The sequence below is a fragment of the Girardinichthys multiradiatus genome, chromosome 21, assembly GCF_021462225.1.
Source record: "Girardinichthys multiradiatus isolate DD_20200921_A chromosome 21, DD_fGirMul_XY1, whole genome shotgun sequence".
NCBI lineage: Eukaryota > Metazoa > Chordata > Actinopteri > Cyprinodontiformes > Goodeidae > Girardinichthys > Girardinichthys multiradiatus.
In genome coordinates this window covers 13526392-13670114 of record NC_061813.1, presented here as the reverse complement: position 1 = coordinate 13670114, position 143723 = coordinate 13526392, and the positions used below count along the sequence as shown (strand labels likewise).

Here is a 143723-nt window from a genome sequence, read left to right as displayed (position 1 = left end):
ATCCCCTGACAGCATATCCGTGTGTTAAGGCATCTACATATGAAGACAGCTTGTTGAAGTTATGTTGTGTTTACAATTTTACAAAAAACGAATGTTATTGTTTACGTGCTTCAGTGATTGTTATTACTCCTTCAGACCAGAGGTGCTGCTGTGTGACAGTGTAGGAGGGAGAGGTGAACCAAAAGCGAAGAAGTGTAAGAGAGATGTGAGCCAACAAATAAAGTCCAAAACACTAGCCTTCGTCTCCAGTGCTTGATGCAAATGCAACACATCAGAATGAGGAAGAGGAGGGATTTGAGTGGCTTTGAGCGTGGCATGGTTGCTGGTCCCACCTAGGTCTGAGTGTATCTGACATACTATGACAATAGACACTAATTATCTATTTCTTTGTTTCTTTTCATGCCTAAACATTAGTTTTAATGTGCAGTACTTCATAGGACGATTATGTATTTGGGCCTGTACTACCTATTGTCATGTGAAAAGATTTGTGACCCCGGATATTTGGTGACAGTCCCACAAATGTATTCTGAGAACTGCTTAACTTTAATATCCACGAAACAAGTAAGCTAAAGTAATGGGTTTACATTTCATATCCCATGCTTGTAGTCGTACTCTTCCTTATTCCATATTTGTGACCGGCTCGCGAGGACAGCAGCCTGAGCAGAGAAGCCCAAACTTCCCTCTCCCCTGACACCTCTATCAGCTCCTCTGGGGGAATCCAGAGGAGTTCCCAGGCCAGACGAGAGACATAGTCCCTCCACTGTTTCCTGGGCCATCCCCTGGGCCTCCTCCCAGTGGGACGTGCCTCCTGAGGGAGGCATCCAGGTGGGCATCCAAAAAAGATGCCCGAGCCACCTCAGCTGACTCCTGTTGAAGTGGAGGAGGAGCAACTCTACTCTGAGCTCCTCCCGGATGAACAAGCTCCTTACCCTATCTCTGAGGGAGTGCCCGTCTACCCTGTGAAGAAAGCTCATTTCAGCTGCTTGTATACATTTCAAATCTTGTTGGTAATTATGCATGCAAACAGTGAAAAGCAGCATCTGTATTTTCTGGGAGTTGGTTTGTTGATTCTTCAGCAGCAGTACTTGGTCCATGGACGTATATGGTTAATGATCACAGGAGACACAATGGAGAACATTTGTCTGCAGTGAAATCTTTTAAATAAAATATAAAAAAAGAAGCTTTCTCATTGGATACCAGGCATGTACAGCTGCATTTCTACTAAGATTTAATCACACACATGTGGACTCTTATTTACTATGTGACTTTTGAAGGCAACATGCTCCACTAGATTTTATTTGGGGTTATCAAAGCAAAGAGGGGCAGAATACAAATGAACCCCACATTTTTTGCATTTCTACAAAAAAAAATTTAAAAACCATATATCATTTTTCTTCCACTTCACAATCATGTGCTATGTTGGTCAATCACATAAAATACATTGAAGCTTAATCTGTAAAGTGCCAAAATGTGAAAATCTGATTTCTTGATTTCACTGAAATTCTGCAATGTTGCTCCTTCAAATTTCAGAGGGAAGAAAACACTATTAATGTGTATTCGGTCCTCTTGTGTCTCCTGAAGCATATTTTACCTGTGATCTACTGCGCCTTGAAAGGACTGACCACCTCCAATCCTTTAATTTTCTTGCTGGAAGACATCCTAATAGCAATTGACGTGTGTGTGTGTGTGTGTGTGTGTGTGTGTGTGTGTGTGTGTGTGTGTGCGTGTGTGTGTGTGTGTGTGTGTGTGTGTGTGTGTGTTTGTGTGTGTGTGTGTGTGTGTGTGTGTGTGTGTAAGCCAAAAAATGAATAGAGGCTGCAATTTTTTTTTATCTACTGGGCTTTGCAGCAAAGCGACCAAAGAGAACGATCGTGTCAAACTGCACACACAAAGAAAACAATCAAGAAAAGGCTCGGCCATAACTTCACAACAGAATCAATCAATCTGCAATCTACACTGCTTTCAACCTGCTTTGGAGTCCTTCAACAAACACTCTGTCTCAGGAGATCACTGTCGTCTTTTATCTTTGTTTTCATGCATTCGGGTTTATCAAAATGAAGCAATCACACTTCCCAGAGTTGGTCCGAAAGATTGCTGTAATAATGTCCTGGATTATCATATAAATGCAACTTTTGTGACATTTGGTAGGATACACAATCAGGATGTCACTTTCTAACAACAGATCACTGAAAAAGAACAGAGCACCTATTATTGGACGGATGACCCATAAATGATTATTTGGTCCTCTATTATGCAAGATTCCATAAAAATAGCTTGAAAGGGCATGTTGTTTCCTTTTTTGAGCCATAATAAGGTGTTATGTAGTAAATAACTCCACTAAAACCTGAAGAGGAGTTCCACTTTCTGTTTGTGCCTAACCCAATATAATGTGTTTAATGTAACAGTCTCTTAAAAACTACATTATAAATTAATTGGATTCCTTGCTGGTTACCATATGAATCTATGTGCTTCATTATCAAAGTTTTTTTATTTTTCAGGTTCTCAAACCGATATCTTTAAGCTCACTCAAACTGCTTTGATTGAAATATAGCCAAAGTATATACAGTAGTAGCTACAGCTAAGCTGAAAGTTTTTCAAACACCATCCAGATTGAGATTGAAAGTAATTTATTATTTTAAAAACAGGCTGGAAGTAATATTAACATTGTAGAGTCCCAGTCAGAGTCCTGACTTGAATCTGATAGATAATCTGTGGAGAAACATGAGAAACATGCAAAAAGTCCAAACTTCAATTATGAGAAGGATTTGATTGCTGTAATCCTAATAAAGATTTTTCAATTGATTTATTAATTATTTTTAAATAAAATGTAAATTTTATGTTTTACTGGCATTGTCTTTAGAGAGATGCCTTCTAACTTCCTATCAGAAACAAACATTCCATGCATAAAAATTATTTTAAATCCAAATCTGCCAAGGGAATGACCTCGTTACCTGAGATGCCCTAGAAGGCAATGGAAAGATTTTGTGGTTGACCGAAAAGCACCTTTGTTTCTCTGGATCACCAGACAAAAATAGATCACACACCATTGCAAGGATGACACACAAATGTAGAACTGGAATTACATCCATTACATGAGATGGTCATCTGAGAAATACTCAGTTAAATTTTGGATGTATCCTGGGGAAAGCACCAATCCTGATGTTATACCATGAAAGAGGACATCAAAACTTGTTGGATCTTTTAATTTATTACAATCATCAATTAATGTCATTAATGTGGTGCTTTGCATAATTTAATGTTAGGGTTCTTTATTCATTTCAAACTTGTGGACAGTGATCCATGTTTGGGATTATTGTCATGTTGGAAGACACAGTGGTGTCCAAGTTTCAACCATCAACCTGTTGATTTGAGGGAAGGTTAAAGAACGTGGAGGTGGGCTTCAATCCCAATTATTGCGATCCTTTCACTCAGCATGATACTGCCACTAAGCTTTAAAGTGGTTTTCATGCCATAAAACCAACTAATAAGAATGAGCTCGACCATTTCTGATTGGTAGAATGGTCAAATTTTCAAAGGTGTTTATGCTAAAAGAAAAGACATGCATGGTGATTTTCTGGCACTTTTTAAAAATATTTTACAACTTGCAGTCCGAATAATGTACAGGGTGGACAACGATGACACAAGTATGATGACAATACGATCTGTGACATTTTAGTTATACTGAAAGGTGTAACTTTCATTAAGATTTCATGTTTTTAGAGTTGACACTGAGCTAATGAAGAAATCACTTTACTGACACGTCTGCCCACTGGCTCCCAGTTTGTTTTTCTCTGAAATAATTAGCATGTCTGTATTTCACTGTCATCTTTGCATGATGTAATTTTGTCACTTCATAATTAGTAATAAGCTGAAAATAGTCTAAATGTCAGAAACAAATACAAACAGCTTGCAGGGCTAAATGCCCGAGGTCAAAGGCTCACTGAGTCACACCATGTTTGTTGTTAATTATGCTCTGCATACTTATTTTGTTTTGGGGTTTAACAAGATTAATCTTCTTCGTGACGTTCATTAATGAATACAGTTTAGGTAAAGAGTCCTTACTAGATGCATTTCGCAGATTGTTAGTCAGAGTAGCATTTTCTGACCACATTGGTCAGCTTTGCATAAAAAAGGATGAATGGATGGATAAAAATCTGAGTGAATCATCCTTTTTCTTCTGACATTTAGATATTTATCTTATGGTTAATTGGACAAATGAAAACTATTTTATTTTGCTATACTTATGCAGCCCTTGAACATACTTGAATGAAATTTCATTATTTTCCAGAGGTGAAGGAGCCCTGGTGAACCTCTTCGGTTACGTTACAATCTCAGTTCTGCTGTGCCAGTTAGGACTATAGTTAGGAACACTGTTTACGTAAAATCTTTTGTTGACCATATAACTTGTAACTGAATAAAAACTTATTTACATTAACACTAAGCCCATTCCTTCAGCCACTATTCAAACAAGTGAGAGAACTGAATGACTCCCTACAAATACTTACCAGTCTTTCCTCTCCATATTTCAAACTCCCCTCTGTGTGATTCCCGTATCTTTCTCCCCATTACAGAAGAAACTGTTCTGCTCAGCTGGGAGCCCCTCCACTCACTGCCAGATGTATTCTTCACTTTTCTATTCCTGCATGATTCACCAAGCCAAACCAGCATATTAGGCATGCAGGCAGAATGCTCAGTCAGCAGAAACCCGAATTGAGAGGTAATCATTTTAAACACAATCCTGACTTTAAGTTCTGCGCAGTCCTCGGAGAAGGACCCAGCTAATGTAAACAATACACTGTATGCCAGGTAAGCAATAAAGAACGATCTCGCTTTCAGACTCTATGGACAAGTTTGCGTATGGATGTAATCTGCTCTGAGCCCTTTTTTGTGTTCCAGTTAATTAGCAGACAGTGGCCTGATGTTGCCCAACCCTCCAGAGAAGATGAAGGGACTGATGAGCTGTTGCATGAAGGCATGGAGCTGAAACTGCTGCCCAGAGCATATGCGCATCTCGCTTGTCTTCGGTGGGTCCTAAGCGTCTAGATACAATCAGGTATTGCAGTGCATTCTCTCGCACAGGATCACCTTCTTGGATCAGGAAAAGTTGTGTGTCCAATGGAAAAAATGATTCTGAAACATTTCTATCTCCTTTTGCAGGTACTGACTGCAAAAGAGTTGATAAAAGTATTAAAACAGGTTAACTGTACTCTTGCGTTCAGTGATTATTGTAAATATATATATATTTTTTGGCAAACTATTTTTAACTTAGTGCATTAGGCATCGGTATTATTATCACTGTTACTCCCCTTCCATGACCTATCCTGTTATACCTCTGCTCCTGGGCCCATCATCTCGTTTGTGACTGATTTGTCCTTTGATCAAAAACGTCCTTCCACCACTTTGTGCACCTGGGTCTTTACTGCCCCTCCCTCCTTGCTTCCTCTGCCAATTTGTTGTTGCTACTTTACTCCCCCTACCAGTATGTTACCTTTTTACTTGGACTGCAAGGTTTGGATTACTTGCATCTCTTCTGCCTGGACAGTAGAAGGGTTCCAGGTCAGTTCATCCCTTCGCCAATTTGTACCCACATTTTTTACTCAAGCATCACCATTTCATCCCTTTCTACTTCCATTTCATACCAGTCACCTTTATACCCATGTGCCATCATCAGTGTTTCTGCTGATCGTGGTTCAGATTTCCGTATACACTAGGTGACTCTTATAAAGAAAATGCATTGCATGGCAAAGTGGTAGAGCGCGAGACCCCTTTATGGAGGCCTCAGTCTTTTACACAGCTGTCACGGGTTCAATGTCTTCCCCCTCTCTCCACCCCACTTTGTGTCTGCCTACTTTTGAAAAATAATAAACATAAATGCCAATAGTGTCACATAAACTTATATTTAAAAAACATGGCATCATGATTCTGATTAAACCAAAAAAACCTCTGAACAGCCTCTTGCTGATAGATAATATTTATCAGTCACATCACCACATTTCTTTTCAAAAGACTAATGTAGATTATAGAAATGTACTTTGAATCAGTCAAAACAAGTGTGAACATCCCAAGGTGATTAACTGATGCATGTTTGGTTCATTACACCCCGTGCCTTCTTTTTGTTGATCTTTTTGTTGATTTGTTGTATGAGCCTATTCTTACCACCATATAGGTTGATAATGTCTGTAGAGCTGTGACTTAGAAAGTTGGTACCATAAGATCCAGAGGTGACACGGAGTCCTTAACCATTTCACAATCCTTTTTGTCTCATTTACCTTCGCTTTTGACTCCAAAAATAAGACTTTCCCTGATAGTTTTATAAGCTTACCTAACCAACCTCTTCTCTGTCTCCTCCACTTTGCCATGCCTACTCATATTTGCCCCGGGTCTAGCTACTATAGCTCCTGTTCCTTGCCTCCCAACCATCTCGTAGCTGGTTCCCTCCAAAGTTTCCCAGGTGCTCAGTCTTGCGGTTTTATCTGGTATAGCGAATGATTAGAGGACTTGGGGTCAAAACGATCTCAACCTATTCTCAATCTTTAAATGAGTAAAAAGCCAAATTCCCTGGCTTGGTGCCTCTGCTCTTTAATACACAGAGATTGGTAATTTGAGATCTCAGTTAGAAGAGAAATTTGGTGTTTGTTTGCCTACCCAACTCCCTTAGGAACGTTCTGTCTTTTACTGCTTTTCCATACTGTGATCTGATGCTACGTAAATCTCTTCTTAACTGGTTTTGACAGCCTTCAGCCAAGCTTCAACTTTCTGACCGGCCTTTACCCCACCTTCTTACATAGTAGCCTTCGCTGTCTGTCCAGCCTTGCTAAAACAGTTTTTACTACTATAAAAGGTATGTTCTTTTCAAAGTATTTGTGAATGCTAATTTTCTGCCCTTAAATAAGTGTGACCAGCCATGTCCCCATGACAATGTGTAAAGTTTACTGTCAATATTCCACTTCATAGATCATGTGCGTGTCATGTCTGCTTTAAAGCAGTGTTGTAGTAGCCATTCTTTTCCTAGTTTGTGCAAGGCAATGATCTCATCTCTGATTTTTGTTGGACAATTCTGGTGACTTGGTCATCTTTACCATGTAGTGAAACATTGCCATTAACAGTCCAGCTATTTGAGGTCTTCTATCTCAAACACACCTGATGCAACAATGAAGCCTTTGAAAGGTTGATGATTTCTGCAGTTACAAAGCATTAAGTTCTTTTTTTTTTACCGTGTCCTGTCCGGCAGAGTAGCGCTCAGAATTGTTGTCTGAGTGCCAAGAAATTGCCCAACAGATTTACTTCCACAAGCGGAGCATCACAGCTAATGCTTTAAAGCTCTGCTTAATATTTATAAAATAAACTTTATTATAAACTTCTTTGGAAATATTTCAATTGTTACGGACACGGAGACTGAAATGAAAAGGAAAAAAGAAGCTCAAAAAAGAGAGAGATGAGGCAAAAGGGAAAAAGGGGAGAAAAGGAGGAAAGAGTGGAGGAGAGAAAGAAGGATGAAGAGAATACAAGATTACACCCTGCTTGCTTATACACCTGCAGCTGTTTTTTTTTTATAGTGAGAGGTGCAGCCCAATATAGAACATCTGTGTATCTGTCAACAGTTGAAGCTTAAGACCTGTGAGTATGAGTATGGACGCGCTTTTGTATACATGGTTTCTCCACAAAAATATGCAATAGCGAGTGTGAGGACCCACAGACCTGCCCCATGGTCCCTGGACGGACACTGAGGAGATCCGAGCCACAGACATCCAAAGGTCCCCCAAAGCACAGGAACCCCAGGAGAACCATCGCCGGGACTACTGCAACCCCCCCAGAGAAAAGCAGTGGAGAGTCCCAGGGGAACCACCCAGCAGCGACAGTGCAGAAGCCCCAGGGAGCCGCAGCGACGAGCCCACAGGCCCCGCCGGCAGCCGTCCACGCCCGAGCAGATCCAGCCATGGACCCAGAAACCCAAGACCCCAGGACACACCACCCCCCGAGCAGAGGCCCGACAGAGCCCATGTGACCAGGCCACGGCAAGCAGCCACCGGGAGTGAGCCAGCACACACCAAAGCACCCCGCACCGGACACCGAGAACCACAAGTACACCAGCGGGCAGAGACTCCAACCAGCAGTGTGGTGGGGAGGAAATAGGCCCCCCATAATATGGCGGGGCCTAAGCAGGGAGCAGTCCAAGACCCAACCTGTCACAAAAAAAACATGCACACACATAGTCACAATCACTCACTCCCACCCTCATGCATACACATAAAATCCCTCACACCCAACGTAAAGACAAACAACAATGGACGTCATACACTCACTCACACTCCCCATGCATACTCTATACTCCCAGGTCCAGGTGCCGGTACCCCCCAGGGGCAACCAGTCCCCAGACCCTGGAGGTGGTCCCCTTCCCTCCTGGGGCAGAGACAGGCAGACAACGTCGGCACCGCCCAGACCCGGGTGACCCCGGCCCGGCCCCCGCCCCCCTGCCCTGAACCCCGTCCCCAACAACCCCCATCCACCTCCGGAGAGGGGGCTGTGTACAAAAGAGGGGTCCACATGGCTCAAACCAGCCCGCCAACCGGAGCCGCCCCAGGACGGAGCAGTCCCGACCCCCCAATGAGCTCCGATCCCGACCCCATGCGTCTCCCACCCCCAGTGAACCCCAACAAGAACCTCCCCACAGGGCCACCCCCAACAAGGACACCAATATCGAACACATGCCACCGAACCCAAACGCCATGAATCCCCTCCCCAAAAGGGGCACAACCACACAGGTGAACTACATGGCCGAGAAGCCGATGAAGCCACACCCACACAGCGCAAGCTCCACACACTGCCCCGCTCTAAGCACCCCGCCGCACCCTGCTCCCCCACCACACAGCGCGCCGCAACGGCCAGTGGGCACCCCCGCCCACTGGTGCAACAGGGCAGACCCCACCAAGCACCGCACTCACAACAGGGCCAACCAACCCTTCACCATGACGGGACAAACTCATCCACCAAGAGGTCCCCAGGCCAGTGGCAGGCACCCAGGGCCAGTGTCCCCCACCACGCCCCCCTCAGCCACAAAAAACACTACATCACTGCCACTGCAACGACCGCCCAGGGAGAAACACTATCCAGATCAGCTCCACCATCGCCGCCCAGCCGATCCAAACGCCGGTGACCCTACGCCCTAGAAGTGGACACAACCCCTCCACCCCACAGGTTGCAGCCCCTCCACGCCACCCCCAGCCCACCGCCCCGATCCCCCCCTGAACACGATAGCCAGCAGAGAAGCACACCTCCAAGCCCGCCCAACCCCCCCAGACAGCGCCAGCAGCCCCAGCCCACCAGTCCACGAGAGGGATACATGCACCAGCCAGGTACCTGGGCCAAGCACAACCCACCAGCCACCCCGGTGCAGTCACAAGACATGCTCCGCCGCCCCATCCACCCGACCGCCAACCGCAGCCAGGTGCCTGACCATGGGCCAGAACCACAGAAGGAAGCAGTGGAAGAAAGCCACGGCAGCCCCAGTTACTGGGCACCCCGCCAACTCCACCCCCAAACCCCAGGGGCGCCCCAGCCCGCCGGCCACCCGCACCCCCGCATGGCGCACCACAGCCCACCAAGCAGTCCAGCCGGCCAGCCCCTCCACCAAAGCGGGGCCACATCCCAATCAACGCCAGCTAAGACCCCCCTGCCGGAGCCCGGCACCCCCCCAGCCAGCAGACCAGGGCACTAAGCCAGGGGCCGATCCAAGGGAACCCAAGTGATCCAGAGAGAGCCGAAACGCCAGCCCCAGCACCAGACAATCCCCAAGACCCGACCCGGCCCACTACCTCTCCCGGCCTCCGACTGCAGATGAGAAATAGCGAACGGGGGTGTGAAAAGACCCTAAGCCTGCCCCCGCCAGCTCAAATGTGGTGTTGATGCGTATTGTTGTAGTGTGCATTTAAAAAGAAAAAACGGTGGGGAAGAGGGTCTGCTCTGAACCCTCAATGTCTACATGTCTACATGCAATTACACCCTTAGAGGTGAGCGCAGGCACCACAGGTTAGGCTACTAGGATATCCTCCCTCTTGATGCCATTGAGTGCGCCCACCCCAACAAGGCCCTACATGTGAATGTCATGAAAATGTTATAAGTGAGAGTGTCTAAGTTGTACAACAAATTGGGGCACAGGCTGCCATTGGACCGCAGAGATGGAAAACCCTTGCAGCACTCCAATGGCGCACCGCACCCCAAGGCCCTCCATGAGTGGTAATGTGATGGAGCTGGTCGAGGGAGGTGTCCGGGGATGGGGAGGGAATGACTGGGGGGCAAACCGCTCTCCCAGGGAGCCAGCTCCCCTGCTGACCCCAATAGGCACCCCCGTTTGCCGAGTCCCAACAAAGGAGGGAGGCATAGGCACATCTGCCGGGCAAAAGACTAGGGACAGGTAACAGGCCCCGAGAACCAACTGAAAACCGGGACCAACGTCCCCAGCCCCCGGAACCACCCAGACCCTCAGACCCCGATCCCCAGCCCCGTTACCCAGTCCGCCACCCAAAGTAACCACCGACCCCCAATAAGTTCTGAGATTGAAATGAATCATTTGGACTGCAGTAAGGATGATGTAGGATTTTGTGCCGATTTTGGACAAAATCCTTGTAATATTTGTTTTATTTAACAATGTTAACCGTTCTTGTGTAGTACATACATTGCAAACACTTGAACAGTTACCAATGTTTCCCAATATACCTAATTTGCAGTAGTGGGCTCTGACGGATTTCAGTTGCAACTGTCTCCCAAACTGCTGAAAGACTAATTTAAATGATTGCTGGTGTAATACATTTTATTATCCTTAAACAACCATCTATCACTGATAATCAGTTGCATCATCTATAACTGAAATGAATATCAGAGATCCTGCAGTAGTGTTGATTTGATTAAGACTGCCATGAGAGCGCCATGTCTGACTTTTTTGCATAATCATCACCATGAGCAGTCAGAGGACTCCAGGTATCATTCACTTAATTTCCTTGGAGAAAAACGCTGGCCTGTTGCTAGTGATTCAGTGGACAAAACGGTCCTCCAGTGGCCTCTTTATTTGCTCTTCTCGTTCCTCTTTTAAAATCCTCGAGTGAACTTCAAGGTTACAATTAAAAGGGGAAATAAAGAAGCGGAGAGGGTGATCAGAGAGGCACACCAAGTGATTGTGAATAAGCCCTAAGGCACATGCCATGGCTCCCCTTGTTAGAAAACCTAGGAGACTGTCAGCAGCAGACCCACTGGGACTTATGACAAGGTTCCCCCTATCCAGTGCTTCAAAGGCTCGCTCTCATTTAAATAAGTTCAGATGTAGCCTGGCCCTGCACTCTCTCATCTGACTGCACTCGGTAGCGGGGCGCAATCATGGTCGTGAATCTCGAACAGGACAACACACTCGCGTACCTTGCAATCAATAAATTTTAGTGCACCTTCAGGGAAGTGGGTGGCCTATGCGCTCTTAAATATCAAGCAAGGAGACAGGCCTGAAGACTCTGTTTATCTGCCAAGGACAAGAGAGGCAAATCTCTCAGCGCGGCGAGGACATCATGGAAAACATCTTGGCAGCACCTGTTAAAACATTTAACAGGCTGACTTTTCAAAGGCCACTGCTTTACTTGAAAGGTTGAGAATAGATCTTAGAAAAAGGAAGAGGACGAAGGAGCAATGCAATGAGGGGACAGGTCTCTGTGTTCATATTTAATTAATGAAGTCGGAGGTAGGATGAAGTGAAGCATCCTAATGAAGCGCCATCTCATTACAACAAATGTCGGAATAATGATTTAAGGGTATTACTTTAGTTAAACTTGTACATGCACAGTATGTGTGAAATAAAGGGAAGAAAATTTTAAATTATCTGTTATCAATTCCACCCATCTATGTTCATGTTGATGAATTATTAACTCTCTCAAAGTGGTGGAGTTAGTCGAGCAGTCAATAACTGTAACACCATGTGAGTGCTCTGGATGGGGTGGCTGTTAATCGCATTCCATGTTTAATGCATTTCTGAAGGAAGAAGAGTAAAAAGACAACATTTACACAAACTCCACAAAATCTTTCAATTTTTTCTTGTTTTCACATTATTTTCAATGCATTTCTACATATACGTGGTAATGATGACATTGAGGAGAACTAAATTGCAATGAACCCTCACAAAAGCAGCTGCATTCTTATGTTGTAACAGAATAAGACTATTTACTCAGAGGCTGGGTGATATGGCAGTAGAGTTATGACCTTTACCTAGCAGTCTTAGGCCAAGACATCCTCATGTGCTTGCACTAAAACATTGCATTGACATTACAAATGGTTGAATATTTATCAAGCATGTCCTCTATCTACATCTGTACTCAATGAATCGTCAAATCAAGTTCAGATGACAAAAAACATGCACTACTCTCCCCATCACTTCAGTTAAGTCATTATGATTTAACCTAAGTTCCAGTGTGCTTCAGGTTTATATTAGCGGATTTTTGTAAATGGTTTCATTGATGTTTTCATATTGTGATTATCTAGATTTTGTTAAAGCTTGTTTCAACCTGAAAGACCTCGGATGGTTCACAAGCTTTATGTTGTGTTGGAACTTCATACAAGGTTGTGAAACTTGTAAACTTTGGTTTGACTCTTTTGAAACAATTGTTGCACTGTTCCACTGAAGAGAGCTTTCATGCCTAAGCCTTTAAATTATTTTGTTTCGACAAACATCTTATAGGAAGCATGAGATAAAGAGATTCCTAACAATATGCTACACACATAAAACAAAGCTCTAAATCATTCGAAAAGAAACCAGGTCCTTGGATCAAAAACGTTTTTGTTCATTCTTATGTCTATCTTCACAAAACAAACAAAGTCACAAAGTCTCACATATTTATCTGCAAACCTCAGAATAGTCTGATCAATGAGGTTCTCAGTAAGTTTCTGAAATGTAAGCAGTAGGTTCCATGAAAGTTACAAGAATGTAACCAGTTCTTGAAAAGTTCCCTGGAAAGTTACATGGAAAGTTCTGGTTAAAAACTGGTAGGTTCCAAAGGATGTATTTAGAAAGGTCCATGAAATTTCATTGAATGCATCAAGTAAATTCCAGGTGAACAAAGGGCTTGTTAACTTTTAGGAAAGCAATGGTTCTGAAAAAGATTACTCAGAGTTCAAGTAAAGGACCTGATAAGTAGCTGGCAGTGTTCAGGAAAGTAACAGTTTGAGAAACAAGTTTCTGGAAAAGTAACAGGCAAGTTCTGAGAAAATTACTTGGATAGTTTCAGTCAAGTACATGATAAGTCCCAGGAAAGTACCTGGGAAAGTAACAGTAAGTTACAGTAAAGTATATGTAAAGTATCTGTTAAGTTCTATTAAATTTCTGAGAAACTAACCAAAAGGTTATCAGGATAGTCCCAAGAAAGTTCTACAAAAATTACCAGTAGGTTCCAGTAAAATAATCATAGTGCTACAGTAAAGTTTTAGGAAAGCAGCCAGTTACTTCCATGAAAGTTCCAGGGAAATAACTGATAAGTTTTGTGAAGTGTACGGTAGGTTCTAAAAATATCCTGGAAATGATTTGGTAAGTTCTGTAAAGTACATAGTTGTCATAGTTTTTACAGCCGATTTGACCCACATGCAGCGAACACTCAGGGAACAGAATGCAAGTTTAGGAAGTTTATTTCTTTCTTCCCTTTATGACAGGTAAACTGCCGGCAACAGGGGGAGGGCTGCGTCACCCAACTGTGTAGAGAGAGAATGGTCAGTCTTCATGGAACAGATGGGCGAGGTATATAAATAAATGATCCTTACTAAAGATGAAGAATGGAGTTGCAGGGGAGGGAACCAGATGAGGGAGTCCGGGAGGAATCCAAGGATTGCGCTGCTTGAGTCTAAGACGGTGAGTGGGCGTGCTGCAGCAGAGAGCGACCAGGAGACGCCAGTAGATGGGCCGTTGGAGGATGAGCACGTTGGGGGGGAAACAGGTTACGCTCAGCATAGATGGAGTTGATCAAATGGAGGCTGCCAACCAGAGTCTGACCTGGGATTTTTCTTGAATGGGAATCTTGACGGAGACTTGACGAGGTTTTCCGCTTGGGCTTGACCTGACTTGAATCAGCACCACAGTTGGCACAACGCACAGGCGAAGAAGTGTTGGCAGCCTTTATACCTCCACAGCTGATGACAATTATTCGCACCTGTGTCCTCTCATCCCCAGTGCTCCAGCAGCATCTAGTGGTAAAACAGTTACTGACAGGCACAATAAAAACACACCATCTCCCAGGACCCTGACAATAGTAAGCTTTGAGAAAGTTCCAGAAAATAACCTCTAAGTTCTGGGAGAGTTCCCAGTACCACACTACCACACCACAAATAGAGGCTGTCTAAGGTGTTGCTCCAGCACCACTGAGCCCTATGACCACCATCAGCAGGCAAGGGAGGTGAAGTGTCTCTTGCCCAAGGAGGGGGCAAGGAGGTGTTTGAACCGGCAGCTCATTGGTTATAGGATGAACCGACGCCACTGTCACCCCGTGCATGCTATGTCACTGAAGTTCATCCTTTTGACAATTTTGTTTGTCTTATTGATGAAATAGTGTTTATCTCCTGAGCGACCAAATCCAAATTTGATTCAGCTTAAAAGGTTGTCTAGACTCACTTTTCTTATTGAAATAATAAAGCTTAAATCTGTATCTTTATGCAAAAGCCTGGTGACAACAGAGATCTACACACATTTCTACTTGACTAGTCAATAGATTTTGAGCCGAGTCCCTCATTTGGGCCGAAGATTGATAAAGTCACACGTCAGTGCTTTGATCCGTTGAGCTGAAAAAGCCCTCTGAGTCAGACATTGGAGATTATTTAATGCTGCCTGGACGTATAGGTCGCCCTGATCCATTTGTGTTTGACGTCTCCTAGATGTTGGCAGTGCTATCACTAAACAATTCTTCTTTCTTTGCCCAGAGACCATAAGGAAAAACCATTATCTGATCTAATATTTCACCCTCACTCCCATGATCAAGACCCTCAGTTAATGCTAGAGTTCACTGTAAGGGTGATAAATAAAACCCCAATACATAAATACATAAACAAATTTTTAAGAATCTCTTTATATTTTAGTCAACTGCTTCATCATCTGGGTTTATATTGATGAAAATACTCATAAAGTTAAGCAGAGCCTGTTTATTGAGAATTAATACCAGCAAATGAAAACTACGGAAAAGAGCTATTTGTGCATTTGTTTCAGAAATTAAGACAGATTTCCACTAAGAGAAGAAAAACTAAAACAGCCTGTTACGTTGAAGCTTGACAGCAGAGAGATGAATTAACTATCATTGAGCGGCTGACCCAGAAGTTGGCAGGCTGACACTTTAATAACACACTTCTGGGGTAATTTTATATCTGTGTGGCTTGGTCAAAGACAGAGTCATGGCACGTGTCTCTGCAGAACGTTTCAGAGAATGAATACTATTCACACACAGACTTACAGAGGATAAAAGTGCACTTCTTTGCAGCCAGGTAATAAAGACACACACATCCTTTCCTTCAGAATCAAGTTTGTTTTGTATAAATTCAATGAGAGGCAGAAAAGAGCAGGTTTGTAATGGGTCCTGGTCCACCAACTATGGACAATGACCACTTCTGATAATTACTGAAGTTCTCTACTTTCATGGCATATAATAATAATAATCTAGTCAAAAGTTTGAAAAAATCAGAAGAAAGTTTTGAAATAGTACATTAAACAATGATTTTATATAATAAGTAGCTTTGAATAACAGATTGGGCAACACTTATCCTGTTTACTTTTAACAGTAAGGACTCCTTTCAAGAGTTGACAAATACCAGTATAATCCCTTAAATTAGTTTAAGCTTCTGTTAAACCCTTTAAACCTAAACAGTGTTCAGTTTTAAATTAAAATTAGCCTGGATGTAACCAAGCAGTCCCTATCAGGCAGATGTTTAAATTTATTCAGCTATTTTTTTTCTCCCTTTCTGTCCACTTTAACAATCTCCTTCATATAGAGGCCAACTTGCATGCTGTCTTTTATTCAAACTGTGGTTACAATCAAAGCCCTTGCCTTTGTATGCAAGTGAGTTGAAACACTCAAATGTCGCTGAGATTACTCCCACCAAGTCTGCAGGAGATATGGGATTCTAAAGATAATGTTTTAAATCTTTCCTGTTTTCAAAAATCAGAATCAGTAGCTAAGCAGGAGAAAGCTGGCATTTCCAAATGTCTTCTCAGTCATCCATAAAGGTAGTGAAACGCCTATCCTGACTCTTCTAAAGCATTTCATGCTATTTCATCTAAAAATGGGGATACATTTTCTTTAAGATGAGTAAAATCCATTGAGGGAAAAGACGGTGCAGACTTGATGCTCGGCCACTCATTAGAAAACCTGGTATAAAGCATTGTCCTGTTTGCTCTGCTGCAATCAGTGCGAGGCTTCTCACCTGCTTTGCCACAATCAGCGTCATGCCCCGCACCTGTGAGCGGCTCTATTTAGAGGCTCTCCTTTCCACAGCTCTTTGCCAAATTATCAAAAGCCTTGTGTGAACGATCTCGACATTACAACCTTGCTTCTGTGCCCTGGAATTTCCTGCTTTGTGTTGCCCTTGCCTGACTTTTGCAGTTTTTGATTTCTGAAACGACCCTTTTTCCTCGACCTCCAATCATTGCCTGACATTTGGATTTGTAAGTCCACCTCTGCCCTCTTGCGTATGACCCCTGCCTGCCTACCAGACTCTGGATTATTCTCTGACAATCTTTTAGACAGAGGTGTGGCCATTAAAGCCAGCAATCACCCCTGCCTCCTTGCTACCTGTTGTGAAATCATCAGCTTCACTTACATTTTCATTGGATCTCAGGTCATAGATCCTGTCTTGCCAGACAGAGAGGCTGAGATTACTCTCTTTTAAACAGAGGTGAGCAAGAGTGAAATAATAAATCACCGATTTTCATACTATCTCTGCTGATAGTCATTGGAATGAAGAGGCATTAACTGACGTTTTTCTTCAAGGACTGAATTGAGGAGATCAAGGACGAACTTGCTACAAGAGAATGTCCCAAGACACTGAAGATTCTGGAGGATCAGGCAAACCGAATAGATCTTTGACTTATGGAGAGGCAGCAAGAGAAACAGGTAAGAGAAAAGAGGACTTCCACGACCTGGCGGGAGCCCAGACTTGTCAACCCCGTGAGTCTGCCTCCTATACTTGTTGCGCAGCATCTGTCTGAGGAACCCGTGTAGCTTGACAGGACCAGGCTTCCTCCTGAAGAAAGTGTTGGGCCATCATCTGGCGCAAAAAAACGGACTGATCAAACTACACCACCCAGGATACATTGCAGTTCCAAGATTCTGCTGACCGTCACAGACCGAGGCCATATAAAGAGGTCATGAACGTACTGACGTCACTCTTGCTTCCCGCCTGTAGGTGCACTAGAGCATTTCCCGATGGGTGGATTTATTAACTTGTAGGCAAGTGAACTTTTCCCCCATTTTATCTTTGATGTAGAAGCTTAACAAAGCTTTGAGATCTAGCCGTCTGTGCACCTGGCGGATCTCAGGACCGAGAAGACGGACTTGTTTTTTGTTTGTTTTTTTGTGCACCAGAATGTTGATCGTGCTCACAAGAACACATTCTTCAACTAAGGCTTACATTTCTGGGCAGAGATAACACTGAGGTTAAAATAGGACGATCCAGGATCGTCAGTATGAAGAACTGTTTGTGTCAACCCAAGAGTTGACCCTTCCTCTGCAGCTTTGGCTGAATAATAGTGTTATCATTGTGTTAACACTGACCAGCTTTAAGACAGCCATTGAGTTAGAATTGTCACTGTCCATGCCACTGTCAGCCTACCATAAATTTCTGGTACTGTCAACACTTGGGTTTTTTCTCCCCCTAAAGGTCTGTCAGTTGCAGAAGGAAATTATGATGCGGGTGACCAGGGGCTCCTTGCAGTCAAGCTCGCTCTTCAAGAGTGGTGACACTGGTTAAGGAGGGCCAAACTAACATTTGTGGTTCTGACTGATCACAAGAATCTTGAATGGTTGAAGCCAGCCAAGCGAATGTAAACTCAAAATAGGCTAGATGGGCAAATCATCTAAGGGGCACTTTCATTCTTAATGAAAAAGAAAACGGCGTTGGATCAGTAGATTAACTCCTAACAAGTCACGTGTGATGATTCTTAAGGTGGACAAGTTGTAAACAATCACACGTCCATAAATAGCTGCATAAAGTTGGGGGTAAGTGTGGTATGATGGCAACTTTAGCACAGCTAGAGGATGGAAGAAGTTGGAGGGAGCATTTTATTCAGAGATCATACTGACCTGCTGGCACATGATGATGCATGGCTTATCAGGTGGTTTAGATTGCCCAGGGCATGGAGTTGGCCTCAGTGTTACAGAGGGAAACCAGGAGGTACCGTACTGCGCTGGTGCCAGTTCGAGTTCTCACTACTCTGCGGTCCTTTCAACCGGAGCTTCACAGAGGGAGCTGACTGACAGCTCGGGTTTTTAACAGTCATCCCTAAGCAGGGCCATGCCAGCCATATGGGTCAGCCTCATTTGTATGTTGCTCTGATATAAAACGTTTCCCTAAACTGTGTCTCTCATTTGCATCGGAGGGATGATTTCTGAATGTAATCAGAGCTATGGACTGCACTCATACTGCTATAAGGGCACCAGCTAAAAATGTTTTTATGAATGGAAATTGAATTCAATATATGTGCAACCTATTTGTGATGCACAAATGCAGTGGCACGATGGCTCCTCAACTCATGATTCCTTTATACAGTCAAAATAATTATGATTAATCTAATAATAATAGTTGCGATGGCTGGCTACTAGGTTATTTTCTTTTTTTATGATTTGGTTTAGACTCACACATTGCAGAACTAAACAGGTTCGAGCCGACAACGTTTTATTTTCAGTCATGTTTGAGACGTTGATGTTATTCAAGTAGGTTTTGGTTTGCTGTAATTGATTACAGATATCCCACATGGTTTGTAGACATAGTCTCTCTTTTTTTCAGCTGAAAGGAACCAGTTCTTTGACTGTCACGGCACCGTTTCCATGGTTATTTGGACACGTGATGAGTGACTTCCGGCTATTTATACTACTTTGCATATTGGGGCAAGGACCGGGTGGTTTCAGCGCTACCTGCAGCTTCGCAGAATTTGCCACAAATTGGGACATATGAAGGGTACATGTGCAGTGACATGCACGGTTTCGTACATCTGAATTTGTTTACGGAGCAAGTTTCAGAATTTCTCCCTACCTGCTCACAAGCTAAGCCCTCTAGAAGACTCTCGACTGGACTTCTTCGACCACTTCCCATTCCATCTTGCCCTTGGTCTCACCTCTCCATGAATTTGGTGCCCGGTTTGCCGTCAAAAAAGGTTCACCAGGCTCCACTTCAGAAACTTATATCTGACAAGCAACTAGGAGAGATCCTGATCCGAGAAGTTTTTTGCTTCTTTGGGCTGCTGCCAAACATTATCTCGGACCGGGGCCCCTTTAAATTCTGGAAGGAGTTTTGTGCTTTTTTGGAAGTTACTGTCAGCCTTGTACTGAAAAGGAAAAACAAATCTATAAATTTCACATACTATCATTTTTATTACTATGTCCTTAGGCCGCCCTGTTGCTATCATTATCCCTATTTGACTTAGATATTAGCTTCACTACTCTACCTGTGTCAAGGACCTCACAACTTGAATGGACTAGGATGGACACCAGACAGAGGTTGATGATTAAAAAAGTTTATTTTAACAGAATTTGAGATAAACGGATTGGAGAATTCCATCTTCATCTCTCCACTCCTCAGCCAGACTCATTCAGACAAGAATGTGAAGGCAAGCCAATAAAATTATCTGAATATTATTGGATAATATTATTATTATTACCCAGCAAGGTCACCTCTTCTCTTGCAGGAGCAGATGGTGGACAAAGAGACGCTGCAGGTGAGTCCATAGGGGAAATAAAGGCAATCTGGCAATGGAGGGGAGACTGAGGAAGGTATAAATACTGGTGGAACAGGTGAGTGGCATTATGAATGATTGGGCTCAGATGTGTTACATGACCGACCACAAACAAATTAAACAGTATAAACATATCTACAATATAATATAAATATATGTGCACAGTTTTAAGTGAGTGAGAGTAAATATAGAGCAGTATAAGATGCAAGAGCAATACAACAGTGCAGGTGATCATTGTGCAAGTATGGCAGTGCAAGTAAAGCAGGAGTCCATGCTGAGCGTTAATGTAACGCATAGAGTTACAGGTTACAGGTGTCCTGTCAGCAAAAAAAGGGGGGGTGTGGGGGAAAGAGAGAGTGTCAGGGTGGTTTCCGGGCTTTGTTAACCAGGCTGGTGGCAGATGGTGGGAGAGTCTCAAAGAGTCTGTGACCGGGGTGGGAGGGATCAGCCAGAATCTTCCCTGCCCGCTTCAGGGTCCTGGAGGTGTACAGTTCCTGGAGCGACAGTAGACTGCAGCCAATCACCTTCTCAGCAGACCGAATGACACGCTGCAGCCTGCCCTTATCCTTGGCTGTAGCAGCGGCGTACCAGATGGTACCAGACATGTATTCAACTATAGCCTTCTAAAGTACAAGACTTTACTTATAACTCACACAACTAATCAATCTGCAGACTATATTGTTTTAGTTTCAAAAAGATCTAAATTACTGTCTAATCACAATAAATATTTTACTGCAGAAACCACAAATGTTCTGGCTATACTTGCTATTTTAAAGAATAATAGATTTAAAACAATGCTTAAAATTTCAAGTAAAAAATAGCCCATGGTGCATGATGTCCACATAATGACAGATGACAAATTAAAATGTCCCCCAACAGAAAATAAACACTTCAAACCTAATTGCTACAACTGAAAACAGATGACCTCATACAATGTTTAAAAGGACTACATTCTCACTTAGTCTGACATTAAATCAAACTAAACTTTTCCTTTTGTAGGTCAGTTTAAAAAAGCTAGAATAATGAGAGGAATATTTTTTTACCCCAAAACATTTACTTTGTTGACCTGAAGCCACTTTTTAACAAATTTAACTAATGCTTAGGACAATAATCTTTTTGGAAGACTGATGTGTTTCTAAGATGGCTTATCTTGAGATGTTGCTTTAACATTTTTATCTAATGTTCTTTCCTCGTAATGCTATCTATTTAGTGAAGCGCACCAGTCACTCCTGCAGCAGAACACCCAAAAAAAACATGACTCTGCCACCTCCATACTTCAGAGCTTGCCCAAAATCATTCATGTTGATACATGGCTCATTTCTCTCTGGATAATGACACTCTCTTACCAGCCTCAATAAAAAATATGTGTTTGCTGAAATGTGTTTTTTTTTCTGAAAATTTTCAAATTTGACTTAGGCAGTTATGCTATGAGGCAAACGATATAATTGTTTAAACGGATGAACGTTGGATCTTCAGGCATCTGGAAATTGTACCAAACGATGAACCTGACTTGTGGAGGTCCACAGTTTTCTTTCCAATAGCTTTTTTTGATTTATCTTGATTTTTATAATGATGTCACAGAGTGCAAAGTGTTTTAAGGTGTAGTCTCTAAAAATACCCACAGGTATGCCCCAAATTAAGTCAAATGTGGTGAATCAATCAGAAGATTGCAAAGCCATGGTGTTTCCAAATTGTTTAAAGATACAGTAACCTTAGTGTACATAAGATTACAGATTACAGATTTTGCTAAAAACAGTAATTGCTCATTACTGTTTTTAGCAAATACAAATATTTTGATAACCCTACTTGACCTAAAACAGGAAATGTTTATGGTGATATAATGACAGAAAGTGAGATAAAACAGTATGTGGCTTTTAATACAGTGTATGTAAATATCTGGTTTCAGGTGTAATTTGCAAACTAACTTCTTAGAATTATCATATGTTATTTGTTTGCACTGTTTTGAGTGGTCCTGTTTGTTTCTAGTAAATCTGGTATAATCCACAGAAAGTCATTACTGTTATGTAAAGTTGGAGAACTGAAACACATTTCCTCTTCAAGCTTGTTTCCAGTTAATTGCGCTAATCATTTGTCTGGTTAGCATTGCCCAATAAATGACACATGCAAAGGCTGCAGCTGGGGTTTACACTCCCCATCAGATCTTTACCTTTCTTAATATCACACAGTACTAATCAGCAAAAACACATTTATATCATGCAGGCTAATAAAGAAATCCATATTTGGTTCAATCTAAAGAGGAGTCATACTCAAGAGGCTATTCAGCTCTCAAGAACCAATTACTTAGGCTTAGGCTAATTGGTGCACTGTACAATCTAATTAGCTGTGCCTGCTGGTATCCATGTGTTGTTATTAAAAGTTCTCAGGCTTCTTTTGAGAAAGTCTTACCATACCAAAGGATACATTGTAATAAATTATAAATTAATATTTTGAACTCGAGATCCGCAGTCAGAGATCTTGTCAAGCAGCCAACGATTTAAAGGATTATTGCAATAATATTACTGTGAATGATACTACAGTCCACTGAATGTAGAATGTATTAACATGTTGTCGTTTTGAATAAATATTTATAACAGGCAGCTCTTGAAAAAGAGACCCCATGTCTCAGTGAAATTTACCTGTATAAATAAGAGTGAAATAAAAAAAAAAGTAATAAAATACAATAATGTGAAAAACTGAATAAATCCCTTTCATAGTACTAAAAGAAGAAAGTAGCAAACAGATATTTAGCATCAGCAACTGTGACCACCTCTATAAAAGCAGTGGCAGCTGGCATGTTGGTGTCTTTGAGGGTGTGTTAGGGCAATACCGAGAGGGAAAGACATCTTCAGTGATGTTAGAAAAACAACTGATAAAGTCCATTAGCCTCCCCATTCACAAATGGAAAACATTTTGGACACTTAACGATCTTTCCAGGAGTGGACGTCCCAGAAAATGAATCCCAAATTTAGATCTTACAACAGCCTGGGAAATGACAAAAACTGAGGGCTTCATCTCAGACTCTACAGGCCTCAGTTAGCATTGTAAATATTTGTAATTGTATGGTTTTGAAAAAAGACCAAGTATGACTCTTGTTCTACAACCAGAAGACCTGGTGTCATGGGTCTCAGTGTTTTTTGTTCCCTTCAATTTGTATTTGGATTATTTGGGTTGTTTATTATTGCCCCTAGTGTCTTCTATACATGCAGTTCATTTCTGTGTGTTGGGTTTCTTCTTATTGTTATTTCTTGTGTTCTGCTCTTTGGTTTAGTGACAACATTCACTTTCCTGTTTAGTTCCCTCCATGTTTATTTCTGTGTATTAGTCACCATCCCTCAGTTTAATGCTCAGGTTTTGTCCCAGCTGTTCTGCATTGATCCTATTAGTCACACCTGATTCTCATGCTACTCATCATGCTTCACCTTCTCGCCACATTCTTTTGTTCGCCATTGCCTGTTTTCTGCATTTGGGTCCTCACTACAACAACCATGACACGTAAAAAAACGGACTGTACTTAATATTTGCCCTTTGACTATTTCAAGTCTTTTTAATATAAATATGAAAAACCATTTTCTATAACTCAACCTTACTGTGTTGTTGCAACAATATCTTCATTTCAGAAGGTTGCACATTTCATTTACATGTCACAAAATTGGTAAAGTAGAAACAGATCCAACACTAGGCTCAGCATCACAAAGTGGGAACATATGTTGACATTATAGCGCCAACAAACCTGTCCAAGTAATTGCATTCTTCTAGTTGTATACATTATCTTGAAGTTTTTATTTTAAAAGCGAATCATTTTTTACAGATTGTTGACTAGCTGCCTTTGTGGATAGCTTTGAGACTGTCAACACATACCTGCAACAAGTTTGTGGTATAAATTCACTGCTGTGCTTTTTGCAAAAGTTCCTCCAGAACTGAACAGAAGCAAGGAGCTGCCAATAAAACAATAAGCTCCAATGGACCCCTCATTTCAGTTTACAATTTTATGTTACTAGTAGCACATTGTAGACCAGCTACACAACAAGAGGAACAGAATTGTAGTTGGAACAAGCTTTTCAAGCCCACCAGCTCTGCTACATGATAGAAAAGCACAAACACTGAAAGAACTGTTTCTTCCCCGCTATTTTTTCTTTTGCAGCAAATACCACTTGATGTTGCTGAGCAACTAATGCTGGAAAAGAGCAAGGCAGAAAATGAGAGAGTAATAACACCGAGTACGTAAAGACAGTGGAAGGACAAAGCAGCAAGGTTTTTGAACAAGTGCAGAACAAGAGCAGCAATGCAATTGTGTGGAGGTGGAGAATGGCAATAAATTAGGAAGCAAATTGGAAGAGATTATTGAAAAACAGACCACGCCTGGGCACACCTTTCATAGATATATTTCCAGGGCATTTAGCATTTATTATCTTACAGCTAAATAATGTCCCATGCCCTTCCTTTATTGGAGTCAACAACAGAGGAGAGATTTTAGGATTTTATGTCATAAAGGTCAGACTTAGACATTTTTTTAGGCACTAGAGGCCTTTATTTTTCTCAGTTTTCTTTGATGACAGGAAAGGGGAGGAGACATGCAGCAAAGATCACCTGGGCCTGGAATTGAACCCACAACAGGCTGTCTTGAGGACTGAAGTCTCTGAATTTTTGTTGCGTGTTTTACACTTACGCCACTACTGCACCCTAGACCTTTCAGAAGGTTCCACTTCCACTTAACAACCATGCAGTACTTTTCACAAGTTTTTATTTCTTAAAACATTAAAAGCTGTGGTAGTAAAGTGACAAAATGTGTAAAAGTTCAAGTGGTATTAATATTTTTTCCAAGCTGCACTGGCTCTGCATTTTGCAGAAAATTGTTGCCATGGGATTGAAGATGTGCCAGGGTATATTTTACACATGTGTGTATGTCTGAGTTATTGCTATGCTTCGTGCCACAGAGGGGCACTTAAAGGGCTCTTGAGTGCAAACCTCATTTTAGGCCTTCTTGAAATCCAAGTACCCCTTAGGGTGTTTCTTTAGTTGCCCAGTGTGCCCCTCTGGCTTAAGGCTTCTCTCTGCTGTGGTCACTTCTTACATACAAGTCTTTAGTTTCTCATCAATGGGCTTTCTCAGGGAGCATACACATTTTTATTTTTTGCAGTGATAACATTTCCTTGTTGTAGGACCAACCAAACTGACAGCAGGATTTTAACACAAATGCCTATATCAGTATGTACTACTATGACCCCAGACTCAATTGTAGTTCATATTTGCTGGTGTTTTGTTGTCTGTGCATAGTGATATATATGTATGAGCTTGCCCTAATATTCTTCTATTCCGGTTCATATCCTGGCAAACTCCCATCCCATCCACATCTTGCTTGAAACCTTTTTTTCATTTTTAAAAATATGCTGCAGGGATAGTTTTTTTTTTTTGCTCCTTCTGGAAGTGTTTCCTGGTGAATCTGTTTTTTCAAAGACATGCAAAATCCCATGAGGCCCAGTGCTTCCAAATTATTAGTTGGAGTTTAGGTAAACACATTTTACCCAGTTCAGAAAAGTTTGCTGTGTTAGACTGTATTTTGGATTATATTTGTGTCAGTTTTTGTATTTTTGTGGATTTCTGCATCTGGTCAAACACTCGCTGTTACATCGCCTATTTTGCCTTCTCTTACAGACTGCTTACTTTTGCATTTGCACCTTTTTCAGATGCAAACACAACTACATGAGCTGACCAATAAAATGTACCCATAGCTTCTTGGATTACATGTGTCTCCAAGAACTTTTATGGACTGATTAGCCAATATATCTGGGCATGTCAGAGATCAATTCATGAACGGAGCGAATCTGGCATGCAAGCACAGTCATTTGATTCAAATTATTGCATAGCTTCTCTTTTTAAGGTGGAATTTTTACAGACAAATAAAATCTTCTTAAGAAATGATATGGTAAAACACAAAATACACTCACTTTATTAGGTACACCTTGCTAGTACCGGGTTGGACCCCCTTTTGCCTTCAGAACTGCCTTAATCCTTCGTGGCATAGATTCAACAAACTCCTGGAAACATTCCTCAGAGAGTTTGGTCCATATTGACATGATAGCATCACAGAGATGCTGCAGATTTGTCGGCTGCACATCCATGATGTGAATCTCCCGTTCCACCACATCCCAAAGGTGCTCTATTGGATTGAGATCTAGTGACTGTGGAGGCCATTTGAGTCCAGTGAACTCATTGTCATGATCAAGAAACCAGTCTGAGATGATTCGTGCTTTATGACATGGTGCATTATCCTGCTGGAAGTAACCATCAGAAGATGGGTACACTGTGGTCATAAAGGGATGGACATGGTCAGCAACAATACTCAGGTAGGCTGTGGCGTTGACACAATGCTCAATTGGTACTAAGGGGCCCAAAGTGTGCCAAGAAAATATCCCCCACGCCATTACAAAACCACAACCACCAGCCTGAACCGTTGATACAAGGCAGGATGGATCCATGCTTTCATGTTGTTGACGCCAAATTCTGACCCTACCATCCGAATGTCACAGCAGAAATCGAGACTCATCAGACCAGGCATCGTTTTTCCAATTTCTATTGTCCAATTTTGGTGAGCCTGTGCGAATTGTAGCCTCAGTTTCCTGTTCTTAGCTGACAGGAGTGGCACCCGGTGTGGTCTCCTGCTGTTGTAGCCCATCCGCCTCAAGGTTCGACGTGTTGTGTGTTCAGAGATGCTCTTCTGCATGCCTTAGTGGTAATGAGTGGTTATTTTAGTTAGTGTTGCCTTTCTATCAGCTCAAACCAGTCTGGCCATTCTCCTCTGACCTCTGGCATCAACAAGGCATTTGCACCCACAGAACTGCCGCTCACTGGATATTTTCTCTTTCTCGGACCATTCTCTGTAAACCCTAGAGATGGTAGTGCGTGAAAATCCCAGTAGATCAGGAGTTTCTGAAATACTCAGACCAGCCCGTCTGGCACCAACAACCATGCCACGTTCAAAATCCCTTAAATCACCTTTCTTCCCCGTTCTGATGCTCGGTTTGAACTGCAGCAGATTGTGTAGACCATGTCTACATGCCTAAATGCGTTGAGTTGCTGCCATGTGATTGGCTGATTAGAAATTTGCATTAACGAGAAGTTGGACAGGTGTACCTAATAAAGTGGCCGGTGAGTGTATTTTTCTTTTATTTACCTAACATCACCCTCTCCCCAAACTAATTAAACCTGGCCAAATACAGCAGGCACTTGCTCATGTCTTGTACTTGTTGCTAAGCGTAGACAAAATAAAGCTTCTAGTTCAGTTCATTTCATTGAAATATTGCATGTCTAGTATATTATTGAGTAAAAAAACACTGGAAAATTATTTTGTTATATTTTTTAAATGTATTTTTGTGGCTCGTGAGTGCTTTTAACTTGATGATTTTGTCCCTCATGGCAAAAAGTGTGGACTGATTTAAGGTCACTGTCCTGCTGGAAGGTCAACCCTTACTCTGGCTCCTAGAAAATAGGTTTCCTTCACAATTGTCCTCTATTCAGCTTCACACGTCTTCACGATCAACTCCTGCCAGTTTCCCTGACCCTGCAGAAGAAAAACATCTCCACAGCGTGATCCTGCCACCACCATGTTTTAGAGTGGGATGGTTTATTCAGACTGATGCTCACGGTTCTTTTTCCTTTACACTTAACGTTTTGCATGCAGGCCAGAAAATTCAATTTTTGTCTCATCTGAGTAGAGCAGCTTCTTCCACATGTTCCAAATGTCCACCACATAGCTTGTGGTATACTCCAAATTCTCTTAAGGTTGAAATGTAATCATTGTTTTCTTCTTTCCCCTTTTCTATAAAAGCCAAACTTGTGGAGAGCATGACTAATAGTGGTCAATCATCAGTCTTCCACCTGAGCTTTGGATCTCTGTAGCTCCTCCAGAGTTACTCTGGATTCTGGCTGCTTATTAGATTGATCCTCTCTTGGAAAATGAAAATATGATACATTCAGGCTGTTTTTACACCATCCCTCATGGATTTATTTATAATAATCTTAATAAAGTACAAATCTTTAAGTAAGTGTATGTAAACAGGGCCAATTTCAGCTATATTTTACACTTCCACAATGTTAATTTAAAATTTCAATAATAAAGTGGAAGGTCTTGAAATGAAATATAGGATTTGTTTTGAAGATTAAAGGCACGGAGAGTCCTTTTAATAAGCAAAGCAAACTGAACCGTCCATTTAATGGGATCGCATAAAGTTCTGAATAATGCAGGAGCGTCTACTGTATAAGGTACAGTGTTAATAGCTTTTCACATGACAAAAAGCTGAGCCTGGAGATCACAAACACAATTTTCTGGAAGAATATAGAAACAGGCCCATTGGTCTCCCAGCAGAGGTTGTCTGTTTAATTTTAATTACCCCAAACTTCACCATCTAAACTGGCTGTATCAAAATGGACAAAATGGACTCTGCTGATATACCACTGTGAATAGGCATTGCATCATTCTTGGGTTGCTTTTCTCTTTCAGTCATCTACTTCACAGATAAGATTTAATTCTTTTAATCGCCCCCCACCCCCAATTACCAGAGGTTACTCTTGCCTAATTAAGATACTGACATGAATCCTTTTTCTTGCCAGTCTGTTGTTTTTTTTTGTGTGTACAACACTGTAAAAGCTCATGGGTAAACAGGCTTTAATCTGATATATTCTAAACAAGCTTTATTCCCTGACAGGAAAATGTTGATATGGAGGGAACATTGTGTTGCACTGTGAAGAAAACATATCAGTGGAACTGTAAGAAATGAAAACCAAAACATCACATCTAAAACGATGAGCCTTGTGTATGAAAAAGAAAGTCTAGAAAGTAATCTAGTCTGGGTGCTCAGGGGGTGTTTCCCCCTGCTTCTCTAAGTATAGGTTATGTAGATTTGTAACTACTAAACATATTGGAAAACTAGTTTCACACACAGTATGGAGGGGAAAAAACGAAAATCATAAAACTGTTGCGCAATCCAGGCTGCCATTCTGATTTGAAATGTTTGTGAAAAACTAATATACAGATTAACCAACATGTCCCAGGTGGAAAACTGTAGGAACATGTTTAGGTTTACAAAAAAGCTGCAATAAAAAGCCGTGTAACCTTTATTCCATTTAAAACTTTGACATTGGCAAAGGGCATGCTTCTGTGAGTTACGTAAATTTACTGAGAAGACATGGGGAAGAAAGCATGTTTCAATGAAAAAAGGCCAATATTTTCTTGTTTAGTAATTTTTGGAAGATATTATACATTATGGTCTAAGAAAAATTTGATACAAAAAATATATTAAAATTTTCAGTTTAGTAGTTTATTTACATTCTTATTCTCACCTTTGGTCATGGGATAGATCCCAACTAATCGAGATTTGAGGAGAGCTCAATGTAGAGTCACAGATTCTCAGCATTGACTTGAGTCAGCTGTAGTGGTTCGGTGGTGTTCCAGGGACATCTCACTGAGAGGAGATACCTGTCAGATCAACAACCTGCTCAATGGACTTTATTTCCCTTCTGGTGCGGGAACATCTGGGTATTCACCAGAATGAGCAAGAGAATGTCGCTGGGAAGAGGGACATCATGGATGGATGGATGGATGGATGGATGGATGGATGGATGGATGGATGGATAATTGACTGTTAAATTTCTACTTATAACATTTTTTTAAATATCACTGGAATAAAAGGATGTTAGTTTTACGATTTTGTAAAATTTATTAGATTCTTATTGTAATCACTATCTAACATACACCTAAAGTGAATTTAAAAAAAACAGAACAGTTTGAATTTATTGTGGATATATTTTAACTTGACCAGATCAAGGTCTGTAAAATTCTTGCTAGTACTCATGTACTTCTGATAGTTTCTCCTTGCCAATATAAAATTATTTGTTTGACAGCACTCTTTAGACTTGACCGTTCTTAGAACAGAGGAACAAAGCCCAAAGATTTCAGTGAAGGTTCTAGAAGGAAAACTGTAGATTTACACAAGTAGGGAGTCTTTTGGAGCCTTTTCTGAACAACTGCAGTTTCCATGATTCACCATTTTTTAACACTCTCATAAAAGTGCATATGTGTTAAATAGGCCACCACTTAAACAAGAAGGACTTAAACTGTCACCCTCCAGATGATGGGAAACATGTTCCTATTGTTTTGAATCAGCAAAACAACAGGAATATCATTTGATTTAGAAGAAATCTATTGGCTGGTACATTATGATGCAAGTTAGAGAAATATGAGTATCAAAACTTCCACTCATGCAGAAATCTAAAATAATCAATTCAAAACAACATGCAGGAATTTCATGAAGCATTTTTTGACATCCAGTTAAACAAGCCTACAATTGTATGAAAAGAGCAGTACTGCTGATAAACCAAGAGAAAATCACATGCTTGTATTAAAAACCAAAAGGATAGACCAGAAGCAATACACTGATCTTAGATTAATACCATAGATTCCAACCAACAACAAGATATGCTGTACAACTTGTATATCAGACTATAGATGACCACACTAGAAGGACCTCAGATTACTATAGTTTTTTACAGCATCTGAAGGCATTGTATTTCCACCAGGCTGCATTCAATGGAAGCCTACAATAGCATCTCATCCCCCTTGCTGCTGCTCCACTGATGACTAGTTTCATGAATATGTCACACCTGAGATATTCATGAAACTTTGTTAATGTAACCACAGAGCTACAGAGAAACCAAGCGTGAACCTTGTAAATAAAAGCCCCTCAGCCCCAGTGCAGAGCCAGCTTCATGAAAAAGCAGGTGTTCTCCAGAGCAGAAAGATATGCAAGGCAATATATTCTTGAATCTCTGAAGGGTTTTTATTGTTGCCAAGCCTGTTTCACATCTGTTTCACATCCTTATGGTTTTAAGATTGAGTTCACTTTCACAGGGCATGAGTCTTTCGATCTCTGCAGAATATGTCAAGAAATGTATGATGGTTTAAACAACTTTTAATTTGTAGAGGCCACTTCTGGACAGAAAACCCAAAACTTTAGAACTGAAACATGACCGTCCCTGTTACCTGTGTATATCCAAAATCAGTTCTAGGTCAAATTGTACTTCGGAAATTTCTTTTTAGCCATTATTGCAGTGACTTCAGGAGTCGATGAGAGGCTGAGGTCGGGCCGTTCTTTGTCTGATGCGCTAGTTAAAAAAAATATTCCGCTGAGTTCGAAAAATGGCTTTTGAGGAAAAAGATAAACAACTTAGAATTATCGCGGTGATGTAAAAAGTAGCCGTCAACAAAAACTACTGCAGCACTCCCACCCACTCTCCTTCCCTTAAACTCTATCAGGTGGGTTAATATGACCAATCACAAGTTCTCCAACCATATTTAGTTGACCTACATACAGTAAGAAAACTAAACCTGAACAAATACACATCCAACCATAGCCATACAGCCATAAACAGATATTTTACTGTCTGTCTGTTTGTCTTTAAAAGACATGGATCAGCACGATAATCAATAATCATAATATTTTTTATGACTGAGAAATATGTTCATAAGGTGAAGATCAATTTGTTCAGTAATAAGAAGTCCAAACAGAGCTTGGAGACCAACACAGATCAGCGCTCCATCCAGGAATTTAAAAGTGCTCTATGCTAGATCCAGTCTGCTTGTAACTAATCACACTGGCAAATTACTTCCTATGGAAAAAAATTGTAAGACCCAATTATCAGGTAATATTCAGGCGGATGTTATAGTTTTTGCTCATGTTCTGACCAGCATCTTATACTAATGTGTATATTAGTAAACCATGAAGTGGTTAGGTAAAATGGGGTAGCAGTGAATAGATGTAGCCTAATGTCTCACTCTTCTGAACATTATTTGTCTGTGTTTTCCTTGTTATGGCGTAACTACTACAATGATGTTGCTAAAATGGTCTATTAAAAAACTTAAACACTACTAGTGTATCTAAAGTTATCTTTTTTTCACAAAAAATATGGTTGGCTCTTAAATGTTTCTTCAGATAGGGGAAGTTAAAATACTGCTATAAAATCTAGCGTTTTTTGAGACACAGAAAATAACGAGCCAACGCAGCAGCAACTAACTGTGGGAAAGAAGCAGAAAGAATATTTGGAGTCTGTGAAAGTAAACCAACTCCATTTCCTACCTGAGAAACTATGCACACACAATCCCTTGATCATTTTCACTGTCTTGCTACTGCTTTACCTAGAGCTTTCTGTCACTCTCATAACACTGACTGTTGTGTCCTTGTACCTTAGCCTTGGGATTTTCTGAAGATTAACACTAACATGGCAAATGTTTCATTGATACATGGCAAAAAGTGTTTCATTGGTGCCCTCCAAATGTTTACTTTCACCAATGTCATCTTTCTTTTCTTGCATAGAGGATCTTTGGAGAAAGTATGAGCACTTATTACGTCCTTTTCTGTGTTCCAAAAGATGGGCTACACAAGTCAGACTCTGCAGTGTGAAACATGTCCTTATCCATGTATCAATGTGGATTTCTGTTTGAATTCTGTTCAACTTATACATCTATCTATCTATCTATCTATCTATATCTATATCTATATCTATAAATATATATATATATATATATATATATATATATATATATATATATATATCATTTATTTATTTATTTATTGTTGTTTTGTTTACAAATAAAAGACTGAAAAGGGCATTGTGCAAAAGTGTTCAGCCCCCCCTAAGTCAGTGCTTTGTGGAACCACCTTCTGCTGCAATTACAGCTGCAAGTCTTTTAGAGTATGTCTTTACCAGCTTTGCACATCTAGTGACTGAAATTTTTGCCCATTCTTCTTTGCAAAAGAGCTCTAGCTCAATCAGATTAGATGGAGAGTGTTTGTGAAAAGCAGTTTTCAGAGCTTGCCACAGGTTCTCGATTGGGTTTAGGTCTGGACTTCGACTGGGCTATTCCAACACGTTAATATGTTTAGTTTTAATCCATTGCACTGTAGCCATGGCTTTATGTTTAGGGTCGTGCAGTGCACAAACAATAGTAGTACTGTGGACAGATTCCCCCACCTGATCTGTGGATCTCTGCAGCTCATTCAGAGTCACCATGGGCCTCTAGGCTGCATCTCTGATCTGTGCTCTCCTTGTTCGTCCTGTAAGTTTAGGTGGACGGCCTTCTCTTGGTAGGTTTACAATTGTGCAATACTCTTTCCACTTCCAGATGCTGGATTGAACTGTGCTCCATGAGATGTTCAAAGCTTGGGAAATCTTTTTATAGCCAAAGGCTGCTTTAAACATCTCCACAACTTTATCCCTGACCTGTCTGGTTTGTTCCTTGGACTTCATGATGCTGTTTGCTCCCCAATATTCTCTTAACCAACCTCTGAGACTGTCACAGAGCTGCTGAATTTTTACTGAAATTAGATTACACACAGGTGGACTCTATTTAGTCATTAGCAATCATCAGGCAACTTCTGAAGGCAATTGGTTGCACTCAGAGTAAAGGGGGCTGAATACTTTTGCACACCATTTTTTAAATGATGTATAATTTTTGTTTTACTTCACATTTTTATACCACCCTGTGTTGATCTTTCACATAAAATTCCAATAAAATATATTTATGTTTGTGGTTGCAATGTGACAATATGTGGAAAAGTTTAAGGGGTATGAAAACTGTAACGGCAATTCACAACAATTACCCTCTTAAAGCACTTCAAAATGAAAGTCACACAAAAAGAGAGACAGTGGTCCAAGGGTCTTTTGGGGTGAGAAAAGTTTGTTTTAAACTGACTTATGTGCTTTGAAAAACAACTGAAAGGCCGACTGTGTTTGTTTTTGTAACATTTGTTCAAGATTTTGTTTGAGGTCTTCTTGTCCCAAACTATGACACTGTCCCTTTAAATATGTATTACTGAGCTGCATGATGGAACTGTTGGTAGGACTGTTGGTTTGCATTAAGAAGGTTGAATCCTGGCTTAGGTTCTTTGTGCATGGTGTTACACATTATCCCAGTGCATGAGTACATTCTCTCTGGGTATTCCCCCCCTTCTCCCTTGGTGCAAAAACATGCTAATACTCATATTGACCAGCCTCTTTTATTTTCTTCAGGTATTATTGTGTCTGTGTTATTATTTGTGTTATGTTATTGTTACTATATATATTATTACTATTATACTATGTTGTTATTGTGTCCTGTGTGCCACTGTGTTGCCCAATGATTACACCCTGTCCAGGGTGTAATCCGCCTCTTGCCCAGTAACCGCTGGAGACTGGCCTGCAAGAAGAAGGTAGAAATGATGGTTGGATGATTATTATTAAACCCAGTGAGGAATCAGGTCAGAAGAATGCAAATACAACTCTTGATGTGAGCATACCAAATACTGAAGGTTTCACAGAGAGAAACTTGAACCAGTAGCCGCCCTTTGCTGGGATGACTGAAATATTAACCTTTGGCCGTCTTTCAAGAATCTTTGGGGAACCATTTCAGGTGACCACCTCTGTAGCTCAGGGAAAGAATGCTAAGAGAGCAAAGCAGTAATCAGAGAAACTGTGGCTATTTTGAAGAATCTAAAATCTAAAGCTGTTTAGAGTTATTTTACACTTTTTATTTACTACATAATTCCATGTGTGTTCATTCTAGCTTTGTAGCCTTTTGTGAGAGTCCACAATTTGTCTACATGACAATACTAATGAAAAGAAGGAGACTCATTAAGTAAGAAAGTGTATCTAAAACCTTTGACCAGTTGTGTATGTTTATATATATATATATATATATATATATATATATGTATGTATGTATGTGTGTGTGTATTTACAGTATATATATTTCATTGTTAATGCTATCCCTCAGTTTCATTTTAAAACCAACAGATAGACGGAGGGATGGGCGGGTGGGTGGGAGATCAGACGGACCAACAGACAAACAGATTTTCTTTGGAAAATTAGTCAAACTCTGATAGTCAGATAGAATGGATTCATCTTGTTGAGGCAAAATAATTCTATCACTGATATTCTTGCGGCCTCAACCTCTCCCAGTCCGGATGTCGTGAGAAAGAACAGATGAAGAGCAGGAAATTAAGATTAATGCAAGTTTAATTTGGAAGATAATAAGTCCAATGATTTCTAATGCAAAATGAATATACAAAATAACACAAGAAAGAAAATTACATGAGGCCCTTATGGAGAGAGATTGCAGATTTCAGCAAAGCATGGCTGTCTTTACCCAGATGTCTCTGTCATTACAAGTTCCAGTACATCTTTATACCATTGACTTCAAAGCTTACTGACTGTGCCTTCCCCTTTTTGCAGTCTGGTGATGTAAATCAGCCAAGCTCCATTGTGGTATGTATACCATGCCCAAAAGTTGACATTTATTGCTTTATTGTCCCTACAGCCAGCTTTTACTGCTTGCAGCAGCCGAGAACCTCCAACCTGTTTCACCCCTGCTCCATCCTCACTCCTGCTGTGATCTGTGATCTCTCCTCAAGGCTCACTCATGTTAAATCTCAGTTTAATGTTCCCACATGCAAACTAAACTAATATCATGAAAGTACATGATTTTAATTCTCAGCAATTTCTTGCCACAAATTATGAATCTATCTATTGTAACATTTTGACCAATACCTTTCTATTGTAGCTAGATGGGAAAATGTTTAAGGTTGCTGTCCTACATGAAGGTAAATATCTACCTCAGTCTCAATTATTTTTCATCCTTTAACAGGGTTTCTTCCAAGAATACCTTGTATTAAGCTTATTTGATACCTCAGTTTTCTGAAGAGAAGTATCCCACAGCATGATGTCACCACCATGTTTCACTGGAGATACGGTGTGTGTTTAGGCTATCTTTCAACAATGGCTTTATTCTTTCTTCTTCCTTTCAGAAACGCTAGATGTGTGGAGTGCACAAGTAATAGTTATACTGTCAACAAATTGTTCCACCTGAACTGTGGACTTTTGCAGATCCTCCAGAGTCATCTTGGCTGCTTTTCTGAATAATTTTCTCCTAACCCTGTCAATTTAGGTAGGTCTGCTGTGATAGATAGATAGATAGATAGATAGATAGATAGATAGATAGATAGATAGATAGATAGATAGATAGATAGATAGATAGATAGATAGATAGATAGATAGATAGATAGATAGATAGATAGATAGATAGATAGATAGATAGATAGATAGATAGATAGATCAATCAGGTGATGTCACTTGGTGCGCCTCCCCTGCAGTCGACATAAGGACTGAAATATTTAAATATTTATCCTCCGCTTCAAACTTTTTCTTTTTTTCCTCGCCGGCCCTGCCTCCAGTCAGAGCACCGGGGATCGGTGGGTGTGATGTTGCTTGAACGCGTGGCTGCCGTACCGCTGTCAGAGCGCTCTCTCTGCGGCTCCTCAGCCATAAAAACAAAGACGCTGTGAGGCAGCGTAGAGGACTCAGGACCCCGGAGGAAAGTAGCCGCCTGGAGCCTGTCAGCATGCGGGTCCTTCTGAGCGTCCTTTACCCGCTCCTTTTCCTCGCCGTGTTCGGACTCTATCCATCCATGGTCAGTTTGCTTATTCCCAGATTTTCCTTGTGTGCCACACTTGTTCCTTCTGAATAACGCTGATTTGCCGCACATATTTACCATTTAATTTGGAGTTAATACTCGCAGCGATGCGTTATGCTTGTTTCTTTATATGGATAATACAAACTCAGCTGAAAACTCTTAATATAAGATAATGCATTATATTTTACCATCACTGAAGTCAGTCTAATTGATCCAAAATAAAACCTACATCAGCTGAATGCGTTTTTTTTACCCTAATTGTATCCATCTGATAGATGTAAAGTTGGAATATTGTTATTATTGCATGGATCCTTATCCGTTCTGCAGAAACAGACTGAAGTTCCGTGATTTTTGTGTTTCAGTAAGAACTAAATATGTCAGAATGTACTTAGGGGAACAAGCATATCCAACAAGCACGTCAACATAGGCTATAGTGGCTGCTTTCATTAATGGTGACGCTTCGGCTTCCAACATAACCTATAAAAGTAGCAGTAAAGAACTGTAAAAAGGTAAAAATACTATTATAGATTCAGGTAATTACCCTTAATCAAGTCACACTTTAATAATTACATTTTTAAGGTCATTTATGTTACAATACATTAATTTACCATAGAAATATAACAATCCGGTTAAAATGAAAATCAATGAACACATAAGCAACACATTTTCTATCTTACCAAGATCATACCTCTGGCTCAATGAATTAAATAATTTTAATTTTAAAGTTAGAGAAAAATACTGTGATATTTGCAACTGCAATCAGATTTACATATTTTTTTTGTAATTTACAATTTATTTTTTGTTACTTTTACACTAGTAAATACTGCACTGTGACATACAGGGTCTTTTGTAGTTATACTGTGAATTTCTGGCAGCCACTGTTTTTAGTGATTTACCATTAATTCCACTATTTGTAACAGTGCACTTGTGCTTTATGTGGCTTGTGTGTGTATACTCTGCACAATCTTGTCTCTGTGTCATAACCTCAGCACCCTGCACAAAAAAACACATCCTTCCTTCTTGTCGTATTGTTTGAGCCTAACCTTGAGCAGGCTTGTAGGCAATACAGATGCATGTGCAGTTCATGGCAAGGATAATGTGGAATAACAGAAAGCCATGAATGATAAATGGTTGGAACAGTGTGCTCCTTGGGAATCAGGGTCTCTCTGTGATGATGGTAGGGGAGCTGCTGTCCACTCTGTGGTGCTGAGGCATCAATGCACTGCTTTTTCACCTTTGCAGAAAACAGGGGAGCCTTCAATTAATCCAAAATCAGTTTCCCAAACCTTTTCCACTCTGAGTTTGACACTTTTGTGACGATGTAGTTGCTCATAACTCACTAAAATGAGAATCTTTCATTTTAGGAAGAGGTGATTATTCGGTTAGCGTACTAATGGGATATCAGCCGGTGCCAGTTTTGTTAGTCAGCTCATGTTTTGTGTCAATTGTCAAAAGGAAATACAGGTTGCAGTTCAGGTCTGTCTTTTTTTTCAGGCTGCCAATTTCAGTTTTGACTGATTCTAATTCATGTATTCTAAGGATTAAAAAACAGAAAAGAGAAAATAAATGCTGCAAGTTCTTTGATGGGAGCTGAATCCAACAGAAAATGAAGAACTTACAAGATATATGCAATAAATATGCATATACTGTTATATGTATCACAGTAAATATTCCAAACCTTTATTTGATTCTTAGTTTTTAAGCAAATGCATAAAATACATGCTGTTGGTTGATGTGTTTATTGCCTTGAAATGGTGGGAGTTCTCAGTTTTGATTATTTAAACAAGTTGAAAAAAATATCATCATTAGCCAATGCTGTGCCCCCATCAGAGGTGATCAGGTGAAAATTGTCTAATGACGATCTCTGGCTAACTAATTGGTGCATTTCTACCTTTAATTTGCTGGTGGATTTAGAATGCATTTACTGCAGATTTGGTATTTTAGAAGGGTTAATAAAGTAATCAATTCACAGAAAATCATGAAACTACTTTCAGTATTCAATCCCTATGCAATTATCTGTGTGCATATCGTTAGTTCTATAGTCAGTTTTTTTTTTAATCTTTTATCGGCTTCTGATAATAATTACCAAGCTGCCATTAAGGCAAAAAGAAGACATAATTTTATCAGGAGCTGCATGCAAATTGCTTCAGCCTTTCAGCCTCAGTGTTTTCGATTTATCTAAGAAGACAAACCTTTCATGGTATTATACCGAGCTGGAAATGATTAAGCTGTCAGTCTCAGGCTGTCAGACCTTGTACAGGAGGCTTTGTTCAGGGGTGGCAGTCATTACTTCCCAGCATTTAAATGTATGTGTTTGAGAATGCCCCAGAACGACCCCCGCAGCCCACCCACAAGTTTTAGTTTAACAACTTTAGGAGAACCTTTTAACTACCCATTTTCTGAAATAAAGCGAGTATATGTGTAGATAATCGTATGGATTTTCCTTTGTTGTGCTGATTCAGTTTGGAAGCTATTTCTGCTGCAGTATTCATAAAAGATCCCTTAAGAGCTTTTGGAAGAAGATGAAATAGTTTAATGAAAATATTTTTCCTTATGGTCTGTGCCAGCCGGATAGTTACACTGTGGCTGCTAACAGTACTCAGTTATTATTATCATTATAGCTACAATTAATGTTTTACTTTCACACATAATACCCCTGCACCTGGAAGACGTGGTTAAAGAGGAAAGATAATCTTAATAGAGTTTGATGTCAAGGTAGTGCCAAAAACTTAACTGGCTACTTCATTTGTTTCTGCAGTGATTAAAAATATGTTTTTATGTGGCTCCCACTGGCTTTAGAAATATTTTTGAGAAAACTACAAATTTTCATTTTTACTTCATGAACTTGATGTTTTAATAATTGTCAGACCTTGTGTCATAAGATCCCTATTTGGTACTGTTGTTTCTTTCTCTCTCTGTCAACTGTATCACTTCTATGAAGCCCATTCTTAAAGCTAATAATCATATCTTTCCGTAAAACCTTTCAAATTCGCTTTAGAAATAATTTGTTGTCCACAGAACAGTTTGCTTTAGTATTTTGTTGGCTACGGCTGCTCCAAAATATACAAGTTTTATATGAGTGCACTGCATAGAATCCAGAAAAATCTGGCACCAATAAAACACACAGAAGTGGTTTATGAGGAGGACCAGAACTAATGGAAATGGCCAGAGTGTATTATCAAAGATCTTTAGCAATCATTTTGGGCCAAATTCATCTACAAATCAATTAGTCAGCATCATTCGACCCAACATCAGAGCAATGAAGTAAAATAAAACACGTCATTCCTCGGCAGCCAGAAAGAGAGAAGTTGTTTACGTTTAGTGTACTGGCAAATCACGTAACTATTTAATGTGATGCACGGAAACCAGTGAGATAGAAACATTCAAACTGTAAAATAAACAGATTTGTATGAATTAAAGTTCAGAAAACAACTACAGTATTATCATCATCACGATTTGCTTCAGCGTTGCCATCCACAGCAGGATCTTTCAATGCTTGGGTATCATCGTAGTCCAATGTGTAAGGTTAAACATCTTCCACTTAAAAGGAAACTCATTTGTTTTAGAATGTCTGTTGGAAGTTTTTTCAAAACTTGGTTGTCCTCCAAATAAAGCTGATCAGCTTTATTCTAGGGCCTGTTGTGATGTCATTAGCCCATGCATGTAAAAGACAAATACACACAAAGCAGCATTTGCCTTTTTTTCAGTATGCCGTTTTAAAATTTTGTGAAATTTTTAGACAGCATTAAAGGACTGAGGACTCACATTTTGTGAACATTTGCAATGGACATTCATACTTTATTACCCAGAGTTGTTGTTATTGTCAGTAAAAAAATAATCACTGAATAGTGTCTTTAAATATTACCTACCCCCTAATGATGATTTGAAATATAGCTTTGTATAAAGAAGGAATGAAGTATTGAAGCTAAAAAAAAAGACATCTAATTTGATTATCATGAAGCTTAATTTTCTTTAGACAGACAAAAAATTACTTTCCCTATTTTACCAAAATTCCTATCTCACACAATTAGCATATTTCATCCGACCAATAAAAGAAAAGTGTTTTTAATACAAAAAACGTCAACCTTCAAATAATCATGTACAGTTATGCACTCAATACTTGGTCGGGAATCCTTTTGCAGAAATGACTGCTTCAATGCGGCGTGGCATGGAGGCAATCAGCCTGTGGTACTGCTGAGGTCTTATGGAGGCCCAGGATGCTTCGATAGCGGCCTTTAGCTCATCCAGAGTGTTGGTCTTGAGTCTCTCAACGTTCTCTTCACAATATCCCACAGATTCTCTATGGGGTTCAGGTCAGGAGAGTTGGCAGGCCAATTGAGCACAGTGATACCATGGTCAGTAAACCATTTACCAGTGGTTTTGGCACTGTGAGCAGGTGCCAGGTCGTGCTGAAAAATGAAATCTTCATCTCCATAAAGCTTTTCAGCAGATGGAAGCATGAAGTGCTCCAAAATCTCCTGATAGCTAGCTGCATTGACCCTGCCCTTGATAAAACACAGTAGACCAACACCAGCAGCTGACACGGCACCCCAGACCATCACTGACTGTGGGTACTTGACACTGGACTTCTGGCATTTTGGCATTTCCTTCTCCCTAGTCTTCCTCCAGACTCTGGCACCTTGATTTCCGAATGACATGCAGAATTTGCTTTCATCCGAAAAAAGTACTTTGGACCACTGAGCTTGGTATGCATTACAAAAAAGGCCATTGTCCTCAGTCAGAAAAGGGTGGACTGCTCTCTCCGGGTGGGAGATGAGGTGCTGCCTCATAGGGAGGAGTTTAAGTATCTTGGGGTCTTGTTCACTAATGATGGAATATTGGAGCTGGAGATTGACAGACGAATCAGTGCAAACTCTGTGCTATATTAATGTTTATACAGTGCGTTCTTTGGCTTCGGTGCCTTACCTGTTGCTTCTGTGGCTGCGGCTTTGACTCCAACAGGGTTTGCGCAGAAGAACCAAGTATTCTGCCAGAGTTGAACTAGAGTTTGCGTTTGGGGCATCTTTTCGTAGTTGGAAACACACGTCACTGGTTGTAAAACACGTTCGGGAACCGGAACAGGCTCCGAACCACGTTGGTGGAAAAGGGGTGGAGCCGCTGCTCCTCCACATTGAGAGGAGCCGGTTGAGGTGGCTCGGGTATCTGGTATGGATGCCCCCTGGACGCCTCCCTAGGGAGGTGTTCCGGGCATGTCCAACTGGGAGGAGACCCCAAGGAAAGACAGGACATGCTGGAGAGACTATGTCTGTCGGCTGGTCTGGGAACGCCTTGGGGTTCTCACAGAAGAGCTGGAACAGATGGGTGTGGAAGATGTCTGGGCTTCCTTACAATATATTGACTAACCAGCATGTCCCAGGTGGAAACATTTAATAAGTTGACATAAAACTGCTATAAAAAACCTTGTAACCTTTATTGCATTGAAAACTTTGACACTGGCAAATCAGCAGCTTCTGTGAGTTGAGTATATTTACCAAGAAAATGTGTATCAGTGAAAGAAAAACATTTGTCAGATTAATGTACCATTTGAAAATAACAACCTTTGAGAAGGTATTTAACATACTTTTTATCAAACCCATACTTCTGTATTAATTGTTTTTATTAGCCTGATGTAATATTCTAATCCTAAATGTCATGTTTTTGTTAGCTTAAAGCAGAAATTAACAGAAATAAAGGCTTTAAAACATCGGTCTGTGTGTAATTAATCTTTATTATGTGTTTCCCTTAGTAAAATGAGTTAGTGAAAGAAGTTAACTTTTCAATACAATCTGTTTTATTGAGTATTACTGTATTTTCACTGGTATGACATGTTTCAAAATCTTTTAAAAATTATTAAGTCTCTATCCACAAAGAAAGGGCAGAAAAAAAACCCTAGTTAGAGAAAAACAAATGTTAGGATACAGAAGTTTTAAAGACAGAGCCCTTCAGTAACTCTGTAATCAGGGTGTAATCATCATGAATTCTGAATCTGTAATGTTTGTTATCTTATATATAATTTATGGACTTTGCCCATTTGACTAATTTGTGTTTTTACTTCATTCAAATGGCATTCATGATTTGTTTCAGTTGAACTCTCTTACATCAAGCGCACTTAAATAAAGTAAAAACGAATCTATCCCTTTTTGTGTAATTGTCATTTAATATGACAAACCAACATAAAGAAATGCAGAATTGTAAAGTGAAAGATAAAGGCTTCATGCTTTTCAAACTTTTTAAAGATCAAAAAGTGTGGAATGAATTTGTATTAACTTCCTATAATCTGATATCCTTGAAGTACAGCTTTGTTTAATTTAATCTCAGTATAAATCCAGCTTTTCTGTGAAGTCAGAGGTTTGTTAGAAAACATTAGTGAACAAACAACATCATGAAGACCCAGTGGCGTAGCATACCAGTAGGCCCTGAAAGATTTGGGCTGCCACAATTTTCATACTGTAATAGTGTGAACCAGACAAAAACAAATTCATACTAACTTAAAAAGACACAACCACTTAAAATACTTTGGAAAAACCTTTGTTTTATTATTATAATAAAAGTCAACAGCAGTGTACAAACTAATAATGAATAATAAAAATATTATATATTCCTAGAGGGGCCGATTTTTATAACTTTGGATCACAATTCTTTTAGAGTCATATTGGATACTCCCATGACAGGCCCCAGTTGTTAAAGCATTGTGGGAAAGTCAGGGTGATTGAGAGAGGTGATACTTGGAAGCAGTTCCTAACAGGGGCCCATTGCAGGTGTGGTCTGGATGACGTATGATGGACAGTAGGACGCCCAGGCAAGAGAGAAAGTTGTATGAGCTTTAAAATGACAGTAAAAGGTTGTTTTAGTGAAGCTTCTAGTTTGTCCCTTCCCTTTTTGTATTTTCAATTGACAATGTATTTACACACACACATATCTGAAGAGAGAGGAAAGTGAATAAATGCAACTGCACTAAACTGGATAAAGTTAATGGAGTTGGTATAGAGATAAATAATATAGTCAATAGGTTAGTATGGATAACTGTTAGTACTTATTGGTCTTCTTTGATGTGTGGGCAGAGGATGCATCTAGATAAAAAAAACATCAAATTTGTTAATACTGGAGGAGATTAACTCTGTACATTGTGTTTTTACCAAATTAGGGGTTATAAATTTCCTTAATTGTCGACCAAGACATCTATAAAAGTAGTTGTGTCTTGTTTTACTGAGTAGAGAATTACATGAGCGCAAAACAGGTGAATTGCAACACATAGAATAATGTAATTTACTATAAAATGTACTTTGCTCTATCCTGGTTTCCTCTGGGTTCCCTATTTCTGTCTCCTATGCTATGCCTCTTTCTCTGGAATGTTAATGTACCCTTCGGTTCTTTTCCTTTTTTTGAATCGAAATGAAATATCCTTTATTGTCCCTTTGTGGGAAAATTTGGCTGTGCCAGCGGCAAGGCAAAAAGGCATAAAGAAGCATACAGAGAAGGCATAAACTATAGAAATGTAAAAAGCAATGTTAGAATAGACTGTGCAGCTAAGGAAAACCCCACACCACCAAAAAGAAGTAGGCAATTATTATTCGTTGTCCCTTCCTTACTCTTTTTCTCCATTATTGGTTCTCTTGTGCTCTTGTTATTGTATACTCCTGTTCTTCATAGTGCCTTTCAGATAGATGTTTCTAGTTTATTTTATTGGTATTAGTGATCAGTATTTATGTATTCAGCTTCTATCACTCTGTCACTTTTCTATAGCTGGCTTACACAGTTGATACCACTAATTTGTAACTAACCCTACAGGCTTTGGCCTTTGTAAACCTTTCTAGTGGTGCATCGGTGTCCATGGTTTCCCTGACCTCATGTTCAATGTCAACGAGAGCAGGTGAAGACAGTCTGTCCTGTAACATGGTTGATCTCAGGTATGTTTTTAGTCATTGAAACACTGAGAAGCTTATTTCACAGGGAGGTAGAGTAGCAGTCTTGGAACTATACTTAGATACATTATATAGTATAGAATGCATCTAGATAAGTCAAACACATTCTGCTGATATAAAATATCTAACATCTCAAATGAGATGGTAATGAGATTTATAGGTGGAAGGATACCTTTAATATTTTGATTTAGAAAAAATAAACAAAGTGCTACAGTTTGTTTCAGCTGTACTCACTTTGCTTTCAGTGTGGGTCCCTTTACCCAGAACTTATTTAGAAATGAATTCCTAAAGCTCTTAAATCCATCCATGTGGACTGAACTGTAACAACAACCATCAATCATTTCTCATCATGTGAATCCTCCTTCTTGTCCTGTTATTCCTCTGCACTGACTTGTTCTTCCTTCATCCAGTCTAGTTCCCTGTCCACACTTACAATGGGCCATTGCCCGTCAGTATTTTTGTCAGATGATGCCATTGTAGGAACATTGCATAATGTCTGGGGGGGGGGGGGGGTGGGTTTCATGATTTTTCTGTTTTTCTCAATTGCATTGCACTTCCTGGATTTTTTATGTGAAGAAAATAGCCCATTTTAAAAGAGAACATGAACACTTTCTGGCTAACATGCATTATTAATGCATGGTTATTGTTAGAGCTCAGGCAACCAGCGGGGCCACTTACTGGTTGGGGGCCCCAGGCGCTTGCCTACCTTTGCCTATACAGGTCCTTCTCAAAATATTAGCATATTGTGATGAAGTTCATTATTTTCCATAATGTCATGATGAAAATTTAACATTCATATATTTTAGATTCATTGCACACTAACTGAAATATTTCAGGTCTTTTATTGTCTTAATACGGATGATTTTGGCATACAGCTCATGAAAACCCAAAATTCCTATCTCACAAAATTAGCATATCATTAAAAGGGTCTCTAAACGAGCTATGAACCTAATCATCTGAATCAACGAGTTAACTCTAAACACCTGCAAAAGATTCCTGAGGCCTTTAAAACTCCCAGCCTGGTTCATCACTCAAAACCCCAATCATGGGTAAGACTGCCGACCTGACTGCTGTCCAGAAGGCCACTATTGACACCCTCAAGCAAGAGGGTAAGACACAGAAAGAAATTTCTGAATGAATAGGCTGTTCCCAGAGTGCTTTATCAAGGCACCTCAGTGGGAAGTCTGTGGGAAGGAAAAAGTGTGGCAGAAAATGTTGCACAACGAGAAGAGGTGACCGGACCTTGAGGAAGATTGTGGAGAAGGGCCGATTCCAGACCTTGGGGGACCTGCGGAAGCAGTGGACTGAGTCTGGAGTAGAAACATCCAGAGCCACCGTGCACAGGCGTGTGCAGGAAATGGGCTACAGGTGCCGCATTCCCCAGGTCAAGCCACTTTTGAACCAGAAACAGCGGCAGAAGCGCCTGACCTGGGCTACAGAGAAGCAGCACTGGACTGTTGCTCAGTGGTCCAAAGTACTTTTTTCGGATGAAAGCAAATTCTGCATGTCATTCGGAAATCAAGGTGCCAGAGTCTGGAGGAAGACTGGGGAGAAGGAAATGCCAAAATGCCAGAAGTCCAGTGTCAAGTACCCACAGTCAGTGATGGTCTGGGGTGCCGTGTCAGCTGCTGGTGTTGGTCCACTGTGTTTTATCAAGGGCAGGGTCAATGCAGCTAGCTATCAGGAGATTTTGGAGCACTTCATGCTTCCATCTGCTGAAAAGCTTTATGGAGATGAAGATTTCATTTTTCAGCACGACCTGGCACCTGCTCACAGTGCCAAAACCACTGGTAAATGGTTTACTGACCATGGTATCACTGTGCTCAATTGGCCTGCCAACTCTCCTGACCTGAACCCCATAGAGAATCTGTGGGATATTGTGAAGAGAACGTTGAGAGACTCAAGACCCAACACTCTGGATGAGCTAAAGGCCGCTATCGAAGCATCCTGGGCCTCCATAAGACCTCAGCAGTGCCACAGACTGATTGCCTCCATGCCACGCCGCATTGAAGCAGTCATTTCTGCAAAAGGATTCCCGACCAAGTATTGAGTGCATAACTGTACATGATTATTTGAAGGTTGACGTTTTTTGTATTAAAAACACTTTTCTTTTATTGGTCGGATGAAATATGCTAATATTGTGAGATAGGAATTTTGGGTTTTCATGAGCTGTATGCCAAAATCATCCGTATTAAGACAATAAAAGATCTGAAATATTTCAGTTAGTGTGCAATGAATCTAAAATATATGAATGTTAAATTTTCATCATGACATTATGGAAAATAATGAACTTTATCACAATATGCTAATATTTTGAGAAGGACCTGTATGGTAAGTCCGCACCTGTGAAGACCAAGAAACACAGTAGACGGTCCAGGGTGAAGTTGTCAAGACGTTTAAAGCACAGTTGGATTATCAAACAATATCCCAAGCCATGAATATCTCACAGAGCACTGTTTAATTCATTATCTGAAAACAGAAAAAATAAGGCACAAACGCAAACCTAACAAGGCATGGCTATCTACCTAAATCGACAGGCCCAGCTAAGAGAGCATTATTCAGAGAACCAGCCGAGGGGTCCATGGTAACTGGACATGGTATTTGGAGAAGATACAACATCTATTACTCATGCTGTCAACAAATCTGGCCTTTAAAAGCCATAAGGAGTCCTGTTTGCAGTTTGGCACAAGGCCATGGCAAGTGTGTGGTCTGGTCAGATGAGATCAAAATTTTACTTTCTGGCTGGCATGCAAAGCACTGTGTGGCAGAAAACTAACAATGCACAACATCCTAAAAACACAATCCCCACTGTCAAACATGGTAATGGCAGCATCATATGGTGGGAATTCCTTTCATTAACAACAAAAGGGAAGCTGCTTAGAATGGATGGGAAGATGGGTGGCGCTAAATACAGTAAAGTCCTGGAAGAAAACCTGTAAGAGGCTGCAAAAGACTTGAGACTGGGCAGAGGTACATCTTGAAGTAGGACAACAACATAGACAGAGAGAATTTACAGCTATGGCAACCCTTTCAGATTTATATTTAAAAATGAAAACCATGTATCCTTTTCCTTCCACGTCATATTATTTACTGCTTTGCTTCTGTCTGTCACCTCTAATCCCAATAAAAACATAGAGGTTGTGGTTATAATATGGCACTGAACATAACTACTGTTTGGATGATTTGAATCTTTCTGCATTGTTTCCCTCACAGATTCAGTTTCAGCACCTGTAGGATGGAGCTATTGTGTAGGCACCTGCCCTCTTCATTAGCCATTGTAAGTAGGTGGCAGGCACACATACAATACACACAGAAAGAACTCACATTTAAACACAAAAGGCCATTTGCAACTGCCATGTGAGGCAGGTTTATAACTGCACCACTGTGAAGTGGTGCAGTGGTAAACCTCCGCTTCTGCTGAAAAGGAGACATAATGAGACTCTGATCCCACATAAAAAAAATAATAAAACATGTAATGAAGTGTGATCATGACAGGAAAGTTTCGGGGGATATCACACAGAGAAAATGTGACGCCCTATCATTAATACAGCATCCTGTTGCTTGTTATTCATTGGAAACATACAGGGTGTTTTTGAAGTAATTTTGTGAGGGGATCGCCTGCCTCGAGCTTCTTCCATTTCTTGCATATTTGACATTCTTTTCATTCTTGTATTAGCATTTGTCTTGATAACATGCCTTGGGTAATTTGTCAGGATTTACAACAAATTAAAAGATGCTGAAGGTTTCATTAGACACACAACTTTTTTTAACCAGAGATAAACTAAAGATGTCACCTTTTAACTATTTGTCAGCACAGTTAGCCACAGAACTGAAAGAAATATTATTACCTGAAAGTATTCATCTGAAAACTGATCCATCAACACTGATCCATAAACATCTGTAATTATAAAATGGAGCTTTGGTTTAAATGACAAATATGATGCTTTAAAACATTATTTATTTCATTTTTAAGCTCCTTTATGCTCCCCTGAATGAATACGGCTGTAATAATAACATATCTAACCATAATTACAAGAGTTGAGATGCAATCTTGAAACTACCAGGGGCACAGTTACAGCTCTCTCCCTGTTCCATGATGACTGTAATTACAGCCCAAGAATTTTCTGTATCAGATAGATATCACTTCAAGGGAGCTAAAGGGCTGGAATGTGAGGGGAAGCCATTTGTGATCTCCATATATTTATGCTTTACTTCAGCAGCAGGAGACATTTTAATTTGTTATACCGAGGATAAAATGTAAAATAACCTTCTTAATAGCTGTAAACACACACGTTTGTACAGAAGCTTAGAGAGTAGAGTGTTTGTAACTTTATTATATAAAACTGATAAAGGTTACCAAACTTGACTACTAAAAGCGGCAAATTTGTTGATTATTTAAAGTAATTGGTCTCAGTTGTAATTTTACAATTATGTACTTTCTATGTCCACAACTACTCAGACTGTTGAGATATAATAGGTGGTGTCATTTTCCAGTTGTCATGCTGCTTTCCTTTGGAAACGTCTACCAGTTTTTTGTTTTTGTTTTTTTGTGAGGCAGACATCCTGTCTGCTTTTAACACTAGGCTTAACGTTCCTTTTCGATGAAGCTTATAGTGAGTAGCCTAGGCCATCCTGAGCTATCTCTATAGTTATGTTGCTTTGGCTTGGACTGATAAAGGAAACATTTCCTCTCTCTTCTACTTTCTCCTACTACTCTCCAATTAAGCAATAATTATTGTCATTAACTTTATGTTCTTAGCCGGTTTGCCGGACTATATATTTCTGTGTCAAAATTGGATTTGTAGGCCAAAAAGTGAAAATCTGAGCTTTTCTGACCAGAGCACCTTCTTCCACACATTTGCTGTTTCTACTGCATGGGAAGTCTTACAGCTCGTTTTCAATAATGCTCAAACAAACGTCTGAGGCCTTCACAGAACGACTGTGGTTATTCAGATGTTAACTTGCTCACAGGTTGACTCCATTTACTAATGAGATAACTTTTTTAAATACTGTAGATTAAGAATACAAAGGAAAGCAAACTACCATTCTCTTGTCTTGATAACATTAATAAGGTAAAGTATTCCTTCAGATGTTGGAAGATCAAACATCACTCTTGAGGGAGCAGTACATCTTACATCTTTAGATGGCTCCATAACAGGTGGACTTTTCTAATGGTCCTTTTCCACTTGTCCTGTTGTCCTGTTGTTCCATTAGTAACAGCTACGTGGAACTATTACTACTTTTAGTATCTGGTTACATGCGGTTCCAACCGTGCTAAGTCTTGCTGAAAACATGACCTTAGAGGACTGTCGGTCACTGATAGGGTAGAGGGTCGTGTTATTAGTCACAGCATACATATTATAAAAACTAATATCTTTAATCGTTAAGTCATTGTTGCCCAATTTTAAAACCTTGCCCTCCACCTTACTCCTCACATCAGCGAAGGTCGTCCTTATCTACATTGCAAACTGAAACATAAAGTATTCCATTCTAGCACAAATCAAAAAAGTTGGTTTTGGCTGCTGCTGTACCTGTGTTGTGAATCTAAAAGCTATGCAAATTCTAAATTTGAATGATGATATTTTACTGAAAAAGTCAGATTCCTTGTAGCTGTATTCCTTTATAAAATGAGGGTTGATTGTCATTAAAACCATATTTGGGTTCCATGGTAATAAAAATGCAAGCTTTTTGATTGTACATCAAAGCCATCATATCAGAGACAAGCAGAAAGCTGTGAAAGTAATGCAGGGATATTTCAGCTACAACAGGGCACGGACTGCTAAATGTAGATGTTTTTTTGTAATTTATAACTCTACGAGGAAGGTAAATCTCCAGATGCATGTTGTCGAAATATGACAGTGGCAAAAACTAAACAAAAAGAAGTCTGCAAAGTTTTTCATAAAAAATTAGCACGTGGGGCTAATAACAGGAGCCTCATGTGTTATTATTTATTGTGACTTCTTGTAGCTTCCTGAGTGTAAAAACCTAACTAGGCTGAAGAAAACTAAAATAAAAAGCTGAAAATGAATACATTTTTATCTAAACCTTAAAATAAAGTTAACTTGTAGTTTACATATATTCAGGGTGGTTTTTACATACTTGGTGTCACTCCCATCATGTTACTAATCTTTCCAGCATCTATTAAAGTTACATGCAGAATACAAATTATGTAAGTTGGATGATGACATTTGAATGAACCAATAATGTAATAACTTAATACCTAGCAATAAAACTAATATTTTCCAATTTAAATTAAGACTGATAACTAATAAGACTAATCACACAATAACTTACCAATGTTGTAATACAGTTTTTAATTGTAACATACTAACATTGTTCCAATTACTGTGTAATATTTGTAAGTCAAATTACCACTATTCTCTTGCAGCATCATAGAACATTGCATTAAGTGATCTAACTGCCAAATGAACTTCATCCATTGTCTTTATCCATTGTCAACAAATAATTCTTAAATTTTGTCTTCCAACTACAATTAAGAAAGGAGTGCTGCACAAGTTAGCTTAAATAAATAAAAAATGACAACAATGCTTATTTTATGAGCAAACTGCATAAAACCTCCAAAGACGATGTATTATTACAGCATTAGCATCAGTTATCACATTTTCAAAACACGTTTTTAAATGCTACGCCAATAACAGTTAAACACATTATCTTCTTGGCAAAATGTTATGTAATTGGCCCCAAAACATTATTACATTATTGACATCATTGGCTTTATTACCTTTACAATAGTCAAAATGATTACGTTATTGGCAAGCGCAACATTATCGGTTGCTACAGATGTTTTGTAGGAAATTCCAGCAGCTTTTAGGAGAACCAATAGCTGCTTTTCTAACTAAGAAGTTAATAACATTGCATGAGACTGCTGATTGACAAGTTACTGTTTTTGGTGTACTTCCTCTTTTTAGATTACAAATTAGAAATCTGGCTATTGATAATCTAACTCGGAGACTTACAGTTTTATATATCTGTACAACCTGTGTAGCTGTTGATTCAAAAATTCTTTGTCATCTAAAAGGTAACGGCTGTTAATTTCTAATTTAGTTTGTTGTTCTGAGAGGCTAATTAATATTTTGCTAAACTCTAATTTAAATTTATTTCTTGTTCCCTTTCTTACTATTTTGCAAACTCTATTATCACAAATTTAATGCTGAAGACCAGATCTTACTAGCAGGCAAAGCATTGTCTCAGATATCCTTACATAGGCTAGGTAACAAGCTGTGTTGGGTATTTAAAAGACTAAAGGAACAGTCATCGTCTGGCTTTCAGATCGAGATGAAAGTGTAGTTAAAAGGCTTTGGGGCAGCTTTAACATTCCATCCCACTGACACCACGGCAGAATGTAATTAGAGAATTTCAAAAGGTTACTGTGAGAGCCAAAAATGATCAGGTGAAACACCTTTTATACAACATGGCCATTCCTGACTCTGCACATGCTGATTGACATGGCAGCATTGTCATTTTCTAACATCTAGCATTGTGTGCTCTCACTTTTCAAAACTGAGATAGGCTGCAGTGACACATGCAAGCAACTCATGCAGATTTGATTAACTGTACAGAGTGAGCTACACCACGAGATGGAATTGTAATTAAAGAACCCTATTTGGTATAATGTAGAGATGCACACAGGAATCAGCTGTTGACTGGAACTGCTGGACATCCAGCTTGAACAACCTTGACAGTTGTAAACTAAAAAAGTTGATCTTTTTCTAATCAATGAATGCACTATACACAGCACTAGCTGGTTTATGTTGACACTCTTCTACGTAGAGGCAGTTACTGAGTGAAGAAAACTCTAAGTTGGCTGATTCAGTATCAGCAAGGTGCTAATAATCATGTCAGAAGAAGCACAGAGATGTGGAAAGCAATTTAAACAAAACTATTTTCTACTACATGTTCTATCATTTTAAGCTTTCAATCTATGTTGTGGAACATGACGAATTTTGAATTTTGCTTGCTATGATTATTGTGCTAATTGCTAAAGTGAGTTGCTAAAGAGAAGTGAGAAGCTAAAATGTGAACTCTATAATAATTTAGTTTTAGTTTTAAAATGTTAGTAAAGCCCTCTGTTACAGCTTCAGCTCTCTTACACATGGAATTACCTCTGCTCCTTATTAGATGGGTAATAACCTACCATACCAGGAGGGCTAGGAAAAATATTTTGAACACTGGTCTCAAATCTTTTCATATTGTAGTTGTTAAAGAGAAATCAGAATCGTCTAAAATTGGAATCAGAATGTCAAAGATTTACATAAACCCAGGGATTGGAAATCGGCCACAGAATTCTTATTGCTGCAACTCTAGTTAAAAGTAACGCAGCGGTGTGTAAAAGGAAATTACAATAAGTGCTGTAATGCTTTGTAATTATTTCAGCTTACTTACTTCAGCAAAGCACTTTAATACAGACATTTAACCCAAAGCAAGAAGTTGAAACACAAACTCCTTATGGTTTATCATTGTTTACAGCTTAATAGGTGTGAGTAGACAACTGCTTAGTATTTTGCTTGTGTTATGCATGTGCCACTCAGCATGGCCTGGAGCTGTCCACTGACTTTTCTTTACCGATAATGTTTGATGACTATTTCATTATCATCCTTCGTGGTGCTTATGACTGGAATGTCGTCTTGTTCAGGCCCCAAGAACTCATTGAAGCGCAACCTAGAGAAGAAGCGCAAGGGTGTGAACAAGATAATACAGCAGCTCATTCAGAGTCTGTCTGGGGCAGAATGTGCCGAGCTGCTGCAGAATTATCTATTCAATCTCCTTTTTGCCGAGGTCAGAAAAGGCAAGAAGGTGGCACGCCTCTAGGAAATTAATTTCCCTGCATGCCTTTCACAAGAGTCACATCTGACAGAGAAGATGGCTTTTTCTTCTTGCCATGTTGCCCCTCCCTCGATAGTATTCACTATTTTTTTGTCAGCATCTTCCCAGGACTTTTTTCGGCCTTGGAATTATTGCTGCCGGGATTGCTGTTGCTCCTCTGCTCATGGGCGTAACCATTTGTCAGTGCTGTCTTAGATGTCTGCATCATTGTGGTTACAGAGCTGGCTGCACATGCAAGTTCATCTTCCCCCTGCCATTAGAGCTAAAATGTTAACTCGTTTAGGTGGTATGATCATCAGTTACAGTACCGACATGCACATTCTACTTCACTAGCTTCCAGTTCCATGGTGGCTTTTTGTTTGGGCAGCTTGATAGATGATTGGAGAGATAGCATCTGTTTAGGGCCTCTGTCTTATGGCAAGCAGCATGGCAGCATTGTTCTTATTAAGACCTAGCTTTTTGGTGTATTTTATACCCGTATTAAGAGTAATATCTGTGGCTGTAATTTTTAATAATGCCCAATTTCATCATTGACATGCTAATTTAAATCTGATGGCACAAAAAAGAAAATGGAAAAGCCCACAATTCCTACTAATTTGGTCAGTCTGTCAGAGCACTACTAAATTTTGCCATCCATGGATGGATGGATGGATCCCTTCATAGAGCATTTAACTTTTTGTTCCCTACAAACAAATCAGTAAAAAAAAAAAAAAAACGAGATGGTGACACCACGGCAAAAGTAATGTACCCTATCCTAATGCAGCACAACACTGTGCTTTACCCTACACTGTACCCTACATTCCAATACACATTGTGCATTAATAGCTATACACACAGAGAAATGAATGCTTCATTTTGTTCTGATTTTCCTGTTAGGTCCATGTCACTGTTGACTTCCTGCTACATGCCTGTAACTCTGTCATAATGTTAATTAAATGACTCTGAGTATGGGCAACAATCATGGAGGCAGAACAGCAGTTTAACAGGTTTATTGACAGGGTTTAAACAGAACACTGACTGGATATGCCAGATGGGTCTGGGTAGGCACTGGGGAAGATAGGTAAGACGTTATTGTTTGCTCGGATGAAGGTAATGTAGGTTGTGCAGGATAGGAGTGAGGTTAGCTTACTGTAGGCGGTGTGATCCTCTGAGTGGCAGCACTTCAGTAGAGCGAGCAGTGATGGAGGGTGGACAGGTAGGTTAGTAATAGTTTGTAGCAGTGGTTATCTCTGAACCTCTGCTTGGTGTCACACATTCTCAGCAGGGATCCACGCTACTGCCACAGCTACAGTACCCGCCATTTGTCTCAGCACCTCCTGTTTCCTCCTTCTCCTGCCAGGGATAACGCTGTTGCTGAGACACCCCCTTTCCTATTCCGATGGGTTTCATTGACGCCACCTCTCTGCTCCTAGAGGGTCCAGTCGATGCCTTCTCCCTTGCACGGGCATCTCTGATCTTGTCTTGGGCTTCTAGGCTCCAAGCAAGCTCCATGTCAAAAGCTACCGCTCATCGTCCCAAAGCCTAGTGTTCTCTGCCGCTTTCAACCACTCCTTCAGGATCATCAAGTGGTCAAAGGCAGAGAATGAGTTTTACTACCCCTACACAGTCTGCAGTTGAGCATGCTGCTTCACATCTCCAGAGTGCAGCTAAACACGCTGCTCCACATCTCCAGAGTGCAGCTGAGCACGCTCCTAGCCTCAACCAGCTGCTGCCCAGCTGTCAACAAAGTGCAGCGGCAGCAGTCCCAGCTGATCCCAGCTTCTCATCCTTATCCCGTCTGCTGTCACAGTATATCCGACGTCCTCAGAAGCAGCAGCTCTCACTGCAGCAACTCTAGCCAAAATTGTTGCTCTTTTTTTTGGTCTGCTGTTTTTGCTGCAGAGACTCCCCCTGATGCCGCCTTCATCACCACCACCATCTTTACCATCTATACTTCTGGCCCAGTCATCTTCATCATTGTCATCTGCATCTCCTGCTCCATCATTATTATCTTCATTGCCATCTGCATCCACTGCTCAGTCATATTTAGCATCATCATCATCTGAGTCATCTTCAGCGTCATCGGGATGCTAAAGACCATCATGTACATCTTAATCGGTATCATCATCATCGCCTGACGTTCCTGAGTTTAGAGAGGGGTTCCACCTCCAGAGGCGTTTGAAGACAGACTGCCTCACATTTCGCCTCCACAGTGGTTCGGGGCAAACCGCCTGACCTTCCTGTTCCTGAGGGTTTAAAGATGAACCGCCTCCTGGTCTCCAAAACAAGGGTGTCTGGTTGGACCCAGCTCCATTTGTGGCTACAGAGCCTTGTCGCAGGTTCCAGCAATGCTCCCCAAGGCTTGTCTGAGCTTCGCTCTATAGGGCCTCGTCGAGGGATTCAGCGGTTCCACTGCAGATCTTTCAGGTTCTCATCCCCAAAGCTCCTTCGTGGGTTCCACAGCCATTTTCCAGAGCCTTGACAAAGGCTTCTCCGAGGGTTTTCTCAGCAGTCACACAACTTTCCAGAGCTCCTCCAAAGTTTCCACGGCCATTCTCCAGGTGTCCTCATTTGGTTCCAAAGACTAAACCTGCATCCTGGTCTCAAGTCTCCAGAACTCTTCCGTGGTCCCAAGTCTCCAGAGCACCTTCCAGAAAGGTTTCTCTGATGGTCCTTCACGCCTCTTGGCCAGCTTCTCCATGGTTGACCTCCAGCAAAAGTTCTCCAAGGGTCCTCCACACCGGCCTGCACACAATGCACCTGGCCGACCTGCACACAATGTACCCAGAAGGTCCTCTATGTCTCCTGGCCGACCTCCACGCAAGGTTCCCAGAGGGTCCTCTATGCCTCTTAGTTGACTTCCTGACAGGGTTCTTTGTGGGTTCTCCCAGTTCCCTGACAGATCTCTAGACTCCCATCTGTGTCAGTTAGCCTCCTTTCTTCAGTTGCTCTGCATTCTACCTGCCATCAGCTGTTCCGCATTTCTCCTGATTAGCCATAATTCAGTGGTCATTTCTGCACTCTGCCTCTGTATTTAAACTCTCTGGTTTTCATTGCCCACCACTGGACCCTACTGTTTGATATGCCCTGTGTGGTTTACCTTCTCCATGTCACTGTTGACTTCCTGCCCCATGCGTATAACTTTGCCCATGTTTCGTGTCCTACGTTCTATGTGTAAGTTTTCCAGTTAATATGATTGACCTATTCGAGTCACCATGTGGCTCCCTCAGTCCTATCTGCAAGTTGGTCTTACAAAACCCAAACCGAATATGACACATTTCCTCATGTTTAGTTCCAAATAGCACACAATTTTCAATTCCCCAACATATATGGCAAGATGGGAAACTTGACAGCAGCTATAAGGCATGTAACATTGTGGCTGTGGCTGTGTGAGTTATTTCCAAGCTACCTTCTTTAGTGATCTGGCACAACAGCAAGGAGGGTGTAACACTTCATCTAGTCACAATTCAATTTTTACACTGCAATGACAAAACACTGACAATGGCTTATCAAAATTAGGTGATTTGTTGCCTCTCTGTGTGTCACACTATCACTGCAGAGGGAGTCATTTACCTGTCACTGTTTATCAAAGCTGTACTTATGAGAGACAGATTTTTTCCAAGGCCACTGGCATTCATATTTTTTCATTCCTGGAATCTCATCTGTGGTAATCCTCTGAGAATTTCCACAAATTGCCAGATTGATCCTGCTGCAGAGCTGCATTATGAATTGGCCGAAGTGAAAATACCTAAAGAAATTATATCAACGGGCCAAGGCTGTATATGGCAAAGCAGAGATTTGTTTAGAGTGAAGGTACGAGCAGTCACACTAAGAATATATATATATATATATATATATATATATATATATATATATATATATATATCGACAATATATTCATTTCCCTTGAACTCTTCACATTTTGTCCTGTTACAACCACGATCTTTAATGTATTTTTGGAGGAGCTTGCGTGATAGCCTATTACTGAATATTGCACATTTCCCCACTACTTTTGTGAGCTTTACCATCTCAAGGCGACTGTGGCTCAGTAGGAAGAGTAGTCGTCTTGCAATCAGAAGGTTGTGGGTTCGATTCCAGCTTCCTCCTGCCATATGTCAAGTTGCCTACCGATCTACGTATCGGTGTATGAATGTGTGAGCATTAGTGAGTGCGATTGGGTGAATGTGGCTCTAGTGTAAAGCGCTTTGAGCGGTCTGTATGACTGGAAAAGTGCTATATAAGTTCAGTCCATTTACCATTTAATTAGTAAAAATATAGAAATAAATATATAATAAATAATTATATAAATAAGTATACATCAAATGTGAGCATAGGGAGCAGGAAAAATCCGATCAACAGACTAAAGTCATATTTCATAAATTAGAATATTATTGAAAATGTTTTTCGGATACTCACTAATTGAAACACATCATATAGATTACAGTAATCCTACACTGACTGATGTTTTCAAACTTAATTTTTGTTAATTATGAGGATATTTCACTTACAGCTAATAATAACACATTTACAATTAGAAAATAACATCAGAACAATATCAAAAATGAATACAGAAAAGGGGGCTTGAAGAAGAAGGTGGGCCTAAAGGTTATTTTCCAAAGGTACTTTTAATCTGACAAACAAGCCTCATTGGAACACATATTCTAATTTATTGAACATCACTGTATATACAATGCAGAAATCTTAGAATTATTTTATTGAATATTTTCAAGTTCAAACAATTACAGTACATGCACTAAGTGATAAAGTTATAGAGTATCATATCCACATACATTCATGCTAATCCTATTTTCTTTATACATATATTTAATATATTAATAATGACAGATCAGCATATTCTCTGATAGCGAAATAATATTTCTGATTTTACAGTATACTTCATTGCATAATTCTAACAGTAACAGTAAAAACAGTAACACATAATAATAATAATAATAATAATTATTATTATTATAAAATACCTGCATAGTAATTTTTCATATCCAGTGAGGACCATTTTCTTGTATTGTAGTTTAAACTGCTTAATGTGTGGACATTGCTTTAATTTCACAGTCAAACTGTTCCATAGTTTTTGCAGGTTTGTCATTTTTTCTACAGATTCTAAAATGGCCAATGTTGTTAATCCTTTTGAACTGAACCCAAACTGACTTTTACTGATGAAATTGTGTTTTCTTTGAATGATTCTGGTCTATTATTAGATTTTCTTTCTAATATTTCATTCACATTCTTGTGTTTGTGGTTCACAAACCTTAGAATGATGGCCATTTCATCTCGAGGATTCCTCCCTTTCAGACGATGGCAAGCTTTAACTTGGTTAGTTTCCAGTGTGATGCCTTTAGACTCTAAGAAGGCTGCCACCTGTTGCTCAGTTGAAATTCCATCCAATTTGGTTTCTCTGTCAAAGTGACTCACCACATGTGATCTCAGTTTCACCGCCAGTCCAGTAACGATCACATCATTTATTTTGCCATATTGTGCCAACTCATTCACTTGACTTTTACTTGATTTTTCAGATAAGTGATTCTCTTATCTCTTATTCCTTGTCTTGATTTTTAAGGTGAAGTGCTTTTATTTCATCTATGAGGTCCTTCTGCTGGAGCTGTATTGCGGCAACTTCTGTGGCTACGAAATCCAGTGACCTTTTAATATCATCCACATCTTCTGTTGGCTGTGTTTTTTTTTTCATAAGGTCCAAGATGAGAGTGTTCCACCTTCTGGGAGTTCATTCCACAAATTGTATCTATGTTTTAGTAATTAACGTTAAGGGTTATGTTTGCATTCAGCTTGTAGGAAGTGACACGACAGTATATGAGGCAACCAAATCTCATTCATAACACTTGAAAATTTATATTCTATGAAAAATTGCATCCAAGTAATCCTTTGGAATAGCAATATTACACAGATATTGTGATGATGATTAGGATCTGATATGATTGTCTGACAAAAAAGTGGCATATAATGTCGTGTTTTGCCGTGGTGAAGGGCCAAAGCAGCAGCAGGACATCAGCAGTCGCATGGTGGTTGGATACATTTAATGATATTAAGAAAAGTTACAGGGCACGAAGCACCAAAGCGCCTGGACCATCAGACAACCTGACAATAAGGGGACAGAAAACACTGACTCAAATACAACAGGATTAACAGAAATCAGGTGAGTGCAATCAAACAGAAACACAAATAGGTGCGGATCATGACACATAATTGTGTAGTGGAAATAAAAGGATACATTTGTTTTGATTTTATCAAACAGTCAGTCAGTCATTTTCTACCGCTTATTCCATAGTGGGTCACGGGGAAGCTGGTGCCTATCTCCAGCAGTCTACGGGCGAGAGGCGGGGTACACCCGGGACAGGTCGCCAGTCCATCGCAGGGCGATTTTATCAAACAATAATTGCAAATAAAAGTATGGCGTACATTTGTATTCAGGCCTCCTGCATCAATACTTTTAATGTTTTTTGTATGTTTAGGAAGTTTACACAATATCGGGAAAACACTTGATATGCCACAATGTTGTCGAATGTTGCCATTATGTGGCCAATTAGGTGACTTCTGAAGGGATTGGTTGCACTGGGTTTTATTTAAGGTTATCAGAGTAAAGGGCACTAATTACATTCATTAGTTCAAAAATAAATGCTTCTTCCACTTAAAAATAATCATCCGTATAAAACATCATAAAATTCTACTAAAATACATTGAAGTTTCTGCTCTGTAAGGTGACAAAATGTGAAAATGGTGGTGTAAAGACTTTTGCAAGGCACTGAAATATTAGCATTTTTTTAATCGCAAGTTGACTTGCTCATATCTACGGCTGTAGACAAAAGAATTAGTTTGGCTGTAATGTTTGTGGCCAAATATCCTGTAAATATTTGTAGAGTCAGTAATCATTAAATCTTTCTGCTTTTCCTGTACATTCAGTTTCAAGCCCTCATGTCTGTCAAACTAAAATGCTGATATGGACACATTAAATGGCAAATCATGGAGATATACACATTGATTTTGTGGTGACAAACAGAAAAGAGATTAAGCAACGTGTGTAATTGGCAGAATATTTACATTGCATAAAGAGCACAAATCATATCTGCCACAGGGAGGCATTCATTATCATCACTGTTCATGCCTTCGAAGTGCACTGCTAATCTGCATGCTTTTATTTAATTATCTATGATCAGGAAAGTCAAGACTGCATTTGTTCAGCATGCCAGCTGAGAGAAAACAAAGTATTACAGATAAAAATAACACAAGTAAACATGGTCGCTGCCTTTTACAAGCATACAAGCATGACTCACATGAAAGAAAATACATTGCCTAGAATTGGTTTTGTAACTCCACAACAAGGACTTGCTCAAAAAAAAAATAATTTTCAGTGCCCAATTTCAGTTTATACAAATCATAAGATGAGGAATTTTTGTTTTGGTCTTTTGTTTTTGAGTGGATTCCTATTGTTTCTCCTTGGTTCTGCAATTTGATTTTTTTGTTCTATCATTCCCTTTTATTATAGAAACAGTAACAGGTTTTTAAAATGACTTAAATATAACCGTAACTATACAAAAACGTACACTGTGACACTTTTGCTTAGGACTGTTATACTGTTTTCTGCCTTTGCCTTTTCAGGATTTTTGCTCTGCTGCCATTTGTCAGGTTGTTCATTTCTAAGTTTGGACTTTCTATGTAAAAGTTGTAGCAGTTTTGAATTTTCCTAAAGCTAGCAGTTTTGTTGGTGCTTAAAGGAAGCGGGAGACCCCAGGAGGGAGTTGGCCATTAATATTACAGACATAAAAATGCGGCTGTTGTTTAATATTATAAAATATTTCAATCACTTGTTTAAAAAAGACCCTCCAAGTTTCATCTGGGCTTATGGGTTAATGGCTGTACTGAGGGTCTAGTCCCATATGACTTGGTGGTCAACTTCCCCTAGTGGTCTGGTGCACTTCCGTTTTGTGGAGCGAGTTTGCAGCTTTTTTATTTGCAGCATTTTTCCTTTTGCTTCTGTCTATTGTCTGTGATTCCATCATTTTTCTTTAGCAGTGTTTTTCAGTTGCATTGGTTTCTTGTGTTTGTGTTTTTTGGAGTTTGCATCATTTATGTGTTTACAGCGTGTTTGCACCTGTCGGCCACCGTAGTGTAGAACCTATTTTATTCACTGTGATCTCCAAAGGTTTTATGGTATGTTTGCTCACTGTGTTGCTTTTTTAGAGTTTTTTTCTCACCCCTTGTTGTGTAAACTAAATTATCATGAACACAAAACCGTACTCAGATTCATTATATTAGTCATAGCCATAGTAGTCATTTATTCCTACTTTTTAGCTGGTTGAGTTTTTCAGCAATGTAAATGTCTTTCTGCATTTCAGTGAAGCATAAGGGACCTAAGAGGAATGTAACAGAGTTCAACAATAATAAGGAAAGGAATAAAAACTGGTCATGTGTGTAGCAATAAAAGAAATGAGGCAATGATCATTTGTAATTATAGTCAGATAATTTTTGCGAGACACACATATAACACTCTTGGATGTTAAATTAACAGAAAAACAGTGCGTATTAGGTTTGTAGAAGTGTTTCAATGAATGTGTGTACATTCTAAACATGTACATGAGCATTTATACACATAATGTGTGTAAGTGTGTGTTTGTGCTGCGTGTGTGTGTACATACTTCAACGTTTTGATGGTTCAGTGTGTATATATGTACACATAAATTAATGTTTTATTTAATATATTTCTTAGTTTTACTAGGATATGTTATAGTATCTGAATAGAAGGCCTCTGATTGGTTAGGCTAAACAGGAAGAAGAAGACTCCTTATTAGTTTGGAATATAGCAATGATATGGGATTAGATCATCTTTTAAACATGTAAGCAAATTACAAATTTTCTTTTTTTAAATGTTTTGTTCACAGTTCTATCAATGTACATGTTTAGATAAAGCCTGATCTGAATTTAAGTAGTTTAAATACTGCTTGTCACATTTTTGAGTAATAAAAGTCAGAAATAGAATTAGAATTAAATGATAGGTGTAATTAAAAATATGTTTTTGTTTTTTGTATTGCTTTGTTATTTATGTGTCTCCTAAATCACAGCACAGATACGTTTGAAAGAAAATCGCACAAAAAATAGTTAAAATAAGTATAATGTTTATCCATCTATTCATTTTCTACACTCGCTTTATCCTGCTCAGGTTCTTATGGGAGGTAGGCTGAGCAATTTTAGAGCTGCCAAAGGTTGAGAGGTGGGGTATACCTTGGACAAGTCTATGCCCATGCCAAACGGGCGAAGTCATTCAGGAAATTTATGTAAAGAAGAAAACGAACTAAAATGTGCTTTCTGAAATTTTAAAGGAAATTTACCTCTGACTGTTTACTTTTCAATGACTGAATAGTTATTAAAAAAAAAGACAGCAGAAGAAAAATGTTATTAGAATTGAGCATTCCAGTCTAGCAGCTTCCAACAGAGTTTTTGTTGCAAAATTATCCAGAAACGTTTGCAGTGCTCTCAACATGGTTATAGAGTCCAAGTCAAGTCCTTCTGAAGAACAAGCGTGAGAACAGAGAAACACACAGTACAGCATGAGCATTAGACTCTAAACTAACACCTTCATACATTTTCTGAGTGACATACACAGAATACAGAAGTTGTAAGAGTGTATTTCATCCAGTCAAATAACTATTTACAAAAAAACAAGGTTTAAATAGTAACAGCATAATTTTATCTTCTACAGGATGACATATGTTAGGTGAGTTAGGCCAGTAAGTTAAGGACAAAAATTTACAGAAATAAAATTTAAGAAATAAAAATCTGTATTTGATCAAATGTAAAGCAGTTGTCACAATGTTTTCTTCAGTATACTGGCCTGTATGATGACATACTGAAAAGTGTGTCTTATGCAGGTCTAAATGTGAGGGAATCAAGGTGATTTTGTGGAACTGCTGATGTGCTCTTATCTTAATAGTGTGTGTATTGGGATCAAAGGTGTGGAATTCACTGTGTTGTTTTGCGTAGGGATGGGATACTTTATTTTGGCCTTCCTGTCTCATTCATTGTTTTACTTTTAAGAACCAACTCACCAATAGACATTACATTTCAGTGCTCTTTTAGTGCCCCCAAGGGGTAACATAATTATTGTTGAATTAATCAGAACGTAGGCTAAGCCTTTGTGTTGGTTGCAGCTTCAAGCATCACTGATGACGAGGTGAGTGAATCTTCATCAGTACAGACAGCATAAGCGATATGTGAATCGGAGTTATTTCAGTGCTGTAACAGTGGTGCACATGTGGAACATTAAAGGCATGTGAGAGCTGCAGAGCAAGCAGTTTTTTTTTGTTTTATTTTACATGATTAACATTTTTTTGCTATACGGAATTGCCATCGCATTTTGTATCCTTTGCAGGTAGATTTACTTTTAGGCAATACATTATTTTATTGCATGACCTTAAAATCGTCCAGATCAATGTAGGATTTCTTTTTTACTTTGACACTAAATTTATTGATCACTGACAGAATATGGTGCCACTGAGAAAGATATTGTCTGCTGTACATCAGCCTTTAAAATAAGTTCCTTCAATCAGACTATGCTAACAAACACAGGGGAACGGGAAGAGGTTGAAGAACAACAGACAAAAACAAAGGTAATATGAATCCATCTTGGCAACTGTTTATGTTTGGGTCTGTGCAGTGTGTTTGACCACCTAAGCAGGCCTGTGTGTGTATGTGTGAGGCATGTGCAGAGAGCACGACTCTCTGCTTGGCAGACAACCTGAGGGGTGGGGGGCTTTGAGCTGCTCGATGCTGTTTTGTAAGGATGATTAATGACCAGTCTTTGGCTTGGAGCTCTGTGAAGCCATTGTAGACCTGAAACCTGATCTTCTTCCATTTAACATATTGAGAGATAGAAAATGCGGACAAATTAGGGTTGCCTCATCAGGAATATACTGTAAGTTTGTAGACAAAATACTATTTGATAAAACTGAGGAAGGTAAACATCACATGAGCTTGGCTTAATCAGAAATATGTCAGACAGTGGATATATGAATGTGGTTGCAGGATTTTATATTTGTGGTATGATTCATGGTGTCATTTTTATTTAATGGATCTTTAAATGGTTCAAAAAAGTCAAGGATAATGTTATCCGGTCCTACTTTTTTCTTTTCAGAACTTGTTGGAGCCATTCCAGTTTATTCTGCAGCTCACTAATGTTTGCTGACTTTGTGCTTCTCTGCACTTCTTTGTCAGCATTGTCCTATTTTCTTTGTTTATTTCAGCTGCTGTTTACATAATCTCTCATTCAATAATTTGGTCTATTCAAAACCCCTGATTTCTCTTTCTACTGTTTCTCTTTTTGTTAGGAAATGACTTTAACTACCTCTATCCCACGCGCATAACGGATTTTCTCTTAGAATCTCTTTGAATAATCTTTTCCTCGTATACACTTCTGTGAAAAGGTATTTATATCCCTACAGATCTGGTGTGCTTCTTTTTTCCTCTCACTTAAATGTTTCAGATCATCAAACAAGTGTTAATATTAGACAAAGATAACCTGAGTACATCCAAAAAACATATTTCAATAATTTCATTTATTAAACTAAAACCACTATTTAAACCTCTACGTCAAAAAGTAATTGCCACCTTGCTAAATCATAAATTAACTGTGATTAACCACATTTTTTCAAAAGCTGAATTCAATTTTACCAGCCAGACCCAGGTCTGATTCCTGCCAGAGCTGTACAATCAAGTTAACACTTAAATAAACCCTGTCTGACAACATGAAGCAGAGCAAATTATCTTAAAAAGCAACTCATTATGACCTGAAATTCCAGAACATTAGAGACACAAAGTCACTGACATCTATCAATCTGGAAAGGGTTAAAAAGCCATTTAACACTTTAGGTCTCAGGCAGAACACAGTTGGGACTATTATCCACAAACGGCCAGTCTACCACAGTTACTCTAAAAGAACAAATCAACAACTCATCCAAGAGTTCAGGCAAGGACCCAGAACAGCATCCAAAGCACTGAAGACCTTGCTTGCCTCTGTCAGGGTCAGTGAGCAAGAATCATCAGTTAGACAGAGACTGGGAAAAGATGGCAGCCATGGGAGACTTCCAAGGTGAAAAACACTGCTGTCAAACAGAACGCAAATCACCATCTCATGTATGCCAAGAAACATCTTGATGATCATCAAGACATCCCAATACCTTTATTGCTATAGTCCGAGGGTGCTTTGACTCTTTAGGACCTTGAGAATTTGTTGTAATTAGAACCATTACATCTGCTCTCTTCCAGAAAATCCTGAACGAAAATGTCCAGCCACCATTTTGTGATCTTAATCTCAAATGCTTTTGGCTTATGCAGCCTGACAATGGTCCAATTATATATTTTAACTTGTTTAAGATGAGGAAGCATTATCCTAAAGTGCCGGTCATTATATTGGTACTTGAAAAGCCTGTTTATTTACTGAGATGATACTCGTTGTAAATGTCTGAGAAACACTGCTCTAAGTCCTTTACAGACCTGACAGATGAAGATTCTAAGCGTTTAGAAACCTAATTTTCCCGTCATAAAACAAGCCCAGAAGCTTATGTTGTGACAGCCCAGCGTTATGGTAAAAGGTGATGAAATTTGTCAACTGGCAGCTACTGAAGCAGCACTGAGTGCAAAACATATTTACATGAGGGGACAATAAAATACAATCTAACAAATTAGGACATCTAATTAGATATTCAGTACTTTGAAAAGAAATGTTCACATCAATGTCTCAACGTAGGCGACCGTAAGTTTACTTTCTGTTTTTCTTCATTCTCAGCCAGCCTTTGGGGATTTACTGTTGTGTTGGATGGTCCAGGCCTGCTTTAGCTTTTATTTTTGCACAGATAATCTCACCTGTTTCATAAGGAGCCTCTAATACACAGTAGAATTCATAGGGGAGTCTATGATGGTTGAACTAACCAGCTTCTGCTGTTGCATCCCTCAAACCCTGACATTTCCACCTCCATGCTTCATGTGTGGTATGGGTTTTTTATTCCTGGAATCCTGTGTTTAGTTTATGCCAAACATGACCGCTTTTCTGGTTTCCTAACAATTCAGTTTGAGACTCATCTGTCTGAATAACACAATTCCAGAGGTCATGGTCTTTGTCCACGTTCTCTTTGGCAAATTTTATTTTTGCCTTCGACTTTGTCATGGAGAGTAAAGGTTTTTGCCTTCGACACCTCCCCTGAAAGCTAAACTTTCTCATTCTAGAGGCGTGGAACATTTCTTATCAACAGTAGCAAAACTGGCTGTAGGTCTTGTAGTGGCAGTCCAACCATGATGTAGTGATGTGGTGTCTGTTTGTTACATTATAGTTTTAGAGACAAAAACATGTACAAGGTAAAAAAAATATGTAAGTTGAATCTCTAAAAAAAACTGCTGTTCTGACAAACTGCAGTTGACCTGACACAGTGGAAACCCAACAGTAACCTCTTGATGTCTCATTGTCTTTTAAAAGAAAACAATCCAAATTTTTTTCTTTTTTAATTTGAACAGATATGTTTTGCATAATAAGGATACTTTTTAACTGTAGCTCTGCTTAGTTCCTCTGCTGGAAAGAGGTGCTGAGAAAGAAACTGTTTCAGCTTCTTTATTTGTCTTGGAAATGGTAAGAATTTACTGCTTAAATTTAAATTGTGCTGAAACGATGTAATTAAACTCCCGCTGTTTAATGCCAGCATTAGAGGCCACATCTGCTCTCTGCTGCAGGACAGTCAGCAGACTTTGTTAGTTTACGTTTAAAGCATTTAAACTTGGAAAACAACAAAACTTTGCCTTAGCTTTTCTTTTAAAATATACTGTCTGGTAAAGCAACAGCAATGACACAGTTTGCAGAATCATGTCAAGTCAGTCACTATAACTTTATTATAGTGTCTATTAAAATACACACCTTTTTCTAAACATGTTACTTTTTTTTCTTTTAACATGTCCAAGAAGAAGCCCGACATATTTACGAGAGTGAAGGAGAGAAAAACTTTATTAGAAACTGCTTTGATAGAAGGTGTAATTAAAAATATGTTTTTTTTTGTATTGCTTTGTTATTTATGTGTCTCCTAAATCACAGCACAGATACATTTGAAAGAAAATCGCAAAAAAAATAGATAAAATAAGTATAATGTTTATCCATCTATTCATTTTCTACACTCGCTTTATCCTGCTCAGGTTCTTATGGGAGGTAGGCTGAACAATTTTAGAGCTGCCAAAGGTTGAGAGGTGGGGTATACAGGTCCTTCTCAAAAAATTAGCATATTGTGATAAAGTTCATTATTTTCTATAATGTCATGATGAAAATTTTACATTCATATATTTTAGATTCATTGCACACTAACTGAAATATTTCAGGTCTTTTATTGTCTTAATACGGATGATTTTGGCATACAGCTCATGAAAACCCAAAATTCCTATCTCACAAAATTAGCATATTTCATCCGACCAATAAAAGAAAAGTGTTTTTAATAGAAAAAACGTAAACCTTCAAATAATCATGTACAGTTATGCACTCAATACTTGGTCGGGAATCCTTTTGCAGAAATGACTGCTTCAATGCGGCGTGGCATGGAGGCAATCAGCCTGTGGCACTGCTGAGGTCTTACGGAGGCCCAGGATGCTTCGATAGCGGCCTTTAGCTCATCCAGAGTGTTGGGTCTTGAGTCTCTCAACGTTCTCTTCACAATATCCCACAGATTCTCTATGGGGTTCAGGTCAGGAGAGTTGGCAGGCCAATTGAGCACAGTGATACCATGGTCAGTAAACCATTTACCAGTGGTTTTGGCACTGTGAGCAGGTGCCAGGTCGTGCTGAAAAATGAAATCTTCATCTCCATAAAGCTTTTCAGCAGATGGAAGCATGAAGTGCTCCAAAATCTCCTGATAGCTAGCTGCATTGACCCTGCCCTTGATAAAACACAGTGGACCAACACCAGCAGTTGACACGGCACCCCAGACCATCACTGACAGTGGGTACTTGACACTGGACTTCTGGCATTTTGGCATTTCCTTCTCCCCAGTCTTCCTCCAGACTCTGGCACATTGATTTCTGAATGACATGCAGAATTTGCTTTCATCCGAAAAAAGTACTTTGGACCACTGAGCAACAGTCCAGTGCTGCTTCTCTGTAGCCCAGGTCTGGGGAATGCGGCACCTGTAGCCCATTTCCTGCACACGCCTGTGCACGGTGGCTCTGGATGTTTCTACTCCCGACTCAGTCCACTGCTTCCGCAGGTCCCCCAAGGTTTGGAATCGGCCCTTCTCCACAATCTTCCTCAGGGTCCGATCACCTCTTCTCGTTGTGCAGCGTTTTCTGCCACACTTTTTCCTTCCCACAGACTTCCCACTGAGGTGCCTTGATACAGCACTCTGGGAACAGCCTATTTGTTCAGAAATTTCTTTCTGTGTCTTACCCTCTTGCTTGAGGGTGTCAATAGTGGCCTTCTGGACAGCAGTCAGGTCGGCAGTCTTACCCATGATTGGGGTTTTGAGTGATGAACCAGGCTGGGAGTTTTAAAGGCCTCAGGAATCTTTTGCAGGTGTTTAGAGTTAACTCGTTGATTCAGATGATTAGGTTCATAGCTTGTTTAGAGACCCTTTTAATAATATGCTAATTTTGTGAGATAGGAATTTTGGGTTTTCATGAGCTGTATGCCAAAATCGTCCGTATTAAGACAATAAAAGACCTGAAATATTTCAGTTAGTGTGCAATGAATCTAAAATATATGAATGTTAAATTTTCATCATGACATTATAGAAAATAATGAACTTTATCACAATATGCTAATTTTTTGAGAAGGACCTGTACCTTGGACAAGTCTATGCCCATGCCAAACGGGCGAAGTCTTTCAGGAAATTTATGTAAAGAAGAAAACGAACTAAAAGGTGTTTTCTGAACTTTTAAAGGAAATTTACCTCTGACTGTTTACTTTTCAATGACTGAATAGTTATTTAAAAAAAAGACAGCAGAAGAAAAATGTTATTAGAATTGAGCATTCCAGTCTAGTAGCTTCCAACAGAGTTTTTGTTGCAAAATTATCCAGAAACGTTTGCAGTGCTCTCAACATGGTTATAGAGTCCAAGTCAAGTCCTTCTGAAGAACAAGCGTGAGAACAGAGAAACACACAGTACAGCATGAGCATTAGACTCTAAACTAACACCTTCATACATTTTCTGAGTGACATACACAGAATACAGAAGTTGTAAGAGTGTATTTCATCCAGTCAAATAACTATTTACAAAAAAACAAGGTTTAAATAGTAACAGCATAATTTTATCTTCTACAGGATGACATATGTTAGGTGAGTTAGGCCAGTAAGTTAAGGACAAAAATTTACAGAAATAAAATTTAAGAAATAAAAATCTGTATTTGATCAAATGTAAAGCAGTTGTCACAATGTTTTCTTCAGTATACTGGCCTGTATGATGACATACTGAAAAGTGTGTCTATGCAGGTCTAAATGTGAGGGAATCAAGGTGATTTTGTGGAACTGCTGATGTGCTCTTATCTTAATAGTGTGTGTATTGGGATCAAAGGTGTGGAATTCACTGTGTTGTTTTGCGTAGGGATGGGATACATTATTTTGGCCTTCCTGTCTCATTCATTGTTTTACTTTTAAGAACCAACTCACCAATAGACATTACATTTCAGTGTTTGTTGAATTAATCAGAACGTAGGCTAAGCCTTTGTGTTGGTTGCAGCTTCAAGCATCACTGATGACGAGGTGAGTGAATCTTCATCAGTACAGACAGCATAAGCGATATGTGAATCGGAGTTATTTCAGTGCTGTAACAGTGGTGCACATGTGGAACATTAAAGGCATGTGAGAGCTGCAGAGCAAGCAGTTTTTTTTTGTTTTATTTTACATGATTAACATTTTTTTGCTATACTGAATTGCCATCGCATTTTGTATCCTTTGCAGGTAGATTTACTTCTAGGCAATACATTATTTTATTGCATGACCTTAAAATCGTCCAGATCAATGTAGGATTTCTTTTTTACTTTGACACTAAATTTATTGATCACTGACAGAATATGGTGCCACAGTTTGCAGAATCATGTCAAGTCAGTCACTATAACTTTATTTTAATAGCCGTCTATTAAAATACACACCTTTTTCTAAACACGTTACTTTTTTTTTCTTTTAAAATGTCCAAGAAGAAGCCTGACATATTTACGAGAGAGAGAGGGAGAGAAAAACTTTATTAGAAACTGCTTTGGGATTATTTCAATTGCAATGGGCATGGAGATGGAAACGGAAAAAAAAAAAGCAAGAAAGAGAAAGGTGGACCAAAAAGGAAAAAGGGAGGCAAGGAGAAGAGAATAGAGGAGAGAAAGAAGGATGAAGAGAATATAAGATACTAGAAGACTGCCTCTACACATGCAGAAGCATATATAACAACAGCAATGTTACCAAAAAGTGCACGATCCTAATGAATGCAAGGTGTATTTAGTGGTAACTGCGGCACAATGCAGAACATCTGTGTAGATGTTGTGATGGAAATTCTTGCAGTAAGCATTCCAAAGTGTATGACCTTTGGGTTACCTCACTCCTGTGAACATCTTTGTTAGAGGAGGAAGCTGTAAAAGCCATTATCAGACGTTTAATGGTTAAGGACATTTGTTACGGTGATGCCTCGGGGAGAGTAGATGGTTGTTCCTAGGTAACCTTCTCACCTCTGAACCCGAGAAGGGTCTGGGGTCGTAAAACACAGACTCTTTGAAGTTGAGATAACACTGTCATGTTCTGGTATAAATACTGTGTGTAAATGTTGTTCGGGGCTCTGTTTCACTGACTAACCTCAGTGTCAGGGTCTTCAAATGCTGAATGCCTTTGAATAAAACTTATAAAGACAAAGTCCGGATTTTCTCTTGTTATGAGTCAACTTCTACCCACTTTGATAAGAAAATTCCACAACACTGTTAACACCTGAATCCAAACGCCTGTGGGTTTAAGTGTGAGTGCGATTGTGTAGATAATGTTCTTCATAAAAATATGCAAAAGCAAGTGTGAGGAGCCACAGACCTGGCCCCCTGGACTCGAGACAGAGATGGAGGAGATCTGAGATCCAAAGGCCCCCAAGAGCACAGGAACCCTGGTTGGACAAGCGCCGGGACTACTGCACCACAATGCAGAAGCCTCGGGGAGCTGTAGCGACGAGCCCGCAGGTCCCGCCATCAGCCGTCTACACTGGAGCAGATCCACTCATGGACCAGAGACCCGAGACCCCGGGGCACATCAACCCCCAAGTAGAGGGCCGACAGAGCCAGGGGGCCCAGGCCCCAGTAATCAGCCACCAGGAGTGAGCCGGCACACAACAAAGCACCCACCGAGAAGTACACCAGTAGGCAGAGACACCAACCACCGGCAGGCAGTGTGGCGGGTAGGAAATAGGCCCCACATTTTATGGGGAGCCTAAGCTGATCCAGGAGAGGGAGCAGCCTGTTTGTATATGTGTTTCTGGAGGGGGAGGGGGTTGGCCATGTGATACTTGTTTGGACATGTGACAGTGAGAGTGATGCAGCACCAGATTGTGCTGTGTTTTACTGAGGCAGAGACAGTGTAAAAAGGTAGGGGCATATGGATAATAGAAATAATACCTGTAAATATCGGTTATCACTATAACTGTAATATTAATATTGTATAGTGATATCAGCCCAAATTTTCATATCAGTGCATCACTATTAAAAGGTATGATTATTTTTGCAGGTTGCTAATTTCCCTAAAAAGAAATATAATAGCTAATTATTACATTCACAAAATGCTCAAAAAAGCAAGTTTACTTAGACTATTGTAATATTTATAGATGCAGTGTATTATGGTTAAGAGCAACCCTGGCCCAAAATACAGTGTTGCACTAAAGCACGCACTTGCTATTTCTAACAAATCCCATTTCAAGTAAAAAGACGCCCCAAGATCAGTCCTTCGTGGGGGGAAAAAAAAACACGCTTCACTGCTTACACAGCCTTCCACATATTAGCCCCAACACTATTCTCCTGATGTTGCACAAAGCATGGTACAGAGGACACAGACTGTGTTGATACATGCACTCGAAACACTGCATTTTGAGAGAGGCTCCAGCCAGGCATCTCAGAATGAAGGCAACGCCTATGATTTATATTTATAATCCTGAGAGGTGATGGTTCCCTCTTCTGGCATCCTCTCAACAATTATTTATTTCTGCGAAAGATTTTACTGTTTTACTCTATCTCAGGTGTAATCACATGCTTGGAAGGGCAGCCGTTATTATTGTTTGGTTTATTGTTTTAATCACAGTGAAAAGCAGTGGCTTTATCAGTGTTGAGCTCCATAATTCAAAACAGAGTCCTGTTTGATAATTTTACCTCGCCTTTTTGGATTGTATGTTACCATGAAAAATTATGTTATTTTATAGACTGAATCCAATCATCCCAGTTCAACTCGTGTTATAAGGTGCCTTGTTGCTTGATCCGCTCTAAATGTCATGTAAATGTACAGTCATATTCTATAACATAAAAAATGCGTTGAAATGAGGCTTCTTTTAAAAATAACAACTCTTAAGCAAATATTAAACATACTTTTCATTAATCCCACTTTTTTGTGTTAATGTTCCTTTATTCATCTGATGTAATTTTCTAATCTTAAATGTCGTGTTTTTATTAGCTGTAAGCAGAAAATCAACATAATTAACAGAAATAATGGCTTGAAAACATTATTCTGTGTGTAATTAAACATATAATGTGTTTGGCTTAGTGATGGAGTTCCTGAAATAAATTAACTTTTCAGTAATATTCAAATTTATTGAATATGAATCCACATCAGTCCTTAAGTTCCACTGATTAAATTTGTCCAATATTTTTTGCGGACTAATATGTAACAGCGTGTCTTTGTTGCAGCTAATATATGCAATCATTAGATGTGCAGAGCATAGTACATCAGAGCTTCAGCGTGTTGGTGTTTTTGTTTGTGCAGACCATCGGCCCTAAGGAGGGCTGGCAGGTGTACAGCTCAGCCCAGGATGCTGATGGGCGCTGTATCTGCACTGTGGTAGCGCCAGAACAAAGCCTGTGCTCCAGAGATGCAAAAAGCAGACAGCTCCGACAGCTGCTAGAAAAGGTAAGCACATTTACTAAGGGATATTTACCTTCCCCAGTGCAGCATGCACAAGCACACATATCGAAACCTGAAAACCCGGCGACCTGTGTTTGGTAGTGTTAGTATTGATTCTTCATGTTAACTTTTTTGTTGCTAAAGATCTAAAAAGGGGTAAAAATTAGAGGTTCCATTAGTACACTAACTTTACCAAAGTAAAGAAGACTTTTTAAATAGCGTTTTTACTTATTCAGCCTGTTGCACTAAAACTGAAGGAGGATGTGGGATGTGCAAAGCAAGGAGAGACACCCCCAAAAGACTTTCAGCTGTAAGTGCATTGCAAGGTAGCTCTTCAAAGTATTGACCCAGGGGCACTAAATGCAAATGCAAGCCACAACTATCAGTTTTTTATTTGTAGAAATATTTTAAAACGATCTACCATTTTCCTTCCACTTTACAATTTTATTCTACATTGAAGTGTGTGGTAACAACACTTGTTGGACACTTAAAGTGAGCACTACTTAATGCCTACCAAAAGTGATTCATGGAAAGGCTGTTGCATGTTGGTTCAAACATTTGAAATTAGATATTATGGCAGCAGGTTTCACATTAGGAAGAAGGCAAACTAAAGGCTCACAAATGGACCAAAGACACATTTACCAAGTGATCTAAGTCTTATTGACTATCTGTAATATGTAAACAGGAAAAAACAGTCTAAAGGGATTCAAGTTCATAATGTTCCACACAATTCTTGGCCTGTGTTACCAAGGAGCAGCTTCAGCAGTCTTGTGAGGCTCATGTCTTTTAGTAATGTCAGAAATGTTTATATAGGATTAGATAGCACTCAGTGAGATTTGTTTTCAGTGTTTGCAAGAAGAAAGTAGAAACAGCTGCCATATATATTTATTTCTTGGACCAAAGATATGGAACGCCAAAGTGTTCAAAATTAAATAAATAAATGAAACATTATGAAATAAGAATCGACATCGACAAATAATAGACAATGATTTAATGTGACAATGAAATTGTGAAATAATTGAATGCATATTAAATTCTCAGCTCATTATTATGAAATATATTAAATTTTCCCTTACAAATCAGCTTTATAATATTAAAGAATTTCCTTATAAAATTCTTACCTAATAATTTAAATTATTGTTGAAGCTATTTTTATGTAATTCCAGCTGTTTTTCTTTTTTGTTTTTTTCAAAATGTCATTTTTTAAAATTCAGCTTTTATTTCAAAAAGCCAGCTTTTATTTTATCAGGGTGATTTTTTTGCCATGTCCTATTTATTTCATAATGTCACTTTACAACTGAATGATTGTGGGGCCAATCACCGTCAATGGGCTGGATGGTGGAGTTTATTTACCTTCATTCAGCTCTGGTTACCTTAGCAGATCAAATTAAGGGGAATAATTTATCATATGATGCCATTTTGAGTTGTTTGGATAACATCGTTCAAAGGATCAGGATGAACATTGCTCTCCAGAATGTTAGCATACCCTAAGAGCCATTGAGCACCGTGTCCGCATGGAAAATGCAGAGCACTCGAGACTTTAGTGCTGTCTGGCATAACCATCGGGATTACTACTGTTTTCTGTGTCACCCTACACAGTTCACTGCGGTCAAGTGAGAAGAACATTTATATTAATGACATATTTACAACTTTCACATACATGTTTATGTAAAAAAATAAATATTTAATAATTTTACTGTAGATTTTTGGAGAAATAATGGGTCAAAGTAACTACTAATCCTTATCTGTTATATACTTTTGTGTCACTTTCAGCAATTTATTTCTCCAGAATTATGAGAGGGGAAGACACACTCTTCCGATTATGTTAAAGGATCATCTATACCAGTGTGTCCCAACCCAATTATTTCTTTCTCTTTTGTAAAAACACTGTATATATACATATTTACAAAAAATAATTTTTATTTCCTTTCTTTTATATTCATATTTAAAATGTCTTCCATGGAGTGCAAAGTGGAACTGAAGTCAAATCCCTTGTTTGTGTGCACAAACCTGGCGAATAAAGCTGATTCTGTTTCTGATTAACATAGTAAACAGGTAAAAATAAAAAGAAAACAGCGTGTTGAGCATATGTCTTCCATCCAGCACCTGCCTTGGTCTGACGTTTCTCAGGTTGTTACCTTTGATCCTTTCTCTGCACCTGAAATGTGATTATCTCCATTAATCACCCCCTCCCACAAACGGTAGATTCCTGTGTGGAAAACCTGCACACCTACACATAAAGAATTAGAAAAGGTCTCTGGAAAATTGTTTAATTTCCATAATTTGTTAAACTTTTAGAAATCCATAATATTTGCATGAACATGGTAAAGCTATAAATAACATTCTCATGAATGTTTCAGGTCTAAATTTTGGATCTATATCTATGTACCCTATTTGTATAGCTTAGTCCTTTTTGGCTACATACTGTATGACAATCAGTTTCCACCTTTGTAAGGTGGCATTTAAAAAGAACAAGGCTTAAACAGTTCCATTTTTTGGGGAGAAAACACTTGTTGAATATAATTATATTAAGTGATCTTTCAGAAAAAAAAAATTTAAACAAATGCTAAGTAGTGATAGTTTGCTTTTTTTTGCACAAATTATCCTAGAAGCTCAGCTTGTGAGTAGAGACTGTTTCAGGTCATCTCTGACCTTGACCTTTTTTCATTTAAGGTGCAGAACATGTCTCAGTCCATTGAAGTGCTGAACCTGCGGACTCAGAGGGATTTTCAATATGTCATAAAGATGGAGAACCAGATGAAAGGCCTGAGGAGCAAGTTCAGACAGGTTGAAGATGACAGGAAATCCATCATGGCCAAGAATTTCCAGGTACGCCAAAGCATTCTTTTATCACAGCAGTTCAAATAAAACCCCTGCTGGATCTACTTTACTTACTTGATTAGCTTGATTGCATTTCATTCAGCCCTCAGTTTAGTCCCTTTTGACACTATAAGTACAAGAGATGCATCGAAGAATCTGGGTAAAGAAGATGACCAGCAGTAGTCTGTGAAGATGAAAATGATTCATAAAGGCTAGCAAAGTCTGTGTTTGGTATTAGTGTTCTAGTAGGGATGTCCTGATTACAATTCTTTTTTGTCCCCAATATTGAACCAAGATTCAAGATTAGGCATTTGCTGAGACAGTGCCATAATGTGAGACTATTAAAGTTGAAATCAATTACATGTACATGCATGAAAACACGGTAGCTTTAAAGTGCAGTGAAATCACATACTTCATTTCATTAGTAGTACATGTCTGAATTACTATTAATCAGTAATTTCAGGACACTGTATTTGTTTCATGGCAGCAACAGATGTTTTGTCCCAACTGAAGCTTTTGTAGGTCAGCCTCTAACAAGGGGTCAATCTTTATTTAAAGAAAGCTACTGTTGTATAATGCAATACCTGAATCAGAGGCAGCTTTATCATATGTTTCTACATGAATATTTGACTCAGCATGTACAACTACTGTCTGTGAAGCAGTTTGCTTTAGTGCTTTGCTAATGCTAGTGTGTTTGCTCTGTGTTTTGATATGACTCATTGAAAATTGGCCCCATAAAAAACTGCATTAGTAGTTTAGAGTGGGTTAAAAACCTATATAGTGGATCTGCTACATTCATTTTAATGTTTCGCTTTCAAGGTTGTGAAATATAATGACCAGTGTTTCAGCTGTGCTCTGTGCAGCTCGCCTACATGTTGACAGGCGTAGGGGAGAGCGGGGTCACATGGCTTGCTGGGGTGTGGGCAGAAGCAGGTGAAATAGCAAAAGAGTAGCACTACTTCAATTTATTTTTTCTTAAGTAGAGGTAAAAATTAGTCATCCAGAAACTTATTTGGTCAAAAAAGCTACTCAAAAACATAGCAGCTGTTTGAGCATAACATCTGATTTAATTTGTGAAATTAAGGTGATCAGACAAAACAAAAATAGAAAGTTAGGTGCAAATTCTAGGATTTGAAAAAAAAACTAAAAAAAGAGTAAAGAAATAACATAATTATAAAGGAATATATTCAACCTTACAAACAAAGGTGTCAAAAAAATAGGTTTTCCATCATAAACCTTTGAAGCCAATACTGATAGTACTAACAGTAGTAATGGTAGAACAGCGCAAAGTACTGTAACTGAGTAAATATGCTATGAATCAGAAAAAGGCGGACCTAAGATTCAGCCAGACACAGTACTGAAAGTTTAAAAGGTTTATTCAGCCACAGGAAAACGTCACACAGGTAACACTCCAAGTCGGGGCTCCACGAAGGGCTTGACTTGAGAAACGTGGAACGTGGGGTGAATCCTCATGGAGTTGGGTAATCTCAGTCGTACAGCAACAGGATTGATGATCTTGAAGATTGGGAAAGGTCCAACAAATCGGGGTGCCAATTTCCGGGATTCTACCCTTAATGGGAGGTCCTTGGCGGAGAGCCAAACTTTCTGCCCCACCTGGTACTTAGGGACAGGGATCCGTCTCCGTTTGGCCATTCTTGACTGAACCAGTGACATTCTGATCATCGACCTCCTGGCCTTTCTCCATATTCTTTGGCACCGTAGGGCAGCCGCTTGGGCGGACATTAGCTTCTCTCTCCTGAACTGAAAACATGGGTGGCTGAAAACCAAACACAACATGAAAAGGAGACAAACCAGTGGCACTTGATTGCATAGAGTTCATGGCGTGTTCAACCCAGGGCAAATTTTGTGACCACTTGGTCGGGTCACACTCACATAAGATACGAAGTTTGGTTTCAGCTTCTTGGTTGGCTTTCTCGGTTTGGCCATCAGACTGAGGATGAAACCCTGAGGAAAGACTAACAGAAATTCCCAACAAAGAACAAAACTCCTTCCAGAAACGTGACACAAATTGGGGTCCTCTATCGGAAACAATGTCATTTGGGATTCCATGGAGCCTGAAAACATCTCGGGTCAATATCTCACCCATCTCCTTAGCAGATGGAAGCTTCTCCAAGGGCACCAGATGAACCATTTTTGAAAATCTGTCAATTATGGTTAATAGTACAGAGTGACGATTAGAAACCGGTAGACCTGTCACAAAATCCATCGCAATATGTGACCATGGGCGAGGGGGAATTGGCAAAGGGTGCAACAACCCCGCAGGAGGGCGACGAGAAGGCTTGGCTCGACAACATTGAGTGCATTCAGCAACAAAGTCTTTGACATCCTTGACCAGCGATGGCCACCAAAACTGAGTTCGAACTGTCTGAATGGTTCTGCTGATTCCTGGATGACAAACTAAACGAGAGCAATGACAAGACTCCAGTACCTTAGGCACAAGGCGTTTAGGGACAAAACAGCGGTCAGGTGGACATGATGGTGGGATAGGCAGATCCCTAATGGCTTCCTGGACCTTCCTTTCCACTTCCACTCGGGACACAGACAACCTGACAGTTTCAGGAAGGATAAACTCCTCTTCACCCGCAGACTGAGATTCTTCAGGCTCTGGAATCCAGTATAGGGCATCAGGTTTGCCATTTTTACTCCCTGGCCTGTAAGACAGGGAGAAATTAAAACGACCGAAAAACAGAGCCCACCTAGCCTGTCTGGGGTTTAGCCATTTTGCTGATTTCAGGTACTCCAAGTTCTTATGGTCAGTCCACACCATAAACGGCTCCTTAGTCCCCTTCAGCCAATGTCTCCACTCTGTCAATGCCAACTTGACAGCCAATAACTCTCTGTCTCCCACGTTGTAATTCCGCTCAGCCTGTGACAGAGTCCTAGAAAAGAAGGCACATGGGTGAACACGATCATCCTCACCTCTTTGGCTTAATACAGCTCCGACCCCAGTGCTTGAGGCATCCACCTCCACAATAAACTGTCTCTCTGGGTCAGGAGACCGTAACACTGGAGCTGACGTGAAGAGTTCCTTTAACCTATTGAAGGCCTTCTCTGCATCCTTATTCCACACAAATTTCACCTTGGAAGAGGTAAGTGCGTTTAGGGGAGTAGCAACCAGGCTGTAATTCTAATAAACCTTCTATAGAAGTTTGCGAAGCACAGAAATCTTTGAAGCTGCTTGCGATCAGTTGGAACAGGCCATTCCAATACGGCCTTAACTTTGGAGGGGTCGACAAGCACTTGATCTGGGGAAATGATGAAACCCAAAAAGGAAGTGGTAGTTATGCGGAACTCACATTTCTCTGCCTTGAAGAACAACTGGTTTTGGAGAAGACGCAAGAGAACAGCTCTGACATGTTTTCTGTGGAACGTCATTGACAAATGACTGAAAAACTGCAGGAGCGTTAGTAAGTCCAAATGGCATGACCTTGTAGTCATAATGGCCCGTAGGCGTGTTGAAAGCCGTTTTCCACTCATCTCCTTCTCTGATTCGGACCAGATGATATGCATTCCTTAGATCCAGCTTAGAAAATATCTTGGCTCCCTGGATCTGATCAAAAGCTGTGTTCATGAGTGGTAAGGGATATCTATTTTTAACTGTTATCTCATTAAGGCCTCTATAATCAATGCATGGTCTCAATGAACCATCCTTCTTCCCAACAAAAAAGAAACCAGCACCTGCAGGAGAGGAAGAGGGTTGAATGTGCCCTGCCTTTAATGCCTCATCAACATAACTCTTCATGGCCCTGTGCTCTGGACCAGACAATGAATAAGTTCTGCCTTTAGGGAGTGATGTGCCAGGAAGCAAATCAATAGCACAATCATAAGGTCTATGGGGTGGCAGATAGTTGACTTCGGCTCAGTAGAGACCTCCCTTCCTCTGCCTGTCCTTTTAGTGGACACCTGAGTGCTAAATGTCCCTTCTCTCCACAATAAAAACAGAGCTTGAATCTTCTCCGACGATCTTTCTCCTCAGGGGTAATCTTGGTTCTGCCCAATTGCATGGGCTCACAATTATCATTTTCCTCAGTGAGAGGTGACCGACTCCTTCTCTCATCCATTTGAGCTGCCTCATTCCAACGACTCTCTGCAGCCAACAAATGAAAGTCAATTATATAGGTCGAAAAAGGCTGATCACCCTGTTTGAGGGACAATAATCCTCTTGCGGCCTCACGACTTGGAATGACCGGGTCAAAAACTCGAATGAGTTCCTTGGAAAAGGTTTCATAAAGATTACAAGATGCAGACCTGTTATGCCATTCAGCAGTTCCCCACTGTTTTGCCTTTCCTGCCAGCAGAGATATAACAAACGCCACCTTGGAACGTTCAGTGGGAAAGGGTGCACACTGAAGCTCAAAATGAATTTCACACTGAGTTAGAAAAGCTCGATATTAGTCTGAGTCTCCCCTGAACATCTCAGGCGGAGAGAGGCGTGGCTCCTTTACCTCTGCTGTTGTCCGTGTTACTTGGGCGTGGTTTCTTTGTGACGGTGGCGGCTCGAAGACAAGATTGCCAGAACGTAATGTGGAAATTATTTCCTCCATGCCGGAACCCAATCAGGAAAGGGTCTCATCAACGTGGGTATGCCACTGTTGTGCTGGCGATGGGTCCATTTTTGGCCAGATTTTTCTGCTATGAATCAGAAAAAGGCTGACCCAAGATTCAGCCAGACACAGTACTGAAAGTTTAAAAGGTTTATTCAGCCACAGGAAAACGTCTCACAGGTAACACTCCTCACAGCTTCCAGGAATCACTGCTTTTGTCTTGAGTGGAACTTGAAACCCAGAGGGGAAACCTCAGTGGGCGGCAGGCGGTGATCTCCACAGCACAGGTAAGAAGTGACTCCAGGCTGAATAATTCGAGGGCTAGGCTGGCTCAATAATCCAAGGACAGAAACGGGGTCAACGATCGGAACAAGAGGCGTCAGGCAAGGGGCAGGCAGAGGCATAAACCAGATGCAGGAAACAAGGTCGACAACCAAAATCCAAATAGTCCGACAGGGAGCAGGCAGAGGCATAAATCCAAAAGGCAAGGCAAGGTCAAGAACAATGGTCAGACAGGAAGGAACGCTGGATAGCTACTCACACAATGGCTTTCAAAAATCTGGCACCGTCTGCTTGTCAGAGTCAGTATATATCAGGGAAGACACAGGTGCTTGGCATTCCACAGATTGCACTACACTGCAGCAGCCACCAGGTACATCTAATCTGCTGATTGCAGTCAGGGAGACAGGGTAGAGCAGACGTGCCAGAATCATAACAAAATATTCCTTGTGGCATTATTGTTTTTCTCCTAAATAACAATAAGGAAATTCTTTGCAGATTCTTTGCCTTTTTCCCTTTAAATATTATAACACTCCTCATTTCTATAACATTATTGCTCAAAGGTCTTTAGGTGCCACTGTGGACTGCCTAATAAGTTATGCAGCTCTGGAGACTCAGGTTGCAGACCCCTGGTCTAGATAGTCTTTTTTTTTAATTAAAGTTACTTCTTTGCTTTATTCATGCTGGACTCACCCTGCCATTGTTGCTTTATTGCTGATCTCATTGCCCATTTGTAAAAGGTTCCTTGTTTTCTGTTCTGCCTTGATCTCCTCGAGGTCATTGTTCTCCAAGTTTTGCTGCAGCACTTTTTCCCTTAATTGTCTGTTGAGTTTTTAGTTTCTGGAGTGCTTTGAATTTGAGTGGTTCTGTTCACTTAAGTTTTAAAAGGCATATTTGGTGTATCATCTGTGATCTCTGGCCTGTCCTTTGTGTACACAGCACACTTTTAATTAACGCTGTCTTTTGATTCAGTTTCACCATTCAGTCTTATTGTTTACAAACCTGCCATTAACTATAGCAAAATCTGATTAAACCGAACCAAAGTTGTTTAGTAGAATCATGACATTTGCTCATCTGTATTCTTTTTGGGCAAGACATGTCCTCACAATATAATTGATTTGGAGAACGTTTCAGTCAAGATGTGGGATGTTAATATGCTTCTACCAAAAAAAGACCTAATGCTAAAATTGGATCAAAGCTCTTCTAATGTGGTATTAGTTAAAGGGTGTGGATACTTTTCAATTGAGTTGTACAGGGTAAATGCTACATTACAAATCTTATACGTGGATAAATGCTTTGAAATGATTTATTATAGTTGCCATTTTTGACAGAATCTGTGATTTTAACAGGGATGTTTAAACGTAAGAGTCACTAACTGCAGCTTTTTTCTCCCAGCACATAGTCCCACTGTTTTGCCTTCACACATTCATCATGTCCCTGAAGTAGGTTTTGATCCTGTCAAACTTTGTCAAAACAGCATGCAGTCCTCCTGACTACAACATAAATCTAAATTCTTCCATCTCTCTCCTCCCACTTTTTTGTTGCTGTCGGTGCTATCCCCACAGGAGCTTAAGGACAAGATGGACGAGCTGAAGCCGTTGATCCCTGTGCTCGAGCAGTACAAGATGGACGCTGCACTCATCTCACAGTTTAAGGAGGAGATTAGGAACCTTTCCGTGGTGCTGACCAGTATCCAGGAGGAGCTCGGGGCCTATGATTATGACGAGCTGTACCAGCGAGTCCTGCGACTGGACACCAGGCTCCGCAGCTGCATGGGCAAACTAAGTGAGTGCTGTTTATGTATGTTACTCTCTACTTGATTACGTCAGAATTTTAGTCATATCTCAAGGAAGCTGATATATTGTGAAACCTACACGAGCTCAGCATTTTCCAAAGTCTTATTAAAAAATAGCCCTGGCATTGCACTGGAAAATGAATAACACTAGCAGAAGAAATATTGCACACAGTCAGAAGTTGTCAGAACCATACCTTTTCTTTCCTCATTTTATACTGCTAGGTACCATATAGAAAAATAACCATAGGGGATATATGAATAAAAAGTATTTTCTTACGCTACACACACTGCCTGGCCATAAAAAAAGTTGCCACCCAAAAAATTAAAAAAAAGGACACACATTCTAATATTTCGTTGGACCGCCTTTAGCTTTGATTCACTGTGGCATTGTTTCGATAAGCTTCTGCAATGTCACAAGATTTATTTCCACCCAGTGTTGCATTAATTTTTCATCAATATCTTGCATTGATGATGATACGAGTCTGACCGCTGCACAAAGCCTTCTCCAGCACATCCCAACGATTCTCAATGGGGTTAAGGTCTGGACTCTGTGGTGGTCAATCCATGTGTGAGAAGGATGTCTCATGGTCCCTGAACCACTCTTTCACATTTGGAGCCCGATGAATCCTGGCATTGTCATCTTGGAATATGCCCGTGCCATCGGGGAAGAAAAAATCCATTGATGGATTAACCTGGTCATTCAGTATATTCAGGTAGTCAGCTGACCTCATTCTTTGAACACATACTGTTGCTGAACCCAGACCTGACCAACTGCAGCAACCCCAGATCACAGCACTGCCCCCACAGGCTGGTACAGTAGGTACTAGGCATGATGGGTGCATCACTTCACCTGCCTCTCTTCTTACCCTGATATTTACCCTGGGTAAATCTGGACTCATCAGACCATATGACCTTCTTCCATTGCTCTAGAGTCTAATCTTTATGCTCCCTAGCAAATTGAAGCCTTTTTTTCTGGTTAGCCTCACTGATTACTGGTTTTCTTAAGGCTACACAGCTGTTCAGTCCCAATCCCTTGAGTTCCCTTCGCATTATGGAAATGCTCTTACTATCACTATTAAACTGTTGTTTTTCTTCAATTTGATTTTGCCAAACGTTTAAGTGATCGCCAATCAAGATTATTCAGATTTCTTTCCGGCCACATTTCTTCCTCGAAGACAATGGGTCCCCACTATCCTTCCAGTTTTTAATAATGTGTTGGACAGTTCCTAACCCAATGTTGATAGTTTCTGCAATCTCCTTAGATGTTTTCTCTGCTTGATGCATGCCAGTGATTGGACCCTTCTGAAACAGACTGACATCTTATCCATGACCACGAGACGTTTCTTTCGACATGGTTGTTTAAGAAATGAGAAGCAACTCATTGCACCAGTTGGGGTTAAATAACTTGTTGTCAGCCGTAATTATCCAACAGGAGGCTCGTACCTATTTGCTTAGTCAAATCCAGGTGGCAACTTTTTTTTGGCCAGGCAATGTAGTTCTCATGGTACATAGCTGTTAAAATAAGCGTTGAACACGTCAATGTTTTTCTAAGTTTGAATATTTCTAATGGGGAGATGGCCATAAAATTCAAATCAATTGTCAGCAATACCTCAATGAATACACACTTACAAAGAAATCTAAATAAAAAAATTGTGTTCAAATGAAACTATGGGAGTGACACAAGGAATATGTACTGAATATACTTTCACAGTACTTTGCTCATAAGAAGGGTCTCATATATCATGCTCACACCTGAGCATGATATATGAGACCCTTCTTGAAATCTCTGGGGGTAATTTCTATGCACTGTTGGATACAAGTCAGATGATCAACTGGGCCATCCTAGCTGTTTTACTTAATTTCTCTGAAAAACTAGTAAACGTTTTGTTGTCTATTTGTCTGGGACTATTGTCTTACTGTAAAACCACACTCGTTTCATCTTCAGATTATTATCAACGTCTCAATACATTTCTCCATTCTTCTGTCAATTTTATGATGTGTACCACTAGTACAGGGGTCACCAACACGGTGCCCGCGGGCACCCGGTCGCCCCCAAGGACCATTTGAGTCGCCCGTAGACCTGTTCTAAAAATAGCACAACTCACTACTGAGCTGCGTCTAAAATTTCATTTTATTCAGTTGTTATTCTTTTTTGTATTTATATATATTTAAAAATGTCTATCTTAAAAATATGTTCATTGTACATTTTTTTAAATTTAAGCTAGTTCAAAGAGCAGTATTGCGCGAGCCAATCAGTGGTCGTGAAAAGTATGCTAGCGGGTGCCGCAAAGGTGATCGGTGAATGCAGTTTCCTACACCCCAAAAATGGCAGAAAAAAGAAAGAAAACTTATCATTTTCACAACGAATGGGAGGAGCAGTTCTTTTTTACAACTGTGAAAGGAACCTGTGTGTGTCTTATTTGCGGGGCAACTGTGGCGACAGCGAAGCGGCACAATGTGGAGAGACACTTCACTACATGTCATAAAAGCTACAATGCTAACTACCCACCGGGAAGCGCATACCGGACAGAAAAAGCCTGTGAGCTAAAGGCAGCTTTGGATAAGCAACAGTCTTTTTTAACAAGACCGACAAAAAATTCACAAAAAGCAACGGAAGCCTCGTTTAGAGCTACACATTTTCTGATAAAGAAGAAGGCGGCATTTTCAGATGGAGAAGTTGTCAAAGAAGCGATGATTATTATTGCTAACACTGTACTCAAGGATGAGAAAAATGGAACCGATCTGATCTCTACTCTCTCTGACGTACAACTGGGAGCAGCTACAATGGCTAGACGAGTGTCAGTTATGTCTGCTAACTTGGCTGATCAGCTGGACCAGGATCTGGCGAGGTGCAGGTGGTTTAGCATCCAGTGCGACGAGAAGGTGGACAGCAGCAGTACAGCGCAGCGCTTTGATTTTTGTCCGGATGGTCTTCGAAGATTTCGCAACCAGAGAGGAAATCCTGACGTTACTCCCCTTAAAGACAACCACAAGGGGAGCTGATATTTATAAAACGGTGAAGGAGTTTTTCGTACACAGAAAAGTACCGATGGAAAAGCTTGTAGCGTTGACTACAGACGGGGCACCTGCTATGATCGGCCGACATACAGGTTTCATCGCTCACTGTTAAGGTGACCCAGATTTTCCTAAATTTCTGCATTATCACTGTCATTCACCAGCAGACATTATGTGCAAAAGTGATCAGCTTTGAGCATGTGATGATTCCTATTGTAAAAATCATAAATAGCATCCGATCCAAAGCAAAACAGCACAGAATGTTTAAGGTGCTATTGGAAGAGATGTCAGCTGAATATGGTGACTTGCTGCTACACGCCGAAATCAGATGGCTCAGTAGGGGGCGGGTTTTACTTCGTTTATTGTCACTTTTGGGTGAAATCAAGGGTTCATGCAGTCCCGAAGTGAAGATGTCTCACTACTAGAGGACACAGAGTGGACACTTGACCTTGCATTTTTGACGGACATTACTGGGAAACTGAATCACTTGAATTGCGAGCTGCAAGGCAAAGACAAGACTGTTGCTGATATGATAAGTGCTTTAAATTCATTTAAAGCCAAGATGAACATTTTCACATGTCATTTACAGAGAAAACATTTGGTGCATTTTCCCTCTGCGCAGTCGGTGCTGAAAGACAACACTTCTGCATCTGAAACATTTGAATTTGTTGCAGAAAAGTACTGTGAAGTCATAAACAGACTTGGGCAGGAGTTTGAGAAAAGGTTTTGTGGCCTTGATCAGCTTGAGACCTGTGTGTCATTTATTTCCAATCCTTTCATGAATGTAAACACAACATGTTTTGCTGAGCAACTTAGTGCAATGTTCAGCTTGGATGCTGGACAGGTGGAGATTGAAATCATTACATTGCAAAATGACCTCCACCTCAAAGCCCACAAGGCTGCACCAAACCTTTGGTGCCTTGTTGACACAGAGAAGAACAGTGGTGTATGCACAGCAGCTATGAAGGTTGCCAGCCTGTTTGGTTCAACCCAGCGCCATAGAAAGAGAGAGTTACGACACTCTTTGAACTCACCAATAGGCGGTCACGTGGTTCATGTAGCTCTCAATAGTTCCAAACATCTCAGCGGTGTCAGTCAGTTTGAACGGCTTCAGGCGCGACAACGCAAAAAGCGACTTTTTTCACTCTTTCCTGTGACTTTTGGTAATTAAATAATAATGAAATGATTACTGGCTACTAAATCGTAATTTGAAAAGCCTGACAGAAGTAACAATACCTATTATAAATGCTCTTTCTGATCTCCTCCGCATGCTAGCACATGCTAGCATGGGAATGCTATAACTATTCTGTGCCAGCAGTTAATAGCTCTGATCAAACTTACCTTCAGATCTACATCCTATACTACGTGGAAAGATCTATTGCCTATGTATTTCAAAAAAATATCCAAATATTACAGATGGAAAATGAGCAGAATTAAAATTTTATGAAAAAAATTTATAATTTTTAAATGAATGAGGAAAATATGTAGCTGTATGAAAATATGACTGAAGACCTGGGATGAATTCTTAATTTTTGTAGAAGACATAATTATACTATTTTTTGCTGTCATGTGAACTGAGTACTTGTATCTATAACAGAGTTGATTGTGCCTGTAGTCTGACAACTGTTGTAAAATTGTAATTCATTGACTAAAATGTTCATTTAATTGAAAATGTAGTTAAAATCGTATTAGATGACAAAACAACTGAATTGTGCAAAAATAAATGACCAAAGAATTTATTGTAAGATATGTAAAATGCAAAACTAGCTTTAATAAATAAGTACTTGCACTTCCATTTATACAGTTTATTAATTACATCTGCACCAATAAACTGTATCTGATCAAATCTGGACAAGGTAGAAATGTGCCCGAGTCCGAATGAGGGTTCATCCTCCTTGGCATCATTGGCAGCAGCTCCTTTGGAAGTCAGTCACCACATCTGCTGACCTCCAAGAAAACAATACAGAAACAGTTTAGAGGACTCAGAATCAATCAATATCATAGCTAGAAGGCAAAAAAAAGTAAATGTGTTTCTCTGTAGGTTCAGCAGGTTACCATGGTTGGGTGTGCTGCATTTGGATGCACCAATCGGTCAGAGAAAGGAATCCGTATGTATGGCTTCCCAAAAGATCCTGTAAGAAGAAAAAAATTGTTAGTTCAAGTCAGTAGAAGCAACCTCACCATCACCAGAGGTCACAACAACAGGAAATTATGTGCTGTAAATTCAATCTGCACACTGCACTGGAAAATGCACAAGGGCCTAATGAAATGTGCAAGAAAATAAATAAATAAATCACTTTACAGGCACACTTTGAAAAAGGACAGTTTGTGAGGGCACAGTCAGGCCAAGTGAGACTGAGGGCTGATGGCGTTCCAACCCTTTTTCTTCATCGCCCAGAACCAAAGAGGAGGAAGGATCCTCCAGCAGAACTTCCACTGCATGTTGATCCACTGACTAGTGATCACACATATAGTTCTAAAGTAAACTTTGGTACGAACCGTGTTAAATAATACATTTCAAATTTTTTACCTAATCTTTATGCTAACAGTGCCATTATAATTTCAGAGATGAAGGAAGGAAGAAAAAGAAATGAGGCAAGTGAGATGAGGGAAAGTGAAGGGGAAAAAGAAGATGAAATTGTAGCCTCAGAGGACAGGGACATGCCAGGAACTGATGAGCCAGGGTCAACAGGGCAAGGAGTATGCATCAACAGTGAATACAATTAGGAAACCGAGGTGAAAAAGCTGAGGGAGGAATTAGAAAACCAAAAAATTCACGCAAGAACAATAGAAGGAGAACTTCACAGCCTTCAGTCTGGTCCTGAAAGTTGAAAAACTTTTCAGAACAAGGTCCAGTAAATCTGTCATGGAGCTCTCAAATGCCATGGATACTCTAGAGAGAGAAGCAAATCTATTAGAAAGCATGCTTCCTTCATGTCACGATGTGCAAAGAAAAACAACCACCAGATTCATCAGGCTGAGACTAAGAATAGCAGCAAAACATATCTTTAATGAAAGAAAAAAAATTCTGGCCAATGCTGGACATCTTGGAAGTAAAAACCAAGCGAAAAACACGAAGAAAAAACAATGTCAAACCTCATCTTGCACCCCAACAAACATCCCTCAGCAAACACCTTGACTGTTACCACGGACCTTTGATTGTTTAAAAGTATTTTTTGTTACTGTTCTACTGTGTATTGATGCTGATATGTTCCAATAATAATTCTTAATTTCTTTTTCTGTCTTATGATAGATTCTAATATCTACTTCAACTTCACCCATGACTCTAAATACCAACTTTGTGAAGGTCTTAAATCTTAAAATCATTTTGTTCAGACATCTTGATTCAGCTCTTATTATTTTTAAGGACAGACATTTTGTTACCTTTGTGGTGCTTTGTATGCAACATGGTTCAGCAGTTCGCTTAAGCCATTCTCATGTGGTTTACCTGGAAAAGAATAATAAAAAATGACTCATCTTCACAATCACGTTTAATGATAATGTCCCTATTTATGTGGCTGTCGTTGACAAACAATCTATAACTTTAACTAAATTAACCATGCCAATATTAAAGTATTTTTCAAGATGTGCTAGTTCAGTAGCTGGAAATACAATAAAAATTAGAAAATTATCAACGCTAAGAATGTAAGCTGTAATGGACATTTTAAAATGCTGAATCAGACACAATGAGATAAACCCGTCTAAACCCACCATGTTTGCAATGAGCTGGCTGCAGTTAAAAAACAACAAGCGAGTTAACATGCTTAATTAACTAAACCTGGCGATATTCAAATTCAATTCAAAAATACTTTATTAATCCCAAAGGGAAATTGAATGTTGTAGCTCATTATGAGGGTTTCCTCAAAGAGCCGTTGTAGATGCTGATGGTTGTGGGCAGGAAGGATCTCCTGTAGCGCTCCGTCTTACAGCAGATCTGAAGAAGCCTCTGACTGAAGACACTCTGTTGTTGTAGGACAGTCTCATGAAGATGATGCTCAGGGTTCTCCATAATGTTCTTCATTTTATGAAGAATCTGTCTTTCCACAATGATCTCCAGAGGTTCCAGAGGAGTCCCCAGAACAGAACCAGCCTTTTTTATCAGCTTGTTGAGCTTTTTTAAGTCCCTGGCTCTGATGCTGCTTCCCCAGCAGATGATGGCAGAAGAGATCACACTTTCCACAACAGACTTATATAAGATATGCAGCATCTTGCTGCAAACACCAAAGGACCTAAGCTTCCTCAAGAAGTACAGTCTGCTCTGTCCCTTCTTGTAGATGGCTTCACAGTTGCATCTCCACTCCAGTCTGTTGTCCAGGTGAACACCGAGGTATTTATACTCCTCCACCACCTCTACTTCTTCTCCCATGATAGAAATAGTGTTTGACTTATTCCTGTTTCTCTTAAAATCTACAATCATCTCCTTTGTTTTAGTCACGTTCAAAATGAGATGATTGTTTCCACACCATGCCACAAAGCGGTCCACCACCTTCCTGTACTCAGCTTCTTGTCCATCTCTGATCCACCCCACGACTGCAGAATCATCCGAGTATTTCTGCAGATGACAAGAGTCGGTCCTGTACTGGAAGTCTGAGGTGTACAGAGTGAAAACAAATGGTGAGAGTACCGTCCCCTGTGGTGCTCCTATGCTGCTGACTACCTGGTTAGACTCATAACCCTTCAGTCTCACAAACTGTGGTCTGTTTGTCAGGTAGTCTTTGATCCAGGAGATTGTTGAGGCCTCCACCTGAGTCTTCTGGAATTTCTGACAAAGCAAATCAGGCTGGATTGTATTAAATGCACTGGAGAAATCAAAGAACATGATCCTCACAGTGCTACTGGCTTTGTCCAGATGACAATGGGTTTGTTGAAGCAGGTGTATGATGGCATCTTCAACTCCAACACAGCAATAAGCAAACTGAAGGGGGTCCTGATGGTTTACTGTTTGCTTACTCAGGTGGGCCATCAGGAGTCTCTCTAGGACCTTCATGAGGTGGGATGTCAGGGCAACAGGTCTATAGTCATTGAGGACTGATGGGTGAGTTTTCTTTGGTACCGGAAAAAGACAGGAGGTCTTCCACAACACCGGAACCTTCTTCTGTGCCAGGCTAAGGTTGAAGAGGTGCTGCAGAATTCCACAGAGGTGCTCTGCACAGGCCTTCAGGACTCTAGGGCTGACATGATCTGGACCTGCAGCCTTATTCTGATTCAGTCTCTCCAGTTGCATCTTCACTTGACTTCTTGAGACACACAGGTGGAAGGGGGAAGCAAAGGAAGCATCAGCATCTTCTGATATGGTTGAAGGCAAACATGTAGAAGCAGAAGGGTCTAGGGCTGAGGTGGAAGATAAAAAATGTGAGGTGTTACTGGACAGCTGTGGGTCCTGTGGGTCAAAGGAAGATGTAATGTCTGTTTGGCTGTGAGCAGGAGAGGAGGATGCGAAGCTTGTTTCTGAACTGAACCTATTGAAGAATGTGTTCAGTTCATTGGCTCTTTCCAGACCTCCATTGGTCTGATCATCCTTCTGCTTGAAGCCTGTGATCTTCTTCATCCATGTCCACACATCTCTGATATTGTTTTGCTGGAGCTTGCTCTTCATCTTCTTCTTGTACATCTCCTTGCTGTCTCTTATCTTGACTTTAAGTTGCTTCTGTATACTCCTCAATAATTATCTGTCTCCCTCTCTGAAGGCTCTTTTATTCTTGTTAAGCAGGTCCTTCAGGTCACTGGTGATCCAAGGTTTGTTATTGGGGAAGCATCCCACGGTTCTGGTGGGGATGATGTTATCCACACAGAAGTTTACATAGTCGGTTACACACTCAGTCATGGCATTGATGTCCTCTCCATGTGGCTGGCACAGTGCGTCCCAGTCTGTAGCCTCAAAGCAACCTTGCAGAGCTTCTTCAGCTTCCTGTGACCATTTTCTCACAGTCCTCTTTATTACAGGTTGCCTCTGAACAAGGGGCTTATATTTCGAGCAAAGAAAAACAAGATTGTGATCTGATTTGAGGAGGTCTTGCTGTAGAGATGTATGAGTCCTTGACATTTGCATAAAACAAATCCAATGTTTTGTTTTCTCTGGTAGAGCAGCTGACAAACTGTTGAAACGTTGGAAGTGTAGCAGAGAGTGAAGCATGGTTAAAATCACCAGAAACTGCCACAAAAGCATTGGGGTTTTGTGTCTGTAGCTTAGCAGCAACTGAGCTGATGGCATCACATGCAGTGTCGGCAACAGCGGAAGGTGGAACGTAAACTGTTGCCAAAATAACACTGGTGAACTCTCTGGGTAAATAAAATGGACGAAAACTTACTGCCAACAGTTCAATATCTGGACTGCAGAGATGACACTTCACAGTTACATGTCCTGGATTACACCATCCGTTGTTCACAAGTACTGCCAGTCCACCTCCTTTACATTTGCCGCTCCTCTTTAAATCTTTGCTCGTATGGTTAAAAAGCCCGGCAGAGAGACGCTGGAGTCGGGGATATGATCCTGCAGCCATGTCTCAGTAAAACACATAATACTGCATGCCCGGTATTCTGGCTGGGTCCTTTGTAGGGCTTGGAGTTCATCCAACTTATTTCCCAACGATCTCACATTGCCCATCATAATCGACGGAAGACATGGTTTGAACTTCCTCCTTCTCTCTCTTCTCTTAGCTCCGGCTCTGCATCCACGGCGTCTCCTTTTCAACTCATCAGGGATTTGGGGTTGTAGTTGAAGTATTATTTGAGCTTGCTGAATCTCTCAGTGAGTGCTCCTTGTCTCTTAGACAACTATTTAGGTTATTCTTTTGACTTCTCTCTCAGAAATCTTACGAGGGCCACTTCACTGTGTGGTAAGTGGTGAAATGGTGTTCTTTCCACTTGGTTTCCACCTGGATTATAGCTCAAATTGTGCTGAGTGAAACCTTCAAAGGTTTAGAAATGCACCTGTAGCCATTGCAATTAGTGTGTTTTGCAAAAGTAAGACTTTTATGTGAAGTTCTTTGCCAATCATACCATGCAGTCCAATAAAAAAATGGTTTCAATTTCTTTGTATGTTTGGATCATTTGGGCTGTTACCATCATCAATGATGATGGTAACATGGTGTGTTCAATACTTACTTTACCCGCTGTATGCAAAAACAAACTTCTGATTTTTATAAATTAAGTTGCATAATTATTTTCCCAGGTTATGTCTAATCATTCATTGTAATGAATTTCTCTGTTATTCAAGAACATTTTCCTTTAAACGAAAATACAAGTGCTTAATAGTTCTTATATTTACTTTCATTCTAGTGCAACAAAAACAAGGCAAATAGGTTCATGCTCTTGTCAGCTGTTTAGGATTGATAGCCTTTAATAACAAAATCTTCCACAATCTCTTGAAGACAGCAATTAAGAGTAACATGTCTTCCCTTATCGCCTCTTAATGACCAGAAAACACAGCGGCTTGTGGTGATAATCTTTTTCAACTACAGCACTGCTTTTCCAGAGAAATTGCAATTCTATTAATAAGTCAGAGGGTCGGATTTTGAATTACAAACTAACCCTGGCTTTTAGAGCTCTGTTTTATTGTGCTTAGGAGAAGACAGAAGGAAAAACTGCAATTATTTTAAGAGACTGTTGTTTTGTACAAACAACTGTGCAGCTCCACAAGTTCAAACGTGTTTTCAAATTGCAGTCCTTGGTCCCTCTGATAAAAACAATGGACACCTGTGAATGCTGAGTAACTTTTAGATGCAAACAATAGTTGGACAATTAAGCTTTGAGGTAAAGTATTTTGCTGTCAGTGCTATCTTAGTATGCACAGAGGGCACACTCTCTGGTGATGCAGGCATGAAATTGGCTTGAGAAATCTAGTTAGAGACTGAAACCACCCCAGCACATCTTATCGCTGCTTTTCTGTATCAACAGCGTGTGGGAAATTAATGAAAATCACTGGACCTGCTACAATAAAGACATCTGGAACCCGGTTTGGGGCTTGGATGACTGATCCGCTTGCAACAACCCGAGACAACAAGGTGAGTTATGAAAACATTGAGGCTCTTTCTAAGAGTTGTGCAGTAATACAGCGCAAGTGCTAATGGAGTGGATTTTAAATTTTAGCAGTAAGAAAAAGGTTAAGTGATAATTCTTTGTCTAATTTCCCATTTTCAGAGACAATTCTTGCTATAATCATATAGAGAATCACCAGGTATGGTAACTGATGATAGACAGTGGGTTGTATTTGTAACCCTGGAAGATGTTCACATTTTTTCATGTTACAAACACACGCATTAATGTATTTTATTCAAATTTTATGTGATAACTGTAAAATGAAAGAAAAATAATACAAGATTTTAAAAATGTTTTGCAAATAAAAACCCTAAAAGTGTACTATGCATATGTATTAAAGCCCAGGAATTAATAGTTTGAAGAAAAATGTTTTTGTCTGGTTGGGTATTCATGTTTACAGTTATTATATGAGATCTTCTTTGGTCTTAAGTCCTTTGCAGCTCCTAAGAGGATTTCTTCTAGACTTTACCTATATGAAGCCTTTTTGATCTTTAAATCTGACCAGTCTCTTGACTAAGGACAAGTCATCCCACTGCATGATGCTGCCACCACCATCTTTACTGTGGGTTGGTGTGTCCAGTGTAATAAGCAGTGTTGGTTTTCCATTATATATAGCTTTTGCATGCAGGACAATAGTTAAATCTTGGCCCCATCAGACAAGAGCATGTTAAATGGCTTGTGGTAATATGGAATTTTTTATGACTTTAAACACTGTCTTTCTTCTTGCCTCTCTGCCATAAAGACCAGATTTGTGGTGGGCATGACTAATAGTTGTCCTCTCAGCAGATTGTCCTACCTGAGTTTTGGATCTCTGCAGCTCCACCAGAGTTGCCATAGTCTTGGTGGCTGCTTCTCCGAATAATGGTCAATTTTAGCACTGACCATTCTGGTGTGTTTCTTGATTTTGATGATGCTGTTTGTTCAATAACCCTCCAAACAATAAACGGCATTTGAAAACATTAAGCCATTTATATATGCTGACATTTTTGTTGTTTTTTACCCTTAAAATCTTGCACTGAGGCAAATGTTCTCTTACAATCTTCTGTGATCTTCACAGAACAGCTGTAGTTAGACTGACATAAAACTTTCCACAACTACAACTTTCTACTAATTATGGAACTATGAAGCAATTGGTTGCACTGGATATTATGTAGAGGTATCAGAGTAAAGGGGGCCGAATACAAATGCAGTTTATGCCATTAATAATACGAAATACAAAGAAAATGGAATAATTTTTTCCTGTGTAGATGATATCAGTCAAGTAGAGTCTTCCATCAGATGTCTGACACTGGCTTTATTTTGGGGTATTCCATTAAAGAGTTGAAAACCATGGATCATTTTCCTTCCACTTCACAGATATCCATTACTTTAAATTGTTGGATCACATAAAACCTCAATAAAATAAGTGAAGGTTTCTGGTTGTACTGTGATAAAATGTGAAAAAGTGAAAAGGTTTGAATAGTTTGGCAAGGCATTTTAGAATCAGATGTTATTCTAACTGAATCCTCCATTCTCTCTCATGTAGGTGTGGTATATGGACAGTTACACCAACAGTAAGATTGTGCGCGAGTACAAGACGATAGAAGACTTTGTGTCAGGAGTGGTTTCTCGAACCTACAGCCTCCCATTTAAATGGGAGGGAACCAACCACATTGTGTACAATGGCTCGCTTTACTACAACAAGTACCAGAGTAACATAATTGTCAAGTACAGCTTCGAGACAGGCACCGTGCTCGCCCAGCGAGCTTTAGAGTTTGCTGGCTTCCATAACATGTACCCGTACACTTGGGGAGGATACTCTGACATTGACATCATGGCCGATGAACTGGGAATGTGGGTCGTGTACGCAACCAATCAAAATGCCGGTAATGTTGTCATCTCCCAGATAGACCCCGACACGTTGCAGGTCCTGAAGACTTGGAATACTGAATACTCCAAAAGGAATGCAGGCGAATCATTCATGATCTGTGGGACGCTTTATATCACCAACTCTCATCTGTCAGGAGCTAAGGTTTACTACGCTTACTCCACCAAGACTTCCACCTATGAATACATAGACATCCCTTTCCACAACCAGTATTTTCACATCTCCATGTTTGACTATAATGCCAGAGAGAGGGCGCTGTATGCTTGGAATAATGGACACCAGGTAATCTTTAATGTCACCCTGTTTCATGTAATAAAAACCGATGACGACTCTTAAATGTGATCCTTTGCAAATTCCCACAACTAAAGCACCATTGTTTGTGGTACAAGGACCAGCTAATTAACTTTTCCCTTTCATCAAAATTGGACTGTGCTATCTCTACTTGAACCTTTTGCAATTTATGGTTCTGTGTTCTTGGAAGGATTGAGCATGGACACTGATGACTTTACAATAAAATACATGAAGCATTTTTTACAATATTGCATTGCTGCTGATTAGTCTGGTATGCCTTATTTGCAGAGTGTTGGGTTTTCCAGCCTAAAACTCTTTTGCATGAATGCCATGCATTTGTCTAGTGTAATCTGTTAAAACATAGTTGTTTTTGTTGCAAATTAGACATTTGCCTTCAGTGTATGTTTTGTTTGTATATTTAAAGTCTATTAAAAGTTGTATTTAAAGTTTGAAAGTAACCTACATGACATTTTCCATAATGTAAATGATAAAATATGGTAGACATTTTGTTAGGGATGACCCTGTAAATTATTGATATGACATCTCTGTGAAAGAAGAATGTTTGTATTTTTTATAAACCAAATCACTGAAGGATGTCTGTGCACTTTCATTACAAGTGAACATTGTACATTTTATGAAAATATTTTTAACTGCTAAAAAAAATCTCCAGATCCAATGAAAAGACAACAAAAGCAAAAAAAAAAAAAAAAAAAAAAGAAAGAAACAGGTTGCTAAAGTTTGCAGGTTATTTAAAAAAATGAAATATATTAGCAGCAAAATGTAAAAATTTAAATGGAAAAAATACTTAAATATGTGCATTAAATATTTTTGAATAATTTCTGAACAATTTCAAAAGGTAAGGTTGGCATAAAAACAAGACCACACATTTTTCTTTTTTTTTTTTCTTTATTCTGAACCTGTGGCAAGGAAGAAAGAAAGCTTAATCAGATTAAGATTAAAGATTTGAAAAGGTCCAAATCAGATTCTGGAACTAAATCTGAAAGAATCTGCGAGGTGACCTGAAGAGGGATGTGGACAAAAGATGTTAAGAGGGGTAGAGTGGGCAAATTATTATTATTATTATTATTACACAGAAAAAAAGCTAAAATGGAAACATTTGTGAAACCAGAGATACATTTTAAATGTGTAAAATCCATGAAATGGAAGTGGCTGTATTTGTTTTGTACCACGTCTGTAGGCATGGAGGTAAACTAACCTATCTGTAACAAATGGTAAATGGACTGAATTTATATAGCGCCTTTCCAGTCATACAGACCGCTCAAAGCGCTTGACACTAGAGCCACATTCACACTCACACATTCATACACCGATACGCAGATCGGTAGGCAACTTGAGGTTAAGTGCCTTGCCCAGGGGCACATTGACATACAGCAGGAGGAAGCTGGAATCGAACCCACAACCTTCCGATTGCAAGACGACTACTCTTCCTACTGAGCCACAGTCGCCAAACTAAGCATCAATCTGCTGTCTGTGTATGAAGCAAGATTGGGAAACGTTTAGCTTTAAAACCATTTGCATTTCCACAGCCACCAAATGTTATTGTTGTCCCTGTCCCATCTTTTTTAAAGGATGTTTATAGTATCCTTTTTAAAATAGGAACATTCCTTTCAAATCAATATGCAAATATCCTCATTCCCTTCATGTTTACGGTCTACACAGCATCTTGACTTTCTTGGAAGTATGCTTTTATTTTAAATTATTCCAATCATAGAACCTGTAGCTGCTGTGCTTGCTAGATTGCATACAGAGCCAGCTGAGATATAGAGAGGATCAGGACCAGCTATAATTACTGAGCGCAACCTCTTTCACAGAGTCTCCACCATAATAAAGGTGCATGCCACAGATGACTTTTTTTTCTTTTCAATCAGCTCTCTGGAAAATCAATGACTCAACAGCACAAGATGTCAACTTTCTCAAGAGAAAGAGCAACTAAATAGGGAACTGCATTCAGCCAACGCCTGAGGAAAATTACCTGTTTTGTTTGCATAATATGTAATACAGTGTGATGTGGATTTTCTCTAATCCACTCAGGTTCAAAATTATCTTTAAAATTATAGGTAGACCTCCATTAATATTCAGTTAAATGCCTAATCAAGTGGCAGAGAAACCACACAATTTTTGTAGCCATGAGCAAGGTTCTGGCAAAAGTCAGATATTTGACACTCTTCATGTCGGAACTATTGGAGTTGAGTTCATTTAAATTGTTTTGTTCCCTTTCCTGGCCTTTAGAAATAGTCCAAAGTGAAAGAGGAAGACTACCCTCGTTCCAACAGTACACTGATCCCAAATAAACTTCAGAACTGGCTTTGGAAAGAATGTTGCAGTTTAACAATAGGCTGTTGGAAGGCTCATTGGTCTTCCGCTTTATCCGGGACCGGGTCGCGGGGGCAGCGGATTCAGCAGAGACTACCAGACGTCCCTCTCCCTAGACACCTCCTCCAGCTCCTCCGGGGGGAGCCCAAGGTGTTACCAGGCCAGCCGAGAGACAGAGTCCCTCCAGCGTGTCCTGGGCCGTGTCCTGGGCCTCCTTCCGGTGGGACGTGCCTGGAGCTCCTCCCAAGGAAGGTGTCCAGGAGGCATCCGGTATAGATGCCCAAGCCACCTCAACTGGCTTCTCTCTATGTGAAGGAGCAGCGGCTCTACTCCGAGCCCCTCCCAGATGGCCGAGCTCCTCACCCTATCTCTAAGGGAGTGCCCAGCCACCTTATGGAGGAAGCTCATTTCAGCCGCTTGTATCCGGGATCTCGTTCTTTCGGTCATGACCCAAAGTTCCTGGCCATAGGTGAGGGTAGGAACGTAGACCGACCGGTAAATCGAGAGCTTCACTTTTCGGCACAGCTCTCTCGTCACCACAACGGACCAGCACAGTGCCCCCATTGCTGCGGCAGCCGCACCGATCCGTCTGTCGATCTCCCGCTCCATTCTTCCCTCACTCGTGAACAAGACCCCGAGATACTTAAACTCCTCCACCTGAGGCAGGAACTCCCCTCCAACCTGAAGAGGACAAGCCACCCTTTTCCAGTCGAAAACCATGGCCTCGGACTTGGAGGAGCTGATCTTCATCCCAGCCGCTTCACACCACCCCAGTCTGCCAGTCCAGAGGCACTGTCCCCGACCGCAACGCAGGGTTGAAGAGGCTTGTCAACCATGACAGCCCCACAACATCCAGAGACTTGAGATACTCAGGGCGGATCTCGTCCACACCCGAAGCAGTGCCACCGCGGAGCTTTTTAACCACCTCGGTGACTTCAGCCTGGGTGATGAAAGAGTGTAACTCTGAGTCCCCAGGCACCGCAGACCTTATGGCCGCAGCTACGGGCAGCAGCATCCACAATAGATGTGGAGAACATGGTCCACCCGGACTCTATGTCTCCAACATCCCCCGGAATCTGGTCAAAGCTCTCCCGGAGGTGGGAGTTGAATACATCCCTGGCCGAGGGCTCCGCCAGGCGTTCCCAGCAGACCCTCTATGCGCTTGGGCCTGCCGAGTCTGTCCGGCTTTCTCCTCCTCCAGCCACACCTGGTGGTGTCCTGGTGCCAAGTGCACTGATGGACACTCTTATGTTTGAACATGGTGTTCATTATGGACAATCCGTGACTAGCACAGAAGTCCAATAATGAAACACCACTCGGATTCAGATCGGGGAGGCCATTCCTCCCGATCACGCCTCTCCAGGTGTCACTGTCGTTTCCCACGTGGGTGTTGAAGTCCCCCAGCAGAATAATGGAGTCCCCAGGAGGGGCACTATCCAGCACTCCCAACAGGGACGCCAAGAAGGCCGGGTACTCCACACTACCACTCGGCCCGTAGGCCAAAACGACAGTCAGAGACTTGTCCCCAACCCGAAGGCGCAGGGATGCGACCCTTTCATCCACTGGGGTAAACCCCAACACGAGACGGCTGAGCTGGGGGGCAACAAGCAAACCCACCCCAGCCCACCGCCTCTCCCCGTGGGCCACTCCAGAGTAGAAGAGAGTCCAGCCCCTCTCAAGGAGATGGGTTTGAGAGCCCACACTGTGCGTGGGGGCGAGCCCACTATTTTGATGACCTCCCGCACAATCTCAGGCTCCTTCCCCCCCAGCGAGGTGACATTCCACATCCCTAGAGCCAGCCTAAGCATCCGGGCATCGGGCCGCCGAGGTCTCCACCTTCGTCCGGGGCCCAATCCTCTTTGCACCGGTCTTTCATGGTTCCCCCTGGAGGCGGTGGTTCCACTGGGGGATGGCCTTGTTTGGGCTTGGCCCAGCCGGGTCCCGCAAGGAGCAACCCGGCCACCAGGCGCTCTCCGGTGAGTCCCGACCTCTGACCTGGCTCCAGGGTGGGACCCTGGCTCCGCCATACCAGGCGACATCACGTGCCTCGATTTAGTAGTCCTTATGAAGGTGTCTTGTACCGCTCTTTGTCTGACCTGTCACCTAGAGCCTGTTTGCCATGGGAGACCCTACCAGGGGCATTTAAGCCCCAGACAACATAGCCTCTTGGATCATTCGAGCACTCAAACTCCTCCACCACGTTAAGGTGGTGGTTCAAGGAGGGGCCTGATGGAAAGTTTATGGACTATGCTTAAAGGCCAGAACCCAATGCAATTTAAATGGGGCCTATGATTTCTGACAAGAAGAATATTCAAATATCCAGACAGAATTATACCAGTAACTAGTTGATACTGTGTGGTTTCTCTGCAGCTTGCTTAGGAACATTTAAGTAACTGCAGGTGGTAGGGTAGTGCATGTACAGTATATATATGAATCTGTATGCAGATTTTTTGATTATATTTAGATTGGAGAAAATCCACAATAAATTCAAATTTGTGGATTCAGTTTTTAGAGGTCATTGGAGTTGAAGAAATGTCAAATGCATCATCAAAGGGGTCAAAATTGATATGACATTTGTAGTGCTAAAGAGTGCATGGCAATCAGACCTGCACATAATTAATTTTCCAAAAACAAATTTAATACAAACCACTCTAGCAGGTACATCAATTGATTTTTTGCAAATGCTTAATCTTGTTCAGGGTCGCAAGACTACACACAGGTTTAACACACAGACAAATAGAACAAACAACATTAAGGCAATTTAGACCGTTACCTTAACAAGCATGTTTCTGGACCCATGGCAGGAAGCCAAAGCACACAAAGAAAATACACAGGGGGAACCTGCAACCTCCACATCGAAAGACTCTGGGTGGGATTTAAATCAAGAACCTTCTTACTGGGATGCAACAATGCACCATTTCACCCTTTCTGCAGATGCCATTTATAGTAAACAATAAATGGAAGATGTGTCCATAAATCAGGCGATCATGGGGCTCGGAGTAATTTATGAAGATACCTCAGCCCTTTCTTTTTATCATAATAAGGGTAAAGATTAATGGATATCATGACTGCAGTGATGACAGCATTTTTCAGAGAGTGAAGAAGGGATGCACTCAGCATGAGGCTCTCTGAAAGCTTGAGACATATCATTTGGCATTTCCATCAGCTTATGGTGGTGATAAGATGATGGAAGGATTTAAAGCAAAACTGCCATTTCCTCCACCTCACTGCTGCCTCTGTCTTCAACAACATGTCTTTCAGCAGGATATTTACCTCATAAACTCAATGGTGAGTTTTGAATGTCTCTGAATAAACTGTTTTTATACATGTATATTTACATGCAAACTCATACTCTGACACATTAACTACATGTAACGGTGGGTTTAACACATGTAAGCAGATTAAAATGCACTAAAGAAAGCAGCTAAATGGGTGTATCCTCATAATGCTACCTTCTATGCATTTAAAGTATTAATTATAAGGCCTTGTAAAAATATTCATACCCCTTGAGTTTTTTTTTTTCACTTTTGGATTTTAACTGCAGAGTTCAAAGTATTTTATTAGAATAATAAATGATAAAACATAATCGTTAGAGGAATAATTTTGTTTTTGCAAATAAACATCTGAAAAGTGTGTTTACTCCATATTCAGTCTTAGTTGTTGTGTCCTTGGGCAAGACACTTCACTCGCCTTGCCTGCTGATAATGGTCAGAGGGCCCGGTGAAGCCGATTGTATGGCCACCACAGTCAGGCGGCCCCAGGGCAGCTGTGGCTACAATGTAGCGTGTGTGAATGTGTGTATGAATGGGTGGATGACTGATTGTGTAAAGCCCATTGGAGTCCTCCGACGTGATAAAGCACAGACCATTTACCATTTAACAATTTTTTTCTTCCCACTATTCCACAGTGTCATAAGCATCTCCCACGTCAGCTGTGGGTCTCTGCAGCTCCTCTAGAGTTACCATAGATCTCTTGGCTGCTTCCCTGGTTAAAGCTCTCCTTTCAGTTTAGATAGACAGCCATCCTGACATGTTTGCAGTTGCGCCATACTATTTCCAATTTCAGATGATGGACTAGGCAGAGCTCTGCGAGGTATTCAATTTAGAGATATTGTTCTATAACGTAACCTTGCTTTAAACTTCTCCATTACATTATCCCTGAGCTGTCTATTATGCTCCTTCATCTTCATAATGCTGTTTGTTTACTAATGTTCTCTAACAAATAGAGGCCTTTACAGAAAAACTGGATTTATGCTGAGATTAAATTACGAACAGATAACCTTTAGAAAATAGGTAACATCAGAAGACAATTGGTTGCACCATATTTTATTTAGGGGCATCACAGCAAAAGGGACAAATAAAAATGCACACCACACTTTTCAGATTTTTACTTATGAATATTTTGAAACTAATGTGGTCTTTTCCGTCCACTTTACAATTATGTGTTAGGTTGTGGTGGTCTATCACAAAAAAAATTTAAATGTTCAAGGGCTTTGCGCTGTATTTGACATTTCCGCTTCAAAATGATAAAATTTACTTATTTGAGGAAAGAATTTGAGCCACAAAAGGCTCATTAAACTGCTGTTGACAGAAACATACCAACATGTGACTTCCATGAACAACATGCAATCTGCCTTATTTAAATTTTTTGTTCAGACTATGTGATTTGTCTTCTAGGACCCCTTTCATTCTGCCTTTTGTCATCTGTCAATTCCCCATCTAGGGATCGATACTACAAGTGCCACTCAGTAAAAGCCTACATATTGTATCCCGTCTCTTCTACTTAAAAACAAAATCCCATCAGTGCGACCTAATTGAATCAAAATGGCCCTGCAGAGAATCCCATTAGCATTGATTTTCCCACTCCTCCTCTCTGAACAAAGCATGAGTTAATTTGAATTGTAATCAAAGTCTGTATGTTTGACAACACTCATGTTTATCTAATCTCAAAGCCGCTCTGGGTTATTTCACCCTTTCACCAATTCATATCCCCATTTTCTGCAAACGCATTGCCATCTGCCATTGTCCTTCCCTGTTTCCAATTTGTATCTTAAGCTGAATTACTCTTATTCGATTTGTTTTGCTGTAAATAGTTCCTAGTTTGTATATATTTTGCCAATAAAACATATTTGCGCTGGGGGTCGAATAATTGCAGGCGTAACGTATTTGTCTGATGGTTTAATGTGTTTGTTTGCTTTTCTTCCTTTTTTATCATATGTATTTCATGACAGTCAGATTGTTCGCCTACACAAAAACAGACACATTAATAAGCTGCTATTTTGTAATATCCATTTAAAAATACAGGCACAAGACAATGGCAAAATCATAAAAAATAATTCACAAGTTAGAATTCTGAAAAGGTTTCTATTTTAAACCTCGACTGAGCAATGTTAGAGATGTGCTGCATCAGGAAAACTAGGTATGGTTAACACATTATTTCTTCTCCTGCAACTGTTCTTGCTGTCCTTTTGTTTGACAGCCAAGTCAGCAGAAACACAGACAGAACAATCAAGGGTTAAGACAGCAGATTTAGTAAGTTTGGGAGCAGTGACGGTACCTGTGTATAGATACTCACAGTTGAGTTTTTTTTATGCAAATGGGGCGATCTGAGTCTGGGAACGCACCTGAGATTTCAAATGACAGCGGGTAAGACCTCTGTGCTTCTAAGAAGTTCTTTTGTAACTTTTTTTTCTGCTTAGTAACCCAAATACTGAATTTTTAAATTATGTCCAGGTTTGGACACAAAAATGCCCTCGTACTGTGTTGTGCAAAAGTATTCATACCCCTTGAACTTTCCCCAAATTTGATCACAAACCAACAGAGGAGAATTTAACAGAAAATTATCAAAGATTCCCTTATTAACTCTGGAGGAGCTGCAGAGATCCACAGCTCAGTTGGAAGGACACATATTAGTCTGGCACTCCCAAATCTGGCCTTTATAGAAGAGTTGTAAGAAAAAAGTTGTTGAAAGAAAGCCAGAATAAATCTGACACAGCAAACATGAAGGAGAAAGTGCTCTGGCCAGATGAGACCAAAATAAGACTTTTAGCCAGCATACAAACCACTGGCAAAAAAGAAAGGTACTCGCCATCCCAATGGTTATGTACAGTAGTGGCAGTATCCTGCTGTTGAAATTTTTTTCTTCAGCACAGACATTGATGTTACTCAGAGTTGTAAAGAAAATAGATGTATCTGAATGCACTGCAGTCATGAAAGAAAACCTGTTAGATGCTGCAAAAGACATGAGACAAGGGCAGATATTTCCCCTCTAGAAGAACAAAAAACCTAAACAAAGCCATACCTAAAATGGAACGGTTTAAATCAAAGCATATTTTTACTGCAAATGGGACAAAAGTATTCTATAAAATATTGACTCTGGCAGACTAAATACTAATTTACAGCACATATTTCAAATTTTCATCAGCAAAAAAGTTGGAATCCATGGATTCATTTCCTTCTACTTAACAGGTATACACTTGTGTCGATAGTGTAGGGACCAATGAAGCGAGGAGACAGTTTCTTGGGCATAGCCTTCAATTGGATGTCTCGGGAGGACAACCAAACCTTTTGGCCAGGCCGGTACGCCGGAGCAGGCTGCCGCCTACGGTCAGCATACTTCTTGTTTTGGTCCGCTCTATGAAGGAGAACTCTGGTAGCATTTCCCCAGATCCGTTTACAACGGCGTAAGTGGTGTCGAACGGATGCCACGGCTATGTCCTTTTCATCTGTGGGGAATAGGGGAAACGTCAGGGAAGCCTTGGCTCCAAGGGCCAAACAAAACTGTTTCCAAACACGAAAGATAAATTGGGGGCCTCGATCTGACAAAATGTCCTGAGGTATACCATGAAGGCGAAAAACATGCTGAACCAACAGCTGGGCAGTTTGGAAAGCAGATGGAAGTTTTCAGTGGTACAAGGTGGCAGGACTTAGAAAAACGGTCAACAATTGTAAGGATGACCGTATTACCCTTAGAAATAGGTAAACCAGTTACAAAATCAAGTGCTATGTGAGACCAAGGGCATTTGGGCATACTGAGAGGCTGGAGTAACCCATAGGGAGGCTGATTGCCCGATTTTTGTCTGGCACAGACTGAAGAGGCCTGCACATACTCTTTAACATCCTTGTGAAGGGATGGCCACCAAAATTGCCTGGAAATGAATGAGATGGATCTGCTAACCCCTGGGTGACCTGAGAGTAGCAGTATGAATCCAACAGACGTAGGAACATACTTCCTGTTGGGAGGACCTGTACCTGGGTCCGGCTCGTTACGTTGGGCATTGTTTATATGGTCCTCCACCTCCCAAACTAAAGCTCCAAATGTCCAATGGGACGGCACAATGGGTTCTGCCTCTTTCACGGTAGTCAGGTGAATGAAGCTGGGAAAGAGCATCCGGTTTGTGGTTCTTGGAGCCAGGTCTGTAAGAAATAGAGAGATCAAAACGAGAGAAAAACATTGACCAATGTGATTGGCGTGGGTTCAGTCTTTTGGCTGATTGCAAGTAGGCCAGATTTCTGTGATCGGTCCACACTAAAATGGGGTGTTTTGCACCCTCCAGCCAATGTCTCCACTCTTCGAGGGCTAACTTAATGGCGAGCAGCTCGCTATCTCCCACGTCATAATTCCGCTCGGTGTTTGTTAGCTGACAGGAAAAGAAGGCACAAGGGTGGAGCTTTCCATCCGTGGGAGACTGCTGAGAAAGTACTGCACCAACACCTGTATTAGAGGTGTCAACCTCCAAAATAAACTGTCTGGAGGAATCAGGATGAACCAGTATGGGAGTCTGAGAAAACCTCTCTTTTAATGTCCGAAAAGCCTTGTCAGCCTCTGGTGTCCAGGTGAACACAATGTTAGTGGAGGTTAAGGCGGTGAGTGGTGCGGCTATCAAACTGAAGTTCTTAATGAATCGCCGATAAAAGTTCGCAAATCCAAGGAACCGCTGAAGCTGCTTGCGGAGTCCCAAGAATGTAATAGATGTTTTATGGAACTCACATTTCTCGGCTTTTACAAACAGTCTATTCTCCAACAGTCTTTGAAGAACTAGACGGACATGACGGGTGTGCTCTTTAATGTCCTTGGAGTAGATCAAGATATCATCAAGGTAGACAAAAACAAAAACATTCAAAAAATCCCTAAGAACATTGTTGATTAGGGACTGAAAAACTGCTGGTGCGTTACTTAGTCCAAAAGGCATGACAAGGTATTCAAAATTGCCTAACAGGGTCTTGAAGGCGGTCTTCCACTCATCCCCCTGGCGGATCCTAACTACATGGTAGGTGTTACAGAGATCTAACTTGGAAAAGATAGTGGAACCGTGAACAGGTTCAAAGGCCGAGGAAAGGAGAGGGAGAGGGTATTTGTTTTTTACTGTAATGTGATTTAACCCCCTATAGTCAATACAAGGGTGGAGTGAACCATCTTTCTTTTCCACAAAGAAAATCCCAGCTCCAAGTGGAGATGAAGAGGGGTGAATTAACCCAGTCACCAGAGACTCATTAATATAGTCCTCCATAACTTTCTTTCTGGTCCAGAGATGTGATAGAGCCTGCTGGAAGGCAGGGGGGCACCGGGAAGCAAATCTATTGCACAGTCATAGGGTCTATGCGGGGGCAATGACAAGCCCTTGGATTTACTAAAAACTAACCTGAGATCATGGTACTCTGGAGGGACGTTAGAGAGATCGGAAATCTCATTTTCTGTGGGACCTGACTCAGAGGGGAGTGATGCTACTGCTGACTGTAGACAAGAAGAAAGACAGTTAGTGAACCAGGATTCTACTCGGCTTTCTGCCCAGTTAATGTGAGGGTTATGTCTTTTGAGCCAAGGAAAACCTAAAACAATAGAATTTAACGAGATGGGAAACACAAAAAAAGATATCTCCTCCCTATGATTCCCGGAAAGAATTAGCGTCAAAGGTTTGGTTCTATGAGTGATTCATGGTAATTTCTGTCCATCTAATGATAAAACTAACTGAGGTGTTGGGAGTGGCTCAGTCTCAATCTGAGCGTCATTAACCAGCCTCTGATCAATAAGGTTCTGGTCACTACCCGAGTCAATAAGAGCAGAAAGATTCTGAAAAGGACGTTGTGAAATTAACGTGGCTGGCAAACTAAGTCTGGGGGTAAGAGATCGGTCCGTCAGTCTCCTCTCACTTACTGACGGACCTGGCCTTTTGGCCCCGAGGGACGAATTGGGCAGTTGGCAAGGAGATGTTCTGGTGAGCCACAGTAAAAACACTGGTTAGATTGGCGGCGTCTCAGTTTTTCCTCTGAGGAAAGACGAGTACGCCCAATCTGCATGGGTTCTATTCCTAAACTTTGTGAAACTGAGGTGGGGCGAATAGTTTCAGTGATTTGGCTAGAGAGATGGGACCTAACTGAGCTCTGTTCTAACCGGGATTTTTTTCTCTCTCTCATTCGGTTATCTAGTCTGACGGCTAACTTGATTAACCCATTCAAGGTCTTGGGCTCGTCGACCAATGCTAACTCATCCTTTAACGGATCATTTAAGGACTGAAAAAAGGCGGCTCTAAGAGCGCAGTCATTCCATCCAGAGGCTACTGCAAGGATGCGACAATCAATGGAGAACTCAGCAACTGACTGGTTTCTTTGTTTGATATACCATAATTTCCAAGCATCGGCGGTTAAGTCATTTCCACAGGAAAAAACCTGTCGAAACTCCTCCTCAAACTCAGGGAATGTACAACCAAAGTCCAAATAATTAGAAAAACACGCCTCTGCCCATTGCAGGGCCTTTTCAGTGAGTAATCCCAGAACAAAGGAAATCTTTACAGAATCATGTGGGAAAGATTGTGGGGAGCGATTGAAAACAAGAGTACATTGGAGGAGGAAACCCTTACAATCCCCTTTCTCCCCGGAGAATTTTTCAGAATTAGGGGAAGTGACATCACGAGAGTGCGGAAGTTGCTGAGAGACCAGAGAGGTTGAAGCGCCCTCTACGGCCGGGGCGGTGAAATTGCTCAAGGTCTGCTGAAACATGGAGGCTAGTTGTTCGACTTGCTGATTGGTTTGTTTCTGCTGTTCAAAAAGAGAACGGAGGGATGAGTCGTGGGATTTGGTGGTGTTGTTCAGAAAGAGTTCTCCTGAATGCTTCTGCTTTGTCAGGATGGCCAGAGTGTTCTGTCATAATGTTTGAAACAGTTTTGACCCACATGCAGAAAGCAATTCAGGAGACTGAGTTTAACGGTAATGAGTTTATTTACAATGTAAGGAAATGTGCAGGGAACTAGAACCAGGATACCAACTGTAAAATAAACAGAACGGTAAGCAAGGAGTAAGTAAGGATCTGAATTCTTAAATAATAAATCTGTCTTACTGGATAGATGGGGAGATCCGCCAGAGGGGGGTGGAGAGACCAAAGAGTTGTTTATCCATGAGACTGAGGATGGTGAATACTGGTGTGCCAGGATGGTTAGTTGGTCCAAGAGTTTCTGAAGTTGGTGCAGTGGATGAAGGAGGGTGGACAGGGTTCATGGAGGGTGATCCAAGGAGCGAAGAAATCAGGAGGCTGCCAGCCAGTGTTATCAAACGAAGTAACGAGAGGCTTGAGTCTTTGTTCATGGAGCTAGATCTCTTCTTTCCAGAAGAGGGTAATCCAGGCAGAGTTCAATGCAGAAGGCAAAGTCAGGTTCAGGTAATCCTGCAAGGTAACAGACACTGATTACCAAAAGGTCAAGGCAAGGACAAGACAAAGGTAATGTGGCTGTACCACTAAAGGCAACACTCTGGCAGTGAGTTGCTGGCAGCCTCCTCCTTAAATATTCCTCAGCAGGTAATCAAGGGAATAGAGAACACCTGTCACCTCTTCTCCAGGTTCCACGCCATCTAGAGGTTAAGCATAGTAAGCAGCACCAAACAAACACACACGGCACAGATCCTGACAATTATGCTTTTTAAATCAGGGTCTTTTTTTTTCTTTATTCTTAGAATAGTGGATCTTTGCACAACGCTTTGTCTGTTTGTCTTTCAGATGCATAAAGGATTCCTGGAATCAGAATCTATCCCATTATCTACCATAACACAGCTTTCAGTTTGTTATAGCTGAGAGAATAAATTTATGCTTTTCTGTCATTCCATTGCATTGATCCAAAAGTGGCTTTGTGGAGAGGCTGCACGCTGTTTTGTTTCAGCTAAATTAATGGCCATTCTTGTGAAAAGTAATTTTGCTCACCTGCAGTATTGAATATGTGGTACATGTCGATAATCTAATTGGGCACATAATTAATTTTAAATAATGCCATGCTGGATTAGACCCATAAAACTAAGTGTCTCCACGGGCTCTGTGAATTTTGTGTACCTTTTTTCACTGTAAATGGCTGCACACACAAGATTGTTTCTCTTTCTATTCCCGAGATCAAGGTATTTTGAAAGTCCAGACCTAAAGCTAATTAAAAATATGTGACAAGACTTGAAAATTGATGCTCTCCATCTAATTTTATTGAGCCTTAGCCATTTTGCAAAGAAGAACGGGTAGAAACTTCACTTCAAAATTGCAACGCTAATACACACATTACCCCAAACAATTGCAGTAAAGAAGATAAATCTTTAAGTACTGACTCAGTGGGGCTAAATACAAATGTCCCACTTTTCTGTTCTTTAATTGTTAAAATTTTTGAAAACCATGTATGCTTTTCTTTCCACTTCACAATTATGCACCACTTTGTGTTAGTCTATTACAAAAAATGTGGTTGTAATGTGGCAAAACGCGAGAAAGTTCAAGGGGTATGAATACTTTTGCAAAGCAAAAATAAACTTGAGAGTTAGACCAGTTGTGAGCTCACAATATAATGTGTTAGAAGACAAGGGAAAGAAAGAAGGAATCATCTACCATAACTTGTTTTATGCTCCCAAAACAAAATGCAACCTTTATTTTAGCAGGCATATAAGGATAAGAGATTGTCTTTGATATACCCTAGTTGTATTGGGAAATCACAGCTATTATCTCTGCCCAGACTCTGTAATATACATTTTATGTGAAACATCCACAGCCATTTCAGTAAACTGGGAGTTTTGTTGCCATGGGCGGCTGATATCAAATGCTAATTTTTATTTTGTCAATTGCTTTCACTCTATCCCTTTTCTCTGTGTCCCTTCTTCCCTTCTCCTCTTGTCTCTCAGCAAGTTTCATTTTCTTCAAGGGGGCTGGAAAATTACCACACTGTGAGAGTGATGACCTCACAACATTGTTGGTCGCCTCGGTAGGTAATTATCAGGTCACTGGAGTTCAAGTTGTGCAGCTTCACATTACACGGTGTGACATACCTTGATATGAAGCTGGAATATTAACTGTCACCAAAAGTGTGATGAGAAGTTCGATGGAAAAACTGTTAAAGCTGCAATTTAACAACATTTACAAACCCAAGATACTGATGAAATCAATGACTTAAAGTGTTTTCCTCATAAAGCTGGGTTATGTTGTTAGTATAAATAAAGATTTTTTACATAAACGTTTTAAGTGGTTTTAAGGCATAGTGCAGTTTTTAAATAATTGTTTCTGTCTTGATTTGCAGATGTTTAAGTTTTTTTTGTGTGTTTTTCCTCTGATGATAACTGTTTATGTTTTCCAGGTGTTGCTTTAGTTCATTGCTTTAGGTTAGGTTTCTTACTTCTGTTAATGGTGCATTTTAGTTATGTTACTTTTGGAAGATTTACTCTTTGGTTTTATTGTGTTTGTTGCTCTGCTTTGCCATTGTCACCATAATCAACTTCATTTGGCCCACCTGCTCCATGCTATTCAGTCTCACTGTTTTCACCTGTGCCATGCTATGCCCTCATTTAAAGAAATTTAAGAACAAATGAGAAACAAAGTCACTGACACCTATAGAAACTGGAAAGGGTTGCAAAGGCATTTCTTATGCTTGGGATTTCCAGACCTGTGCAGAGAGCCATTATTCACAAATGCAGAAAACAAGGAACTGTTGGAAACTAAGAGCTGGCCAACCTACCAAAATCATTGACGACTCCTCTAGGAGGTCGCAAAAGAATCTAAAACAATATTTAAACCACTGCAGACATCAATTGCCTCAGTTAAGGTCCGAAAAGAACTCAAAGGTCTGTATCACATTAGCCAAAAAACATCTTGATAATCCCCAAGACGTTTGGTAAAATATTCTGTGGATTTATGACACAAAAATAGAACTTTGTGGATTGAGTGTTACTTTGCTTCTCATGTTATAAAATAATATCTCAATAATATCCCAAACATCTCACATCTTTGAACATCCCACAAAAAATTATCTTAATGGGGGACTGACAAGAAGTTCAAAGTTTGCCTATAGGGGACATAGAAGAAGATGGTATGGATAGATGACATCAAAGTTTAAGGTTTTTTGGCTTAAATGCAAATGATATGTGCTGAAAAAGACACTATATATCACCTTGTCCACATGACCATACAGTTAAGCAGGGTAGGGTAGCATCATGCTGCGGGAATACGTTTTTTCTCATTGGCAGGACCCCAGTACCAGCATTGAAAATGTTAAAATGTGATTAATTTAAACTTTACTCCATGATGTTAGATGTATTAATGGTGATTCCTATCTCTTGTCTATGCCTTACCTAAACCCAGTCCTGCTTATTAGAACATGCACATATTCAATTTTGCTGAAGAAGTTCTGAAAAGGCATGCAGATACAGGGGTTGGACAATGAAACTGAAACACCTGTCATTTTAGTGTGGGAGGTTTCATGGCTAAATTGGACCAGCCTGGTAGCCAGTCTTCATTGATTGCACATTGCACCAGTAAGAGCAGAGTGTGAAGGTTCAATTAGCAGGGTAAGAGCACAGTTTTGCTCAAAACATTGAAATGCACACAACATTATGGGTGACATACCAGAGTTCAAAAGAGGACACATTGTTGGTGCACGTCTTGCTGGCACATCTGTGACCAAGACAGCAAGTCTTTGTGATGTATCAAGAGCCACGGTATCCAGGGTAATGTCAGCATACCACCAAGAAGGACGAACCACACCCAACAGGATTAACTGTGGACGCAAGAGGAAGCTGTCTGAAAGGGATGTTCGGGTGCTAACCCGGATTGTATCCAAAAAACATAAAACCACGGCTCCCCAAATCACGGCAGAATTAAATGTGGACCTCAACTCTCCTGTTTCCACCAGAACTGTCCGTCGGGAGGTCCACAGGGTCAATATACACGGCCGGGCTGCTATAGCCAAACCTTTGGTCACTCATGCCAAAGCCAAACGTTGGTTTCAATGGTGCAAGGAGCACAAATCTTGGGCTGTGGACAATGTGAAACATGTATTGTTCTCTGATGAGTCCACCTTTACTGTTTTCCCCACATCCGGGAGAGTTACGGTGTGGAGAAGCCCCAAAGAAGCGTACCACCCAGACTGTTGCATGCCCAGAGTGAAGCATGGGGGTGGATCAGTGATAGTTTGGGCTGCCATATCATGGCATTCCCTTGGCCCAATACTTGTGCTAGATGGGCGCGTCACTGCCAAGGACTACCGAACCATTCTTGAGGACCATGTGCATCCAATGGTTTAAACATTGTATCCTGAAGGCGGTGCCGTGTATCAGGATGACAATGCACCAATACACACAGCAAGACTGGTGAAAGATTGGTTTGATGAACATGAAAGTGAAGTTGAACATCTCCCATGGCCTGCACAGTCACCAGATTTAAATATTATTGAGCCACTTTGGGGTATTTTGGAGGAGCGAGTCAGGAAACGTTTTCCTCCACCAGTATCACGTAGTGACCTGGCCACTATCCTGCAAGAAGAATGGCTTAAAATCCCTCTGACCAGTGTGCAGGACTTGTATATGTCATTCCCAAGATGAATTGACACTGTATTGGCCGCAAAAGGAGGCCCTACACCATACTAATAAATTATTGTGGTCTAAAACCAGGTGTTTCAGTTTCATTGTCCAACCCCTGTACATGTGCCGTGACCTTAATTGTGACACAAGCTTTAATCAAGTCTACTTATTTTGCTCTCTGAAAGGATTTCTGAAAGCATGAATTAATGTGTGAAGTCTCTTGGGAGTCAAAGATTACTCGTCAAAGGGCATCCCCCAAGGATTATTTAGACCTCAAAAGTACCATCATGAGGTTCAGCAAGGAGATTCAGTTGCCTCTTACTTTACTACCTTTAACCCTGCCGATGAAACAAACATGCTTGTTTTGAAGTCACAATAGTTTTGCTGAAAGTCATTCATCTTCAAATCACATTTGGTTCTGGATGTCGTGTTATTTAAAATGCTCGCTCAATGAAAAAAGGAATGGAAGGGTTTTCTTTTTTCCAATTCCTGTCTTCTGCAAAGAAAAAGCATCCTTTGAAAACATTTAGAGTACAAATGAAAAGAACAGCATCTGTTTGAAGGCATTGTATTCTTGCTTTTTTTGCCACACACAGCAGAAGAAATAAAGCAACAAGGTGGAATGTGCTCTCACCGTTCATCATTTTCCTCTCCCCACTACAAGAAAGAAAGAGGTAAACCAAAACAAAAGTAATTACAGCCTCCTATCAGTACCATAGTTCCATTCTCATTTCATGTTGCGACATACAGGCTGCGCTTATTTCCATATAAAACACTGAAAGGCTATGCACACATTTGCATTGTTTCTGGTAACTCACTGTTACACATTCTGCATACCTTTGAGACTGTTCATGTGAAGTGACGCTCACTGCAAGCAATGATTGAGGTTTTGTTAAGAAAGCCATCAGTGTTAAAACTACCTCCAAAATATATTACACCATCTCACAAAAGGGATTACACCCCTCAGTTTTGTAAATATTGTATTTTATCTTTTCATGGGACATCACTGAAGATATGACACTTTGATACAATGTATTGTAGTCAGTGTACAGCTTGTATAACAGTGTAAACACACATTCATTTATGTCTGAACAACTGACAACCAAAGTAAGTACAGCCCTAAGTAAAAATGTCCACATTGAGCCCAATTAGCCATTTTCTCTCCACGGTGTCATGTGACTCGTTAGTGTTACAAGGTCTCAGGTGTGTTGTATTTGGTGTTATCTCTCACACTCTCATACTGGTAACTGGGAGTTCAACATGGCCCCTCTTGGCAAACAACTTTCTGAGGATCTGAAAAAAATAACTGTTGCCCTACATAAAGATGACCTATGCTGTTAGAAGTTTGTCAACACCCTGAAACTGAGCTGCACCAGGGTGGCCAAGACCATCCAGCGGTTTAACAAGACAGGTTCCAATATGAATAGGCCTCACAATGGTCGACCAAAGAAGTTTAGTGCACATGCTCAGCATCATTTCCAGAGATTGTCTTTTTAAAATATACATAAGTCTGATGTCAGCATTGCTCCAGAGGTTGAAGGGGTGAAGGTGGGGTCAGCCTGTCACTGGTCAGACCATACACCGCACACTACATCAAACTACATTGGTTTATATGGCTGTTGTCCCAGAAGGAAGCCTCTTCCAAAGATGATGAACAAAAAAGTGCCTAAACAGTTTGCTGATGACAAGCAGACTAAGGACATGGATTACTGGAGCCATGTCCTGTGGTCTAATGAGACCAAGGTAAACTTATTTTGGTTCAGATGGTGTCAGGCATTTGTTTTGGCAACCAGGTGAGGAGTACAAAGACAAAGTTGTCTTGCCTAAAGTCAAGCATGGAGATGGGAGTGTCATGGTTGCGGGCTGGATGAGTCCTGTCGGCTGTGGGATGCTACAGTTCTTTGAGGGAGCCATGAATGCCAACATGTACTGTGACACACTAAAGCAAAGCATGACCCCTTTCTTCAGAAACAGGGCCATGGGGCAGTAATCCAACATTATACACCAACACACCTCCAAGACAACCACTGTCTTGTTAAAGAAACTAAGGGTAAAGGTGCTGAACTGATATGTCTCCACATCTAAACCCTATTGAGCATCTGTGGGGAATGCCCAGACAGAAGGTGGGGTAGCGCAAGGTCTCTAACATCCACCAGCTCCATCACGTCATCATGTAGAAGTGGAAGAGGATTCCAGTAGCAACCTGGGAAGCTCTAGTGACATCCATGCCTAAGAGCAGGTGTGGGAAATTCCAGTCCTCAAGGGTTGGTGTTCTGCAAGTTTGAGACGTGTCTCTGTTTCAACACACCTGAATCAAATGTATTGCTAATTACCAGAGCTGTGCAGAACTTGACTGCACACTGAGAAGGTCAGTCAGTCAGTCATTGGGTACACCCTGGACAGGTCGCCAGTCCATTGCAGGGCAACACAGAGACACACAAGACAACAATCATACACACACTCACACCTAAGGACAATGTAGAGAAATCAGTTAAACTAACAAGTCATGTTTTTGGACTGTGGGAGGAAGGACCCCTGGCCAGGAGTCTAACCCAGGACCTTCTTGCTGCCAGGCAACTGTGCTACCAACTACGCCACCGTGCAACCCACACTGAGAAGGTAATTCAACAATTTGATTCAGGTGTGCTGGACCAAGGATACATCTAAAAGATGCAGGACACTGACCCTTCAGGACTGGCATTGCCCACCCTAGCCAAAGAGTGTTATAGCAGTGTTGGAAACTAATGGAGGCTACACAAAATATTGACACTTTGTGCAGAACCTGATCATTTTACCTTAGGGGTGAACTCACTTCTGTTGCCAGCGTGTTAGTCAAATTTAGGCCGTGTGTTGTTATTTTGAGGTACAGCAAAAACATATTTACATAAATATGAGTGGTGTACTGACTTTCGCGAGATACTGTAAATGGTTCCTCTGCAAAGGGAGGAAGCTGGATTACTTCTGAACAATGATTTTGAGAAGGTTTTGAAAATAAAACTTTAATGCTTTAGAAATGTATTTTTTCTGCTTAGACCTTTTAACACTTTAATGTTACAACCACAAACTGCTTTTTATTATATCAGGATTTTATGAAACCAACACAAAAGAGTCCATCATTGCTAAGTGGAAGAAAAATGAGTCCTGGTTTTCAATATTTTTCACAAACAATCTTAACAAATTGTGCCATGCTTGTCTATCCAACCTCCCTGAGGTAATATTTTGTAGACCCAACCTTTGTTGAAGTTATAGCTGGTAGTGTATTGCTGTATATCTACACCAGCTTTAGTCTACAAACTAAAATCTGTGAACAAGAATTGTCAGACAGATTTAAGTCTGAGTTTTGATTGGGCCATTGTGACAAACAAAAATGCATTAACCTAAAGTATTCCATTGTACTACTGTTTGTATGTTTAGTGTTATCTCATGAAAAGTTGAACCTACACCACGCTGAAGAACAGAATCCCCACAGCATATTGCTGCCATCACCATGTTTTAATGTTTTTTTTTTATTACTTTTCAAAGATAGCATTTTGCATTCAGATCAAAAGGTTTAGTTTAGGTCTCATCTAACCAAAGCACCTTCTACCACATGTTTGCTGTGTTCACTAAATGGCTTGAGGCAAAATGTTTAACTATCTGCTGAACTTCCAATGATATATTCATCACTAGCATTATTGTTATGGATTGCCCAGACTCCCTTGGATTTTGTTACCCACTAAAATATGTTAAAGAAAGTATAAGCTGGCTTCTCCAAATATAAATACACGGAAAAAGCTTTCGGTAGATTTTTTTTTATATAAGAAACCTTAAACCTTGACCTTAACCTTGACCACAGGTCCACGAAGGCAAACAAGGTCTGTCCTATGTAGTAATTTTAAAGTAAATGTGCCGGTCTGACTGCCATCCCTGTCATAATGTTTGTTATAGATCTGACCCACATGCAGAATAACACTCAGGAGAAAAAGCAGTATGTTTAAAAGATTTATTTTCACAGGAGTGAAATGGGTTTGGGATCTGGGACCGGTAATTCTCCAACTGTACAAAAGATGGGGAAAGGGTGAGACCAGGGGAAATCAACGGTTTAGTAATCTTGGTTAGACATAGGCTTACTGGGGAAGGAAGATGAACTGCCAGAAAGATGAGAGATGCGGGGTCTGAGAGCACCAAGCAGGAGGAGTTTTGTGAGGGTAGATCCTTAGGAGCTCCGATCACGGAGAATGGATTGATGGTGTGGAGCCCAGGTTGGAGGCACCTGCGTGAGAGTTTGTTGGAAGGTGGACAGGGTTCGCTTATCAGAATCAGAATCAGAAAAGCTTTATTTCCAAGTACGTTTTTGGACATACAAGGAATTTGTTTTGGCATCGTTGGTGCAATACAGTACAAATTAAACAGTATAAACATATCTACAATATAATATAAATATATGTGCACAGTTTTAAGTGAGTGAGAGTAAATATAGAGCAGTATTGGGTGCGAGGGCAATACAACAGTGCAGGTGATTTGATCTGGGTGGTCAAAGAGCCAGGAAGCAGCCAGCTTGAACTTGATCCGGAGGAAATAACTGGAGACTTGAATCTTTATCCAGAAGTCAGGAAACACTCTTTAAGAAGAGTCAGGAGACCAGCTTGAACTTAACCAGGTCTGGAAAAATCACGTGTGGCTAATACTCAGGCGTCAAAGTGCTGGCAGCTTCCAGTCTAAATACAGTGCCTTGCGAAAGTACTCAGCCCCCTGGAACTTTTCAACCTCTTGCCACATTTTAGGCTTCAAACATAAAGATATAAAATTAAACTTTTTTGTGAAGAATCAACAAGTGGGACACAATCGTGAAGTGGAATGAAATTTATTGGATGTGTCAAACCTTTTTAACAAATAAAAAACTGAAAAGTGGTGCATGCAATATTATTCGGCCCCCTCGCGTTAATACTTTGTAGCGCCACCCTTTGCTGCAATTACAGCTGCAAGTCGCTTGGGGTATGTCTCTATCAGTTTTGCACATCGAGAGACTGAAATTCTTGCCCATTCTTCCTTGTAAAACAGCTGGAACTCAGTGAGGTTGGATGGAGAGCGTTCATGAACAGCAGTCTTCAGCTCTTTCCACAGATTCTCGATTGGATTCAGGTCTGAACTTTGACGTGGCCATTCCAACACCTGGATACGTTTATTTGTGAACCATTCCATTGTAGATTTGTAGTTGATTCTTCACAAAAACTTTTAATTTTATATCTTTATGTTTGAAGCCTGAAATGTGGCAAGAGGTTGACCAGTTCAAGGGGGCCGAATACTTTCGCAAGGCACTGTACACCTTCAGGTCAGTCAGTCATTTTCTACCGCTTATTCCATAGTGGGTCGCGGGGGAGCTGGTGCCTATCTCCAGCAGTCTAGGGGCGAGAGGCGGGGTACACCCTGGACAGATCGCCAGTCCATCGCAGGGCAACACACAAACAACCATGCACACACTCATTCATACACCTAAGGTCAATTTAGAGTGACCAATTAACCTAACAGGCATGTCTTTGGACTGTGGGAGGAAGCCGGAGTACCCGGTGAGAACCCACGCATGCACAGGGAGAACATCTACCAAGACCCGGCTGTCCCTCTAAACTTTCATCTTGAACAAGGAGAAGACTGATCAGAGATGCAGCCAAGAGGCCCATGATCACTCTGGATGAACTGCAGAGATCTACAGCTGAGGTGGGAGAGTCTGTCCATAGGACAACAATCAGTCGTACACTGCACAAATCTGGCCTTTATGGAAGAGTGGCAAGAAGAAAGCCATTTCTCAAAGATATCCATAAAAAGTCTCGTTTAAAGTTTGCCACAAGCCACCTGGGAGATACACCAAACATGTGGAAGAAGGTGCTCTGGTCAGATGAAACCAAAATCGAACTGTTTGGCCACAATGCAAAACGATATGTTTGGCGTAAAAGCAACACAGCTCATCACTCTGAACACACCATCCCCACTGTCAAACATGGTGGTGGCAGCATCATGGTTTGGGCCTGCTTTTTGTCAGGAGGGACAGAGAAGATGGTCAAAATTGATGGGAAGATGGATTGGGCCAAATACAGGACCATTCTGGAAGAAAACCTGTTGGAGTCTGCAAGAAACCTGAGACTGGGACGGAGATTTATCTTCCAACAAGACAATGATCCAAAACATAAAGCCAAATCTACAATGGAATGGTTCACAAATAAACGTATCCAGGTGTTGGAATGGCCAAGTCAAAGTCAAAGTCCTGACCTGAATCCAATCGAGCATCTGTGGAAAGAGCTGAAGACTGCTGTTCACAAACGCTCTCCATCCAACCTCACTGAGCTCGAGCTGTTTTGCAAGGAAGAATGGGCAAGAATTTCAGTCTCTCGATGTGCAAAACTGATAGACATACCCCAAGCGACTTGCAGCTGTAATTGCAGCAAAGGGTGGCGCTACAAAGTATTAACGCAAGGGGGCCGAATAATATTGCACGCACCACTTTTCAGTTTTTTATTTGTTAAAAAAGTTTGACACATCCAAGAAATTTCATTCCACTTCATGATTGTGTCCCACTTGTTGTTGATTCTTCACAAAAAATTTTCATTTTATATCTTTATGTTTGAAGCCTAAAATGTGGCAAGAGGTTGAAAAGTTTAAGGGGGCCGAGTACTTTCACAAGGCACTGTATGTGTTTGATTCTGATGATAGGCTATAAGCTTCTTTTGTTAGCTTCAACCGCTAACAGCTAAGAACACGTGCTTGCTTGCTAAAAATCATTTACCCAAAAAGTTGTTTTCAATCCAGTAAAATAATATTTCCCTAAATATTATTTTACTAAACCTGATAACTAAGTAACACAATTAAGCCTATTTCTCAAAGATTTGGTTCTTATTCAAAATAATATTTCTTTAAATATTATTTTAATAAATAAAGGCAGCTAATGAGACACCGTTGAGAATTAGTCTTCCAGAAGGTTGGTTTTATTCAGCAAATCATTCTTAAAATATTATTTTATTAAAATAATATTTTTCTGATCTTGCATTGTGAATGGTTGTCTAAAGGTATGCCATTTATTGATAGTTCCAAGACTAACTTAACTTCACCTCCAGATTCTTCAAGATAATCCTTGGTCCTCAAACATAAACATTGCATGGTAATGCTGCATCACTCTTTCGGTCATGGTTTTCAACCATCTTTGATCAACTTGTTTATATTGTACATAGTCTTCCTTATTCTTTCATTCTGCTTGGTAGTTTAGTTGGGTTGTTTTGTTGATTGAAATTTGTTGGACTTGAGTTGACTTATTTTTGTTAATAAATTCTTGTATTTTAAGAAATTGTGTGAATTCATTCCATGTGTGTTCAGAGTTTTGCTGTTCAATATTGTCAGGGCTTGGCTTATCCCTTTCAATTTTGTCCTAATGCCATCGCCTTATTGGGCTGGTATTCACAGGACAACCCTTAACAGACCGAAATATTATTTAATAAAATATTAAATATGAAATAATATATTCATATTCACAATTACAACATGACCAAGCAGAATAAATAGCAGGCAACACAAACACACGTGGCACACACAGACCCCGACAATCCCAAAGTCCAGATTTTCTTTAATCAGCTGTCCAAGTGAATGCTGGTGCTCATTAAATGGGTTATAAATAAATTATATGTCCTTTGGAGCATTTGCACCGACAGAAGACCTAGAGATCAACCGCTTTGAGAGCCTGCCCATGTGATCTTTCCAATCCTCACACCAAGCCAGCCGAGGATATGTTTTTTTACCCCACTGGAAAACACAGCTTCCTTAAAGAAAACAAGAGTTTCTGGTAATTTGAGTAAGCCTAGTAGGTAATACCTGTACAGTACGACAAATAGTAAACAAATGTCAGTGTTCAAAGAGAAAGAGGTAGAAAGTTTCGTTCTCTGTCAGATGAGAAGCAGCACTGGTGTGTTTGACATGTCAGATTCGAATTAATAACAACTCCTATTTTCCTGTTACAATGACATGTATGGAGTGTAGTGAATATAATAAATGTGTTATGTCATAACCTGGCTTATGGGTAGCAGTGCCGTCACAGTTATCGTACAATTGGTTTTCTCAGCTGTGGCCACCCTAGGAATCCTATTTTTAAAAAGGTTTGAAGGGTCTGTCTCTGCCAACAAAGACTCCAAAGTACTTTTAATTTTATTTAACCTGGTTGAACAAACACATGTAATTTATAGTCATTTGAAAAAAAATAGGACATCCCACTGAATATTCAGTTCTTTGTCATAACATGCCTTATCTATTTTTTTGTCTCTGGAATGGAAATTCATTTCATGTAAACACTACACATCAACGATGTTTTATTCTTTAAACAATGTATAAACATTTTTTTTCTAGCTCAGGAAAATGTTAGCGTGCTACCCACTAATAACTACTGGTTGGCTCCTTTGGCTGAAATATCTTCAGTAAAACACTTCTTGCAACCATCTACAATTCTTTGATATTGCTCTACGGAAAGTTTGCTCCACCCCCCTTATTTAGCTGTGAGATGTTTGTTGGCTTTCTTGCATGGACAGGCTATTTCAAGGCTATTTTCCCATGATCATTTTTGCAGAGTCCAGTTCTTCATCAGCTTAGTCAAGCACTGTCTGATATGGCAGAAATCGTGGTGAATTTTGTGATGGTGAGCTGGTCATGTCTTGTCGCAGCAAAACTTTATGAAACCATGATGCTTCCACCTCCATACAGGTGGTATGAAGTTCTTTCCCTGCAAAGCCATATTTGGTTTATGCCAAACATGTACTCTGTTCTTGTGTTCAGTTAAATATGTGCAGCCTCTTCATTATTGTACAGGCATATAATTTCAGGTCCCATGATGACATTTTCAGTTTTTTTTAGATTTATTTTAGCATTTTGTGGTGTGCTTTCAGGGTGATGTTGCCATGCTCAAACTAAATGTCTGAGGTTTAAACATTTGAAAACTCCTTTTAAATGCTGAGTAAAGAAACTCTCATCATGTGCACCTGACGTGGTACATCTTTTGTGTGATTTTGTACATTTTAATTGGGAATAAATTAAAAGGTATCCAAATTTATTTGTCACAGAAAAATAGTTTTTTTTTGTTTTATTTTTGTTTATTGGTCTAACTTGCATTTCTCAGTATTGATAAAACTGATATTAAATATCCGCATTTCCAAATATGTTAGAAAAACACCATAAGGACTCCTAGTTTTTCCACATGATAGTAATTATAAAAGTTGACCAACCACTTTATCTCTTGGATAGAAAATTTATTTTGTTTATGAAATCTAAAAAACTGTTGGCTAAGAAACATGTTCCCTGTTATGGTACATCATCTCTTTTTTTATTCCACTTTTTCAGGAACTGAAGATATAAAATGTTGCTATATTTAGGAGAATTTAATGCAGATCTTTCCATATACATAATTTTACAAGTCCGTTTTCATTCTTTTCTCATTCTCCTCCACATGATGTACAGTGCTAATGGGAGAAAGGTTCAGGCTGCTAAGAACTGTGTTTCTGAAATAAGAGATGATCCAGGAAAGGATACTGCTGATATCACTGACGCACGTGTCTCAAAGCTCATTAGTGGTACCTTTGCTCAGAAAGAAGTTACCTCTGTGATGGGCTTGACCCCACATCTGTTTCAGCTGCGTAAAGCTAAAATGCGATTACTGTTTTTCTGTCTATGCCAGACAAATCTGTGCCCAGCGAACTGTGTTGTCTATACAGGGATGATGTATGCATAAACATAGTGAACTTGAATCACAGTTTACATTGCTGAATGAAGGAGGGTCTTGAGACAAAGCTTGTGGTGGATGCTCCTTTTATACTCAGTTATATCACCATCAGGTGTTACTAATAAATTCTAGTGCTTTACATTCTTTTTTCAAGCATGTTCCCAAGTATCATGTGCTTAAACAGCATATTCTACTTTATGATTTCTGATTAGTTGGATTTTTGAGATGATGAAAGTCATCTAAATTGTTAAAGAAATCTGTAAGGTGTGTTGTGAACATTCTCATCCTGGCATTGACTGCTCTTTTGAGGAACTTTAATAGTCTTGCATCAATTGGCTTAACGTGCATCTCCAAGAAGACAAGCTGTCAGTGACACACATATAAAATACCAAAATATCCCACACAATAAAATGCACCATTTCTCAATCGTAGAGCTGAATATATTAAGTTAAAAACTTTGGCATCAAAGATATGTTTAATTACCTTGAGAGAGGAATAGAGAGCTAACTGGAGCAAAACACAACCAAACTGTCTGGCTAGTCACAATAACCACAAAGACGGCTTAATCTATTTAAAAAGAAAAAACCTCTATCAAATCACGACCTGGAAATACACAAAACACCACCTTTACCTGGTGCATTAAAAACTCATGCTTTTGTGCTGATGTGTGGTGATTAACAAAATAGCAGCATTTTGCTGTCAAAGCAAGAGCAGTCTGGCATAGCAGAGCCATAGACATTAAGGGCCTTCCTTGGGCTTTGTCAGGTTTTGTGAGAAATTGTTGCAGAAGTCAGTGACATTACAAACGCTGTATTATAATGAACTTTAAAGATTGAATGCATAAAACCTGTAATTTGGTCTCTCTCAATGGAACAGGAATTCAAACCTCCCATAAATGTGCAGTGCCTTGCAAAAGTAACCTTTTCTAATTCATCATCTGAAAGTGAAAGGAGTATGGCACAACTATAAACCTACAAAAAGACAGGTGTCCTCCCAAACTGACAGGAGGGCCTTAATCAGAGCAGCAGTCATTCTACAAATCTGGAAAAAAAAAGAAAGTTCATGTTAGCTCTAGCAAACATTTAGAAGCAAAGGCTTTGGTCAGATGAGACTAAAAGTAAACATTTTGGTCTACATGCAAAACACCATTTGTATCAAAAACCTAACACCGTACCTTACTCTGAACACACCATTCCCACAGTAAAACATGCTGGTGGCAGGGTCATGCTGTGGGTTTGTTTTTGTGGGAGCAGATGCTGAAGCTGATGGAAGATAACCTGTCAGAGATGGCAAAAAATTTGAGACTGGGCAATGGTTCACCTTTTAGAGGGATGATGAGTCTAAACTTACAACCAGAGCTACAATGAAATGTTTTAGATCAAAGCAGATGGGTTAGAAAAATTGGGAATTGGTGGAACCGCTGCTGAAAATCAATGTTCACAGATGCGCTCAATCAAGTCTGACAGCACTTGAACTAATTTGCTTGAGATATTTGGCAAATATATCAGTTTGGGTTTGTAATATGACAAAATTTGAAAAATGAAAAAAGTATGAAGACTTCTGAGTGAGTGAGAGTGTAGAAAGAGAGAGGGATCCAGCTATCAATGATAGCAATCACTTTCTCTTTCTTCGTCAGAAAATAATCATATTCCCTCATGACTCAAAATCTCAGGGCAACTTAAGATATTTCACCCTCATTGCGTCACTTGTTAGATCTCTTCCCTTTGATGTTTCTCTCTGAAATACAGACCCACAGATATCATAATCTAACAGTCCGAAATGATCAAGTGAAGCAATAACTCATCTGTTTTGTTGTGTGGCTCTTCCGGTCCGTGCAGATGCCTTCCCATCAGTTCGATGCTTTATTAGCTGATGTGACTTCACCTGTTGTGGCCCTGCTTCAGGTGATGAATGGCCATCATATCAGGTTAGTGGCACAGCAAGATATAATGCAGCTGACAGGATGTGCATCCATCTTGTCGAAAGGAGGGAAATTAATTAACAAAAAAACAAGGAAGTACACAAATCACTTTGAGCACATGCTGTCCTCACTCCGTTTCGCCACTGCACAGATTTATGTTCCATATGTTTGCTTTCTGTACAAGGATATAAAATATGTCTTACCAATAGAGCAGCAAAGCGAACAAGCTTTATTGGACTCAAGAACTACCAGCTTCATGCGCATCTCTTTCCTGTAACATTCGGAATAAAACATTGGTTGGACAACAGAGTGAATCTTTTAATAAGACAAAGCAGGCTTAAGTGTTGAAACAGGAGAGCTGAGAGGTTTCCTGAATCATTAAGGTCATTGCTTGGAGGAATTCAAAAGAAGACGGCGGTTAATGAGATGTAGCTAGGGATTCAACACTTACTTTTTTTTTTCTTACAGTTTAATTCTATTAAAAAAATGAGCGGCTGTCATTACAAACATTGATTTATTCCTACAGGTGCGTATCAGGTCGAGAGCTGGTATGTTTTTTATGGCAAGCTGACAGAGATTAACTAAAGCGCATCAACGTTCTTCATATAAAGACATCCGCAATGGATTTTCTTCTCACTTTGCTGTCTCAGCTGCGGCTCAGCTTTTGTTGTGTTCATTTCTTTTGGCTTTATGAAGGGATAAGACTTCAGTCAATGTCACTGTTACTTACTGGAGCTTGGCTGTCACAGAGATGAAACTTCATCTGTAGGCTGAGATCCAAATAGGGCTACGGGAGTACATGGACTGTTAAGTAGAAAAGAAGGTCATGTTTTTGTATCTCTTGTTGGTGTTGACTCAGGTTACACAAATGGTCATTCTGGTTTAGCTCACATGGTAACCCATTTCACAGTTACCTTTTCATATGCCATACTAGACTCACATTAAAACTACAAAAGTTTTATTGGGCTTTAAATGATAGACCAAGATAAAGTAGTGGGTAATTGGGAAGTGGAAGATAAAAGATACGTGGTTTTCATATTGTTTACGATTTAAAAAACCCAAGAATATGCCAGATATTTATGTTTAATACTGTGTAGAACCACCACTGAAACACCATTCCATTGTAGCTCTGGCTGTATGTTCAGGGTCATGGTCTTGGGATGTGAACTCTTTTGCAGCTTCTAACAATTTTTCTTCCAGGATTGCCGAGTTTTTAGCTCCATCCATCTTCCCATCCAATCTGACCAGCTTCTCTGTCCCTCATGAAAAACAGAAATCCCGCAGCATGATGGTACCATCACTCTGTGTCAGCATGTATATAGTGTGTTGTTAATAATTTGCATCATTCTGGCATAGACAGCTCAGCTACAGTAGGGCAAATGGTTCTTCCAATAATGTTTTTCTTTTTTCGCGAGTCTTTTTTTAAGGCCAGGTTTGTGGCAAAACTCTAACCTGTGTTCTGTCAATAGCCTTCGTGATAGCACAACAAATAGTTTAAGGCATGTCGAGCAATATGTGCAATGTTCTGCATGGTAAACATTGCTTGAAGTGTGGTAGTTTTTTAATGACCTCTTCCAGTAAAAACATGTATTCATCTTGATCTTAAAAGTGCAAAACACACTCAACTGGAGAGAAGCGGTATCACTCGTGGCCCCAACACTAGCGCGTTAGCTTCTGGTATCGAAAATGTCAACAGCAGGAGTAGTTTGCCCTCACCTCTCCATAGGCCCAATACCAACCATTTAGAAGCGCTGGTAAGGACAATGAGGGGTCAAAGTAACAAAAAATAACATGAAATGAATTGAAAGTTTGAAATACTGAACATGGTAAAATTAAGTACCAAAAACCAACATGTGATTAATTTCTCCTCTGTGAAAATTAGAATCTGTAAATTTTTCAGGTCATTAAAATAACATGGTAAATATTATTGTTATAAATATTAAGGTTATCAAATTTAACGTTCCCTTTTTACATTCACTGTCTTGATTTTAGCTCCTCAATTTTTACCATTTCAATTTTATCATTCATTGCGTTCACTGTGTAACTTCCTGTAACATGAGTCCCAGCGTGACTGTGGAGTACTTGTAGTCCAAAGCCATTCCATGCATTTTCAATAGTACAGCAGTGATATTGTTGGCCACGGGGTGGAGCCGCAGGGAGTCACAAGCAAAGAGCGCCCAGGTTTAGTCTCCAGACGAACACATAACCTGAGGATTATTTTCAGGCTATTTGTGGTCTTGATTCTTGAAAACCTCAGCTGCGAGGCAAGCAGGCTGTCGGCACAGCGGAGGCGGACATGTCCAAACACATTAGAGCACTTTTGCAACCAAGCGCTCTGTTGATAAGACGAGCTTATATTTCTGATTTACACATCTACATTCTCGCCCAAAAACACTGTAAAAGTTAATTTTGTTTTACAGAAAGCCTAATATATACAACCAGGGGTGAAAGTAGTTTCAAATTCTTGCCGGTACTTAGGAGCGGAGCTAGTCAGTCAGTCAGTTGGTCATTTTCTACCGCTTATTCATGGTGGGTCACGGGGAAGCTGGTGCCTATCTCCAGCAGTCAATGGGTGGGAGGCGGGGTACACCCTGGACAGGTTGCCAGTCCATCGCAGGGCAACACACAAACAACCATGCACACACTCATTCATACACCTAAGGGCAATTTAGATAGACCAATTAACCTAACAGGCATGTCTTTGGACTGTGGGAGGAAGCCAGAGTACCCGGTGAGAACCCACACATGCACGGGGAGAACATGCAAACTCCATGCAGAAAGACCCCCGGACACATATATATATATATATATATATATATATATACACATATAATGTGTGTGTGTGTGTTAATTGTTACTCTTATCTGTGGCTCCCTCGAGATCTCTCTCTCTCTCTCAGCAAAGTCCAAACTCAAACTAATCAATGCCGGGATCAATATTTTACTTTACCGTAGGCTGTGTGGTTTAAAGGTTGTCCGTTCACAAAAGCCTCAAACTCCGAGGGGAGAGAAGCAAAGCAGGAGCATTGAAACTCCAGCATAGCAGAACAGTTCGTTCGTTCGTCGTCTTCCGCTTATCCAGGACCGGGTCGCGGGGGCAGCAGACTCAGCAGAGACGCCCAGACGTCCCTCTCTCCAGACACCTCCTCCAGCTCCTCCAGGGGGAGCCCAAGGCGTTCCCAGGCCAGCCGAGAGACATAGTCCCTCCAGCGTGTCCTGGGCCGTCCCCTGGGCCTCCTCCCGGTGGGACGTGCCTGGAACACCTCCCGAGGAAGGCGTCCAGGAGGCATCCGGTATAGATGCCCGAGCCACCTCAACTGGCTCCTTTCAATGTGAAGGACCAGCGGCTCTACTCCGAGCTCCTCCCGGATGGCCGAGCTCCTCACCCTATCTCTAAGGGAGTGCCCGGCCACCCTACGGAGGAAGCTCATTTCAGCTGCTTGTATCCGTGATCTCGTTCTTTCGGTCATGACCCAAAGTTCATGGCCATAGGTGAGGGTAGGAACGTAGACCGACCAGTAAATTGAGAGCTTTGCTTTTCGGCTCAGCTCTCTCTTCATCACAATGGACCGGCACAGCGCCCCCATTACTGTGGCAGCTGCACCGATCCGTCTGTCGATCTCCCGCTCCATTCTTCCCTCACTCGTGAACAAGACCCCGAGATACTTAAACTCCTCCACTTGAGGCAGGAACTCCCCTCCAACCTGAAGAGGACAAGCCACCCTTTTCCGGTCAAGTACCATGGCCTCGGACTTGGAGGAGCTGATCCTCATCCCAGCCGCTTCACACTCGGCTGCGAACCGCCACAGCGCATGCTGTAGGTCTTGGCTAGAGGGGGCCAGCAGGACCACGTCATCCGCAAAAAGAAGAGACGAAATCCACTGGTCCCCAAACCAGACCCCCTCCGGCCCTTGGCTGCGTCTAGAAATCCTGTCCATAAAAGTTATGAACAGGACCGGCGACAAAGGGCAGCCCTGCCGGAGTCCAACATGCACTGGGAACAGGTCCGACTTAGTGCCGGCAATGCGGACCAAACTCCTGCTCCGCTCGTACAGGGACCGGATGACCCCTAATAAAAGGCCCCCGATTCCATACTCCTGGAGCACCCCCCACAGGGCATCACGAGGGACACAGTCGAATGCCTTCTCCAGGTCCACAAAACACATGTGAACCGGTTGGGCAAACTCCCATGAACCCTCGAGCACCCTGTAGAGGGTATAGAGCTGGTCCAGTGTTCCACGGCTGGGACGAAAACCACACTGTTCCTCCTGAAGCCGAGGTTCGACTATCGGTCAGACTCTCCTCTCCAATACCCTGGCGTAGGCCTTACCAGGGAGGCTGAGGAGTGTGATCCCCCTGTAGTTGGAACACACCCTCCGGTCCCCCTTCTTATAAAGGGGGACCACCACCCCAGTCTGCCAGTCCAGAGGCACTGTCCCCGACCGCCACGCAATGTTGAAGAGGCGTGTCAACCATGACAGCCCTACAACATCCAGACACTTGAGGTACTCAGGGTGGATCTCATCCACCCCCGAAGCCTTGCCACCGCGGAGCTTTTTAACCACCTCGGTGACTTCAGCCTGGGTGATGAAAGAGTCCAACCCCGAGTCCCCAGCCTCTGTTTCCACCACGGAATGCGTGATGGCAGGATTGAGGAGATCCTCGAAGTACTCCTTCCACCACCCGATAATGTCCTCAGTCGAGGTCAGCAGTCTCCCGCCCCCACTATAAACAGTGTTGGCAAAGCACTGCTTCCCCCTCCTGAGGCGCCGGACGGTTTGCCAGAATCGCTTCGAGGCCAACCGGTAGTCCTTCTCCATGGCCTCACCGAACTCTTCCCAGGCCCGAGTTTTTGCCTCTGCCACAGCCCGGGCCGCAGCACGCTTGGCCTCACGGTACCCGTCAGCCGCCTCAGGAGTCCCACAAGCCAACCACAGCCGATAGGACTCCTTCTTCAGCTTAACAGCATCCCTTACTGCCGGTGTCCACCACCGGGTTCTGGGATTGCCGCCACGACAGGCACCGCAGACCTTACGGCCACAGCTATGGGCAGCAGCATCGACAATAGATGCAGAGAACATGGTCCACTCGGACTCTATGTCTCCAACATCCCCCGGGATCTGGTCGAAGCTCTCCCGGAGGTGGGAGTTGAATACATCCCTGGCCGAGGGCTCCACCAGGCGTTCCCAGCAGACCCTCACTATGCGCTTGGGCCTGCCGAGTCTGTCCGGCTTTCTCCTCCTCCAGCGGATCCAACTCACCACCAGGTGATGATCAGTGGACAGCTCAGCCCCTCTCTTCACCCGAGTGTCCAAAACATGCGGCCGAAGGTCTGATGATACGACAACAAAGTCGATCATCGACCTCCTGCCTAGGTTGTCCTGGTGCCAAGTGCACTGATGGACACCCTTATGTTTGAACATGGTGTTCGTTATGGACAATCCGTGACTAGCACAGAAGTCCAGTAACAAAACACCACTCGGATTCAGATCGGGGAGGCCATTCCTCCCGATCACGCCTCTCCAGGTGTCACTGTCATTCCCCACGTGGGCGTTGAAGTCCCCCAGCAGAATAATGGAGTCCCCGGGAGGGGCACTATCCTTCACCCCCGACAGGGACGCCAAGAAGGCAGGGTACTCTGCACTACCACTCGGCCCGTAGGCTGAAATGATAGTCAGAGACCTCTCCCCAACCCGAAGGCGCAGGGATACAACCCTCTCATCCACTGGGGTAAACCCCAACACGAGACGGCTGAGCTGGGGGGCAACAAGCAAACCCACACCAGCCCACCGCCTCTCCCCGTGGGCCACTCCAGAGTAGAAGAGAGTCCAACCCCTCTCAAGGAGATGGGTTCCAGAGCCCACGCTGTGCGTGGAAGCGAGCCCGACTATTTCTAGTCGATATCTCTCGACCTCCCGCACAAGCTCAGGCTCCTTCCCCCCCAGCGAGGTGACATTCCACGTCCCTAGAGCCAACCTAAAATCCGGGGATTGGGCCGTTGAGGTCTCCACCTTCGTCCGCCACCCAAACCTCTTTGCACCGGTCCCTCTTTTAGTGGTACGCAGTACCGGACCGTACTGGCTCACTTTCACCCCTGTATACAACTTTATTCACAGCTTTTCTCTCTTCTCCACCATTGCTACTTCCGTTTGAACAAACCGCTTCGACCTGCAATGAATCATGTCATCTGCCTACAAATGCGGCCTTTGAAGGATGCGGACCCTGAGTCTCTGTAGCACCCTGAAAATATGTTAAGAACGTGATAATGCCTAAGTCATGGTGTATTTAATTTAGTAGTGGTCTGAACAATTAGTTTAGTTTATGTTTAAATATGCACTTAAGTTACCTTAATTCTATTTCATATATTTTGTGATATTACTATTTCTTTAAGAGCGACATGACGTAGAAAGTTCATGACCTGCTTTGTTTGTTTTTCAAAAATAAAATATATTTAAAAAGTCAGGAAAAAAACTACACACGCTGTACGCTCGAACCGTGGGTTTTGTTCTGATAAAGTTGCACAAAAATGAAGATCTGCGTGGAATCTCCTTAAGTTGTTTTACGGGTGCAACATCTCCCTAGTCCTCAATATGGCGGTGCTTGTATTTCCGGTTGGTGCATACTTGCTGAGTCTGGAGCAGGCAGTACCCTCTGGTGTACGGCCATACAAATTACCCACAAGTCACAGATTGTTTTGCTCCACCATCAGCGGTATGATTGGGGCAAAAATGAAAGTGAGTCAAAAAGAAGAACATGTAAAGAGCTTGTAAAGTAGCATTTGTGACTCAGAGCAGCAGAAGAAAATATTTAAAAAAAACTTTTTGTGAGAAAATGTTAATACAGGTGTGTCATTTTATTTTGCACCATTTGTTTCGGAACAATTGGAGCAAATCTGTGAATGGAAGAGGTTTTTGATGTGTAACTCAAAGAATACAATTTGTGCACTTGTACCTAAGAAACTGAAGAGGTGTAACTTTTGTTTTGTATTTGTGAAAGACAGAAAACATTCTCCAATGACAAAACTCCACTTACAATGCACAAATAGTTTTGCATCAATAGTTTTAGAAGGTTCATTTGAAAAAATTGTTGAATGTAATGTATTGTTTCCCTTTGACCTTCCAATTGTTCACCACTTTGTGTTGGTCACGATTCCTTATGTAGTAGTAGTGATACTAGGTAATGTAAATCAAAATGTCTTTCTCAGTAAACTGCATATACAGTATACTTCATCAAGTCAACCGTCAATACATCCTGCAGTATCTAACTATCCTGCAGGACCTCAGCTTCAATTTTATTCTCTCTTCCTTAATGGTACAGCTAGATATTCTACCAAAGCACGTAAATTAGACATTGACTTTTCAGGAGGGTTAAAGTCAGCGTGTCTTCATTTTGATAGACAAGATGGTCCTTGTAGGCAAGAAAACTCTGCAGTTTGATTGACGGCCAAATTGTAAATGCAAATGAAGAAAAACCCGGAGGAGAGACTGTGGACACAGCTCAAGTTGTTGGACCCCCTTCAAGAGAAGAAAAACAAGAGCAATTGGGATTCAGATTAATACCTGTGTGCACTGAGTATATAAAAATAACATGTTGCCTTAGAGAGAACAGAAATCAATGGTTTGCTCTGTAATTATTACCATAATTCTAATTTTAAATTCCTTACCCAGGAGAAACATTACTGATCGACCTTTTCTGTCAGGTTTAAGTTCTCCAGGGCCCTTTTTCCTGTATTTCTTCCTTTCTGCTCTTATCCTCTCTAGTTTCTCCTTTTCTTGGGTGGAGTTGTGAGCTGCTCTGTCTCCTGGGTCTCCAAGTGAGCTGCTGTCACACTGCATCCGATCTTCATTATCTCCCAGCTGCTATCAAAAACTAGAATGATCTTCCAGTGCCAGATTGTTGTTCCTACCATGGCGTGGACTTGCTACTTTCTAAGTGTACCACTGTGATTAATTGGCTTTTTTTCCATTTATGACCTATCACTTCACTTCCTTTTACTTTACTTTATTTATTTACTTTGTTATACAGGCATTGTTGCATCTCATTAAATTTAAACAGGTGAACCTCACATAAAAATTTATTAGACACAGAGCGATATATTTCAAATATTTCCTTATAATAATAATGACTAGGTCTTACATATAGATAGAAATAAATAAATAAAAACTGTAGTGTAATTTTAGGGTCCTCTAACAACCTAACATCAATGGTGATTTAAAGACTGAAGTAGACAGAGAAACTCCACACATGCACAGGAAGATGACTGTCAAACTGGTGACATGCTTGCTCTGAAATAAAGGCAACTACTGTAAATCTGGGTTGCTCAAAGACACAACAGAGACACAGGTGAAGGTTGAGGCCCGACACAGGAGAGCAGCAGGGGAAGTGAGGTAGGCAAGGGGCTTAAAATATAAACAGCCTCCAAAAAAATTTAAAAGTTATGATGAAACTCATAGAAATTGAGAGACACATGAGTGGAACAAAAGAAAAATATCCTCGAGCGGGTGAGAAAACTTGTAAACAAAGAGTCTGAGAGTCTTCCCAAAAAATGAAGAAAGGACACTGCAGAAAACAGAGCTCTAAAAGTAAAAATATATAGGGGAACAAACTATTTCAAAATAAAACAGGGAGTAAGAAAAATAATTGCTAAACTTAAAAAACTGATTTAAGATACAAAAGGTGTCTGCACAGCATTGTAAAGTGGAAGAAAGACAAATTATGGTTTTCGACATTTTCATGACCACAGAGGTCAGGGCTACAGGCCTGTAGTCATTTAATCCTAGGATGGTGGGTTTCTTGGGCCGGATGATGGTGGATCGTTTGAGGCAGGAGGGGAGCTTTCTTTGTTTTCATGCGCTGAAAGAGCCTATTTACATCTTCCTCGGAGATCTTTAGTGCAGGCAGAGGATCTGAAGGTAGGGGGTTGGTTGTTTTACGGGTCAAACTTGTTCCTGAATGTGATGTGGAGGAGATGATTTGAGGTGTGAATGGCTTCTTGTCATGTCTGCAGTAGAAGCCATTCAGACAGTTGGCCAGGAGACGAGTGTTCAGGATGGGTGGAGGGGCTCCTATAGGCAGTCAGGTTTCTCAGACCGGTCCATACAGCTGAAGTGTCACCAGTAGAAAGGCTGTTCTTAAGCTTCTCACTGTAGCTTCTCTTGGCTGCTTTGATCTCCTTTGTTAGTCTGTTCCTGGCCTGCTTGTACCGCGTCCAACCTCCACTGCTTTTCCTTTTTTGGACATTTGCCAGGTGGATTGAAGGCAGTGGTGTGCGAAGTCCTCTTTTGCGGAGCTTTACCAGCACGCCAGCACGGTTTCCCCTCCGACGCTTTCGGCGCAGTATCCCGTATAGAGCCGCAGCTCCGCTTGCCAGGAGCTCAGTGAACCTCGGATCAATGAAAGATGGTGAAAAAATCCCAAGAGAGGACTCTGATGTTGAGAAGTTCCTCTCTACTGAATGAGACCATATGATTGTGGCCCGACACCACAGTACTTCGTTCGTTCGTTCGTCGTCTTCCGCTTATCCAGGACCGGGTCGCGGGGGCAGCAGACTCAGCAGAGACGCCCAGACGTCCCTCTCTCCAGACACCTCCTCCAGCTCCTCCAGGGGGAGCCCAAGGCGTTCCCAGGCCAGCCGAGAGACATAGTCCCTCCAGCGTGTCCTGGGCCGTCCGCTGGGCCTCCTCCCGGTGGGACGTGCCTGGAACACCTCCCGAGGAAGGCGTCCAGGAGGCATCCGGTATAGATGCCCGAGCCACCTCAACTGGCTCCTCTCAATGTGGAGGAGCAGCGGCTCTACTCCGAGCTCCTCCCGGATGGCCGAGCTCCTCACCCTATCTCTAAGGGAGGGCCCGGCCACCCTACGGAGGAAGCTCATTTCAGCCGCTTGTATCCGTGATCTCGTTCTTTCGGTCATGACCCAAAGTTCATGGCCATAGGTGAGGGTAGGAACGTAGACCGACCAGTAAATTGAGAGCTTTGCTTTTCGGCTAAGCTCTCTCTTCACCACAATGGACCGGCACAGCGCCCCCATTACTGTGGCAGCTGCACCGATCCGTCTGTCAATCTCCCGCTCCATTCTTCCCTCACTCGTGAACAAGACCCCGAGATACTTAAACTCCTCCACTTGAGGCAGGAACTCCCCTCCAACCTGAAGAGGACAAGCCACCCTTTCCCGGTCGAGTACCATGGCCTCGGACTTGGAGGAGCTGATCCTCATCCCAGCCGCTTCACACTCGGCTGCGAACCGCCACAGCGCATGCTGTAGGTCTTGGCTAGAGGGGGCCAGCAGGACCACGTCATCCGCAAAAAGAAGAGACGAAATCCACTGGTCCCCAAACCAGACCCCCTCCGGCCCTTGGCTGCGTCTAGAAATCCTGTCCATAAAAGTTATGAACAGGACCGGTGACAAAGGGCAGCCCTGCCGGAGTCCAACATGCACTGGGAACAGGTCCGACTTAGTGCCGGCAATGCGGACCAAACTCCTGCTCCGCTCGTACAGGGACCGGATGGCCCCTAATAAAGGGCCCCCGATTCCATACTCCTGGAGCACCCCCCACAGGGCATCACGAGGGACACAGTCGAATGCCTTCTCCAGGTCCACAAAACACATGTGAACCGGTTGGGCAAACTCCCATGAACCCTCGAGCACCCTGTAGAGGGTATAGAGCTGGTCCAGTGTTCCACGGCTGGGACGAAAACCACACTGTTCCTCCTGAAGCCGAGGTTCGACTATCGGTCGGACTCTCCTCTCCAATACCCTGGCGTAGGCCTTACCAGGGAGGCTGAGGAGTGTGATCCCCCTGTAGTTGGAACACACCCTCCGGTCCCCCTTCTTATAAAGGGGGACCACCACCCCAGTCTGCCAGTCCAGAGGCACTGTCCCCGACCGCCACGCAATGTTGAAGAGGCGTGTCAACCATGACAGCCCTACAACATCCAGACACTTGAGGTACTCAGGGCGGATCTCATCCACCCCCGAAGCCTTGCCACCGCGGAGCTTTTTAACCACCTCGGTGACTTCAGCCTGGGTGATGAAAGAGTCCAACCCCGAGTCCCCAGCCTCTGTTTCCACCACGGAATGCGTGATGGCAGGATTGAGGAGATCCTCGAAGTACTCCGTCCACCGCCCGATAATGTCCTCAGTCGAGATCAGCAGTCTCCCGCCCCCACTATAAACAGTGTTGGCAAAGCACTGCTTCCCCCTCCTGAGGCGCCGGACGGTTTGCCAGAATCGCTTCGAGGCCAACCGGTAGTCCTTCTCCATGGCCTCACCGAACTCTTCCCAGGCCCGAGTTTTTGCCTCTGCCACAGCCCGGGCCGCAGCACGCTTGGCCTCACGGTACCCGTCAGCCGCCTCAGGAGTCCCACAAGCCAACCACAGCCGATAGGACTCCTTCTTCAGCTTAACAGCATCCCTTACTGCCGGTGTCCACCACCGGGTTCTGGGATTGCCGCCACGACAGGCACCGCAGACCTTACGGCCACAGCTATGGGCAGCAGCATCGACAATAGATGCAGAGAACATGGTCCACTCGGACTCTATGTCTCCAACATCCCCCGGGATCTGGTCGAAGCTCTCCCGGAGGTGGGAGTTGAATACATCCCTGGCCGAGGGCTCCGCCAGGCGTTCCCAGCAGACCCTCACTATGCGCTTGGGCCTGCCGAGTCTGTCCGGCTTTCTCCTCCTCCAGCGGATCCAACTCACCACCAGGTGATGATCAGTGAACAGCTCAGCCCCTCTCTTCACCCGAGTGTCCAAAACATGCGGCCGAAGGTCTGCTGATACGACAACAAAGTCGATCATCGACCTCCTGCCTAGGGTGTCCTGGTGCCAAGTGCACTGATGGACACCCTTACAGTACTGTGGCTCAAAAAATATAAAAACACACAAAATACAAAAACAAAGAGAGAGCCATCGTTGGCGCCATCTTGGTTGTAAGTGAAAGGTGGGTCTGTAAAGTATTGATTCTGTGAAGCTGATTTCACATCCTGCATTTACAGTTTTTTATTTGTGAAAAAGTGTGAACACTGTATGAGAAATGGCCACAGACTGGGTTTGACGCTACAGAAAACAAATAACAAGGTCTAAACAGCACAACTGTCAAATACCAGCTTGAAGTGTGTTTGAAATAGATAGGAAGATATGAGAGAACTCTGCTGCAGTTTGATGGAGACAATAAAGACAAACAGTGGTCTGAACACTGGGCCAATAAGTGACTTCAGTTGAATTATGAATTTAGAGAGAATATCCACTGTAGGGACAGAACAGCTGTAATATTTCACACTGAACATAGAAGACAGCTTACAATAAACACTAAAATACTTTGAGAAATAATGTCATGTTAACACATTTGGTCATTTAACTCATGTCTTCTAAGCTGGACCAATAAACTGCAACATGCACAAAACATTGCAGTATTGAGGGATGCCATTAATAAACAGCTGCCAACTTTCACTGGAAAATATATAAATTAAAACAAATAACAGTATTCATTAGAGAACAAAAATCCTTTAGGCGGCTAAAAATGACCCTGATCCACTCTAAACAAATTCCAAAGACTAATTATGATAAGGGATACAAAAAAAATCCCCAAACTTAATTTTACTTTTACTCTCCTGACTAATTTCATTTGGACATGAAATCAAAACCATAGCAGTGCATGGGAGCAGTGGATAAGTTCAGCTCTCTTAGTGCTGGTCTTTATTACTATCATAATAACAGGGGAGAGAGTAATTCCACTGATAATGAAATCTGACTCCGTATATTCACCTTCCCACTTGTCATGCTGCTTGCATCCTGCTCAGCTTGTCACTTTTTGGAGTAAATTAATCATTCCAGCTGTTATTTACATTCCCTGTGTCCACTGTTGTATCAGCCAAATTATTGTCATAAATCTCACTCATTCTGGAGTCTCTTCAGTCGGAACAAGGTACGGGCTCGCATGTGCTTCACCACATCAAAACTTTGAGTCTAGAGATGCTTCCTCTTTCTCTTCTAGGTTGCACTGACTAACTCAGACAGCAATATAAGGCTTTACAAGACTTTAATGAGCCTCTTCTTTCCAAGAAATACCCCTGATGATTAAACACACACAACCAAACAAGCTCACTGAAACACTATAAATGCAAATTTGGGTTGTTGCAATGCAAATAGTATCCAATTTGCATGGAAAAAGCCATGCCCTTACTCATTTCTATCTTAATTAAGAGATGCCTGATATTGACAGAAAGGGAAAAAGACGGAACTTTAAAACATTTAAAAAGGGCCTTTCTTGCCATTTGTTTTATTTAAATATGTTGTACAAGGACATTAAATACTGCTGGGGACAATGCAATGAACAATAACAAGATGAACTGGGAGTACACTTGTGTTTTTAATCCTATATGCCTTGAGATATCTTAAAAAAAAAACCTAACCGAGATTCTGGTTCTAGGTTTACAGGCATCCCTTAAATATTTTCAGTTTTTACACTCATTGGGATTGCATGTGATATACCAAGACATAAAAAGTTCTATTTGCTCTTGTCATATGATATCAAAATGGTATGTTAAAACTAACACTGCACATCTTCCTTAACACATCATCCCCGCTATGAAACATGGTGGTGGCAGCACCATGCTGTGGGGTTGGTGGGAAGGGTAATTTAGCTGGGACAGATTAGCTAGTCAGAATTTGAGCACAGTGTTAGAATGGAGCAAATCTGACCTGTAAGCACAAGCGGTTGAAGCAGATAGACACTAATATCTTTTAGGGCAGCATTATCACAGACAAGTAAAATCTTCTTTAAATAAAAAAATAGGTACATCAAAAATTATTTCCAAAATATCTGTGTTAAGATTTGCAAAGCTATTGCAGTAAATGGTGGTTCATTAAAGCATCAACAGAAATGCATGCCACACTTTTCAGATCATTATTAGGGTATGGAAATCATGCATCATTTTCAATTATGCACTTTTTTGTACTGGTCTTTGATAGAAGATTCCAGGTAGATCAATTGAATTATGCAGTCATAATGTGACAAAATGTGGAAAGGTTTAGTAAGAAGACAAAGTCATGCAGCAGCTCTGATGTAGTCTTGTCCTACGCTAAATATTTGCATCAGTTTGAAAAAGGTAGTCAGCACAAATCTTACAGAGAGACATCAGCATCATTATATTTCAATGAATTAGTCATAAGCAGCAAATTAATTTTTTTTCTGACCTATTACATCAGATTTTAAGATGTTTCAAAGACTCATCCAGAAACTTAATGTAATCAAACATCTTTATGACACAGAAGCAGATGCTACGCTTGTTCTGTTCTGCAGTCATAAAACCATTGGACCCATTTCCCATTGACCAAGACTTAGACATTGCTATAATTTATGTTTTCTGGTAGAAAGAAATACGTGGAACATGAAAAAATATTGGTTTTTTTGAGTATTTAATAATGGGCAACAGCAGATGATCTGAGAACCATCAAAATCTGATCGCCACAAGAACATCCAGAAGGATGGAGAACTGGCAAGACTACCTGAGAAAACTCACAATGCCCTGCCAGTGTCATGCTACTATTGCTTTATGTCATAAAACATCTACAGTTTGCTACCAAGGATATTGCTATTAGTTAGACCATACTGTATCAATCTTTTTTTAGGCACTAGTGACCTTTATTTTTCACATTTCTTTGAAAGTAAGTCACATGCTTTACCCTCGCACCACCACCACACCCAACCAAATCAACCTTTTGTCCAATAACCATGAGTGCTTAAATTGCGTATGAATGGCAACAACCAGGTGTGGTTGTTTTTGCACAAGCAGTTATTTTGAAACATTTGGAGCCTAACAGGGTGTCAAGAGAACAGCGAAGACATTTGGCAAAGAGCAGCAAGATTGGACTGCTTGGACAGGTGGACAGGTGTAAAGTTATGTATTCTAATGAAGCCCCCCCCCTTCTGAATGCTTGGACACACATGGAAACAGAACTATCTGGAAAGGAAGAAGACCGGACGAACATTACCATTAGTGCAGTCTCGCAATTTTGCCCTAAAAATTCTGCGGTTAGAAAAGAATGGCACCAAAACATCCTATTGAAGAAACTTTAATTAGATGATGCCACAAGGCTAAAGGTCCATAAGGACAAAAGTGGTTAAGAATAAAATGAGGGGAAAAAATACCCATAACCTCTCCGTTATGATAAAAGAAGAATAGGTCACCATAAGTCAGGATTTGGTCCAGATACTGAAATCCAGTGTGCCAGTTTCCTATCTTTTCATGTATGTTTGTATATCTTAGAAAAGTCTTAGATGGGTTTAATCATGAAGAAATGATTGTTACACTTCAAATCTTCAGGTCTATGAGCATATATTTTATGTGCCACAGTTTTGTGTAGGAATGTGTGTATTGGGATTAAGGGTGAGAGATTCTCAAGGGAACACAGGTGCCTCTCAATAAATGTGAATATTATTGAAAATTTAATTTATTCCAGTAACTCAATTCACTAATAAAAACACCTTATATAGATTAATTAGACATAGAGTAATGTTTTCAAGCCTTTGTTTCTGTTAATGTTGCATCAGACCAAATATAATAAAAATTCAAGCAGAATTGTGAACTTTGTAAAACGTATCTTTAATACCTGCTGAAGGGTTATTATTTCACCCATTATTTACCCCAAATGGTCAAATAATTATTTGACCCTGCTATTTTTGGATTTAAAGCATTCTTTTGGTCTATTGACATATTTTCTCTGGCTGAAAGTAATATTAACGACCCAGCCAGAATCAGTCTTGAATCTGACAGAGAATCTGTGGAGAGCTAAAAATTAGGATAATGGCTAGGTCTTTCAACCTCCAAGACTTGGAGCTCATTGCATAAGATCTATTGTAAAAAAGTATCAGTGTAAACTTGCAAAAAGCTGGTCAGCAATTCTTTAATGTCCTAATAAAGATTTTTTTATTGATTTTTGAGAATGGTATGAATAATTTTTGATGTTAAAATGTAAATAAAACCAGAAATTATTTGGTCAAGCTTGATTGAATGGTTGAATGAAAATAATGGGGGTCTCTATAGTGAGTTGTGGTGCTCACAGCCGCAGACATTTTGACATGTTCAAAAGATCCATGCCGGCCAACATTTGCTGGTGATTAAATTGTGTATCATCCAATATTAGAGTCATAGTAATGCATATCCAAGGTGGTATTTATCTAAATCAGTGTTGTTTAGTAACCTAATAAGACATTAGGCAAATACACAATCATGTGGTGGGGGTATTAATACTGAAGGGTTTGTATTTATGTAATGTGTCTTTGTGCAATTATGATTATTTGATTATGAATATTTATTTTAAAAAAGTATATATAATTTAACAATTATAATCAATAATTTAAAATCAAAATTATCCACAATATGCTCAAACCTCTAGTGAATTGAAAAAAAAAATGTGTTGAGAAGAATGAGTCAAAATTTATCCACAGCAACTTTTGGCCAGTTATCGCAACTGCTTAATGATAGTTATTTCTGCCAAGAGTGGCACAAACAGTTATTAGGTTTAGGTGGCAAAAGCTTTTCAGGCATGTCCAAATTGGTTTGGATAGCTCTTCGCCTTTAATAAATGAAATCATTGTTTTGTATTTTACTCAGGGCATCTTCATTTGATGGTCTGAGACATTTAAGTTTAATAAAAAAAAAAGGAATCGGTAAGAGAGCAAACAAACACACATACACACACATATATATATATACATACATACATACATATATATATATACATACATATATATATATATATACATACATATATATATATATATATACATACATATATATATACATACATATATATATATATATATATATATATATACATACATACATATATATATATATATATATATATACAGGTCCTTCTCAAAATATTTGCATATTGTGATAAAGTTCATTATTTTCCATAATGTAATGATGAAAATTTAACATTCATATATTTTAGATTCATTGCACACTAACTGAAATATTTCAGGTCTTTTATTGTCTTAATACGGATGATTGTGGCATACAGCTCATGAAAACCCAAAATTCCTATCTCACAAAATTAGCATATTTCATCCGACCAATAAAATAAAAGTGTTTTTAATACAAAAAACTTCAACCTTCAAATAATCATGTACGGTTATGCACTCAATACTTGGTCGGGAATCCTTTGGCAGAAATGACTGCTTCAATGCGGCTGCTGGTGTTGGTCCACTGTGTTTTATCAAGGGCAGGGTCAATGCAGCTAGCTATCAGGAGATTTTGGAGCACTTCATGCTTCCATCTGCTGAAAAACTTTATGGAGATGAAGATTTCATTTTTCAGCACGACCTGGCACCTGCTCACAGTGCCAAAACCACTGGTAAATGGTTTACTGACCATGGTATCACTGTGCTCAATTGGTCTGCCAACTCCCCTGACCTGAACCCCATAGAGAATCTGTGGGATATTGTGAAGAGAACATTGAGAGACTCAAGACCCAACACTCTGGATGAGCTAAAAGCCGCTATCGAAGCATCCTGGGCCTCCATAAGACCTCAGCAGTGCCACAGGCTGATTGCCTCCATGCTACGCCGCATTGAAGCAGTCATTTCTGCCAAAGGATTCCCGACCAAGTATTGAGTGCATAACTGTACATGATTATTTGAAGGTTGATGTTTTTTGTATTAAAAACACTTTTCTTTTATTGGTCGGATGAAATATGCTAATTTTGTGAGATAGGAATTTTGGGTTTTCATGAGCTGTATGCCACAATCATCCGTATTAAGACAATAAAAGACCTGAAATATTTCAGTTAGTGTGCAATGAATCTAAAATATATGAATGTTAAATTTTCATCATGACATTATGGAAAATAATGAACTTTATCACAATATGCTAATATTTTGAGAAGGACCTGTATATGCTGTGATGGACTGGCGACCTGTCCAGGGTGTACCCTGACTCTCGCCCATAGACTGCTGGAGATAGGCACCAGCTCCCCCGCGACCCACTATGGATTAAGCGGTAGAAAATGACTGACTGATATATATATACATACACATATATATATATATATATATATATATATATATACAGTACAGACCAAAGGTTTGGACAGGACACACCTTCTCATTCAAAGAGTTGTCTTCATTTTCATAACTATGAATATTTTAGCTTCACAGTGAAGGCATCAAAACTATGAATTAACACATGTGGAATTATATACTGAACAAAAAAGTGTGAAACAACTGAAAATATGTCTTATATTCTAGGTTCTCCAAAGTGTCGTTTTAGTGCGGGAGGTTTCATGGCTAAATTGGACCAGCCTGGTAGCCAGTCTTCATTGATTGCACATTGCACCAGTAAGAGCAGAGTGTGAAGGTTCAATTAGCAGGGTAAGAGAACAGTTTTGCTCAAAATATTGAAATGCACACAACATTATGGGTGACATACCAGAGTTCAAAAGACGACAAATTGTTGGTGCACATCTTGCTGGCGCATCTGTGACCAAGACAGCAAAAACTATGAATTAACACATGTGGAATTATATACTGAACAAAAAAGTGTGAAACAACTGAAAATATGTCTTATATTCTAGGTTCTCCAAAGTGTCGTTTTAGTGCGGGAGGTTTCATGGCTAAATTGGACCAGCCTGGTAGCCAGTCTTCATTGATTGCACATTGCACCAGTAAGAGCAGAGTGTGAAGGTTCAATTAGCAGGGTAAGAGAACAGTTTTGCTCAAAATATTGAAATGCACACAACATTATGGGTGACATTCCTAGAGTTCAAAAGACGACAAATTGTTGGTGCACATCTTGCTGGCGCATCTGTGACCAAGACAGCAAATCTTTGTGATGTATCAAGAGCCACGGTATCCAGGGTAATGTCAGCATACCACCAAGAAGGACGAACCACATCCAACAGGATTAATTGTGGACGCAAGAGGAAGCTGTCTGAAAGGGATGTTTTATGTTTTCTGTATCCA

At 40.8% G+C, this 143723-nt stretch overlaps 1 protein-coding gene across 1 annotated transcript; it reads left to right on the top strand.

Annotated features, from left to right (window-relative positions):
* The first annotated feature begins 36190 nt into the window (after nucleotides 1-36190).
* Nucleotides 36191-96564, top strand: olfm3a (olfactomedin 3a). The gene is made up of 6 exons (XM_047349069.1): nucleotides 36191-36443; nucleotides 73164-73307; nucleotides 75975-76130; nucleotides 82531-82750; nucleotides 93672-93778; nucleotides 95338-96564. The coding sequence occupies exons 1-6, from the start codon at nucleotides 36375-36377 to the stop codon at nucleotides 96013-96015; spliced, it is 1374 nt and encodes a 457-aa protein (XP_047205025.1). The 5' UTR covers nucleotides 36191-36374; the 3' UTR covers nucleotides 96016-96564.
* Nucleotides 96565-143723: the final 47159 nt, after the last annotated feature.

Bases quoted from the DNA above. Each gene is read 5' to 3' on its own strand.
- olfm3a (XM_047349069.1), top strand. From the start codon at position 36,375: ATGCGGGTCCTTCTGAGCGTCCTTTACCCGCTCCTTTTCCTCGCCGTG. The intron at 36,444-73,163 runs GTCAGTTTGCTT...TTGTTTGTGCAG, and splicing joins TCGGACTCTATCCATCCATG to ACCATCGGCCCTAAGGAGGG. The intron at 76,131-82,530 runs GTACGCCAAAGC...CTATCCCCACAG, and splicing joins TCATGGCCAAGAATTTCCAG to GAGCTTAAGGACAAGATGGA.